The sequence below is a fragment of the Ochlerotatus camptorhynchus genome, unplaced genomic scaffold, assembly GCF_037179485.1.
Source record: "Ochlerotatus camptorhynchus isolate MF236.1 unplaced genomic scaffold, CSIRO-AGI_Acam_v1.1 ptg000320l, whole genome shotgun sequence".
Classification (NCBI taxonomy): domain Eukaryota; kingdom Metazoa; phylum Arthropoda; class Insecta; order Diptera; family Culicidae; genus Ochlerotatus; species Ochlerotatus camptorhynchus.
This window is the reverse complement of record NW_027040808.1, coordinates 781,639-925,817: the sequence shown is the minus strand read 5'-3', so window position 1 is coordinate 925,817 and position 144,179 is coordinate 781,639. Positions and strand designations below refer to the sequence as shown.

Below are 144,179 nucleotides of genomic sequence, written 5' to 3'. Positions count from 1 at the left end.
ACCTGGTAGATCCCATGGAGAAGATAGTGAACTGCCTCCACTTGACTGACCATCTCTGTACAAACAATCAATCACCAATCGTCTGATCAACACAACAGTAATTTTCACCAAGGTTTCGGCACTAGCATCTACTTATTCACACTCGAAACTAAGGTCCCCCAGACTTCCCGTGAGAGTGATAACTCTTTATTTGATAACCATAAACTTAGTTTTCTGATCCCAGGGTTTTCTTCTCGCGGATGACATTGTCGTTGTGGTCATGCGCAGGTGATCTGCGATAGTGTGTCGGAAATTATTCAAATTCAAATTTTGAACATTTTGACTAACAGGGGACCACTCAACTAAAGCAGTTCTAGGCAAAATAGCGTAAAAACAATTTTTGAATCGACCTTTTGAGATTTGTATGCAACTTTGCGTAATTGTTTGTTACGGGCAATGATCAGGGGCCGAATTTTGGATTAAGTGCGTTGAGCAAATACTTGTTAATTTTTTAACTTATCATGTTTTTTTCTGCTGAATCAAATAATTTTCAGTTTACGTTCAATCATAAAATTTAGTTCTGAAGTTTTGATTTAATTTTAAACGTTGGTAAGCTAATATATCTCAGCTTGTTGGTCACCAATGGTTGAGTTGAGGTAAACTGCCTAGAATTGCATATCAGTCCCATGTGAAAAACTAACAAACCGAGAAAACAGCATTGGAAGGTGAAATAATTTTATTCGTTTCACAGCCTGTTTCACATGTTTGTTGTATTATTTTTTTTGTTCCAAATTCAAAATAAATAAACATTTTATTTTAACCTAGGAGCTCGAGGACCTCGGTAGTACTGTACTACCCATAATCGCATATCAGTCCCATCTTTGCTTGATTTCATATCCATTTCCTATCTGATATGCGATTATGGGCAGTGTACCAGGGAGGCAACTTCAAAATCATCTTCAGAACCTTGTTGATGAACTAGCCTACGGCTAAAAATCACAAAAATAAAGAAAAAAAAAAAAAAAACCTTGTTCTGAATCCTTTGAAGTGCTTTTTTCCTGGTAGTGCAATAACTAGACTTGCGTTAAGCATGGCCGGTCTAAAAACTTGTTTAAATATTAAAAGTTTATTTGTCAGGCAAAGTTTGGATTTCCTGTTTATAAGAGGATACAAACATTTTATATATTTGTTATATTTGGCTTGAATGCCCTCAATGTGATCTTTAAAAGTTTATTTTTGGTCAAGTACTAATCCAAGATATTTCACTTGTTTGACCAGGAAACTGGAACTCCGTTCATAGTGACTATGTGACTACAACTAGGTTCCAAAAAAGGAAGCTCTAGGCTTATGTGGAAATATTATAAGTTGAGTTTTGGAAGCGTTGGGAGAAATCTTCCATTTTTGTAAATAAGAAGAGAACATATCTAAACTTCTCTGCAGTCTGCTGCAAATAACACGAAGACTACCTCCTTTAGCGGAAATCCCTGTGTCATCAGTGAACACCGATTTGTGACAACCCTGAGGCAAATCAGGGAGGTCTGAAGTAAAAATGTTATACAAGATAGGCCCAATTTTGAATTTTGATAATTTACCTGCAGAGTTCTGTCAGTTAAATAATTTTGAACTTATTTCATAATGTAAAGTGGAAAATTAAACTTTTTCAATGTAGCAATAAAACCTTCATGGCAAACACTGTCGAATGCTTTTTCTATGTCTAGAATAGCAATTCCAGTTGAGTAGCCTTTAGATTTGTTTGAACGAATTAAATTGGTAACTCTTAAGAGTTGATGAGTAAGTTGAATGCCCATGGCGAAATCCAAACTGCTCATCTGCAAAAATTGAGTTCGTATTGGTGTGAAGCAGCATTTTATTTAAAATTATCTTTACTTATTGAAGAAAGCAAACTTATTGGACGGTAGCTAGAAGCTTCAGCTGGATTTTTATCCGGATTCAAAATTGGAACAACTATTGCATTTTTTTTCATATATCAGGAGTGTATGCCAAATGGAAGTATCTGTTAAATAATGTTTCCAAGAAATACAAGGTACCCTCTGGGAGATTTTTTGATTAGTATATAGAAAATTCCATGATCACCTGGAGCTTTCATATTATGAAACTTTAAAGTTATAGATCTTACTTCGTCCAAATCAGTCCCCCAAGAATCATCAAAAATACTTTCTCGAGAGAAAATATTCAGATAATCCCGAGCAACCTGATTCTCAATAGGACTAGTAAGACCCAAACTGCCGACAATTGCGTAGTAAGTTTCTGAGCTTTTTCCAAATTTGTGATCAAAATTTTACCACCTTCTTTAAGCGCTGGAATATGCTTTTGAGGTTTTTAATTTTTTTGTGAGTTTCCAAAAAGGTTTGGAACTCGGGTCTAATTAAGAAACATAATTTTTCAAAAATTTTGTTCCTCAGGGCATAGAATCGCTTTTTAATTTGTTTTTGAAAATCCCGCCAGATAACTTTCAAGGCAGGATCGCTTGATCTTTGATATTAACTCCTATGGACATTTTTAAGATGGATCAAGAGCTGGAGATCTTCTTCTATTACAATTGAATCGAATTTAACCTCGCATTTTGGTACTAAGGCATCTCTTGCTTCAACTATTGAAGTAGTCAGAGAATCAAGAGCATAATTAACATCATCATTAAATGTTTGATATTGCTCGCAATCTGCTCTATGGTAATTGAAAGTAGAGCTGTTGGGATTAGAAATTATTTCTTGGGAGATTTCAAAAGTTACTGGAAGGTGATCAGAATCAAAGTCAGCATGGGTAACCAATTGACTACAAAGTTAACATGAATCAGTTAAGACCAAATCAATAGTTGAGGGATTACTTGTAGAAGAAAAGCATGTTGGGTTGTTTGGATATTGAATAGTATAATAACCTGCAGAACAATTATCAAACAGAATATAACCATTGGAATTGCTTTAAGCATTATTCCATAAGCAGTGTTTTTTTCATTAAAATCACCAATAATGAAGAATTAAGACCTATGTCCGGTAAGTTTCTGAAGGTCACCCTTGAGAAAATTATTTTGCTATAAAATGTAAGTTGTCAAAATTTTGTTTTAACAGAAACGCCCAAAATTTCAAAAACTTGGGTTTTGAATGAAGAAAGAATTGTATGTTTGATTCGCCTATGAAAAATGATGGCAACGCCACCATAGGCTTTATCAAAACGATCATTTCTATAAATAAAATAATGTGCATCCCTTTTAACCTTATGGTCAGGTTTGAGGAACGTTTCAGTTATAACGGAAACATGCACGCTATGAAGTCTCAAAAAGTTAAAAAGCTCGTCTGCATTATTTTTAAGAGATCGAGCATTCCAATTTAAAATATTTAATACTTTAAAATCCATTACTGAACTTCAAAATCATGACAATATTGTTCGGAAATTTTACTCCAGTTTGAATACCATCAAACATGGAGTAAGATTTAAGCATAACAGTAATCATTTCAATTAATGATATCTGTAAAAATTCCATTTTAGGAGCAGTAATGCTTCCTAAGTGAAAATTGTCAAAATTTCCGTTAGAATTACGTTGGTTAGTATTTTGATTTCTACCCGGTGCAATAGCAGCATAGGTAACTTCATTAACTCGCTGAACAATGTTAGCTGCGAGGGGAGTAGGTATAGATGAAAAATTCGAAGCAGGTGTGATATTTGTACCTACGAATGTAGAATTTGTTCCTCGCTGACCGTTGTTAACAGCAGAGGAATTTGTATCTATTTGGGAAAGGGGAGCGTTTCCTACCTGTCGCATAGAACGAGATTGTAGGATTGCTTTGCGAGTCTTACATTCCCAAAAATTGGATTTGTGGTTTTCACCACAATTTGAACATTTAAATTTCTTAGGATCTTCCTTCACAGGACAGTCGTCCTTTGCGTGAGAGGAATCACCAAAATTCATGAATTTAGCTGGCATGTAGCAATTTTTAGTTCCGTGACCCCATCCCTGGACTTACGGCACTGAGTGAGGTTTTGGAAATTTTCTCCAGTCTTCCTGAAGTGTTCCCACTTCACTCGGACATGGAGCATAAGGCTAGCTTTTTCTAAGGCCTTAAGGTTGTTTAGTTCACTAGACTTGAAGTGAACTAAATAAAAATCATTAGAAATCCCGTTGCGCGAATCGCCAGGACGGGATTTCATTTTCATTTTGATTACTTGGAGTGACACAATATTGGAATGTTTAATGGAATTTTTTCTGGAAGATGGATCATTCTCATCATCCGTGAGCAAATCAAATTGATTACTCAAATTAATTTCATCAGAAGGGAGATCAAGAGATTGCCCTTTTCTTTTACATTTAGTCGCCATGGCGGCAGTAAATATTTTATCCAAATCGACTTCCAAGCAGATTACTATAAGTATCTGTAGGATCAAAGAGGAATTTTCCAAATCGATATCCAAGAAGGATTACCACAGGTAGGATTCAAACAAGATCGAAGAGGAATAAGAGTCAAATCAGGTAGAAAAAAATACAGGTATATTGAGCACTAAAAAGTGCTGTTTAAATTTGTTGTAGCTATAGGTAGTAGTAACACTTCCTTCAGCAAAAAGCAAATAGATCCGCCAGGCAAGAGAGCACGATGCGGACTGATTTGTTGTATGATGGTTTTTCGTTTATAATGTTTTTAATACTATTAAGTGAAATTAATTAAAAATTCAATCCATTGTAGAGAAAAAATAGTGATGGGGCTGACATGCGGTTATTTTGTGTACCATGTCACAAAGTAACCGCATATAAGTCCCAGCATGCTTTGACGCTTTTAGTTTGCTGTCGGCGTTCGCTGTTTTAATACGGTCGAAAATAAAATCTGTCGCGTTCTTCTCTGTGTCAAAGAAATTATTTCTGGGTTCTTACGCAATGTCTGCTTTGGAAATGATAAAAATTAACGAGTACGGTGAAAGTTCCGATGAAGAGTGTTCAGGATTCGATCTTGAAGTTAGGGTAGGTTTTCACGTTACGAGCATGAGACATTTTTCGAATATTCTCCATTGGTGGTGCAAGAAAAGCTCCCCAGCAACGATTCAGTCTAGTCTAGTCTACACATACACAGCCAGTACTTGAAAGAATCCTGGAAAATGATACATCTATCATTTTTCTTGTCATTATTAATGCCTGCTGCACATCAAGGATGTGAAACAAACAACACAGTACAGTACGTGTACAGTACAGTACGTGCTAAACAAGCTGAGCCCTTGACCAAACATTGAGAAAATAAGAAGAGTTGTCGTCAAGAAAGGCTGCTTTAATCTATGCTTTGTGAACGGTGACGATTTGAAAAGCTGTAAGATATTAACAGACAAGCCGGAAAAAGTGGTTTCAGTGGAGCTCTTCAACCTAGAGGAACATTTGATAAAGAGAAGCCAACCCAGAGGAATTGACCTGGACAGAAAAGCAAATTGCCTCCCCATGCGACGTATGGTATCGACGTCCAGAGGTATCAGTCAATCAGTTAAATCTACGATATAGGCTCTACCATCGCTAATTAATAAAATATAAAAATCGCTTAAATCCAAGAAAATAGCCGCGGTTGCTTTTCTTGATATCTAAAGTCCATTCGACACTGCATCCTACAGCTCAATGCGGTCATATATGAAAGCAAAGTGCTTATATAACTGCCTTATTAATTAGATAATGGCAATGCTCACAAATCGAGAAATATCTGTTGATCTAGGAGATGGCCAACTAACTATAATATCGATGAAGGGTTTCCCTCAAGGAGGGGGGGGGGGGGTGGTTCTATCACCCTTATTGTGGTCTTTAGTAGTGGACGAACTCCTTCAACTTTGGCGGAGCAAGGTTTCGAGATGATTGGTTACGTAGATGATGTGGCCATTATGGTGCGTGGTAAATATAAAAATACTTTGACTATATGTTTTTAGTATTACTTCTACGTGAAGTCAACGATTTACATAGTTGAAGATGCTAATTTCAAATAACAGACTGTAGTGGTAATTTTTATACGATAGATGGAGTAGATGAAAGCATAGAGTTGATAGTTCCGTTAGAGTACGGCAGTGTGAAGATTGTATATAGATATTAGACAAGCGAGCTAGGACAACTTTTAAGGAAGGTACAAATCGGTTTTTTAATCTCTCTTTACCAAACTCCCCCTTTGGAGAGGGATGGTGAGGGGTGTCCCCCCGCCACCACTGGCAAAAAGAGATGAAAACCGACCCGCTCAAGTACCAACTGTGTGTTTGAAACAGTTCTACCGATTTTTTACCGCACTTCAATTGTTATTCGAAGGAAGGCATCCAGTCGTAGGTTTGGAAATTGCAACTATTGTTTACCCCTACCACGATATGTGCTCCTGTCATCGTCGACCGATTTGTACCTTCCTTAAAAGTTGTCCTAGCTCGCTTGTCTAATATATATATACAATCTTCACACTGCCGTACTCTAACGGAACTATCAACTCTATGCTTTCATCTACTCCATCTACAGTCTGTTATTTGAAATTAGCATCTTCAACTATGTAAATCGTTGACTTCACGTAGAAGTAATACTAAAAACATATAGTCAAAGTATTTTTATATTTACCACGCACCATAATGGCCACATCATCTACGTAACCAATCATCTCGAAACCTTGCTCCGCCAAAGTTGAAGGAGTTCGTCCACTACTAAAGACCACAATAAGGGTGATAGAACCACCCCCCCCCCTTGAGGGAAACCCATCATCGATATTATAGTTAGTTGGCCATCTCCTAGATCAACAGATATTCGTATAAAAATTACCACTATCGTATAAAAATTACCACTACAGTCTGTTATTTGAAATTAGCATCTTCAACTATAAAAATACTATTTCTAATCGATTACAAACTGCGCGCAATATGATATTCAAGTGGTGTAGGAGAGAGGGCTTAAATGTAAACCCTTCTAAAACTGTCGTAGTACCTTTCACCAAAAGAACACAAGTTATGTTGGTACAGCCTACTCTAGATGGGGTTCACGGAAGAGGCTAAATACCTAGGTGTTATTTTGGACCGGAAACTAAATTGGAACTCTCATCTCGATAAGGTTATCACTAAGACTAGAAATGCGCTATGGGTTATATGGTATACTGGGTATATTCAGCAATAGTTTGACCAAACATTACCTATGCTTTACTGATATGCGTTAGCGTTAGCGTTAGCGTTAGCGTTGTTATGATATACTTCGTAGATTGGATACTAGCGACACTCACGTCTCTTCTGAAATTCTCAGTAAGACTACTTTCAGGAATAATGCTGAGGAGTAAACATTGGTTCCAATCTAAACAAGAGTAACAGAAGCATGACTGTCGCTATTCCCGGCCACGCCCATCTTTACCATAACTAGGGATAGGGAAGGAAATGTTGATGTAGTACTTACTTAACGAGAGGCCACCGACTTAGCGACACCCTCATAAGTGCTACGGAGTTGGAGGGTTGGGTAGGGTATTCGGTTAGGATTCACCTCAAGTTGGCGATGCAACCAAAAGTATGTATTGTTTATTTGTTGTGTATTTAATCTCTCGATAGCCGGCTATCGAAAGAACATATTAATTTTGTTTAGTGATAATGAATTTTAAGAGTCATGATGGAGAGCTTGGGATTAAACCCATGATTTTCTGCTCAGTAAACAAAAACGATCCCTCCAGGGTCATCGAGCATCTCAGAACCATAACGCTTCGCGACAATACAGGACTACGTTTTCGCTTGATATGCAAATAGTTTCCGAGGTTAATGTTCAATATCAAATATACAAATGATGGTGGCGATTTATTGTGCTGTGGAAGAGCTTGGGGTTAAATCCATGATTTTCTGCTCAGTAAGCAAAATCGATCCCTCGAGGGTCATCGAGCATCTTATAATCCACAGCGCTTTGAATAACTATTATTTACGATAATTACATGAAATAAATAAAATATAAACTACAAACAAAACGTGACTGCTAAAATCTCAAAAAGATATTCTCACAAATATATTTCACGCCACCAGGAATCTCAAAACCATTAGACGTTATAATGATACTCTGCACATATTAGACACAAGAAGAGGCCAAAAAGCAAGCGTCCGACACACAAAACCCGTCAAATCCACTTGCAGTCAAAATCAACGATTCTACGAATCATAAAACCGCTGACTGCGACACTCTGAAAGCGAAATTGACAGGCTCTATGCGTCAAACACCCGCCCTCCAATCTCCACCCGCATCCAACAGCACAAATCTCCATTACAACATCTAACGAATTCAAAACTCCGAAAATCACTCATCTATAGCAAGTGAGTGGAAGCAACCCTGCATGCAACCATTCTTAATGATACACTTGTTCTGCCTATCTTTCTATTAGGCCTGTGGACATGCGTTAGCTTCGAAACTTCTAACCAAACTGGGTAAATTTTCAGATCACAAAAAAAAAAAACTTGAAAAAAAAAACTTTCAAAGGTAATTACAAGTAAGATAAATATTGATTATTTTACGCGAAAACGAGCAAGTAATATTAAATCTCTTGTATCATATGCTAATGCAAATTGACTGTAACAAAAATAATATGCTTAAATAAAATAAAATATTAATAAAATTATATGCAAAATTTACAAGAAGATCATTACTTTATTGGTGAGAAGTTTTTAATAAGCCCTCCCAGTTCCCCTGTATACAGAACAAATCTGATACTATAATCAGAATTGCTCAGTCTGCATAATGCAGCCGATTGCATCAAGGAAGTTCTATTAACAACCAAGAATTAATCGTTTGAGGTATACTGAAGCAATAAGAAGGTGATATGTGTCACTATAGGAAATCATCATCGTTGCAAATATAAAGAAATTAAACATAACCCTTTGCTTCAGTACCGTCAACCTCCATGTCCATGGGGAGGGATTACCTATGCTTTACTGATATGGTGGCCCAAAATAAATGAAGTGACCCTAATAAACGGGAACCATACACTAACGATAGTATAGATGGTACGACCATACCACATGAAGTTGGGATGATAATGCGCTTGGTTAGGCGCTTCTTATGTTTATTTTTTATGCGGGAACCGCTTAAAAGAAGTTAGGAAAACTGCAAAGATTTGCTTGTATATCAATGACAGGGGCAATGAAAAGTACATCTGTTGCCTTGGATGCCCTTTTCAATATTTTGCCCTTGCATTAATTTTTTAAATTACAGGCAGCAAAATGTGCCCTAAAGTAGTGCTGTGTAGAATGTAAATTTTTGGAAAAGGGCTATTAGAACCCTTATAAATTTGGCAAAGCAATCCCAACAGGGTAGTAGACTTTATAAAACAAGTTGAGCCTAGGCGGGACTGCATGCTATGTCAACCAATGACTATCACACCTGTGTTACTTGGGGCATGAAGTAGTTCGCCTCCTCGTGGTGTGCCCTGGAAACGTTAATTATCGAACCCAAGGGAGAGATATTGCGGCTAAACGAACTACCGCAGAGAAGCCCTGCACAAACCCTCGTTGTGCAAAAACAGGAGTGACGCCGGGTTCTTAGTGCTTAGCACAAGCAGCTGGTGAGCGGTCACATCTGTCCTAAGCTACCCTGTTGGACAGTTGGCTGGCTATCACGTCTGCTTAGAACCGAGGCGAACAACGAACAGCGAACAACAAGAGGAGGTTGAGAAGCCCTGCACAAACCCTCGTTGTGCAAAGGCAGGAGTGACGCCGGGTTCTTAGAGTGCTTAGCACACGCAGCTGGTAAGCGGTCACATCTGTCCTGTACGGGCCCTGGACAGTTGGCTGGCTATCACGTCTGCTCTAGAACTCAGGCGAACAACGAACAGCGAGAAACAAGAGGAAGGCCCTGCACAGCTGCTCACTGTGCAGTAGCGAGTGTCACGTCGGACACAACACCTAGTGATGCGCCATAGCGCAACCGGCCCCCTCCCATGACGTAATGCTTTCGGGCGGTTCCGGGGAGGGCAAGGGCCTAGAGCACAGGGTAAGGTTTAGTGGGTCGGGAGAGCTACTTCTCCCATCCCCACACCCTGAGTTATCTTTTCAGGTGTCTGGGAGCAGATTCCCCCCAGTATAAAAAAAAAAAAAAAAAAAAACACCTGTGTTACTACTACCTAAAGCTACAACAAATTTGAACAGCACTTTTCAGTGTTCAATATACCTGTAAATTTTTCTAACATGTTCAACTCTTATTCCTCTTCCATCCTTGTTTGGACCCTACCCGAGGTAATCCTTCTTGGATATCGATTTGGAAAATTCCTCTTCGATCCTTCAGATTCTTATAGTAATCTGCTTGGAAGTCGATTTGGATAAAATATTTACTGCCGCCATGGTGCCTAAACACAAAAGAAAAGGGCAATATCTTGATCTCCCATCTGATGAAATTAATTTGAGCAATCAATTTGATTTACTCACGGATGATGAGAATGATCCATCATCCAGGAAAAAATCTAGTAAACTTTCCCGGCTTAACGCCAAGAAGGAAAAGATTCCCCTTATTGTGATAACCACTTCCGATTTCCATGCTCTTCGCATGGAACTTTTGAACTTCGTGTAAGTTAAGTTTTCACTACAGATTGGACGTCGGGGTGAATGCCGTGTATTGGCTGAGACCTTGGACGAATTTTAATGTCTTCTCAAGTATCTTACTGAGAAGTAGCACACATTTTTTACTTACGACACCAAAACTGAACGTGTGTTCAAGGTTGTCATGAAAAGACTACCCAGTGGTGAATCCCTGGATCAGATCAAAGATGAACTGACAAAATTACTTGGAGTTGTGCCAGTCCAAGTAATCAAAATGAAAATGAAATCGCGTCCTGGCGATTCGCGCAACGGGATGTCTAATGATTTATATTTAGTTCACTTCAACTCTAGTGATCTAAACAACCTTAAGGCCTTAGAAAAAGCTAGCCTTATGCTCCATGATAACGAAGACGAGCTATTAAACTTTTTGAAATTTCATAACGTGCATATTGCCGTTATAACTGAAACGTTCCTTAAACCTGAGCATAAGGTTAAAAGGGACGCAAATTAGTTCATTTATAGAAATGATCGTCTTAATGGAGCCGGTGGAGCCATCATTGTTCATAGGCGAATCAAACATAAAGTTCTTTCTTCATTTGAAACCAAAGTTTTTGAAACTTTGGGAGTTTCTGTTGAAACAAAATTTGGACAACTAACGTTTATAGCTGTCTATTTGCCATTCCAATGCGTAGGCCAGCAAAAGAATTTTCTCAATAATGACCTTCAGAAACTTAACCGTCATAAGGCTAAATTCTTCATTATTGGTGATTTTAATGCAAAACACCGTTCATGGAATAATGCTCAAAGCAATTCTAATGGTAATATTCTGTTTGATGATTGTTCTGCAGGTTATTACATTATTCAATATCCAAACAGTCTAACATGCTTTTCTTCAGCAAGAAATCCCTCAACTATTGATTTGGTCTTAACTGATTCATGTCAACTTTGTAGCCAATTGGTTACCCATGCTGATTTCGGTTCTGATCACCTTCCAGTAACTTTTGAAATCTCCCAAGAAATAATTTCTAATCCCAACAGCTCTACTTTCAATTACCATAGAGCTGATTGGGAGCAATATAGAACCTTTATGGAATATAACTTCGATCCAAACATTCCTTTGCAAACCAAAGATGAAATTAATTATGCTCTTGAATCTCTGACTACTTCTAGAGTTGAAGCAAGAGCTGCCTCAGTACCAAAATGCGAAGTTAAATTCAATTTAATTATAATAGACGACGATCTTCAGCTCTTGATCCGTCCTAAAAATGTCCGTAGGAGACAATATCAGAGAACTCGCGAACATTTCGAAATCCAAGATGGTGACATCCGGTTACAGAAACACTGGGAAATACTGTCAAATACCTCACAATATGGGTTTTTTGGAATCGGGGTGACTTATTAGGACTGAAAACCCATGTCTGACGCCATTTTGAAATTCAATATGGCGACTTCCGGTTACAAAATAGCATAAAAATAATGTTAAATAACCTACAATATGGGTATAAATTAAGCGTTTAACAGCATATATGGAAAAATAATGAATTGAATTTACTTTTCGTATATATTTTAGATGTTTTACTTGATGAATAACAGTTTAACACTCTATTGAGACCTGCGGCAATGCGAAGTAGTGATGAGTCCTTTTTTCAAATGTTCCGCTATAAGTGACGGACTGAATGGTTTAGACTTATGATATTAGTGAGCTGATGAGCTGCAATTCCTAAAAATGGCCCACACAGTTCGAAAAATTAGTGTAAATTTCTGTTCAATATGATGCACATAAATGGAGCGTCACATATCATATACGTTTACATTATATATCATGTAAAGTTCTGACACATTTCATGCAATGTAGCAAATATTGTATACAAAAGCCCATCTTTGTAAACAACATTGTTTGCAAGTGGCTCGGTTGCATGAAATGAAATACAAGTCTACGTGAAAGAATGTTCACATCACAATTAAAATTCAGAATTTTTATCTGTGCATTTCCAGTTAGAAGTTTATTCAGCATCCCTAGGAACTGCTCTATGTTGAGAGCAGGCAAAAGCTCGTGCATCAGAGCGTCAACGCCATTCCAATGAAGAATAAGAAGTAGTGGAAAATGCTCTGCACATTACCATGGTATTTTTAGACGCTCACTTCAAAGAGTTCCAACCGCACTGGTAGATATCTAGTTCACACTCTTTCCTCCTGGGAAAAAAAATAATCCCAATGTTGACACTAAGCAGATTTCCGTCGTTTCGTCGTACCGAATTCAGAATGGCACATTGCACTGCTCCGCCACCGCATTCCCAATGAATATCTCAGCTATCATCATCGTCGTCTGCTGCCGTCGAGATTGAAACGAAATAGACGAACAAAATACAAACAAACCGTTCGGGCACTCTCTGCCAGCAAGACTCTCCGGCCGGAAGTGGAGGAAGCGGAAGAAGGCGTCGTCGTCGGAGGCTGTAAAAATTATCGATAGCCACTAACGGCTTTCAGACCTTTCGCTTCTTGAGAGGAATCGACGAAAAACACAAGTGCACTTTGGCCAATGGCGAAAAAAAAAATTGTAGATAGTCGATGCGCAATGCAGATGACGATAAAAATTTAAATTTCGATCGTTTACGATAAAAAATGATTGTAAAAATGGGCTGTAAACAGAAGTCGTAAGGAATGATTCTGTGCCGGTTTGGGATTGGAATGATTTCGGGTTTTCTCATTTATCTGAAATCAATATCGCGGGTTTTATGGGTATGTGCTCACGAGAGTTATTTTGCATTCGTTGCCTGCGGGGGTAGGGATTTTATTTTCGTCGTATCTCTCAGCGGGGAAGTCATTCAAGAGGTTTCCCATGATGACAGAACATTCCGTTCCAATTAACCCAATTCGGGTGCCATCATGTTTGTATACACGCCCTCCGTCAAGTACATCGAATTTATGCAACCAGATACGATAGGATTATGTTGGTATTGCAGCAGCAAGCAAGTAGCTTCCATCTTCATCATCATCATCATCATCATCATCGTTGCCGTCAAGATTATGGCAAATGGCAACTAGGTTGGCAAGAACGTATCACAAAGAGGAATTATCATTAAAATAATTCCTCGCTTCTGATAGCGGATCTCCCTAGACGACGGCATATACATCATCGGTACTCCGACGACGACACGTGGATGGGTACGATACCGGTGGCATAAAGACACGTCCTGGCATATCCTGTTTTGAAAACATTATCGTTATTATAACAATAAACAAGAATCAATTTTGCTCTGTGACTGCCTGCGGACCGATAGTGAAGCTCTTGGATGAAACTCTGCACCCAAACTAAACTGCAAAGACATCAAATGTAAGCGCAGGATTTGGTTACATTCTATGCATACGTTGCTTACCAGAAATGTAATGGTGCTACTTACAGCAAATGCACAGGATTGACGAGACAGACAATTGTAACAGAATCTTACATTTCTCGGTTGGGTGCGAGCGGATAACAGCGAAGAAGCATCGGATAACAAGAGGAATGCATTTGCTTACACTACTGTTACAACTGCACTGGAACCATGATGCTGAGTGACGATGGCGATGGTGTATCTGTCTGCGATTGGATTTACCGCGGAGCCACTGGTAAGGACGTGAGTTGTACAATTTCAATGGGCCAAGGTCTGTTATCGGAACGTATTTAGCCCAACAGATGAGAAGGATACGCGAGAACGATAGGAGGCTAGGTACTTATGAATTTGAAGATGTATTTCAACCAACCGGAGATGAACCAGCCCAGGGCTGAAAGCCTCCTTAATAATGATATAAAAAATGTATTTCAAGGAGGTAGTCATCATTGTTAAGCTGCTGATGTTAGTTGATCGATATTCCAATCTTATTTTTTTTGGAACTGAAGAGCCATCACAGGTGAATTGTACTCATACTCTTTGAGATGTAAATCTTGCTTGAGTGAGGCAGTCAAGTAAATGCGACGCAAGGAATGAATTTCTTCTTCACTCTTGGCTAATAAATTTCCAACTTCCCACATCTAAAGGGTGTACCATTTAAAATCCGCACACACTCAAATTGCTCTAACTTTAGATCCGTTGGATAAAATTAATTGACATAAGTTTAATGCGTATTGTTTTCACTCTGTGAGTTGATTTCATCAGGTGCGCAAAAGTTTTCAAAATGGCGGCGAAACAACAGTGCGTGCGCGAAAAAATTTTGCACAAGTACTTTGAGAATGAGCATCTTTCACATCCCGGGATTCGGTAAATATTTGTTTGATATCCCGGGATCCCGGGAAGTGAATAAAGATATTAAGTTGTTTTAATATTCGTATGTTTCATCTTCTCCGAAGAAAGATTAAAAAAGAAGATTTCTTCAATAGTAGACATATCTTCATTTGAAGACATTTAAAATTCTGTGAAGGTATTTGTGTCATGCAGGCATTTTGAAGACATCACATGATTTGTAAAGTTGTTTCAAGACATGCGGAAGCTGAAGTAGACTTCCGATGGATTTTTTTAAATTTTAAGCCAGCATATGAAGATTTTTGGTTAAAAAATGAAGTTTTAGACTTCATATTTCAAGCTTCCTGATCCAATTGAATATTCACAGGACTTCACTAAAATATTCGATTAGCTGGAGATCTTTTGAATACTTCCTGATCAACGTTCACTTTTGGGAGAATATCTTCACAATAAAACTTAATCAACCTGAAGCCTTAAAAAATATCCAGAGGACTTTATTGAAATCTTTGATTCGCTGGAGATCTTTTAAGTACTTCCTAACGTCGGACGGCGGAACCAAGAGTGACATAGGTGCACGGATCAAGAAGGCAAGGGCTGCTTTTGCGAGTTTACGAAACATCTGGAAGTCAAATCAGATTAGTCTCCGCACGAAGATCCGAATTTTCAACTCTAACGTGAAATCTGTACTGCTGTACGCTAGCGAAACATGGTGCGTATCAGCGGAGATCACACAGAAGCTGCAGGTGTTCATCAACCGATGCCTGCGGTATATAATTCGTGCTTGGTGGCCTCACAACTGGATTTCGAATGCCGAGCTCCATCGACGGTGTCACCAGAAGCCGATATCGACAGAAATTCGGGAACGTAAGTGGAGGTGGGTTGGCCACACTCTACGGAAGAGCGGAAATGAAATCTGCAAACAAGCGCTGGATTGGAATCCAGCCGGACATCGCAGCAGAGGCAGACCCAGGGGCTCATGGCGGCGAAGCCTAAACAAGGAGATTAAGCAAGTCGACCGGAATTTGACCTGGGCCCAGGTCAAGGCGAAAGCAAACAATCGCCCAGGATGGAGATCTTTCACGTTGGCCCTTTGCGCCAGGGATGGCGCTCAGGACACTTAAGTAAGTAAGTAACCGATCTGCCATCTTGAGAGAGCCAATTGAATGTTTGACAAGCTCAGATTTCAGATCTTCAGATTTCCTGATCAACCTGAATTCACTAAGGTCTGACCAACCAGCAATCTTGAGAGACTATCTGGAGACGTTATTTGAATTTTATGAACAGTTGAATATCTTAAGAATAATAATTGATCAACCTGAAGTATTGAAAAATTTCCAGAGGTCTTTAAATCTCGGACCAACTGTACATCCTTTAAATACTCTCTAATAAAACTTCCATCTTGGAAGGATGTCAAAAAGACGTCGTTTGAATTTAAGAACAGTTGCAGATCTTCAGAACATTACTTGATTAAGTTGGAAAGTCTTGAAAATATCTAGAGATATCATCGCAAATCCGTGAATATCACACAGCAAAAAATTCTGAATTTTAATTGTGATGTAAACATTCATACACGTAAACTTGTGTTTCATTAAAGGCAAACGAGCAACTTGTATGCAATGTTGTTTACAAAGATGGGATTTTGTATACAATATGTGCAACATTTCATGAAATTTCAATTTATGTGCATCACATTGAACAGAAATTTACACTACTTTTTCGAACCGTAACGAAGATTCCTGTACTTACAAGAAGTTTCTTGAACTTAAACTCAGTTCCATGAGCTCAAAGTCTATATAAAGTTCTCTGAATATGAAGAATATTCGACGAAATCCTGGGATTTTTCCGTCAACTTCTTTGAAGTTCCCAGGACTTCAATGATTTTTCCATAGCTCGATTTTTCGATAGGTACTACTGAAGTTCTTCCCAGCTTGCTGAACTTTCAAATAATTCATGCGATGTTCCGTAATCATCGTCCACGAAGTTCTACGAAGTATCCTAAAAATCTATGATGGTCCCTGAACTTTTACGAAGTTTCACGAACTTCTATGAAGTCTCTGAAATCAAATGAATGTTTCACATTCCCTAATGTGACGTGATGTTATGTTTGTCAGCCAAATTTCACAATAGTCCGTGTAGATCATGGTGATTATGGTGGATGAATTCTCTCATGAATGTATTTGTAAAAACTATTTTGCCGTGCTTTAGGATTACATAGATTACAGACTAACGGGTAAAGGTACACAGTTTAAAAAAGTGTAAATTTGCGTTACATATGATGCACATAAAATGAGCGTCATACATCACACCAGTTTACATTACAGATCGTGTAAATTTATGACACATGTCATGAAATATTCCATATATTGTATGCAACTGTAACAACTGTAACGGCAACAAAATTCAGAAGAAAGAGGCCGCAACTGAGGAGATCCGACATCTCTCTTCAGCATTTCTTGGAATCACCATCGACCAACCTACTTCCCGATTTGATTGGAAATCCAAGTCACGAAATAGTCACAAAGAATCCCCCGGATACGTCTTGTATAGATACAATCATCAAAGGCTGTAAGAATGGAAAAGCATCTGGTGCGGACGGCATACAAAGCGAACTACTGAAGTATGCAGACGAAGGTACCTTGGAAGAATTCAGGAACCTTTTGAAAAGAGCGTGGGTAGAAAATAGCATCCCAGACAGTTGGTGACGAGGGGCATGAAGTAGTTCGCCTCCTCGTGGTGTGCCCTGGAAACGTTAATTATCGAACCCGAGGGAGAGATATTGCGGCTAAGCGAACTACAGCAGAGTAAGGACGCTGGAGCCCCATCCAGCTCGTCCCAGGAGGTTGATAAGCCCTGCACAAAACCTCGTTGTGCAAAGGCAGGAGTGACACCGGGTTCTTAGAGTGCTTAGCACACGCAGCTGGTAAGCGGTCACATCTGTCCTGTACGGGCCCTGGACAGTTGGCTGGCTATCACGTCTGCTCTAGAACTCAGGCGAACAATTAACAGCGAACAACAAGAGGAAGGCTTTGCACAGCTGCTCACTGTGCAGTAGTGAGTGTCACGTCTGACACACCACAAGTGTGATGCGCCATAGCGCAATCGGCCCCCTCCCATGATGCAATGCTTTCGGGCGGTTCCGGGGAGGGCAAGGGCCAAGAGCACAGGGTAAGGTTTAGTGGGTCGGGAGCGCTACTTCTCCCATCCCTACACCCTGAGTTATCTTCTCAGGTGTCTGGGAGCAGATTCCCCACTGTATAAAAAAAAAGACAGTTGGAGACGAACTACAGTAATCCCGATCCCTAAAAGCAAAAAGGCGAAACAAGCGAAAGATTTTCGAAAGATCGTTTTGCCTAGCGTAGGGTACAAAATTTATGCGAGTTGGATTTTAGGGGCCCTGATACAAAACACATCACCTATAGGATCGCACCAAGCAGTGGAATGCAGGTGATGACCTGATAGTGATGGCTTTGGATATTGAGAAGGCTTTGGATAACATTAGTCTTTCTGCTCTGCCAGACGAAAGGTGCCTCCGAAGGGATTGCAAATAGAGTGATTAATTGCATCAATGCAGAGGAGCAACAGGTTCTGTGGATTGGGCAAAAAACTGCACCTCAAATGAGGTCTAGAGGAGTGAAACAGGGTTGTCCACTCTCTCCCTACATATTTGATTTGATTATGGAGGAACTTCTTTTGACCGTTGAGGATGAATTGGACGGAAGATTAAAACTCAGACGGGAAGGTTAATGTTCCCAATTAACCTTGTATATGCGGACGATATTTAAAGTATCGCTAGGTCATTAGAGGAGTTAGAGAAATTGTTTCCAGTGCTAGAATACTATCTAGGCGAGGTAAACCTTAAGATTAATGAAACTAAATGTCAAGTCATGGTAAGGACGCCTACTGGAGAAGCATCAAAGGAGCTAAAAATTGGAGATCGCATTTTAAAAAAACAACATCATGCATACATTATTTGGGAGTTCCAATCACAGAACGCTTAAATAGGAAGCTGACGACAAGAAAACGATCTATAGACGCTGTTGTTGCCTTGAAAGTTATCTTAGACTTTCTTAAGGAAAGAAAGCCATCAGAGAAGTTGGGTTCATTACTATACGAAAACGTAATAACTCCGACGATGGTGTATGGCTCGCAAGCCACGGTTCTTACGCACGGAGTGGTCTAGGAAATCTTTAAGAAGGTACCAAAAGCAAATCTACGGTCAAATTAAATCACTGTGTCAGGTGGAGGATAACTCGTCTTCAAAGGTTGGTCCCAGATCGGTAACAATGTGGATCCGGATTCTTCAGTTAAGGTATTGGGGACACATTATAAGAAGACCTGAGAATCATTTGCTAAAGCTGGCTGCGGAGTATAGATTACCACACAAAAAGAGAGGTAGACCTGCTTTTACTTGGTGGGATACGATTGCTCAGAGTATGTGGAGATTTGAGAACATACCAGTTGAGGAATGGTACAAATTGGCAGACGACAAAGAAAAACTGGATACGAAACTCAAAGAAATATACAATTTGCCCGTATCTGAAACAGATGACGAATGAGGATACTCTCTATCTTTCGGAGAGTGCATCGCTAAGATTTTGGATCACAGCTCTTTCGATGGGTTTGACATTTTCGCTCCGCAGTGTTCGGACGGTCCCGGGTCGGGTCCTGATTGGCCTCCCGGCGTTTGGACTCGTTTAGTGGGAGACTGGGTTGGCGCAGGCCGTTGGATGATTGTATGGGGGTTGCTGTGGGGTATCCGGACTTCTTGTTCATTGCCTTCTGGCCTTTTCCGTGTTGCACTGTTCAAAAGTTCTGTAACTGTTCTTGTGGAGAATTTTCTCAGCTATAACTTTGCAGAATATAGGGATTGATAGTCTTGTAGTATGGGCTGCTGTTTTGTGGGCGACACTGTGTTCTGCAGTGTGACATAGTAGCCATGATGTCGTGTTTTATTCTACGCGCCTGAAACACCAGTGTTGCCTGCTGGACAGTTGAATCATGGGGCGGTTGTTGATTGTATCATTAATAGCTTTTGATGCTTACATTCTATCGAAAAGTGGTCTACACAGAGTTGTGGCTGAGAGAGTTTGCTTCAGGCTCAGTTATCGTTTTTGAAGCGGAGCGATACGGTGAATTGATGGATGGATATGAGCAGAATGTTTGGTTTTTCCATAGTAATTTCCATGTAGACTTTGGATGGTTGGTACCGTGTCTTTCTCTTACCGGATGGGTTTGGGTTTTGGGGGCTAGTCGGGGCCCGATTTGGGGTCGTTTGAGCGCTGTGGAGCGGAAGTGTTGGATTTTGCATCAGTCTAATGGGCACTAAGAGAGTAGGTATATCCCATTATTCAGGTTCGTCTGGCATACGTCAGGTATAGATTGGACTTCGTCTTGTGTATTGATGTTGCGTTAATCAGCTGAGCGGCCTTTGATGATTCGAACAGACGTTTAATATTTTGTGGACAAAAGTCAAACGTTGGTTCCAGTCGTTGGGGCTGCTGGGAAGATTAGGACGTATAAGCTTTTGTAAACAATGTATTTTATCGTCAGTTTGGCGAAACTGGTAGCTCACCTACTCATACTAACACCACTATCAGGTAGGAGAATATTCCCCCCTATCTGATAGTAGAGTTACCATCCGTGGGCGACCTAACAGTTACGCCAAATCGACGATCAAATGCATTGTTTGCAAAAGCTGATACGTCCCTTCAAAAAGCTAGTCGAGAGTTCATTTTTTTTTCAGTTTGATCAACCAATATATTTTTGAGAGCAGTTTCTATGATTTATATTAGCCAAGAAAATTCATTGGGAAAATGCTCAACAACTTTTTGTGTCTAGAATCAAATTATAACCAAAATTTCCACAACCCAATGCTTTGAATAAGTAGAAACAAATTTAGTCATTGGATTGGTGCTATTTCTTTGATATATTGACCCATTCCATGAAGTACTTCACCCCGACTTTTCAGCATTTCTTATTTTATGTGTTGTGAATACTATCATAAAAATACATACTAAATGGAATTTGCCTACTGCGGAAAATTCACGACGTTTATTGTGCCGCAAGGGGGAATACCACTGAATAAACATCTATTAAACCAAGCGTTTAATACCTGATCATAAATCCATTATTTTAAAACGGATTAGGTTATTACTCAACTTAACTCTTAATGCCAAATAACCTTTATCCAAACGAATTTAGGTCAAATGGCATTATTCCAAAACGGCATAATGCCAAACGATGCTATACCAAACGTTTCACAATCACATTTTCCAGATCCAACAATTGACACTCCGAACACGATGCCTCCGGTAAAATGTGTAACGGAAAACTATCAATGTTTGAAAAATCGTAGCTCAGCCATTGATTGACGCCATTTAAAAGAACACACTTTTTAAGTGAAGTAGCGGAATGCTTAAATAATTGCTGTTATCTTCCATTTAATTCCACTTAATTAATTTTGGTATCCATGACAGATACATATTTCGACTACAATGTGCAGTCTACATCAGTCTCATTCCCACTAAAGTACTTATCAAAATCTAACCCCGTTAAGTACTCATCCCCTAGGTAAAAATGTCAAGATCACAGGTATAAAAATTAAACTACAATGTGTTGAATCGGAACCTACCTAACTAATAAAAACCAAAGATTTAAGTAAACTAAAGGAAAAAAATCTATACAACTCTTTAATAAGGAAAATCCCAATTCTTTAGTGGGAATGACACTGATGAAGACTGCACATTGCAGTCGAAATACGTATCTGTCATGGATACCAAAATTAATTAAGTGGAATTAAATGGAAGATAACCTTTTTTGCGGTTTTATTTAAGCATTCCGGTAACAACCTAATTTCATTCCCATTTTTGCTGTGTTATACGTTAAAGATAAATCCATCGATAAATTGCTGAGCAAAGATTTTTCAAACATTGCCAATTAACAGTTATAAATTTTACCTGAGGCATCGTGTTCGGAGTGTTAAAAACGTCCAAATTACAATCAGTCGTGCATGCACCTAGCTGTTACCACCACTGCATCCTTCCTACAAACAGCAAAGTTCATCATGGTACATAATATTACCTCATTAATCAGTCATAAAGTCATGGATTGAAGGGTTTCAATTTCAATCCAGAAATCCACTAATTACAAACAAATTAAATGTTGACGCTGCATTCAAACTGCTCACCAGCATAATTATGCACTGTTCAACCGATCGCCATGATCAAATAAGTACAGGATGCAATGGAACAAAAATCTCATTTCATCGCCACAAAATTCAATTTACATTTCACCAACTTCACCCTTCCGAGACACACTCCACCTACCTGCTCGAGCGTTGCTCAGCTGGAATTTCTCTAGACATAGGGAAAGCATTTGACAGTGTTTGGCAAGAAGGTTTGATTGCCAAATTGAAAAAGTTGAATTATGAAATTTGCTCAACATTATGTAATCGACAAAACTCCGCAGGTAAATTATCAAAATTCCAAATCTGATCGACTAACTGTTAGAGCTGGAGTTCCACAAGGCAGCATTCTTGGACCGATTTTGTATAACATTTTCATTTCGGACATCCCTAATTTGCCTCAGGGTTGCCACAAAGCTTTGTTCGCCGATGACACAGGCGGGAGCTTCGTATTATTTGCAGCAAATTGATAACAAGTTTAGATATTTTCTTTTTAGACTTCATTAGAAATGCTATCTTATAGCAACATGGATTTTTAGTGCGATAATTTATTAGCTAAAAGAAAGTTTAAAGAGGATAGATTGATAGTTCCGCTAGAGTACGGCAGTGTGAAAAATGAATAGAAGTTGAAATTGAGCGAAGAGCCATTAATGCGACAATACTTAAGCTTGAGTCATTTAATATCAGGACTCAAAAAAAAAACGCTTGCATCTCGAAACCATCTTCGTGAAATTCAAATGTTGAGTACTCAAAATGAAGGTCATTTGCTGTCCTTTAAAGGAAAAATAGCGAAAATTTTTATTCCGATTTGGTATTGATGAAATCTCGAACTTTTCTTCGAATACCACTCATCGTATTTTGGACGCTCTGTTGGCTAACCTGAGCGCCCGTTTTGATTCACTGTCGCATTCCTAGTCACATTTCCACTCTTCTTCAGCTTCTGTTTGACAATTGCCCAATATTTCTCAATTGGTCGGAATTGAGGGTAGTTGGATGCAGTGCTGAGATTTGTCATTGTCATTGACAGACTTTTGCATGATATTGACAAAATTGTTTTTCACATAGTCAATGATAGACTTGATCCTCAAAAAAATCTTTGTCAAAATCTCATTCATTTTTTCGTCAATGACAAAGATTCACCTGGTAACAGAAAGCATTCTGAGTCACATTATTGTTATCCAAGCTGTTCAGGACGTAGATGCTTGTTCACTTTAATGACTCCATGTAATTGTTTTGCTCAAGCCATTTAATTTCATTTTAAATTTAGCTAATAAACAAATCAGCACATGTTCGTCACTGACAAAAATGCCACTGACAATTGACATGGTTTGCCTTGACGATGACTGTTAGCTCAAACGAGTGACCAAAGCAGAATTTTGAGTATCACCGTGTATTGTCGAAATTGTGCAGCACTGGTTGGATGTATTGATGCCCTTTTCGAAGAAAACTTTACAAGTCCATTGTGAGCCTTAATGTACGGAAGAATACGTTTTTTTCATGCACTCCTGCTTGTACATTTTGGAATGCATAGTCTTGTTTGTCACGAAAACCTGGGGTTTTTGTCCACAGCTGCAAATACCTTGCCAGATCATTAGCTTTCTTGCAAATGTATCGGCAAAAACGAATTTGAACTTGCTAGGGACATCACCTCGACCAGTGACTTTATCGAACTTTTGTCCGCCTAGCAGTACTCACACTTTGGACTTAATTGAAAAAGTTCCAATTTCTTGAACAAGTCAAATGAAACATCTTGAACAATTACTAGATCAAAGGTTATCTTAAAACATTGAGAGCATCCAAGTTAAATGTACTTAAAATATGTGTGTCCTCTTATAAACAGAAAATATAAACATTGCCTAAGGAACAAACTTCTAACATTTAAGTTAATTTTTAGACAGGCAATGGTTCATGCCAGTATGCTCTAGTTTTTTTTTTATATATAGTTCGTTAATATTTGCGTTAACCCGAGCGTCCAGGAGGTGCGGCTCAAACAGCGTCTGTCTGGCATCCAGCGGCTGAAACAAGAAATGTTGAATCGTGTCAACTAAACCTAAGATGGCAGCCCCATCAACACGATGTAGGTATCGCGACCCTGGTACGGTAGCATACTGAATTATAAAAAATATTCAGAAAAATGAAGTAAGAAGAAGAAAAAACGAACGGAATTTTCGGCAAATGACCCAATGGCAACGAAATAAGGACAATGAATGGAAACTCGGTTCTTGGAATGTCAGAACGTTAAATGAACCTGGACGAGTGGGCCTTCTGGCCCGTGACCTGCAAAAGGTGAAGGTGAGTGTGGCGCTATTCAAGAAATACGGTAGCTTAGATCTGGAGAACGTGAATTCAGTGCGGTAGATCCTATCGCAAACACATCGTTCAAATACCATATCTACTACAGCGGTGGTGATAGAGCAGAACACGGAGTTGGTTTCGTAGTGATTGGGAAACAGATGAAGCGGGTTATGCTGTGGAAACCGGTTAGCGAGCGCATCTGCGTTTTGAGGATTTGTGGCAAATTCTTCAATTACAGCCTGATCAACATCTACGCACCGACTAACGATAAATCCGATGACGTGAAGGACGCGTTTTATGAAAGCCTGGATAAAACCTATGATGAGTGCCATAAACACGACGTGAAGATTGTCATCGGAGATGCAAACGCGCAGGTCGGAAGAGAGGTATTCTTTCGCCCAGTCATTGGAACAGAGTGCCGAATGATAATGGCCTGAAGCTGATAAACTTCGCTGCTGCTCGTGATATGGCCATCAGTAGCACCCACTTTGCACGCAAGGATATCCGAAAGCACACCTGGAGGCACCCTAATGGCGAAACTTGCTCCCAGATTGACCACGTGTTGGTGGATGGTCGACATTTCTCGGATGTCGTAGATGTCAGGACCTTCAGGGGTCCTAATATCGACTCGGATCACTTCCTCGTTGTCGCGAAAATTCGAGCGCGTCTATCGACCGTTACGAGCTCGAGAAACCGGAGATCGATGCGTTTCAACATACAGCTTTTGACAGTAGATGGTGTTGCTGCAGAGTACCACCAGAAGCTGAATGAGCGGATAGCGGAAATCAACGTGAACGAGAATCTCAACAATCTGTGGGAAGCTGTACACGGAGCAGTGAGCACAACACACGAGAGGCGATATGATGGAGGAAAAAAAGGCAGTACGAGGAACGCGTTATTGATGAGGCGCAAGAAAGTATGGAGCAGAATGATATGCGAAGGTTTTACGCAACTGTCAATGGCGTGAGGAGTAAGAGAGCGCCGTCTCCCGCCATGTGCTATGACTGTGAAGGTAATCTGCTGACAGATAAAACGATGGTGGCTGCCAGATGGAAGGAGTACTTCGAGACGTTGCTGAACGGGGAGAACGAGAGAGCATCTACAAACAGAACACACATGGACGACGATGGTCAAGCTGTGGAACCACCAACGCTAGAAGAGGTGAAAAAGGCGATACGAGAGCTGAAAAACAGTAAGGCTGCGGAGAAGGACGAGCTCCCGGCCGAACTTCTCAAACACGGAAGTGAGCAGCTGCACCAGATGATCCACCGTATACTGCTAAAGTATGGGAGGAGGAAGAATTGCCCGCTAGTTGGTTGGATGGTCTCGTTTGTCCCCTCTACAAAAAGAGACACAGACTGGAGTGCGCCAATTACAGAGGAATTACGCTTCTGAATTCGGCGTACAAAATACTATCACGTGTTCTGTTCAACGGATTGAGACCGCTTGAGGAATCCTTCGTCGGCGAATACCAGGCTGGTTTTCGTGAGGGTCGATCAACGACGGATCAAATGTTTACCCTGCGTCAAATCCTTGAGACGTTCCGGGAATACAACTTGCAGACTCATCATCTGTTCATAGATTTCAAGGCAGCGTACGATTCAGTAAAGAAATACGAGCTATGGCAGGTAATGCAAGAAACCGGTTTTCCGACAAAACTAATTAGGCTGATTCGTGCAACGCTGGATAGTTCGGAATCATGTGCACGAGTTGCAGATGCGATTTCGGCCTCGTTCGTGACCTTAGATGGGTTGAAGCAGGGAGATGCTCTTTCGAACTTGCTATTCAACATCGCCCTCGAAGGAGCGATTAGGAGAGCTGGCGTGCAGAGGAACGGTACCATCATCACAAAGTAGCACATGCTCCTCGGTTTTGCGGACGACATCGACATCATCGGAACACACCGTAGAGCAGTGGAAGAGGCGTTCGCGCCTTTTAAGAGAGAGACAGCGAGGATTGGTCTCGAGATAAATTCTACCAAAACGAAGTACATGGTCGCCGATAGAGAGCGTGAAAAAAATGAAAAAATGAATAGAAGTTGAAATTGAGCGAAGAGCCATTAATGCGACAATACTTAAGCTTGAATCATTTAATATCAGGACTAAAAAAAAAACGCTTGTATCTCGAAACCATCTTCGTGAAATTCAAATGTTGAGTATTCAAAATGAAGGTCATTTGCTGTCCATGGTCGCCGGTAGAAAGCGTGGGAGCAGGACTACCATCGCGTAAACTGGGCCCAGTTTGGACGCGTGGTAGACAGGCACATCATCGACAACCTGCCGCTTGATACCGTGGAGAACATCGACCGAGCGTTGGAAGGACTCCACCAAGCCATAACCGTGGCTGACGAGGTGTGCGTCCGACGAGTTCCTGTGAGGGGTAAGTTTATTGCCATTGATTTTCACACCCATCTTTTGATTCGTCTGAGAAATGTTCGTAGACGCCAGTTTCAGAGGACTGGAGATCTGGGCAAAAAACGTGAAATGGCCGATCTGAACAGGCAAATTGCTTCCAGAATGGACTCACTCCGAAATGAAAGTTTCGGGCGTGTTGTCCAGAATCTGGATGACCGCACCAGACCATTCTGGAAGGTAGCCAAGGTCCTGAAAAATCATCCCAAACCCGTTCCACCTCTCAAAGTCGAAAATGATGTGGATCGGCTTTTAATCACCCCACAGGAGAAAGCAAATGCGATCGGCAAGCATGTCACTTCATCGCATTTGCTTGGCTCGAATATCCAAAGTCCGCTCGAAGATCAGGTTGCGCAATGCGTACAAAACCTTGATGCCTCCCCTTGTGTCGTGCCACCGGCGGATATGATTACAGTACAACAGATTTGCTCAGCGCTGAAATGCACCAAGAACATGAAGGCTCCCGGGTTTGACGGTATATTTAACTTGATCTTGAAAAGACTCAGCATGAAAGTGAGTCTCTTCTAACCGCTATCTTCAACAGATGTTTGGAATTGCACTACTTTCCAAGCATCTGGAAAGTAGCAAAAATCATACCAATCCGCAAGCCCGGTAAGGATCCAACATTGCCTTCAAGCTACAGACCAATCAGCCTCCTTTCAGCGCTGAGCAAATTGTTGGAGAAACTCATTCTCAATCGTTTGCTCAAGTTTGTCGAGGAAAATAACAATCTCCTTCCGAAACAGTTTGGGTTCAGAAAGGGGCACTCCACCAATCACCAGCTAGTGCGGGTGATGAATAACATCCGAAGTAACAAGGCTGTATCCAAGTCCACATCCATGGCCTTCTTAGACGTTGAGAAAGCGTTTGATATTGTCTGGCACAATGGGCTTGTATAAAAGCTTTGTAACTTCAACTTCCCATTACATGTGGTTAAAATCACCCATAACTACCTCCAGCAAAGGTCGTTTAAGGTATCGTTGAATGGTTGTCTTTCCGACACGTTTTCCATCCCAGCAGGAGTGCCGCAAGGCAGTCTGCTGGGCCCCTTGCTTTACAGCATTTACACTTCCGACATGCCTCCCCTTGGAGACGGTTGCGTGTTTCTCCTGTTCGCAGATGATACCGCAATAGCCGTCAAAGGAAGGATGCCTCGGGAAATAACAAACTTCAACGATGCCTTAACGCCTTTGCTGATAATGCCATCACGTGGCAAATTAAAATCAATGCCTCCAAAACACAAGCGATCATGTTCCTCCATCGGCAATCGTCCAAACTAAAACCGGCTCCATCTTGTACTGTAATCATGGATGGCACAAGGGTTGAGTGGTCTGCCGAAGTAACCTATCTCGGGATGTTGTTCGATGAAAAGCTCCTATTCCGTTCGCATGTAGAGAAAACAGTAGTCAAGTGTTCTACCTTGGTTAGGTGTCTGTATCCGCTGATTTGCCGCAGATCCCGCCTCTCAAGGGTGAACAAACTGGCCGTCTACAAACAAATCATAGCACCTGCGATCCTCTACGCAGCTCCGGTGTGGGAATCATGTGCACAGACTCACAGGAACAAAATTCAGGTCGCTCAGAATAGAGTGCTGAGGATGGTTCTTGATCGTCCTTTCGACACTAGAATAACAAATTTACATGAAGAGGCAGGCATTGCCAAAATAGATTCCCGAAGTAACGAAATTAAGACTAAATTTGCACAAAAATTAAATTCATCAGAACATGCTTTGATAAGCAATTTGTATATAGTAGATTAGGTGTATATAGTAGTTGTAGGTTAGTTATAGTTGTAAATAGTAGTTATAAGTAGTCTTCTTTTTCATACTTAAAACAAACCAATCCCACCAAGGTGGTCATTCTTAAAACAGGCCTGATAGGACTAGGAACTGTTATTAATAATAATTGAAATTTCAAAGCAATTAAAGTTGAAAAGACGCATCTGTGTCACTTGATAAGTTATACATGTAAACCACACAAATTCAAGAAATATAGATCATTTGAAGTCAAAAAAAAAGTGAAGTCGTGGGAGCAATAGTGGTGTTGGTAGTGAAGTGGTGCTAGATGGCGAAAAATTTGAAGTTGTGGACGAATTTGTTTATCTTGGTACTTTAGTGACGTGCGATAATGATGTTACCCGCGAGGTGAAAAGGCGTATTGCAGCCGCAAACAGGGATTTCTACGGGTTGTGTAGCCAGCTGAAGTCCCGCAGCTTGTGTACGAAAACGAAATTCGCGCTGTACAAGACGTTGATTCTGCCGGTAGCCTTTTATGGCCACGAATCGTGGGCATTGTAAGAGGCCGATCGGAGAGCTTTCGATGTCTTTGAGCGTAAAGTGCTGCGAACAATACTCGGTGGTAAACTGGAAAATGGCATCTGGCGGCGTCGCATAAATCACGAGTTGTACCAAGTATATAACGGCATGGATATTGTGAAGCTTATAAAACACGGCAGGCTACAGTGGGTTGGGCATGTGACACAAATGCCAGAAGAGCGTCAAGCGAAGTCAATATTCAGCAGGGAACCCGGAAGAGGACGTCGGCTTCAGGGTAGGCCACGCACGCGTTGGCTTTGTGCAGTTGAGGAGGACATTAGGTCCTTGAACGTCCAAGGCGACAAACGTAATGCATCTACACCGGGTTGAAGCGCTACTACTTGCGATGGTAATGTGGTGTTTACACTTAGGCTAGTTTGCTAGGCTGCTAGCAAAAACGCCCACCAGCATAATGTAAACAGGGCATCAGCGTCTACCAGCATGAAATTTCAGGAGCAACTGAAATTCGTGCTAGTTGGCGAGTACACTAGCGCGAGTAAATCTGCACAGATGTAAACACCCCATAAATGATAAAAATAGACACTGATTGTGGCTTACCAGAGGTTAGAGGGGTACATTGTCGAAGGATAGGATTAGGGGAGGAGCTTAGGGGTGAGGTTTTGTTGTCTCATCAGAGCGTTGTCACCAGTATGAACGGTAGGTAATTGATGGTCCTTTCGACACTAGAATATCAAATTTACACGAAGAGACAGGCATTCCCAAAATAGATTCCAGAATTAACGAAACTAACCATAAGTTTGCACAAAAATGTATTTTATCAGAACATGCTTTGATAAGCAATTTTATATAGTAGATAAGGTGTATGTAGTAGTTGTAGGTTAGTTGTAGTTGTAAATAGTAGTTATAAGTAGCATTATTTTTCAATTTAAAATAAACCAATCCCACCAAGGTAGTCATTCTCTAGAACAGACCTGATAAGACTAGGAACTGTAACAAATAATAATTGAAATTCAAAAGAACTAAAGTTGAAAAGACGCCTCTGTGTCACTTGATGAGTAATTCATGTAAACCAAACAAAAACATTTAAAGTTAAAAAAATAGTATGAACGATAGTGTGGTTCTGCATTCGTCAGGAGGTCGACTGGCTATGGTGACCAGTGGGCGACGATGAGACTCATCGACCGACTAGACAAACAAAAACTAATAGGACTAATATGGTTTAGTTGTTGCACTACCTGAAAAAATGCTCTTCAAAGGATTCAGAACAAAGTTCTGAACAGGATTACTTCCACTCACTTGCTATAAAAAATGTTTTTTTTTCAGAATTATGAAATCATGAGATGGTATAGTGATAATTTGTACTTGTAAGTTACAAGACGAGTACGTGAAGTATGTGTTTGACACATAAAATCTGTCAATATTGCTTTCAGTGAGTCGCAATCAGCAATTTAACGACTCGTGAGTTCTCACTCTGAGTGAACGCTCACGAATCATAAGATCGCTTATTGTGACGCTCTGAAAGCAAAATTGACAGGTTTTATAAGTCAAACACTACATTTATTACTTACAAGTACAGCATATCATTATATCATCTAATGATTGCTAAAAATAACTAACAATTTCCGTTTATAATTAATTCCAAAAATAATAAGTCAATTCCATTTATAATAAGTTCGATATAGTTAAAGATTTTTGTTTTAAGAAGACAATTGTTATACTGACATGCATCACCGCTTCACACACAACAATCCCATATGAATAGGAAACCTCTAGGACACGAGACTGTTGTGCGAATAGCGACATTGCAGATATGTACAGAAACCTGGTTTAGAATACTGAACTGCCAACGCAAGAGCAATGCAACCACACTTAGATTGTAAAGCTACTTACGACAGTATGAGCATCTCGGTTAAAACATGAATGTGAATCGACGAAAAAAAACCTATCTGCTCGACCTAGAAGATTTGCATTGAAACATTTTCAATACAAGGCCATTTCTCATTCAATCAATTGTTCCATGATGGACGGCACCTGCGGTTTGTACTTTATTTATTTTATTTGCTTCTCATACTCGTGTTAAAGTTAACATCATTATGCCTAAACCTAAAATTAAATACGTGCTACGTGAAAAATGTAGCGGAAACATCTATGCATTCAATGTTGGCCAACCTCCCCTTCCCGTCGTCCCTTTGCCGCTTTTCACGTACGAAGTCTATTTCGGCAAGTTCCTCCATCATCCATCCATAAATGAATATACCTACCAGTGCAAACAGTCAGTATCGAACAGTGCAAACGGTCTAAATAAACACTAACCTAATATTGGGCATCACCAACCTAAATTTACGCAATACATTAACCGTACGCCTATTGACTTGTGCATTCGTACCTTCGGACGTGTTACAACACATTCTTCAAAAAAAAAAAAAACATCTTCTTCGCCAAGGTTAAGCATACATCATATCCACGGTCATCTGTCGCACCTCTTTCCTATCGTCCATTCATTAGCATTCGTTCCAATATGCTATTACTGCTGCCGCGCTGCAAGTACCTACTTGTACACACGTTGAACTCCCTTCAAATTGCTCTAGAGGGCTTTCTGTTTCACCCGCCGCACTTGCCACGATTGTGCTCGAAGTAGAAGGTAGCTCAGTAGCCGCTTGAGGACATAAGCAACCAGAGCCAGCACGACCAGAGCTGTGGCTAGTAGTGTGGCCACCACGTCATAATAGTGATACTGCCAGGCTGGCATCTGGGCCTGTTTGTACCGCAGGTGCGAGGCTCCCTGATGTCGGATGACGTACTCCGTCCACCAGACGGCTTTGTCCAGTGGGCGCATCGGTTGGTCCCGGACCAGCTTGGCCAGCCGTTCGATGTTTCGTTTGTATCTAGTGGGAAAGGGTGGGAAGAGATGGAAATGTGATGAGACCTATAGGCGGAGGATTTTGAGTTTTCCTATTTGTAAAGGTTACAGAATGTGGGAATATTAACGACGACGTTGTAGACAAATTACGTGATTGAATGACAGATGTCGACATATGGGAAACTGAATGAACATATACTGATGGAGAAGTTCCGAGAAGCACCTTTAGAACCAATAAATATAGAGTATGGCTTCATTGACTCGAAACTCGAAAGTGCTGAGTCCCGACCTACAAAAGTAGGAGTTGATGAAATCCATGAGTGAGCACGTTGAGCATAAGCCAACGGCCTTATAGGCTTAGAAAAAAGGGTTCACACTCTATGCCAGTGTTGCAAAAATATAAAAAAAATTAAATCTCATCAAAGAACAAGACCTCGCATGATTTTCGTAGACCAAAATCAACAAGCAAACAACTGCGGTTGGTATTGCAAGCAGTGAATCGCAGTTTGGAAGATCAAGCTAATAAAAATCATCAGCTGCCAATCTCACCAAACTATGGTGAGATTGAGTTTCATGTTTTTTGCTTTACACCCAAACGCAACCGATACTTTCATAACGGATGGCAGCAGTCGCATCGTGTCTGCCATCGGTCAAGAGAAAAATGGGATACCTTAAAATCAAGCTTAGGTTTTCAATCAAACAGTTAAGTTAAAACAAACAGGATAATACAGTACCATATAGGTACTTACTTTTTGTTCCCGATAACCTCCAGTATCGCCTCCCGGAGGTTCTCGGTCGTTAGGTGTTCCATCCAGATCGTCTTTCCGATGCCACGTTCGACCACCTTGTCTCCATTGCCAAACTGGTCGAAGTTGAACGGTATCACCACCATCGGAACTTGTCGATCTACTGCTTCCTCCATTGACTGCTGTCCACCCTGGGTCACGAATAGCTTCACATTTGGATGGGCTAGAGGTCAAGATAGAAAAAAAAACGTTGTATAAGTAAGTTTATTTATTTATTTCGTCAACCAACGTAGACTAGAACATATTCGAGTACAGTTTTGTTTTCTTAAATTTATTTATTTATTTCGTCCACTTTGGACAACAGGTTAAAAGTATAATTTTGTCTTTAATAAAAATGAAGCATTGTCAGCTTTCCTATTTTTTTATGAGTTATAATGCCTAATGGAGTAAAAATATTGTTTTAGTTTATGCCGAGACATTGTAAAGTATGGTTTCGCAGTATTGATTGTAAGAGGCCATCATGCGGTTTAATGGCCCATATTTTGCATAATTTGTGCGATGATGTTTTATGGCAAATAGATTTCGATTTCGGAGTTGCCGAGTAGGTGCATAGAAATTTAATTTTGATAAAAGTTCTGTGGAGTCAATGCGCTGCGAAGCGATATCGTTTACAAATGAAACCATTGCATATTCACGACGCTCTTTTAATGTTTGAATGTTTATAAGCATGCAGTGTGCTTCAAATGATGGAAGAGGAAATGATGTCCAACCTAATTTACGAAGAGCGTATAATAGAAATTGTTTTTGTACAGATTCTAATCTTTCATCGTGCATGATTGAAAAAGGAGACCGTACTATGCTGCAATATTCCAGTATTGACCTCACATAGGCAATATATAGTGTTTTAATTGTGTATGGGTTATGAAAGTTATAGCAAAAGCGCTTGATAAAGCCTAGCATGTTATTTGCCTTGTGAATAATTATGTTGTAATGGTCTATGAAAGTTAGTTTAGAGCCTTAGATAATTCCTAAATCCCAAACTCTTTCACATTTTTCTACATTTTGATTTCCTAGTGCAATTGAAATATTTGAAGTTGTTCTTTTCCTGCGTAGATTAAATAGGGGAAATGGCTCTAATGTTAGTCTATGGATCTAATATTGGGCCCATCGCTAAAAAACTGCTTTTTATCAATTTTATCTAGATGCACGTGTCATTGAGACGGTACTAATGGATATTTTTGGTCGCTATTGAAAATTTAGTCGATTGCTGATATGGGCCCGAATTAGGGGCATTTAGGCTGACATTACATCCAATTCCACTAGTTAACCAGTCCGTGTAGAAACCGACTCGTGAATCATTTTCTGTTAAAAATACAGAAAAAAGTATACTAACAAGAAGTTCAAATATTTGATCAGAAGTTTTTTTTTTCTACGAATTTTGACAGTTTTCAAGTGTTCAGTTTTTAGCATTCCAAATATTCGCACATTGCATAAGCATTTTTGTGATAAAAAAAATCGATCACGGACGGTTTGAGATATTGGTGATTTTATTTTTTTTTCAAATATTTTAGTTAAAATAAATAAAAACAGTTGTTGTTAATTTTTTTTTACCCGAAAAACATTAATTTTTATCTGCAACTTAGTCTCAGACCTCATTTCGATCAGAAATGCCGTTTCCGTGCTATAATTATTTAAACAAAATCTAGGACGCAATTATGAGAATTTTACGTTGTAAGATAGAAAATAGACCAGGTTTTTACCACATATACCTCTGTCAATAGCAGATGAATTTTAATTCTAAACAAGCCTAAGTATTGGGAATTTATCTACCAATCTGCTAAATTGAACACTTTATTAATTTTCAATAGGTCACTATTGAAAAATACACAAATGTCCAACTGTTGCAATGGTGATCAAAATTATCACCGATTACCTGCAAACAGCGCATTCCCTAACACAGATTTAAAAATCGAATTCGATCCTGTACCACTGAACGTTGCTCATTCAATCACCGTTCGTGGTGGTGTCCGGTCGTCAACGTCAGTAGCAGCAACAGTGATTAGCGTGTGGCGTACCCCACGAAAGGCAGCCTGCAAACAGTGAGCTGCAGAGCCCACATGAGCACCCATAGAAGGAGGAAGAAGCCGCTGGATTGAAATCAGTTTCCTCGTGAGTAGCTGCGGGTCATAATCAACCTTGTGCGTGTCAACCTTGCTCCAAACAATTAACAGCTCGCCAACTACACCCCAATAGCTCAGCATTACTCAACCATCACGACTAAACGGTCCTTTTCAGGACCAGCACAAATTTGTTAAAGAGTATGTTTTGGATATTATAAAGGGTATCAATCGGATGTCAGTTCCCGCAAGCAGCTAACTATCAAAGCTCAATCTGGTCTATAGAGATTTTCACGTCCGGTTGTATTGGTGCGATATGTGAGAGAGTGTTAGTGAATATCCGAGGAAAATACATAACAAATCGATGTCAAACTCATTTTGAAAGATCTACTTTCATACATTTTTTAGGTTAGCCAGAGGAAAATAATAAACAACTTTACACGGCGTTGCTCCCACTAGTGTGCGAGCGTTAAACGTCATTAATCTCTATAGAAGGTGTGGAATTGTAGGCCTGAAGGTATTGGTGCAATTCGTTTTTCACTCGGTTTTCATTTCGATTCGCACGATTCGTTTACTCAGCCACCCTTGTAGTGGCGTCATAATGTTTGTTTCGATCGGCATAGGAAATTAATATGAATTATAGAATTTGTGTATGTTACCAAAATTTTTGAATGGTCTGCCACTAAATGTTGAGATAACTAATTGATTATTGAATATCACACTGTGCATACCATAAAAAAGCAGCCTGTTTGTAAGTTCCATATAACATACAGCTCGCAAGCCTTATCCGTGTTGAACACCCTAATAGATCAGCATTACTCAACCATCACAAGAAAACGGTCCTTTTCAGGACCATCATAAATATGGTAAAGAGTATTTTTTACGTAGGATTACGTCTTTCGGCAACGTATTGGGGGTCCAATTTCAGAAAATCAAATTCTACCGCATTTCGTAAAGAGGTCAGGTGTCAGGTCAGGTGTTGATTACATATAACTCTGTCAATAGCAGATGGATTTTTTTTTTTTTTTTTTTTTTTTAACTTTTTATTTGTTCCAAATTCAAAATAAATTACATTTCATTTTTAACCTAGGTGCTCCAGTTACTACAGTAACTTACCAGCCTTAATTGTTATGATATTTATCTAAGTATTTTTACATTGTTCCTGTCTTGGCAATTCAGTATTTTAAACAGGTTTTTTTTAAACCTGCATGTCAGTATAACAATTGATAGCTTAAAACTAAATAACTAAAACTAAATCTTATCTAAGTATAAAGGGAATTAATCGTTGCAATTGAGGATTGTAACGATTTTTGCCGGAAATTATTAATTATTTTGTTGGACATTTGTGCTAAAGTCTCAACATTCGAAATTCTATGTACTTCGGTAGTACTGTACCAGGGAGGCAACTTCAAAATCATCTTCAGAATTTTGTTCTGAATCCTTTGAAGTGCTTTTTTTTCCTGGTAGTGCAACAACTAGACCATATTGGCACAGCGTAAAGCATGGCCGGTCTAAAAACTTGTTTAAATATTAGAAGTTTATTCGTCAGGCAAAGTTTGGATTTCCTGTTAATAAGAGGATACAAACATTTTATATATTTGTTACATTTGGCTTGAATGCCCTCAATGTGATCTTTAAAAGTTAATTTATGGTCAAGTATTAATCCAAGATATTTCACTTGGTTTGACCAGGAAATTGGAACTCCGTTCATAGTGACTATGTGACTACTACTAGGTTTCAAAAAGGAAGCCCTGGGCTTATGTGGAAATATTATAAGTTGAGTTTTGGAAGCGTTGGGAGAAATCTTCCATTTTTGTAAATAAGAAGAGAAAATATCTAAACTTTTCTGAAGTCTGCTGCAAATAACACGAAGACTTCTTCCTTTAGCGGAAATACCTGTGTCATCAGCGAACAAAGATTTGTGGCAACCCTGAGGCAAATCAGGGAGGTCCGAAGTGAAAATGTTATACAATATAGGCCCAAGAATGCTACCCTGAGGAACTCCTGCCCTAACAGGTAGTCGATTAGATTTGGAATTTTGATAATTTACTTGAAGAGTTCTGTCAGTTAAATAATTTTGAACTAATTTCATAATATAAAGTGGAAAATTAAACTTTTTCAATTTAGCAATCAAACCTTCATGCCAAACACTGTCGAATGCTTTTTCTATGTCTAGAAGAGCAACTCCAGTTGAGTGGCCTTCAGATTTGTTTGAACGAATTAAATTGGTAACTCTTAAGAGTTGATGAGTAGTTGAATGCCCATGGCGAAATCCAAACTGCTCATCTGCAAAAATTGAGTTCGTATTGATGTGAAGCATCATTCTATTCAAAATTATCTTTTCAAAAAGTTTACTTATTGAAGAAAGCAAACTTATTGGACGGTAGCTAGAAGCTTCAGCTGGATTTTTATCCGGCTTCAAAATTGGAACAACTTTTGCATTTTTCCATTTATCAGGAAAGTATGCCAAGACAAGGTACTCTCTGGGAGTTTTTTTATGAGGATATAGAAAATTCCATCATCACCTGGAGCTTTCATATTTTGAAACTTTTTAGTTATAGACCTTACTTCGTCCAAATCAGTCCCCCAGGAATCATCAAAAATATTTTCCCGAGAGAAAATATTCCGAAAATCCCGAGCAACCTGATTCTCAATAGGACTAGTAAGACCCAAACTGAAATTATGGGAACTCTCGAATTGCTTAGCAAGTTTCTGAGCTTTTTCCAAATTTGTGATCAAAATTTTACCACCTTCTTTAAGCGCTGGAATTGGCTTTTGAGGTTTTTTCAAAATTTTTGTGAGTTTCCAAAAGGGTTTGGAACTCGGGTCTAATTTAGAAACATTATTTTCAAAAGTTTTGTTCCTCAGGGCAGAGAATCGCTTTTTAATTTGTTTTTGCAAATCCCGCCAGATAACTTTCATGGCAGGATCGCGTGTTCTTTGAAATTGTCTCCTACGGACATTTTTAAGACGGATCAAGAGCTGAAGATCATCGTCTATTATAATTGAATCGAATTTAACCTCGCATTTTGGTACTGAGGCAGCTCTTGCTTCAACTATAGAAGTAGTCAGAGATTCAAGAGCATAATTAATTTCATCTTTGGTTTGCAAAGGAATGTTTGGATCGAAGTTATATTCCATAAATGTTCGATATTGCTCCCAATCAGCCCTATGGTAATTGAAAGTAGAGCTGTTGGGATTAGAAATTATTTCTTGAGATATTTCAAAAGTTACTGGAAGGTGATCAGAACTGAAGTCAGCATGGGTAACCAATTGGCTACAAAGTTGACATGAATCAGTTAAGACTAAATCAATAGTTGAGGGATTTCTTGCAGAAGAAAAGCATGTTGGACTGTTTGGATATTGAATAGTGTAATAACCTGCAGAACAATCATCAAACAGAATATTACCATTGGAATTGCTTTGAGCATTATTCCATGAGCGGTGTTTTGCATTAAAATCACCAATAATGAAGAATTTAGACCTATGACGGGTAAGTTTCTGGAGGTCACCCTTGAGAAAATTCTTTTGCTGGCCTACGCATTGGAATGGCAAATAGGCAGCTATAAACGTAAGTTGTCCAAATTTTGTTTCAACAGAAACTCCCAAAGTTTCAAAAACTTTGGTTTCAAATGAAGAAAGAATTTTATGCTTGATTCGTCTATGAATAATGATGGCAACGCCACCACAGGGTCCATCAAGACGATCATTTCTATAAATCAAGTAATTTGCGTCCTTCTTAACCTTATGGTCAGGTTTAAGGAAAGTTTCAGTTATAACGGCAATATGCACGTTATGAACTCTCAAAAAATTAAATAGCTCGTTTTCATTATCTTTAAGAGATCGAGCATTCCAATTTAAAATGTTTAATGCTTTAAAATCCATTACTGAATTTTAAAGTCATGACAATATTATTAGCAAATTTTACTCCAGTTTGAATAGCATCAAACATGGAGTTAGATTTAAGCATATCAGAAATCATGTCAATTAATGAATTCTGTAAAAATTCCATTTTAGGGGCAGTAATGCTTCCTAAGTCAAAATTGTCAAAATTTCCGTTAGAACGTTGGTTAGTATTTTGATTTCTACCCGCTGCAATAGCAGCATAGGTAGCTCCATTAACTCGCTGAACATTGTTAGCAGCGAGGGGAGTAGGTACAGATGAAACATTTGAAGCAGGGGTGATATTTGTACCTACGGGTACGAATGGTACGAATGTAGAATTTGTTCCTCGCTGACCGTTGTTAACAGCAGAGGAATTTGTACCTGGTCGGAAACGTGGAGCGTTTCTTACCTGTCGGTTAGAACGAGATTGTAGGATCGCTTTGCGAGTCTTACATTCCCAAAAATTGGATTTGTGGTTTTCACCACAATTTGAACATTTAAATTTCTTAGGATCTTCCTTAACAGGACAGTCGTCCTTTGCGTGAGAGGAATCACCACAATTCATGCATTTAGCTGGCATGTAGCAATTTTTAGTTCCGTGACCCCATCCCTGGCACTTACGGCACTGAGTGAGGTTTTGGAAATTTCTTCCAGTCTTCCTGAAGTGTTCCCACTTCACTCGGACATGGAGCATAAGGCTAGCTTTTTCTAAGGCCTTAAGGTTGTTTAGTTCACTAGACTTGAAGTGAACTAAATAAAAATCATTAGAAATCCCGTTGCGCGAATCGCCAGGACGGGATTTCATTTTCATTTTGATTACTTGGAGTGGCACAACTCCAAGTAATTTTGCCAGTTCATCTTTGATCTGATCCAGGGATTCACCACTGGGCAGTCCTTTCATGACAACCTTGAACACACGTTCAGTTTTGGTGTCGTAAGTAAAAAATTTGTGCTTCTTCTCAGTAAGATACTTGAGAAGACATTTAAATCCGTCCAAGGTTTCAGCCAATACACGGCATTCACCCCGACGTCCAATTTGTAGTGAAAACTTAACTTTCACGAAATTCAAAAGTTCCATGCGAAGAGCATGGAAATCGGTAGTGGTTATCACAATAGGGGGAATCTTTTCCTTCTTGGCATTAAGTCGGGAAAGTTTACTAGAATTTTTCTTGGATGATGGATCATTCTCATCATCCGTGAGCAAATCAAATTGATTACTCAAATTAATTTCTTCAGAAGGGGGTCAAGAGTTTGCCCCTTTCTTTTGCGTTTAGGCGCCATGGCGGCAGTAAATTTTTTATCCAAATCGACTTCCAAGCAGATTACTATAAGAATCTGAAGGATCGAAGAGGAATTTTCCAAATCGATATCCAAGAAGGATTACCTCGGGTAGGGTCCAAACAAGGATCGAAGAGGAATAAGAGGAGTTGAACAAGGTAGAAAATTTTTACAGGTTGAGCACTGAAAAGTGCTGTTTAAATTTGTTGTAGCTTTAGGTAGTAGTAACAGTTCCTTAAGCAAAAAGCAAATAGATCCGCACGGCAAGAGAGCACGATGCGGACTGCAGATGGATTTTAATTCTAAACAAGCCAAACGATTGGAAATTTATCAGGCAAATTGCTACAATGAACACTTTATTAATTTTCAATAAGTCACTATTGAAAAATACACAATGTCCACCTGTTTCAATGTTGATAAAAATTATCACCGATTACCTGCAAACAGCGCATTCCCTAACACAGATCTAAAAATCGAATTCGATCCTGCCTCACTAAACGGTGCTTCAATAGATTACTGTTGAAAATTACACAAATGTCCAACTGTTGAAATGGTTATCAAAATTATCACCGATTGCCTGCAAAAAGTGGTTTCCCAAACATAAAGGGTGTCCACGATGAAATTGCCACACTATGAAATTGCTCTAACTTTTTAACCGTTGGGTAGAATTTAATGAAAATTTGGGTGGATTTAGTTCATAGTGCATTATTTACAAGTTTTAAAGTCCTGTGATCAAAACTCGCGGAAATGGAGTTGAAAGAACAGCTCGTGCGTGATAAAATCTTGCGCATTCATCACAAGAACAAGGATCTCTCGCATCGTTCCATCGCTAAAACGTTGGGAATCGCGAATTCCACGGTGTCGCGAGTGATTAAGCGGTTCGAGGAACGGTTGACCACCGATCGGAAGCCCAGAAGTGAAGCAAAAAGTATTCCGTACAACACCAAAAATCACAACCGCGTAGTTGGGGCCTTCAACCGAAATCCGAACGCCTCCGTTAGGGATGTGGCTAAGAAGCTGCACCTAAGCCGAAGTTTTGTCCAGAAGGCCAAAACTAAAGCTGGGCTTCGAACGTTCAAGGTACAAAAGGCCCCTAATCGCGACGAGAAGCAGAACAAGTCCGCCAAAACCCGTGCCAGGAAGTTGTACCTCAACATGCTGACGAAAGATGAATGCTGCATCATGGACGACGAAACATATGTGAAGGCCGACTTCAAACAGATCCCCGGCAACCTGTTTTTCACGGCCAAGGATAAGTTCAGCGTTCCGGAGCATGTCCGCATTCAGAAGATGTCCAAATTTGCGAAGAAATTCCTGGTTTGGCAAGCCATCTGCACGTGCGGGAAGCGGAGTGCACCTTTCGTGACCCAGGACACGATGAACGGACAGGTGTACATAAAAGAGTGCCTCCAGAAGCGGCTGCTTCCTCTCCTGAAGGCCCACAACGTCCCAACAATCTTCTGGCCGGATTTGGCCTCATGCCACTACTCCAAGGACGTGCTGAAGTGGTATGCGGACAATAAGGTCAATTTCGTGCCGAAAATGTTCAACCATCCCAACACTCCGGAGCTCCGCCCCATCGAGAAGTACTGGGCGATTATGAAGCAGCACCTTCTTAAACGACCTAAGGTAGTGAAGACAGTCGAGGAACTGAAGAAAGTATGGGTTTACATGCAAAAAACGGTTGATTCACAGGTTGTGCAGAATCTTATGGCCGGGGTTAAGGCCAAGGTGCGGGCATTTGCGTATGGACTGTAAATAAAATACGAGTAAAATGGTAAAATGAAGTTTAATAGTTATTTCTCAATCCCTGAAAATTTGATGGCAATCGGATGAAAACTCGAATTTTGCGAATCAATTTTGTGTGTGGCAATTTCATCGTGGACACCCATCTCGATTCTGGGCAATGAGAAGGCGGATTCACTTACGAAGGTGGGCGCTATGCAAGGGGACAAATCTCCTACAACGAATTTTTCTTCATTTATCGTCAACAGTCACTCGCCAGTTGGCAAAATAAATGGAGTGAAGGGAGTTTTGGGACGATGGTTATATTCAATCATCCCTAAGGTGTCGAAGTGTCCTTGGTTCAAAGGTTTGGAGGTGGGTTGAGACTTCATTCGTGTGATGTCTCACCTCATGTTCAATTACTGTTCGTTAAACTCTCACTTGTTCCGTGTTGGGCTGCGGGACAGCAATCTCTGTGAATGTGGACAAGGTTACCAGGACGCAGATCACATTATTTGATCTTGGATTGATCACCGTAGAGTCAGATCTGATTTATATGATTCTTTTCGGTCTCGAGGTAGACAACCTAATGTTCCAGTTTTGGATATTTTGGCTAGAAGCGATCTGGAGCGATCATATATGTTTTCTTGAATAGTATTAACCTTAGATTGTAGTTTGGTTAACCTTGTGTTTAGTATGTGTTTTGTGTAAGTGTGTGTGTGTTTTGTGTGTGAATTTATTCCTGTAATAATTGTATAATAACAGAGCTGATATAAAGTTGAATAGGATTAAGTATATGTTTAAGAAATAGTAAAAAAAATTGAATCATAAGTCATATTTCAAATCTAGTTCTACCTTTCCCCATCCACTAACATCTAAATGACCACGAGTATTCGATTAAATTCCTCTAATTTTAGATTTAAGACATAAAATTGCCGAATTTAGGCAAAAATGTGGATCATTGCCCAAAGATCGATTCATACATATATTTGTTTTTTCGCTATTTTGCCTGGAACTGCTTAACCGCTGATTTTATTAAATTTAAGGAAACCTGTTCGTTCAGTTTTGAGATACAATGTGGACATCGATTTGCTTGAAATACGCAGTAAACAACAACGATCCACCAAGTGCGTGAAATATGGTTTATGAGGCCATTACCCTAACGAAAAACTAGATTCACTTAAAGGCCAGAGTGGTCCTACCTGGATAGGAAAAAATGTCTTTATTTTGTTATTAAAATGTTCGCTACATCACGCCAGTGTGATGACTTTTGGTTTCAGCTCAAACGTGCGGTTAACGGTCACACACTTAACGACATCGTACTAAGTGTGCTCTCCCATTTTAGTTCGCCATTTGATAATGCTGTAGTGCACAGACGTAGGCAAAGGGCCATTGAAAGGTCTTTGCTCTTTTTACTCTGACATGTGGCTGGATATAGACTCGGGCAACTCAGACATAATAACTTACTTTCATGACGAAATATTCATTGAAATCAGCATAGTACACATAGCAAGTTTAACAAACAGGGCACAGCTTCACTTTTGTCATGGTACGGTTAGACCACGAATTTAGAAACACATAGGGTATGAACGTATAAAACACTTCCTTGGCTTTTATACGAATTCAATCTTAATAACAATTCAACATTGATGGGCAATCCATGTACTATATTTATGATTCACAGTTGTCAATTGCCTCATATAAATAATTAAAATAAAATCCTAAAATGCATGTAAAATTTTACGGTTGTTAGTGGGAGGTGCAGTTCGTTGCGATAATTGTTTATTTCTAGATAGAGCTGGAATTAGGGCGTAGCAGCTTTTGTAAGCAATGACTTCTCTCGATGATTTCTCGGAAGTCATGGCTTTTCCTTGCAAATCTACATCACCATCGAGTAGAGGAAGACTTCTCCTACCAGATGGACATGTTGGTTTGTATAGGCGTTCCTTGAATTCCGAGAAATCAACGAGAGAAGTCATTGTTTACAAAGGCTGTTTCGCCCTAATTCCAGCTCTATCTAGATTTGGAGCAAATTTCGTGCTGAGAAAATTGAAAAAAAATCTAATCGGGCATCTTGTAGTGTTTACTGTTGTGATATTGTCAATATCAGACACTCTGCAGAACTCCTCCTTGCGTATTAGAGCATCTCCACCGCTGTTAGTTTTGGAAACTGAATCAGCATGACATCCACCTGTGACCAATGCGCTAAACCAGTTAAAGGCGATGAAGAATCAGTTTCCTGCATGGCGTTTTGCGACAGGATGATTCACGTGAAGTGTGGCGGCCCAAAGTTGAACAAGACTTTTCTGAATATTGTCCACACTAGCCCGAACTTGTTTTGAATGTGCAACGAGTGCGTGAAGTTGATGAAATGTGCTCGGGTCAAAACTGCTGTTTCGTCGTTTGGTAGTGCGATTAATTCTATCACCAAGAGACAAGAAATTGCACGCGCTGAGCTTAGGAAGGAAATGGCTAAGCAAGGACAGTAGATCGCTCAGCTGTCGAAACAAATTGCATTGTCAACTCCAACACCCTTGGGTTCGGATTTCGGAGATTTAATGCGTGAACCGCTATTAAAACGGCACCACGATGAAGGCTCGCTCACAGCAAACCACTTGTTGGTGGTACTAAAGCAGTAACGGATGACAATGTCTTTACCGAGGTGCTTACTGTCCCTGAACCCATCGAACTGTTTTGGCTGTACCTTTCTCGTATACATCCTAGCGTGAAATCGGAATCAATCGAGAAGCTGGTCAACGGTTGTGTACAGTGCGAGGATTCGATTGAGGTTGTTTTGCTAGTCAAAAAAGGATCCGACATCAGCCGTATGAGTTGGATTGGCTCCCAAACTACGCGAAGTTGCTCTTACATCGGATACATGATCGAAAGGAATTTTATTCCGTGAATTTGAAGACAACTCAAAAAGCATGTGGATGCCTCGTTTGAACATGCCTACCATCACGATCTCTCCTGTTCGGGGACCTTCCGAGTTGTCAACTCCCATCGCATCGGACTAGACCCAGTATGCTGATTCAGAGTTTGATGCCGCGTTGTGAATTGGAACGCTGTAAACCAGAACGAACAGCCTGCCGCATTATGGGAGACCTCGAACCCCTCCATCCAGTCACGGCAGCTGTTTCCCGCCATCAGAGTCGTTCTGGGGTCGAGTTCGGTGGTGGAGTCTCCCAACCATCGTTGTCAGGCAAGTATGCATACATTAGTTACAGTAATTTGCATGATCATCAGCTACCATGTTCCAATGCCTCAAGCATCTGCCGGCTGTTTCCAGTTGAGAAGCACTTCTGATACTGCTCATTTACAACATCCGCTTCACTGTTCGAAAAATCCTTATTCATTTCCGGGACGCACAAAAGACCGCTTTTTGAAAGCTCCTGGTTCCTCCAGCCCAGTCGTGCCGATTCCTGTCGGCGCTGTGCATAGTCGTCCTGGACCTGTCGCTTGATCAATATGCCTGATGCCGATCAATTTTTTTTAGCAGTTCGGACTATGTTAGTCATGTTGATGATGCCTCTGCAGATCCTGGAAACCTGGAACGCACCGTAGAAAGTCCCATGGAAGCCCCATATCCCTCCAACTCAGTCCTGCCATCAGCACCTCCGGACCTGCTGTTGTCACTATGGCGAGTATTCAATCAGACTCGATGATGGTTACCTGATGTAGTTGTGATTTTCAGGAAGAACAGTCGTTCAATTCCTTGCCGCAAACAGGACGCACACTCGACGTGCTCTGTACATTCCGCCGGATCGAGTTCCGGACAATGAACTCATCGATACTCACTTCACAGTTATCGAAAGAGCCGCTCCAGTTGACGAGATATTCATTTTGGGAGACTTCAATCTGCCTGACGTTTCGTGGAGTCCATCTCATAGCGGATTCCTGTATCCAGATCCTGATAGCTCTACATTTTACGCAGGAGCTATTAGTCTTCTCGACAGCTACAGCGCAGCAACGCTTTTTCAAATTAATCATGTAGATAACGAAAACAATCGTAGTTTGGGCCTCTGCTTCGTGAGCACTCAGGACAGGACTCCATTAATTTCATTGGCTCCTTGTGCACTCCTCTACGGTTTCATAAGACTTCCGTAAAGCTGACCACCACACAGTGGGATGAAAACAAAAAAAAAAGAGGGACGAAACTATTGAGTGTAGCATTTTGATGTCTTCTAGAACGTTTATTAAATTTGAGAATACTTTATTGCAGTGGTGAATTTTTTTGCGTAAGGGGGGGGAGTGGAGGGAATAACTTTTTTATGTCTTGTTGAAATTGATGATCATGTATGGAAACATTGTAGATTAAGGCAATTTAAGGAACTTTGTCCAAGACGTCAAAATTTCCATCTCTCAAGTGGACGAAGTTATAGGGTGAAAATGGAGTACAACCGTTCAGAACTTTTTAGTTTGAATTTTACATTTTTTTCAATGTTCTAAAAAGTTGTAAGTGCTCTAAATCTATACATTTTTGGTGCCCAAAGCAAATCGCTATCTCTACAATTTAATTTATCAATACAATTCATAGGGGAATACAAGGGGATGCATAATTAATTTTCTAAAAAGTACCTCAAAGTTTTGTTCCGTTTTGCTGTTTTCATGACCGTTTTTCCAAGTGTTTACATTAATGCTCTTTCAATGCTTATTCTGGTTCCCAACAACTGGGCAAAATTTGAACGATTTTGGTTATAATCTCGGTATGCGGGAGAAATTTAAAATTTGAATGACAACCAAAAATCCAAATATTGCTCAAATTTTACCAAACATCTTACTTAGATTGAGAATACTATACCAAACAACTTTGTCGAAGCTACAACCCACTCTAATGTACATACTTGGAAAAATCGTCATGAAAACTGCGATGTTTTTCTTCAGACGAGTATTGGTACAAGTTCAGGGGTTGAAACAGTTGACGTTTTTTACTACACTCGCTTCGCGACAGTCTGTTTGTATTCGAACATTCTTGCTCTACCGTCGTCTCTCTCACACAACACGAGCGGTAGAATAACATTCGAGCTAAAAGAAAATTATCAAAATAGTTATCATATGACATGTGTGATTTCGTTGTAATTCCTCAATTTACACCAAATCAAACCATTTCTGATCAGAAATATTATTACAAGGACATCATTGCTTGCTTTTTTTTTCAGAATTCACACAAGCACACCATCAGCAGCTCATTATGAGAAAAACTAAAATACATACATTCGTGACGGTCTTCGGGGACAGTGTCGTATGACAGAGCCTGTCAAACGACATTTTAGTTTGGTACTGTACTATGATAGCTTGTTTTGCAAGTGTCGGAGGCAAAGGCAGTCAATTATCACAAAAAATGTATCGACTACCGTGACCGCTTACAATACTGGGTACAAGACACAGAAGAAGTCTGCACATTGTTGACGCAATACGCGTATCTGTCAAGGACAACCAAATAATGTAGTGGAATTAAATGGATATTACTAACAACCGGTGGCAACTAACGATTTTATATTGGCTCACTACTTGACTACACACCAAAAAATTATGAATTTTAACGGTGATGTAAATATCCATGCATGCTAAAATTGAAGCATGTAAACTTCCTTTTCACGTAAACTAGCAACTTGCAAGAAAAATTGCTTGCAAAGATGGATGGTTGCATACAATATTTAGATTTTTTTTATTAAATGACTCATAAATTTACATGAATTTTTATGATATGTGACGCTCCATTTATGTGCATCATAGTGACAGAAATGTACACTACTTTTTCGAACTGTGTAGCATATAGGTCCCAAGCAAATAGATTAAAGTATCCCATTCTAGACGAAATTCTAGTACTGCACTATGCTTGTTTTGATTCACTTTGAAAATTTGACAGATAAAATGAGGGGTTCATGGATTTTCCTATGTTTCCAGGGGTGCATCGATTAGCTTGGGACTGAAGATAGTACCAGAGCAGAGCCAAAAAGTTTCTTAAAATGACTTCTCTACAATGTTTCCATAGATGTTCATCAATGTCATCAAGACATAAAAAAGTATTTTATGTTAGTGTATACCCCCCTTAATCAAAAATGTTCACTTCTCAATTAAAGTACTTAAAAATTAAGAAACATTCTAAAATACATAAAAAATGTTACACCTAATAGTTTCGTCGCAAATAGCCATGTCCCACTATTTTTTATTCCGTCCAACTGTGCACCGTAGCATCATAGAATTTGTCTAGCATGGTATGGGAGAGTATCCTTGATCCTGATGACGTTAAGGCTGCAGCGCAAACCTTTTCACATGTCTTGACATATGTCATTGACAGACACTTCCCGAAAAAAACTCAGTACAAAGTTTCTCAATCTCCCTGGCAGACGAGAGAGCTACGTAGGGTGAAGCCAATCAAGAGAACAGCACTGAGAACATTTACTAATAGCGAATTCGTTTATTATTCAGTTCCAACCTGGATCGAGTATCAAGATTAGGTCTGCTTGTTTTCTGACAAACGTCAGTTTGATCGTTTATTTTTAAAACCCAGCTCAGGTTGAGGTTCGCACTGACAAAAAGTTCGGTTTCGCACCAGTTCCAACTTCGATAATAAACGAATTCGCTATGAGTATCGCACGCTTCTTCTGAAATTACATTATGTGAGGCTGAATCACATGTACCAGCGAGTCAGTCGTAAACGCTTTTCAAGTATCCAACGAGGCATCCAGTGCAAACTTAAGCTTCATCCGAAATCCGTTTGGAACTGCGTGAACGAGCAATACAGGGTGCCCGGCCTCTCATCGTCTATGGAATTCATCGGAAAAGTTGCTGCCACCGCTCAGGATATATGCCACCTATTTTCCAAAAAGTTTGCCAGTTTATCCACTAATGAGATACTACGTGACGACCATATTACCCTGGCTGCCAGGAACGTTCCAGTAAATGAACAAACGCTGGGTGCAATTGATGTTAACGCTGAGATGATTTCCATGGCCGCGTCTCTCATATCAAGGAAAAAAGGCCAGAGACGTGTCATCAAGTCATCCTTCAATGCTGGACCTGATGGAGTTCCATCAGTATTTTTTTCCTTTGGTTTGTTTTCCGTCGATCTTGTTTTCCGTGCTGAGCACCAATGCTACCGACGCCAGGAAGGCATCTCCCACACCTGGACCCTACCTATCGACCCATCAACTCATGAACCGGGGACCAACGGCTTTACTTCCCGTGATCAGAGATGTTATGCCTCAGAACATCCCGGTGATGCCGACTGGGATTGAACCCAGGCCTGCTGGGGTGAGAGGTAATCACGCTTACCACTACACCACCGGCGCCGCTACCTTCAGTATTTTTGAAAATACATATTGCTAGCTTGTAAATTCAGCTTCATCATCTGGTCCAGAGACATCTTTCCATCCTGCTGTAAATTTGCGCACATGTTTCCCGTCCAAAAAAGGGAAGGAAACGAGCTGTAGGTAACAATCGAGGAATTACATTGTTAAGTGCCGTTTCGAAGCTATTCAACCTGTGATAATGGAACCGTTGCTGTCCCATTGCAAGCTATCGTTGAGTGCTGATCAACAGGGGTTTGCTATCGGTCCCTCTACAATCACCAATCTACTGTGTCTCACATCGTATATTACCGAAAGCATGTCGGATCGGGTTCAAACGGACGTTATTTATTCAGACCTATCCGCAGCATTCGACAAGTTGAACCATGCAATTGCGACTGCTAAACTCGACAGGTTCGATACATGCGGTAATCTTCTAAGTTGGTGTCGATCGTATATTACTGATCGCCATAAGAGATTGCAGATCAGCTAGCTTCTCCGCCACATCAGGTATGCCTCAGGGAAACCACCTGGGACCGTTGGGGCTGTACGTGCAGCTGGTCATCGAAGCTCCTCGGTTATCATATGCAGATGATCTCAAAATCTTCCTTGGAATCCGCTCGATTGTTGACTGTCACATTCTTCAACGTCAGATGAATGTATTCGCTAGTAGGTGCAGCTTAAACAGAATGGTAGTGAACCCATCCAAATAGACGGGTCTCGTCTCAGTGGATCCACTGGCTTCGGTGTCTTCAATGAAAACTCTAGCGCCTTCGGCAAACTCCAGGAGCTTTGTTCCGTTTATGTTGCTGAGCTGGCAGCAATCAACTTCGCATTGGGGATGATTTCCAACATGCCCGCAGACCATTGCTTCATCTTCTCGGATAGTCTCAGTTCGATTGAGGCTATTCGGTCGATGAAACCAAGTAGGCACTCATCTTATTTCCTTTCAAACGTAAGGGAGCAGATGAGTGTGCTGGTCGAAAGATCATATATGATTACCTTTGTATGGGTCCCCTCACATTGCTCAATCCCAGGCAATGAGAAGGCGGACTCTCTCGCAAAGGTGGGCGCGCAGGAAGGCGAATTTTATGACAGGCAAATTTCACACGATGAGTATTACTATTTAGTGCGTCAGAGTAACCTTTCGAGTTGGCAAACCGATTGGGACACTGGAAATCTTGGACGGTGGTTACATTCAAGTATTCCTAATGTTTCTTCGAGAGCGTGGTTTAAAGGCTTGGACTTAAGACGTGACTTCATTCACGTGATGAGTAGACTTATGTCCAACCACTACTCGCTAGATGCTCATCTCAATAGAATAAACCTCGTGGACAGCAACATCTGTCGGTGTGGAAACGAATACGATGACATCGATCACGCAGTTTGGCAATGTACGGATAATGACGCCGCCAGAGAGTGACTTTTGAATAACCTCGAGGCCCAAGGAAGACAACCCTATGTTCCTATCAGAGACGTGTTGGGAACTCGTGATATCTGCTATGTGCAGTCGGTTTATGTGTTTCTTCAAATGTCCAGTCTTTTGTCTCTCTTTATTAGTTTTTGTTTGTCTTGTCCCCCGTCTCCATGAGTCTCATCGTCGCCCACTGGTCACCCAAGTAACAATTTCGGTTTTATAAGGGTTCTGTAGACCATGATTTAGACTTGTAGCATGCTTTAAAACCTCCATAAAACTTGCAATGTTACTTGGATACCAGCACTACTGGCGACAACGCTCTGATGAGACAACGAAACCTTACCCCCATGCTCCTCCCCTGATCCTATCCTTCGACAATGTATCTCTCTTACCTCGAGTAAGCCGCGAGTATTCGGCCCAACTCTTTCTAGACATAGAATTAAGTGAATTTTGTTACAAACAAAGAACATTGAACTATCGGCTCCATAAAGCTAACGCGATTGAGCCTTCCAAATAAACGAACTAGTTAAAAAAAAACCCATCCAAATGCTCCGCTACTGCGTTCGATTGTCGAGAACGCGTGAATCAGGTGATAGACTTGGGTGTGATCTTGGATTCGCAGCTATCATTCAAGCAATACATTGCATACTAGAGTGATGCAAAATTTGAAATTTTTGCTCTACAATACTTAAACGATTCCAAATTGGATCCTGACTAACCTCGCAAAATTTGAACCCATTTGGTGAGAAACTGAGATGGCACAAACCATTTGAAGTTTGTATGGGAATTACTATGGTAAAACCAAAATTTTTGTTCATGTCTATCTAATAATTCACCATATCGGTCTGCTCCATGTCGGAAATATTCCGAGCTACAACTTTGCTGAAGACCACTTTCTGATTAAATGCAAGGATCGAAAGTTATCAATGGTTCAATGCGCTGATGTCTTATGATCATGCTCATTCAACTGCTCAGCAGGCAACATTGGTGTTTCTGGGGCGTTGAATAGGACACAAAAATCATGGCTACTATGTCACACTGCAAAATACAGTGTTGCCTACAGAGCAGCTGCTTGATCATGTCATAAGTTTACCAATCTCTTAAATAATTAATAATTTTTTCCTGTCTCGTTTTACATAGAAATGATCTTCTACAAAGTTGTAGCTGAAAAATTTTTCTATAAGAATGGCTATCGAACTGTTTCACAACTCAATATGGAAAAAGACTAGAAGGCAATGAACAAAAAGTTGGGATTTCCCATAGTAATTTACATGTATACTTCAAATGGCTTGTGCGAAGTCTGTTTCTAACCAAATGGGAGAATCAGTGCCCGATTTGAAACCATTTAAGCACGTTTAAAACTTTAGGGATCATTTTCTGTGTAGCTAAAAACTTCACCGACATCTACTGTCTAAAATCTGTATAATGTTCGTTTGTTCGATCGACGCTTGAGTATTGTTGAGCGGTTTGGAACCCAAACTTCAACAATGGCACCGGGAGAATCAAATCTCTTCAACGTCGCTTTCTTCGTTTTGCACTACGTAGATTGCCTTGGAATGATCCGTTTCGATTACCCATTTACGAAATCCATTGTCAACTTATCGACCTAGAACCACTCCGGACTAGATATCCTGCAGGGAAGGACAGATTGCGAGGTGATTCTGAAGCAAATTGACCTGAATGTTCAACCCCGACCGATTCGTAACTACCAAATGCTAAGGCTGCTTCTACGTCGCACACATTATGGAACATACGATGCGATTTGTGGACTCAACAGGATTGCATCTGTCTTCGACTTGCATATCACCCATGATGCGTTTCGTGGAAAGTTTATAAACTAAACACTCTAAACAAAGCCGAAGACTCGATTTATGCGGTATTTCGAGTCCATGTTTTTGCCATGATGGCTTTGAAAAAATGTTTTTACACGTAAATTTTCTTAAAAAATGCAGAAACACCTGTACTTTTATGAGTGTTTTGATATTTTTACAATATTTTTAGAAAAATTAAAATGTATTATTTTTTTGAGCGTGAAGCTTCCCCTTAAGTTGGCTTTTTGGAAATTATTTGTTCGACATTCAAAATGCTTACAAAAATATCAAACATTGAGCTAGATTACTTAAACGCCGTTGCGCTATGTTGCCAAAATCGAGACTTCACTGTAATTCTCCAATTTCGACGGTCAGTGCACAAAACAACCGCAAATTCCGGGAGGATGATCTGGATCTCGTTAGGAATTGATTACATTGTTTAAACCAGTTCGCACATTTTTGCCACGCTAACGGATATATTTATTCGTCACTGAAGAAAGTGACATCGAAATATTATCGTGAAAATAAGTTATTCAAATTAAGGTCAAATCACCATTCACATAAATGTTATGTAGGCAGCTGGCAAACTAAAACATTTTTTCATAAAGTTCAAAGCACTCCGATTCCACACACTTTCAAGTTTCGGAAAATCACCACTTATCATTTGCACTGTCACCAGAATCACACGCTAGCCGACCATAATCTTGCCAACGGCAAGAGTAGCTGTCAATCCTAAAGACGTTGCTAATTGCTTATACCATCAAAACAGTAGTTATCACTTTTCTATTCGCATGAATGGAGAATCCCCTATGGTTGCCGGTAACGGTATTTCATTTGTTAACTCCCTCGGGTGATCTCACTCACTCACCACAAACCCGTGAAGCAACTTACCGAGCAGATCCTGTTGAGGCAGCCACTTCGAAATCCTAATGTTGCTAGTTCCATTCAGATCCACATTGCTGTCGCACTTCCACAGGATATCATATTTCAACGATTTAAACGTATCGACGAAAATTTTCAAATTTTTAGCATTGATTGAATCACTACGAATCAGCGTTCCAAGACTGAAGTAAAGCACTCCGTGGATGGAACGATCCAAGTATTGCTGCAGGTCCTGTGGCAAGGGCCTCGGCGGTCGTATGTGCAGGAAGCCGAGCTGTATCGCTTGTGGGACGATCGGTCGAATAAATCCCATTGTGGTGTCCACGTTTGTCATCAGGAAGTCAATCCGATGAAATAATTCAACCGATCTGGACATGTTGCTGCCAAAGTTTTGCTCGATGATTCGATCGTACTTGACAAACTCCCTGGGCATCAAGTAGTAATCGATGAACAGCTTCGTTATCACAGCCTCTATCCGTTGCACAAAGTTGGGATTGGATGAAAATTTGTGATTCATCTCCTGATGTGCAACCACGTTCATGACATTGCCGATGACCTGGTGGGCCATCGAAATGGAATCGATGGAAGTGATCCCGATCATGGGCACATTGAACAGCTCGGCAAATGCAAAGAACGGTGTCATCTGGAAGTATTCCACTACCAGCAAGTCAAAGTGTTCATCGTTTGCATTCTGAATCAGAGATTGCACTTCCGGATGGGCCATTTCTGCTTCGATAAACTTGGCCGTAACTTCCAGTAGTCCGCTAGCAATATCCAGGGAGTTGCAGTTTTGCTGTCTCATTTTAGCCACATCAAAGTTATCTTCCAATATTTTATGCGCATAGCTCCAATTGATTTGCGTTATGTTGGGATTGTCCGTTTCGAAGGGATCGGTCGTCATCATAGTGATGTGGTGACCCTTTTCGAGAAGTCCTTTCATGAAAGCATGAAACACAATCTGATGGCTTCTGGCAGGTGCCGGAAATATGGCCAATATCCTAGCGGCCTCACTGACACTGATCACAGTCACTAGCACAAGCACCGCCACCGAACCGAGCCGCTGTTGTACAAGCATTTTGGACACACCGCTTCGACCGACAGAGTGAAGTACGTGCACCGCGTTCAATGCTTAACTAAAAGATGCGTGCGGGTCGAAAATCAGTTTTATATTAAGGTTAGCGAGTTGGCTCGTCGGGTTAAGTCAAAATGTTCGTATGCTGTTTTGGCAAACCAGTGCCATTGCACTGGACAAGCGAGCGCCAAAAATCTCTCACTCTCTCCCTTGTGATAGATCGGAGATTGTGCGCGGGAAAGATTGGCTACAAAGACTGTTCCAGCGGTTTCAAACTAAATAACTACTATATTATAGAGATTAGTGATGTCACAGCAATGAGGTGTATACAGGTGAGGAAATGATCGTAAACTGGCATTCGTTTAGTGCAAAATAGGTCATAGTGTTTGTGCAGAATGCCTTCCGTGACGTCAAACTCCACTTTTTTCATGTCAATTTTTTAGGAGTTTTTCGTCATCATCGATTGTTTACCTCTCCTTTTTTACTATTACCAACAAATATCCTCTTCTGCCACACTTGTATGTTCTATACAATGTGAGGTCTACGTTGATGGTTTAGTGAATATTTAGCAGATGAAATCCTTCTGTCATCACTTCAGCAAGAAATCAAAACATTCAGTACAGTCAGGCCTTTTTTACACGGGGATCACGGGGATACGTACCGTGTGAAAAAAAAACCGTGAAAAACAAACCCAGATATTAAAACATGTAAAAACGCGTTATTAAAAAAAAAACGGGTTATAAAAACCATGTAAAACAAACCAAGTGAGTGAAAACCGTTTAAAAAACGCGTCATTTGAAAAACACGTGTAACCCGCGTTATATCGAAATTTGTAGTAATAAACACCACGTTATTAAAAAAAAAAAACGTGTTAAAAACCACGTTATTACAAAAAAACCGTGTAAAAACATCATGTTATTTAAAAAAAAACGCTTAGAAAAAAAACACGTTATTTTAAAAATCGTCGTAAAAAGCCGCGTTTTTAAAAAAAAACTTTGTAAAAAAACCAATTTATTAAAAAAAAAACTTTGTTAAAGAACACGTTATTTTAAGAAACGACCGTGTTATTTAAAAAGACGTTGTTTTACCACGTGATTTCGAAAATCGTCGTTAAAAAACCGCGTAAAAAGACTTGAGTGTACGCTTAAACAAATGGAGTTAGCCACGACGATGGATAAGAAATGCGTCAAACACGTAAAACCGAGACATACATGTACGAGATCACATCATATACAGTCAACTCTCCATAACTCGATATGGTAGGGACCATAGAGTTTTAGAATTATCGACTTATAGAAATATATATTTTTTGTTCGTGCCTAATTTTAAGAATAGACCGGTATTTTGCCATCTTCTGTTCCTATTTATCCATGTGAATTCGAAAAATGGTTCAACAATCCTTTTACGGAAGAAGTTAATTCGTTATAATAAGCCAATATGAACAAAAACACGCACATAGGACTGTCAATTCTTGAAATTTAATTTGCCGCATGAAATGTTCTGGTTTATTATAGGTTTTGGCTTTGAAAGGTTTTGGTTCATGATAGGTTGGCACCCATAGAAATTATGGATGTGTATTAGACTGATGCAAAAATTGACTTTTTCGCTCCACAGTGCTTAAATGGTTTCAAATCGGGTCCTGATTAGCCTCCCAAAGTTACAACTTATTTGGTTGGAAACAGACTTCGTACAAGCCATTTGAAGTATACATGTAAATTACTATGGGAAATCCCAACTTTTTGTTCATTGCCTTCTAGTCTTTTTCCATATTGAGTTGTGAAACAGTTCGATAGCCATTCTTATAGAAAATTTTTTCAGCTACAACTTTGTAGAAGATCATTTCTATGTAAAACAAGATAGGAAAAATTTATTAGTTATTTAAGAGATTGGTAAACTTATGACATGATTAAGCAGCTGCTCTGTAGGCAACACTGTATTTTGCAGTGTGACATAGTAGCCATGATTTTTGTGTCCTATTCAACGCCCCAGAAACACCAATGTTGCCTGCTGAGCAGTTGATTGAGCATGATCATAAGACATCAGCGCATTGAACCATTGATAACTTTCGATCCTTGCAGTTAATCAGAAAGTGGTCTTCAGCAAAGTTGTAGCTCGGAATATTTCCGACATGGAGCAGACCGATATGGTGAATTATTAGATAGATATAAACAAAAATCTTGGTTTTACCATAGTAATTACCATACAAACTTCAAATGGTTTGTGCCATCTCAGTTTCTCACCAAATGGGTTCAAATTTTGAGAGGTTAGTCAGGATCCGATTTGGAATCGTTTAAGTATTGTGGAGCGAAAATTTCAAATTTTGCATCACTCTAATGTGATGCAGTTAAATATCATTGCAAATGTTTAACATCAATGAGATTTGATCTACAGAACAGCGATTTTTGCTCCAAAACTGGTTTTGATCGCTTCTAAGAGTTTTGAAGTCATATGAAGACGCTTGGAGAGTATATATATATAAGCAAGTTTCAATATAGAGGGGGCAACAACTCGAATGAAGTTGAAAGGAAAATCTGCAACGAAAACCATTTCTTGGTTTCGGAGCCTTGAATAGAAATTCTTCAAGTCTGAAATTTTAAATGTGTACAAATTACAAAATTGTTTTAAATCTCATATTTCAAAAATTTCCAGTGCCGTTGAGTTTCCTATTTGAGTTTAATATCTTCAAAATTCTGCATCAACCCTGAAATTCTAAGAAGTCTTAGACATTTTATTTATTTTAAATTAGCAATGCTCAAAAGTCCAGCATTTCGAATTCAGTACTAGACAAAATAAATTATACGCTGACACCATTAATGCATTTTGAATGATATTTTCATTATTTTTACAAAATAATTACATCGGTATATTCGGAAGAGTTCAAGTGTTATTCTTAATGTATCCAGTTATTAAGAAGAAAATTATGAAAATTGGGTGATATTTCTGCCTGAAAATAAAATCAACATCAGTTGATTTTGATGCGTGGACAAAATAAATCATACACGCCAAATATCACATTTTATAACCATGCCAATGAGACTGGCTCTGGAAATCTGGCATCACTGCATCACCTTTGACAATTCTTACTTTTAGGAGCTTGCGCGTCTTACCATTGTTTTTTTGATTGCGTCATTTTAAAAGTCTAAAATGTCGTGAAAACAGATTTCATTCGATACAAGAAATTTGGTGATTCGCGATCGTAAAAAGGGAATTCCTTTCCGGAAAATTGACGAAAACTACTCGATTTGGAGCGTTACAACATATATTGAAAAAATACAAAACGCGAAGAATAGTGCAGACATAAGGATTATTCGAATGGTTAAGCAAATTCCGAAGTTTACATCAAGGGATATTGTGGAATTATGTACTGTTCACCGGCGACAGTGGTTTAAAAAGCTGTTTGGCATCGAAGCGTCCTTTCATCAGCAAGCGAAACCATCGGAAGCAGCTGGAATTTGCTAAAAATTACGCCGGGATGTCTGTAGACTTTTGGAAAAGAGTTCTGTGAACGGATAAGAGCAAGTTTGAGTTGTTTGGACATAAACGGAGATCAAGGGTACCGCGCAGTTCCGATGACGCTTTTAAGGAACCATAAATTCAAAAGACGATTAACCATGGAGGTGGAAAGATTATGGTATGGGGAGCGTTCACCTGAAATCCTACCTAATTCCAACAGGACAACGATCCTAAGCATAAAGTGAAAAAAACAACCGGCGATTTTCAAATCTTACCAAATCAGAACACTCCAATGGCCTCCACAATCACCCGATCTGAATACGGTTAAGAATTTGTTTTGTCAATTGGACAATAAAGTGGACAAAGCATTGGTCTTCAACTAAAATTCCTATTTTGAAGCAAATCAAAATCTACAAAAGCTGGATAAAATTATACCACATCGATTGAAAGCTTTGCCTAAAGTAAAGGGTGATCATACCAAAAACAGGTGTATGATTTATTTTGTGGAAATTCTCCCTTTATGGTTATTACACGAATATTGAGAAAGTCATGCAAAATCCTAAATATTCTCTGCCTTCACATTCTTTTGCAGAAAACAAACATCAACTTCTTTGAATAAACTATGCTTTAAAGTTAGAAAATAACTGTGCTATTGAGCTCCATAAATAATAATATAGGTGAATGATTTATTTTATCCAGTACTGTATTTCTGTTAATCATATATCTACGGAATATTCATATAAGATCTCAACTATTTTAGGTAAAAAATTATCTGAACTCTCATAAATATTTTTCAAGTCAGTTTTATCTTGAAACTTTGCATGGAATTTATTTGAGATTTGTTCCATTTTTTCCCTAAAACTAATCTAAGAAATCCATGTTGGGACTCCAACTCTCTATAGTAATTCCAAAAAAATCTAAACTCTAGAAATAATCAACAGAAATCTCAAGAGATTCGCTCTACAATTTACTTACATTTTTAAATAATTGCAGTATAATTACCTCAAAATTCACCTGAGTATTTTTTTCAGATTCTTTTGGAATTTTCCTTAGCATTTTCTTAGTATATTTTAAATAACTTTAAAAACCTGCTGAAGAATTTCTCAAAATACGTTTCAAAATTATCATGGATTCACACTTTTGTTTGCCAAGACATTCTCATAGGAATTACATTGGAATACTCCATGTAATCCTTTCAGACTATCCAATGAATTTCCTTAGAAATTTCATCAGAATTCCTTAGGAATATTCCCAGAGTAAATTTGGAGATATTCTCAGAATTTCCATCAAATTCTTCTCATAATTCCCCTGAGATTATAGCCATATCACTCTAGCCATTTTATTCAGATTTTTTTTTAAATTCGCATACAAATACATTGGAATACTCCATAGTATTTTTTTTAGGCTCTCCTAAGTATTCCATTTAAAATATCATCAGAATTCATTTCGAATACTCTTTAAATTAAATTTGGATTTATCCCCAGAATTTCCATCGAATTCTTCTCATAATTCTCCTGAAGTAATAGCCTACCCTATCTTGAAATTCTCTTCAGAATTCTTTTAAAGCTCCCATAGAAATTACATTGGAATACTCAATAGAATTTCTTTTGGCTACTCATTAAATTGAATTTGGATTTATTCTCAGAATTTCCATCGAATTTTCCTCATAATTTGCCTGAAATTATAATCACTCTTAGAATTCTCTTCAGAATTCTTTTAGAATTCCCGTATAAATTACATTGGAATACTCCATAGAATTCTTTTCAGGCTTTCGAAAGAATTCCGTAAGAAATCTCATGAGAATTCATTTGGAATACTCAATAATTTGAATGGAGATTTAGCATCAGAATTTGCATTGACTTCTCGTCATAATTTTCCTGAAATTATAACCAGATCTTTTTTGGAATTTTCTTCAGAATTCTTTTAAAATTTTAAAATGAGTTACATTGGAATACTCCATAGAATTCCTATCAAGCTCTCCGAAAAATTCCGCTTGAAATCTCATCAGAACTCCTATCGACTACTCCTTAAATTGCATTTGGATTTATTGTCAGAATTGCCATTGAATTATCCTCTTAATTCACCTGAAATTAAAGTCACTCTTGGAATTCTCTTCAGAAGTATTTAAGAATTCTCATAGAAATTGCATTGGAATACTCCATAGAATTCCTTTTAGGCTCTCCAAAGAATTCCGTTAAAAATCTCATCAGAATTTCTTTTGGAATACTCCTTAAATTAAATTTGGATTTGTTCTCAGAATTTCCATTGAATTCTCCTCATAATTCGCCTGAAATTATAGTCACTCTTGGAATTCTCTTCAGAATTATTTTAGAATTCCCATAGAAATTACATTGGAATACTCCATAGAATTCCTTTTAGGCTCTCCAAAGAATTCCGTTAAAAATCTCATCAAATTTTTTTTGGAATACTCATTAATTTGAAGTGGAATTTATTCTCAAGGATTCCCGTTTAGTTATAGTCATAATTTCCCTTATATTTCTTGGAATTCTCTTCAGAATTCCTTTAAATGCTCATAGGAGTTACATTGGAAATTTTCATAGAATTTCTTTCAAGCTCTCCAAAGAATTCCGTTTGAAATCTCATGCGAATTATTCTCAGAATTTCTATTGAATTCTCCTCATAATTCACCTGAAATTAACTCTTGGAATTCTCTTCATAATTATTTTAGAATTTCCATAAAATTTACATTGGAATACTCCATAGAATTCCTTTCAGGTTCTCCAAAGAATTCCGTTAGAAATCTCATCAGAATTTCTTTGGAATACTCATTAATTTGAATGGAGATTTATACTCAGAATTTTCATTGAATTCTCGTCAAAATTTTCCTGAAATTATAGCCAGAACTTTCTAGGAATTCTCTTCAGAATTCTTTCAAAATTATCATAGAATTTACGATGGAATACTCCAAAGAATTCCTTTCAGGTTCTCCTAAGAATTCCCTTAGAAATCTCATCAGAATTGTTTTGAAACACTCTTTAAATTAAATTTGGATTCATCCTAAGAATTTCCATACAATTATCTTCACATAACCCTGAACTTATAGCCCAACAGTGATCCAAGGTAGGAATTCTCTTCAGAGTTCGTTTATTCTTCTAATTGGAATTACATTGGAATTCTCCATAGAATTCCTTTCAGGCTCTCCAGAGAATGCCGTTAGAAATCTCATCAGAATTCCTTTGGAATAAACATTAATTTGGGATGAGATTTATCCTCAGATTTCCATTGAATTTTCGTCATAAGTTCCATGAAATTATAAGCAGACCTTTCTTTGATTTCTCTTCAGAATTCTTTTTAAGCTCACATAGGAATAACTTTGGATACTCCATAGAATTTCTTTCTTACTCTCAAAAGAATTCCGTTAGAAATCTCATAAGAATTCCTCTGGAATACTCATTAATTTGAATTGAGATATATCCTCAGAATTTGGATTGACTTCTCTTCATAATTGCAGTGTTAACTCGACTGTCGACAGAAGCAGACCACTATCAATGTGTGTCACGCGATCGTCTGTTTACTCGGCAGCAACCATTGTGTTGTCCTCCTCATTGTTCTTCATAAGCAGTTCTTTCAGTCGATGCATCGACGACTTTGGGAAACAACCGTTTCGTAATGGACGTGTTGCGTCCATTTCTGCAATGGAAGCGCTCTGACCCCCGTTGGCGAATCTGCCATACAATGAAACCACTGGAAGCGGCTCCTGTTCTGATGGAGGAGGCTTATTGGATAGCGGAAGATACAATGTTTATTGTGTTGTACCTTTTGACTATCGTTTTGAAATGTATAGTGGTCGGTTAATGCTGGGTAATGCGCAATACAGATCCCATTGAGATCACTAGCCTCTTCTCAGCAACTCCTATCCCTACCTCCCCGTGGTACCGGCCGGGAACTGTGAGCAACCTTAGGGAAGATCGGGTAACCAACCCCGGTGGGAACTTTGGTCATAGGCTGACAGGGAAGGGGGGGGGGGGGGGTTTGCTTCGGCAAGCCTGAACGTCTGTTCTCCAGGAGGAGCGGCTCACAACAGCGTCTGTTCCCATGTTAGGGGCGGCTGATCTACGTCCGAGTGCCAGTGAAGGACTCTAAGCACAACTGTGCACCCTGGTCCTCCGGAAAGTTAGGGGGTTGGTGTCAGGCCCTGCGAGCCAGCCGTAAAAAAAGCATTGCAACGGAAAATCAGCAACAGATGAATACGAACCGAGACCAACGGCAACGACCCCAGAGACGAAATAGGACTTGCGATTGGAAACTCGGCACGTGGAACTGTCGATCTCTCAATTTCATCGGGAGCATGACCGAGGATGGAGAGCGGCAGCCGCAAACCGAGTATTGTGGCGTACTATTGTTGATTATGTCTTATCTTAAATGTGATGTTGTACAAATAAATGTATGTATGTATGTATGTATAGTGAACAAGAATCCTCAGATCTGTAAAATTTATTTGGTTGAGCCTCATCAAATAAATTAATAAACAACAAATCTTAATAACTACCCTGAAATAATAGCCCAGTCACTCAAGAGTGATCCAAGATTGGAATTCTTTTCAGAGTTCTTTTAAATTTCCATTGGAATTACAATGGAATACTTCATAGAATTCCTTTCAGGCTCTCCAAAGAATTCCGTTAGAAATTTTATCGGAATTCTTTTCGAATACTCCATAAATTATGTTTGGATTTATCCCCAGCATTTGTATTGAACTTTCTACATAATTCCGCTGAAATTATAGCTCAATGACTCTCTTCAGAATTCTTTTAAAATTCTCCTGAAAATTTACCTGCAACTCTATACAATATTCTTAGATATGCATTAATTTTTCTCATCATGCTTCAATATCCCGTTGCATTTCTCCTTGGATTTCAAAAAGAATACTTCCAGAATTCACTTGGAATTATTCTCACATATGCTTAGTTGTTATGCTTAAATAATCTTTTGAATTTTCTTCTCTCTTTGGAATTCTAATTAAAATTAAATGGAAGCTCTTCTTATTTGAATTCTTCTCAGAACTCCCTTGCAAAGTAACAAATAAAAAATCTTTTTGAAAAAGAACTAGAAAGGCTTGTAGTATACCTAAATGTATTATAAATTATGCAGCAAACATTTTACGTTATACATGAGGTTTTTAGATGCTTTCTTCATACTTCTTAGATTACAATTTTTTTAATTGGTTTTCTTTTGCTATTATCTTTATGTAAATTTTATTGAAATGTACATCTTCTGTTCTAACACTACTATAAAATTAACCTTAGCTAAATTTATAAAGTTCTTGAAAAGATTCTGAACTTTCCAAACTGGCGTGGACATTGACGGACTGTCTCTTCCCTCTGTTATTGACTGTTTCTTATGAGGTTTTCGCACGGATTCATGACGGATAGATACTTATAATAAAAATTTAATCAAGTGAAGTTGGTCTAGTTAAGAAGTAGTAAGTCTACCACGCAAATGACTAGTGTTCAAATCTCATACAAAATTTTATTTATTTATTTTTTACTAAAGAAACTTTCAGCCATGGACTGGTTCGTTTTTTGCCACTGTATATTATGATGTTTTAAAACATGTTATAAGACCAGTATATTGCTTTATATGCTGCACGTCTTGCGCTTTATAGGTTCCATAAATGTATTAAAAAAGTATTATCGATTCTTCTCGCAAGTAATTGAACAGTTTTTTCAACTTCCTAATGGGCAGAGGCAACCCCGGCGTAGTGTTTAACATTCATACCTCTCACGCCAAAGTCACGAGTTCAAATCTCACGCCCGGACAAGTCACGAATGACGTCATGAAAAGTGTTAAAGTGACTATAATTGAAAAAAAAAACAAAAAAAGAACTTCCTAATGACAAGACGTGTTGCTTGGGTTGGACATCTTCTGAGCTTTTATCAGGAATCAAAAGGACCTCATAATTACCTTGGAAGAATGCCATAGATTTCGCTTAAAGTTCCCCTCAAAAATGGAATTCCAGTCAGAACTCTCTTAGAATACTGCTTAGAGTTCCTTTTAAGTTCGCCTCAATATTCTGCAGAAACTCTCCAGGTAATGTCAAGAAATTCCAGAATCATGAAAATTCAATTAATGTTTCATTCAAATCGAAAACACTTATATCCAACCGGTTTGCGTTTTGGGCTGGAAATGCTCAGACGCCATTTCGATCATTTTATTTTTTATTCAATGACATAATTTTGAAAATTTTGCTTCATTCAAAATGGCCGCATTTTAGCAAAAATGTGAATCATTGCCGATCACAAACAATTACGCAAAGTTTCATACAAATCGGAGAAGGCCGATTGATACAATTGTTTTCCGCTATGTTCCCAAACAAACAAAAATTGGCCAGAAGAGGGTTAATGAAGGGTTTTATTGAAAATTTGGGATTCATCTCCGCGTGCGAACGAACCTCTTATCACTACTGATAGTGTACCTCTGATGGAACCGACGAAGCTGCTAGTGCGAATTGCGTCAATTGGTACTTGCTAGATATTCCGGCTCATCAACCGGTTGCGAAGTACGTAAATTGGTTTCTTCGGGAGAAATGAAAAATGATTCTTCTTTCCCGAGGAAATGATTCAACTTCTACCGATTCGAAACAACAAGGTTCCGCTCGAGAATGATTTTGATTTACCAATGGTGGGTTTAGATTGTGATGGTAGGGTAGCTATTGTTATTAACGATTTATCACCGGTTGGTAGTTAGCGGTTTACAATAGTTCCACTTTTGTTTTAAATATATTCAAACCATTCGATGCGGAAACGTGTATTCATAATAATAGACTGTAAGTAATTGCGAAGTCACCGACATGATGATTGTTTACAGTAGATCAGTTCCATGTGTATTGTGTTTTTCTTACGGATAGGTATAAGTCCATTTGAGTGTAACAGAACATGCTAGAAACATTTTTCGACGTCATGCTAATGACGCCTTTTTTCGAATAGGAAAAACAACAAGGTTAAGAGGAAACGTTTTGCAGCATTGAAATACATTATAATTACAATATTTGGAAGCGTTCATAAGGGTTTTCAAGAAAATGTTCTTATGAAATATAAATTTTGATTGTTTGAATACAAAATTGAATGTGTAACATAAGGGAAATGGATGTAATGTCGGCCTAAATGGACCTCATTTGGGCCCATACATAAATTCAGTAATCGACTAAATTTTCAATAGCGACCAAATATATCCATAAGTACCGTTCCAACGTTCATCTAGATAAAATTGATAAATAACAGATTTTTACCGATGGGTCCATTCTTAGATCCATAGGCTTACATTAGAGCAATTTCCCCTATTTAAAATAGAACCAAAAGATAAGCGTACCATCGAGTAAATACCTGCTTTTCAAAAGTTTAACGAAAGCAGAAAACTTAAGATAGAACACACAAAGAACACATCCATTTTGCAAGCAGGATTTAGTGATGACATCTTTTGACCTGTTTTTCAAACATTATGGTTGCGTAGTTTATTGATGCAACCTAATTATGGCGTTTTTGCTCCTGTTTTGCGTTGGGATTGAGGCATGTGGTCTCAAATGTCTCTAACTTACAATGCTACCTTGACTAAGGCTATGTTATTGGTTGAACAGGTTTATGAGATGGGTTCGATTTTAAACAATAATAATAAGAGCCAAAGCATTGAAGTTGACGCAAATGCATAATTTAAAGACACTGGAAACCCTTCAAAGCACCAGATAATCTCATCACAAAACAGTCGTCGATCAATTTCTCAAGACATGCCGTGAGACAAACACACCCCAAATAGTACCTTCTACTTCATGACACGATTGCGAGTTGCGTTCCGTTAAGAGAGTCAATGCCACAAGAAATGCAAACAAAAAGAGATACCTGAATACGTTTGAAATAAGATAAATATGTTTGCCGTCGCATCCAATGACACTGGTATGTTATATTTCGGGTGGGATTTGTAGTTGAGCTAGCAACATGTGAGTTGTGTCACTGACATCGATTCAGTGGTCAGTACTTATTAATGAAACACCTCTGAATAGCGTTCGTTCGCAGTGCCGTGCTCTCTGTCGCCTGAGAAAATGGAGAGCTCATACGTTCATGCGATTTAAAAAAAAATCTATTAAGATTTTCAATATCCAAATGGACATTTTGCATGAGCAAGCATTTACATGAGCAAAAGTCTCAGGCAATGTTGTAATTGAGAAAAGCTCTCCGGAAGCCGCCATCTTGGATTTCTAAATGGCGTCAGACATAGATTTCCGGTCCCTAAACGTCACTCCGATTCCAAAAATACCCATATTGTGGGGTATTTGGCAGAATTTCCAAGTTTTTATGTAACCGGAAGCCACCATCTTGGACTTCAAAATGGCGTCAGATATCGTTTTCTGGTCCCTGCACATCACCTTATTCTAAAAATACCCATATTGTGGGAGGGGGGGGTGCAGAATTTCCGAGTTTTTCTGTAACCGGCAGTTGCCATCTTGGATTTCAAAATGGCGTCAGACATTGATTTCCTGTCCCTACACTGAAAATAAAATTTCGTTTATACAACGAAATCACTCGTTTGTTCTACGAATGTATTCGTTGTTTTCTGCAACGAAATGGATTTGTTTCGTTAGAACTGCCACACTCGCTATCGCTAAACCCAACCAGCGGCCACAAGTGTTGGTTGTGGAAACCGAAAAATGTGGAGTGTGTTAGTGAGGATGGGTAAAAATAACTTCATCATTGGAAGAAATAAATATGACAAAAAAAATTAAAATTGCCTTCAAACCGGACTCGACTCATGAACCTTCCCGATCGTCAGATCTGTGCTTTATCCATCGGTCTATCTGTGCTATGAGAAATGGGAAAGCTAAAGGCAACTAAGAAGCACTCATGGAACGGTAATTCGATTTCGCTTGCTTTTTCTGCTGCTTGTATGTATTTTTTTCTGAGGTAGCTTGCATGCATTGGTCAAACCGACAATATTTCTAAAAAAAAATCCCATCTCCAACACACAATCAGCACATTAGGAGACAATAAGCGCAGTTGTTGGTTTGATTGTACGAAGATGTATTTGTATATTATACGAATAAGGCGTAACATTGAGATTGCGCCAGATGACAGGAAAAACGAATGTTTCGTACCATTTATGAAAGATGTGTTGTATGTACGATATTTATTTTTACGAAACGGTTTTCAGAGAAATAACGAAAATACATTTTCAGTGTACACGTCACTCCGATTCCAAAAATAACCATATTGTGGGGTATTTCACAGTATATCCCAGTTTCCCAAAATCACAAAAAAAAACTAGTTATTTGTGAAGTGTACTGTCAAATGACAGTTTTGATTTTGTAAAGACAGAGATAGAAACAGTAGCATGAAGATATCTGTTTCATCTGTAAGGTTTCATGGAATAAAGCATTCTAACGAGTCGTCACTCTTGTTTCGACTACCATCCTAGAATCACCTCCTTAAGACTACGGTCATCCGAAATCAACCCAGGCATTTAAGCTTTCCTTTTATCAGTGAACATAACAATTTCGAATTTACTTCGTAAAAATAAGACTCGTTATTTGGGATTTACTTCGTAAAAAAAACCTCGTTATTTGGGATTAACTTCGTAAAAAGAGGGACGTAAATTGAATACTGCGTAAAAAAAGACTTCGTAAACGGAGGTTTCAGTGTATACTAGACCTGTTCATTTTAAACAAAATGTTCGGAATGTAACGGGTCAACCGTGATTACTGTTCGTCATGTTAATTTGAACTTCTGTGCAAATTTTCAGCAAAATCGGTGATGATTTAGAGGTGCTTCAAGTTAATTTTATGTTTTTAAGGTAATTTACGGCTTACAATATTTGTATCTCGAGACTGAAACAACGAAAGCTGCTGTAACAACTTTCATAGCAAAGTTTAATGTGTTATGTATCAACTTTGTAACCAACGGTTGACTATTCGAAGTGATTTTATTGAAGTTTGACTTAGTTTCATGATCGAAGATATCTTAAAATGTGAAGAATTTTAAAGTATTTGTTCTACGAATTTTCCACCCATATGATATAAAAGTGTGTAGTGTACGGCATAATGTTCCTCATATTGTTCTAGTAGTTTCGTTCCAACATAGTTTTCGTGTATATTTCATAGATTAAGAGATAAAAATCAGAAAAGAGGCCGTTTTAGCTAAAATTCACAAGACAACAGAACCAATAAAAGTCAATTAGATTGACAGAACATAGTTGCATTGCTTTTCAATGACGACCGATGACTGTTTCATTGATATATGATTTTTTCATAAATATGAATCCTCAGTAGACGTGTTTTTTTATCAAAGGCAAGTGTCACTCGAACCATAACAGCAATTTATAAAATAACGAACATTTGAATGGCTTATACCCGATTTAGTAAGTAAGTGAAAATTCTACGAAAACCATGCGCTTTTTCAGTGGTCTTAGTTCAACAAATGTTAGTCTTGCTCGAGATTATGGAAACACCATAACAACTCCACGAGAATTATGTAACTGGGCAGTTGAACAAACAGATAAAAATATCACAAAGCTACGTTTCGAGTACATATCCACTGAACAGTACATCGAAATGTCAGAGGAACTCGAAGAACTATATGTAACAGCACAAAGACAATATCTGGCATACAGAAATTCCACAGTTTTGTGACTATAACTGGTGACAAAGTAGCGGCAAAAAGGCATTCTAATTCAGAAAATGAACCGAAAAAATTTTTAACTTCTTTGGAAAAAGGAAAAAAATAGCATGTATGAAAATAGGTTTAAAACATAGAAAATGTATAAATAAATGATATGAAGGGTGTCCACGATGAAATTGCCACACACAAAATTGATTCGCAAAATTCGAGTTTTCATCCGATTGCCATCAAATTTTCAGGGATTGAGAAATAACTATTAAACTTCATTTTACCATTTTACTCGTATTTTATTTACAGTCCATACGCAAATGCCCGCACCTTGGCCTTAACCCCGGCTATAAGATTCTGCACAACCTGTGAATCAACCGTTTTTTGCATGTAAACCCATACTTTCTTCAGTTCCTCGACTGTATTCACTACCTTAGGTCGTTTAAGAAGGTGCTGCTTCATAATCGCCCAGTACTTCTCGATGGGGCGGAGCTCCGGAGTGTTGGGAGGGTTGAACATTTTCGGCACGAAATTGACCTTATTGTCCGCATACCACTTCAGCACGTCCTTGGAGTAGTGGCATGAGGCCAAATCCGGCCAGAAGATTGTTGGGACGTTGTGGGCCTTCAGGAGAGGAAGCAGCCGCTTCTGGAGGCACTCTTTTATGTACACCTGTCCGTTCATCGTGTCCTGGGTCACGAAAGGTGCACTCCGCTTCCCGCACGTGCAGATGGCTTGCCAAACCAGGAATTTCTTCGCAAATTTGGACATCTTCTGAGTGCGGACATGCTCCGGAACGCTGAACTTATCCTTGGCCGTGAAAAACAGGTTGCCGGGGATCTGTTTGAAGTTGGCCTTCACATATGTTTCGTCGTTCATGATGCAGCATTCAACTTTCGTCAGCATGTTGAGGTACAACTTCCTGGCACGGGTTTTGGCGGACTTGTTCTGCTTCTCGTCGCGATTAGGGGCCTTTTGAACCTTGAACGTTCGAAGCCCAGCCTTAGTTTTGGCCTTCTGGACAAAACTTCGGCTTAGGTGCAGCTTCTTAGCTACATCCCTAACGGAGGCGTTCGGATTTCGGTTGAAGGCCCCAACTACGCGGTTGTGATTTTTGGTGTTGTACGGAATACTTTTTCCTTCACTTCTGGGCTTCCGATCGGTGGTCAACCGTTCCTCGAACCGCTTAATCACTCGCGACACCGTGGAATTCGCGATTCCCAACGTTTTAGCGATGGAACGATGCGAGAGATCCTTGTTCTCGTGATGAATGCGCAAGATTTTATCACGCACGAGCTGTTCTTTCGACTCCATTTCCGCGAGTTTGGATCACAGGACTTTAAAACTTACAGGATGTAAATAATGCACTATGAACTAAATCCACCCAAATTTTCATCAAATTCTACCCAACGGTTAAAAAGTTAGAGCAATTTCATAGTGTGGCAATTTCATCGTGAACACCCTTTATGAAAAATCTTGTCTTTTTTCTCTCAAATATTATCAAATTTTGCATCAGTAGTAGACAACAGAATAAGGGAATTATATTTTTTTTTGACAAGGTCTACATGTCCAAATAGTTTTATTGAACTCTGATAGGATGCTGCCAATTCGAAATACGATTTGGCGAGAAATGCATCATGAGCCCTTTTCATATGGAATTCTCGATTGATCCAAGTGATTAGTTGCTGATTAGACAAAATTGAATCACAAATGGAGCTTCATTGGGTTCTGAGATGATTTTGAGCTTCACTGGTTTAGTTTTGTGTAAAAATGGTACGTTAAAAAAATCAGTTCAGATTTTTTTCAAATGAAATTTTTTTCAGTATTTTTTTTTTCGATAAGGCTGATGCAAATTTTTATTTTTATTTATGTCACCCCCCCCCCCCTTTCAAAATGTCAAAATATTGAGGGGGCAAAAAAAAATTGGTTTAAGTATTTTGACGAAAACTGTCCTAGTTTTGGTTTGCCATGTTGAAAAAATTCGACTGTTGAGTTGTTTTGGTTTGCCGTGTTTTACGCTAAACTGCCCGTTTTTATCGTTTACCCGTCATCAACAGCAACCGTGAGTAAAAATGACGTTTTCGTTATGTCAATGCACGAAAATTCGCAGGACGCTTCTCTCACGCATAAGTGCTGTCGTTTTTAGGTGGTTTCTTTTCGCTATCTCTTTTACTCTGAAGCAAAATGAGAGGTTAGACACGGTGCACTGATCTATAGTAAGCACTCCGCTGCATTTTGCTTTGATAAACGCAGTAAAAAAGTGTACTCTTTCGGACCAAATTGCTTTTCGTAGATCAAAAGTTGTGTTTCAGTGCAATCTTCGTTCACAAATGATATTGCGTGCCCGTGTATCACAATATGGTAAGCTGTGTGTACTTTGTATAGCCTAAAAACTGACATCAATGTTTCTTTCTAGGAAAAAAAGCTCCCGATGGCCATCCGGATCGAAAGAGACGGGAAATTGGTCAATCAATCGATCGTTTCGACCACGGCAGATAAATCTTTCTCCGACTTGATTAGTTAGGTGATGGGGTCTGTCGAAATTGAAACTATCTACGCCGGATCAAAGTCACTGGAAAAGGAACATCTCTTCGAACTTTCACTGACTACCACAATTGATGATGCTATTCTTGCTATTGGCTCTTGCACAAAAGTACTGTGCATCTTAAAATCCATGATCCCTCTTGTGAAGAAGCCACTTCCTAGTGCTTTTGATACGTTGATGAACAATGCATCCATCCTCAAACGTCCGGATAACCGATCGGAAAATCGTGGTCAAGACGGTATTTATAACCACACAGTTGATTATCTTCAGGATCTGGACTTGGGATTCCGAACGTTCCAAAAGGTTGAAATGGAACTTTTTATGTCCACCGTAGTTTCGGTACTTTGGTACCTCGACGGCCATTGGGAAAAGTTTTCGTCAGCGCCAGGTGTATCAAAAATGCCACAGAGGCTGCATTTTGCTCCTGAAAATCAAGACACATTTTGGAAGCTGCATCATGGAGATCAAAAAAAGAAAACTTTACCGCGGCTCAAGAAACTTGACTTGATTGAGCACTTCAACAAACTTGAGTTCCTTTCTTCAAAATCATTCATCCAGGCAGCAGCATGGAGATCAGTTTTAGATGACGTGTGTCAACTGAAAGTTTGTATCGCAGAATATATTGCCCATATCAATCGGGCGGAAGTACGTGGGAAAGCGGAAGAGGAAACCATTTCTCATCGGGATAATCGTTCGCTTAAGAAGGTACCAGCGAAACCGGACCGGAAAAACATGAGCAAGATTCTTTACGCAGCGCTGGAAACGGAACTAGAGTCGGCACCCCCTTACGTTGAGCATAACGTAGTTTTTTTTTGCACCTACCGAACGTCGCGCTAAATACAACTATATTGCTGGCTTAGCGTTTGAGTTCACCATCTACGTTTATCGATCCTTCAAACCTGGCGCAACGTTTGTATGGAAATCCCCAGACGACGATCAAACTGCTCTGGCAAACACGATCGCTCGCATCGAGAAAAATATTGAAGAACGTGTTAAACACGACAAAGCTGTACACATGAACAACTTGTTCGGCAATACAGCACAATGGTCCATGGATAACGTCAGCAAGCTGATATCGTTTATAGCAGGTTAGTTTGTACTATCAGACTGTAACATGTTACTGTTTTTTACCTTTATGCTTCATGCTTTGTTATTTTTAGATGATGATCATCTCTCGCAGGACGACACAGATGATACTGTGGCTGAATTTAAACTTTTATTGGACGAAGGGTATGAGCTCTCTGATGCTTTGACATTGGTCGAACAGGCTCAAGAGTCGAAAGCAGAAAAATTTGAGCATTTCTAGAAAGCGGTGGAAAACGTGCTAGCTGAAAACGATTACACCGTTGCTGACGAACGACGTAACGGAGAAACAACTTGGATATCACCATTGTGTGTTTCTCTACGTGATTTGATGTCACAATGTGACAGAAGAATGGAAGAGCTTTTCCCGGATTCCGACAACAATTTTATTCCATCGTATGAATATTTTCGATTCCAGTTTGTTCCTCGAAACAGCAAATCAGTAGTAGGGGGCAGATATTATGGTCGATTCAACGTGAAGTTTTGATTGCAAAAACGAACACTACACAAAGCTCATGTAGATCAACATTACGGTGCTAAGCAATTCAAGTTTTTGAAAGTTATGGCGGGTAATATCTTTTAAATATCTGTTAAATTTTTATTACTTAATCTTATCATTAACGCAGGCATCTTTTCGGATCATTCGCTAGTACACTTCTTAGACGACAAAGCGTCCATTCCTGTGGGGTTTACTGGTGCACCAGTAAGTGCGACGCGTCGTCAGCGGCACGTATTGATGGCTGGCTTAGATGGACGTGGTTTAAATGCCATGGATCATGACAATATCCCCCAACATATCGTACCATCAGTTTCCATAAAACTTATACCACCGAAGGATGTATCAGAATCATGGTATAAGGGGAAGCCCCTTATCATTTTGAAGGATGCCATTTTCGAAGCTTCCAATGCTTTTAGGCATGCCGCAGAATTGATTAAGCATACGGATGAGGACGTTGATGACCGACCAATGATGTTTATCGGCACCGACGGTGGTCCGGATCACAACGTCACAAGTATTCAAGTGATCTTAAGCTATTTAGCTTTATTCTTCGAATTGGATCTTGATTTTTTGTGTGCAGTTCGAACTCCTCCCAATTTTTCGGTCATCAACCCAGCGGAACGTTTTACGAGCGTTGCTAACATTGCTTTGATGGGTGTCTCTTTGGCCAGAAACCATCTAGGTCAAAATGAACCAAAAGTACGGTCTCTGTTGTTAAAAAAGCAATGGAGAGATGCACAAAGCAAGCATCCTAATATCGACTACCGTCAGATGGCGCTGGACGGAACCAAAGATGCGAGGGAACTTTTGACAAAACGTTTTGAGGCATTAGTGTACAAAGGTGAAAATGTTGTGGTTGGTGATGCGGCCACGGATCAAGAGATCGATCGTTTGAAGCGAAAAATATCAGACGTCTGGCCCGAGATAGACATGGACAAAAAGCTAACCAAAGCGGATGTACTAAAAGTTAATTCTGTGAAGGACTTTTTTGAAAAGCACGTACGGTGCACTACTTATGCAATGCAGGTGAAGAAATGCAAGGACGTAAATTGTAAAGCTCATGCGCCAGTAAGGCTGGATGAAGCGACTTTCGACAGGATTGCGTGGCTTCCAACACCGGCGGTGATCGGAGATAAGTTTGCCGAATTCCATTCGGTTTATGGACAAGAACCAACTGATGCAGATGTTCCTAGTGAAAATGCAGCCCGACAAGACCAAGTCAATGATCTTCCGAAAGCACCGTTTCCATTGGCACACACTAGAGCACGAATGATCGTATTCTGCACTGAATGCAACTTTCCACGTTTGCTGTATTCAAAATACGCGCTTGATAGAGAAACGCTCTCAAAGCTAGAGAATTTCTTTGAAGAAAAGCTTTATGTATGCGGCTCTAGTTTGGACTCGTTCCCAGAAGTGTTTCAAAATCCAAAACTGGTTTGTCACGATGCAGTTTCACTTCACTACTACCAAACAGGGCCATCTCTTCCAGGATATTATGATTTATGCGCTGAATGCGTCCAAAGTAACTAAACTCCCAACTTTTGAAGATGAATGAGACAGATTTTAAACTAAGGTTATGTGAAATTATTGAAAGACTAAAGTCTGATGCGCGAAGTTGTCAAAATCGGCTCATTACTGTAGCGATCAACATTCTCAATGCAAGTGCTGGCACTTGGTTCTCAAAACTAAAGAGGCGGAATTTCCAATGAGACGACATGTCAAAATTGGAACAATCGATTATCTGTCAAAGTCATACGAAAAATTATTCCAATCGAGCAGGAGACCTGTCAAATGGATAAGATGTCGTCTCTTTACCCAATTTAGTCTCTTGACTCAAAACTTGTTATCATGTTTCATGCTGTTCCTGTGCCCTTATTTGAGCGGACCCATGGATGTTGATCGTCACACACAAAATTATTGAAGGCTAAGTAAAACGTGTCAGCTCGAAAAAGAAGAGCTTGTCTTTTGAAGCTTGCGAAGGTGACGAAATAAAGCACATGGATGCATCCAATGATGTTTCATTCGTTGGCGGTTTTCTCCATGGGGTAGGTACTTGTAAATTGAATATTCACTTATTGATCAATCAAATCAGCAGATAAGAGCAGCCTTCAATTTGCTGGCACCTAAGCGTTCGTTGGAAATGATACTTTCCCAGTAGAGAGGTGTGATAATTGATGCAATTTCGTAGACAAAGGTAGTCGCTGGCAGCAACGGAAGTTGACAACTTTGGCAGTGGAATTTTCATACCTAATTTTCATATACAGAATCAAATTAGCCCTCTAGAGTATGTGGATGGAGCTTGTTTTCATTATAGGAGAAAGAAAAAATACTATAATCACGAGAAAACAGGATTAACAACTGTACAGTTATGGAACGATGCTTCATGGCATTTTCTGTGATGGTTGAGACAAAATCAAATGCTGTCGATTGAAAATGTAAACTGACCATCATTTGAATCAAAAACAAACAAAAAACCAACTCATGAATGCAAACCCATTTTCACCAAATCCAATGCAAACATTATGAAGTGATTAATATCTGCCACCAAGTGTCACTCATTTTCGAATGAACATTTTCACTCGTCCAAGGACGTTCGCAAACTTCTATATACATATTCCATTCAACTCACCGAGCAGGTCTTGCTGTGGCACCCACGGCACGGTTCGTATGTTGCTGCTTCCATCCAGATCGATGCCATTGTCCCATTTCCATAGTACATCATAATGCAACGTTTTGAAAGCGTCCACAAACAATTGCACGTTTCGCTGGCTCACCGTGTCGGTTCGAATGAGCGTTCCGAGGCTGAAATAAATGACACCGCGGTGTGAGTTGTCCAAATATAGCCGCAGATCTTCGGGCAGCGGCTTCGGAGGTTTCACGTGAAGGAATCCCAACTGAATCGATTGTGGAACTGTTGGCCGGATGAATCCCAGCGAAGGGTCTGCATTGGTCAGAAGGAAATCGATACGACCCATCAGCTGGCTGGATTTGCTCATGTTGCTTCCGAAATGGCTCTCGATGATTTTGTCATATTTCTCAAACTCTTTTGGTAAGATAAAATAATCCAGAACTAGTCTGGTAATGAATGCTTCCAGTCGTTGCACGAACCGGAGATTACGAGTGAATTTGTGATGATACTCCGGATGAGCTACTGGATTATCAATATTCCCAACCGCTCTGTGGGCGACCGAAATCGATTCAATCGACGTAATCCCAATCAATGGAGCACCGTAGAACTCAGCGAACGCGTAGAAAGGAGTCATCTGATAATATTCAACAATAACTGCATCAAACTGGTCCCGCCGATCCTTTATCATGCGTTGCACTTCCGGGTGACCCAATTCCGCTTTGATAAACATTTCCGTCACAAGAAGCACCTGTTGTGTGACCTTCAACGTGTTCCACCCTTCCTGGCTGACCTTCGCCACGTCACATTCACTTTCAACCACTTTATACACATAGCTCCAATCTATTTGCTGAATACTGCCGTTAACCGCTTGCAGTGGGATGGGATCCGGAGTCATTACCGTCAGTTCGTGTCCCCGCTCGACTAGGGCCTCGACGAACGCACGAAACACAATCTGATGGCTTCGGGCCGGTGATGGGAAAATTGCCAATATTCGCGCACCTTCAACCGCACTCATCAAGAAAGCCATCACCATCAAAGGGAGCAACCGAAAACGGTGTCGATTTTCCGAAGGAAGCATTTTCGCGCTGACACGATCAAGGGCTGTACTAGACCGCGAGATAAATCCGTCCCATCATTTTATATCAAACCGATAATTGGTGTCATGCTTACTCGGTAGGTACACCCAACCGGAAAATGTAAGATTCTATTACAGATTTGCATGAAATGTGTGCATAATTTGCAATGTTTCCGAACATAAACAGATTCTAAAATGTGGTCGCCGGAAGGCTTTGAAACAATCGTTTGTTTGGTTGTGAAGGTCGAAGTAAAAACTTGCCTGTACTCTGCATTATATTGCAAGAACTGCCGTTACAGTTTTGCATGGACTTTGTTCAAAATATTGTACATGTGACTGAAAATCAAAATGGCATCACTGGACTTCCAATGTCACTAAATGTTAATTTTGATGTCGGACGTCGCGTGTCCCACACGCGCGTTTCAATTTGGGGTGGGTGTGCAAAAATATACGGATGAGCTGCTTTCATACAATGTTTATTAGTCTTTGGCACTTGAATGTCAATCAGAAATTTGCTGCGCAAAAATTGGCACGCAGCACTTGTGAAAATTTGCTTCTCATTCTGATGTATTAACTTTCATCCACACCACATGCTGAGAACGAGGAGATGACGGAAGAGCGGATTGTTGATGGGGTATCTCTAACGAATTAGACAAATTTAAATTAGCTGCTAGTTTATTCAACGATAATTTGCAAATTGATTTTTCAGTGAATACATTCTAACACTGCCTAGTCCGTAAGAGTTGTTTACTTTCATTAGATATTGCAAGGTCTCAGAAACATAAACATTGAAACTGACAATGTAGAAAAAAAAGTAGAAGAGTCTGTGCTTAGGTAAAGTGACCAGATATTTTCCGGGCTAATGCGGGACGCCCTGTCCAAAATACTGAGGATGAATGAAAGAACCATTTTTCTAAGGAAAACAACAATTTATTTATATCTAACAAATCTTATGAAAATTTAAACATATTTTTCGGCTGAGTGCACCTTCTTAAGCAAAGCATTATTTTATGAAATCATCGTATGAAAACTATCACAAGTCTCATGAAAGTTTTGCCTGACCTGTAGTACAGATTACAAAGTATCAACGGTTAGTTGTGTCTTCTCAGTGGTCCAAATTTTGTTAACTACAGAAAACACTCGCTCTGTAACAGCATTAGTTCCTGGAAGACACAAAGCAAATTCTACTATCTTTCTGAGGTTTCTAATTGGAATGCCATTTCTGTCGAAATAAATAAATATCTCTACCCATCTATTTTCAACTTTTGTGTTGCTCTCTTTCTAACCCTTAATTTTGTCTTCATCACAGTATTTCTTAATATAAGCTACTTCGTCGAAAAGGTCTCGCTCATTTTTATCCGCCTCAAGTAAATCATTATTTCCGCTGATGCAGTGTGCAGTAGTTGACAAAAGTTTTGTTGTTGTTGTTATTGTTGTTGTTCCTTTTTCTTGAAATGTCATTTCATACCCTTCAGTATTAGTCGAACCCTTAAGAAATGGATTTAAAATTATGCGCGCTCTATCTGGTGGAATTGAAAATAAATAAGAGTGCACTAATTTTCATTTTATAATCATTTTTCAAATGCGGGACGTTTTCCGGGACATTTGGTAATCCGGGACGTTTTCCGGGACACTTGTAAATGCGGGACATGTAGGATAAATCCGGGACTGTCCTGCAGAATCCGGGACGTCTGGTCACTTTATGCTTAGGGGTACAAATGGAAGGTTGACGCGAGGGGCACGCAATAACCTTTTTGAATGCGTTGGATTTAAAGTACAAGGTGTTTAACTATGTAATTAAGTAATTAAAAACGAAAATTAAGTATGTCATGTAATAAAAATTAATAATCAAAGCAGTGCCAGTGTAATTACTGTAATTAAAACACGTACTTCAATTTGCTTACGTAATTAATGTAATTAAAAATTAATTTTCTGTAATAAATGTAATTAAAGCTACACAAATGTAATTAAAAACGTACCCAAATCCTCATTCTTGAACTATTTAAAAAAAAATTAAGAAAACCCTTAACAGATACTCGAATGAATTAATTTATTCAAAAACTCTTCTTACACCCTGAAATACGCATATTAATGTTTTACTAGATTACAAACATGTCCAATTCTGCGAATACTGAATACTTATACTTAATTTCCTGGAGCACCATGCTAGAGATGGAAACTGAAATAATCCACTCGCGACAATCGATTTCACTTTCGTTTTGTACGTTCAACATAATGTCGTATCTAGTGCACTGTATTCGTTGAATAATGCGCTTTAATGCAGAACTAGAATAAAATCGATTGTCACGAGTGGGTTATATCGGTTTACAACTCTAGCGACAATATACAGTGAAAAGGAAGTGATAGTCATAATGAGGGCCGTGATTGCCATACAAATGAAATGGGAATCACTCAGTTGTGACGACAAGTCTTCAAATTTTACATTTCCTTAAATTCAAGCAATTCCTCGGGCAAATTTCCTCCCGATCAAAAAATGTTCGAATTTTAAGCCATGCTCGCAGCACAGTTCGACAGATCAGTGCCAACATTTCAAAGAGACGTAATTGCTTTTGTAAACAATGGCTTTAGCAGCTGATTTCTCGTGAATAAAAGCCCACTCATGAAAATTAATGACATCAACAGGTAGATGAATGTTTCATCTACCAGCTAGCATTGGTAATTTGGAGAAGTAAGCATTTATTTGTGAGAAATCAAGAGCTAAAGCCATTGTTTACAAAAGCAATTACGCCCCTTTGAAATGTTGTCACTGAGATGATGATATTAGCTTGTGCCTGAATTAACAGATTCAATGGAAGATGTATTTGCATTTGCATTAATTTTCTGATGTTACGCGTGAATTCTTCGATTATTTCAATATTTATTTCAAACTTAATATTATTATACTAATAATAATTAACAGATTTAAGGCAGAGTTCATTACCAAAAAAAAAATATAATCAGGTTTTGGTTGCAGACATTAAGATGATTCAAACCAATTGTGTGCTTTTATTTGTATTATCGCCATCATATGATCACATCCGTATTCAGAATTGACGCGATAGCACTTATGAAATTCGCCTCCCCATTGTTCATCTTTCCATGGGTCAACTAAACAATACTATGGGCAGAACTCCAAACCGATAGGAAACGATGAGTCCCATGTGCACAGGATACGAAATGATCGTTACCGATCAACTTGACACACTCAAGTTATCCGTGCTGGGAAGACAATTGCATACCAGCTGCGATTTTTTCCCGGAAGTAGCGCAGCGTGTGAATGTCCAAAGTATTCATCAGCTCCAGTGTCCGTTCAGCTGTCTGGGATAGCAAATTTGAACTCTTAATATGGTCATTACCGATGGAGTTTCGTAAAATAATGAAGTTTGATATGTCACACGAGGGGTTCTGATTCTTATTGGGAGTTGGATATTTACCCGGGGGGGGGGGGGGAGGGGGGAAAATTAAATGGGACTGTGGACTGTCTAAGACCATTATTAGCCGTGCAGAATCATGAAGTTTGAAGTATTCCCGGGGACACAGGAACACGCCAGAAAAGGCTAGTGTGACCGTCGAGTCTCATTAAGGCCATTACCAGCCAAAGTTTGGAAAATCATGAATTTTGATGTCGCACGATGGGTTTTTGGTTCTTGTTGAGAATTGGCCACTTCTCCGGGGGCATCGGAACATGTCTGGGAGGGCTAGTGTGACCATGGACTCTCAATAAGACCATTACTGGCCAAGATTTGTAAAATCATGAAGTTTGATATGTCGCATGATGGGTTTTGGTTCTTGTTGAGAATTGGCCACTTCCCCGGGGCACCGTAACATTTCCGGGATGCCCAATGTGATTGTGAACCATCGAAATAGCTGCCACTGGTCCAATTACAGTTTGAGAGAAAAAAAGCATGATGTTCATCGTGTGTATACTTATTACAGAACAATAAAGCCGAATGCCGACCAAAAGTGACCCCAACGGGAACCGATATAACTCAGGAACCATGAATTGATCAAAATATTTTCAGATGTATTCAGAAACTTCAATAGATTCAAGACAAAATTCAATTTGTTGTAAAGAAAAATATTGAGAAATTATGTTTTTAGAGCTAATTGAATTTTGAAATCTATGCAAATTTAGACGTTAGGTGCAAAGGTTAACAAATTTTTTGTAATTCTGTTTTCGTTCGCATCCACTAAATTAAATTCGTTATTTCTTAGGTTGAACTAGGTAGCACAAACAAACATTCCTTTCATTGTCGCATTCTCCGGTGCTTTGACAGGGGCGTGATCTAGGATATAGTTCATTGCCCTGCCAACACCTCGGCAGTATTGAAATCCGACTACATTTCCAATCACGAACCGATTGTTGCATGTGAATTGGCACCAATCATCCAACGTAGATTTCCTCGTATGTCCCAGGAGATGTATGTTTATAGGGTCTATTCTGAAGTCATAACAGCGGTAGCGATACAATTTATCAGAGCTGACATTATCCTTAACGTATCAAAAGGGCCTGTGAAATTTTTGTTTCAAACGAAAGGGTCTAACGGTACGCTGGGGGAAATTTAAGTACATTTCTCGTTGTACATTAATGGAGTTAATGTACTTAATTTATGCGACTTGTAATTAAAGCTGAAATTTGTACTTAAAAGTAATTAAATCAAAAAATCTCCGACGCTCGTAATTAAAGTAATTAATCATGTAGTTAACTGTAATTATTGTACTTAAAAAAGGCTTGCGTAGGAGTTAAAGGTTATTGCGTGCCCCTCGGGTTGACGTTGGGCCGTGATTGGTCGTTACAATTGTTTTTGTGCTTAGTTCTTTAAGTTGTTTAAAATCTATTAAAATAAAACTCTTTAAATAGTTCAAATGGTGACCGATTGTTTGAAAAGGATCGAACGAAATGGAATCGATACCAACAGTAAGAGCAAAACCGTTAAGGAAGGCTACCGTGTAACCGACGAGTAAATTAATGATTATTGGATCGTTCAAAGTGCCATCAGATTCCTAATAAAAATATTTTTACTGATTCATAAAAAACTTGAAAGATTTTGTTGCGCATCATTTACCATGAAATTTCGTCTAGATTGATGGTACACTATTAAAGGCAACAGGAAAATATTTAACACATGTTTGTGTGCAGAACACAGATGTCAGAAATCTGCGAAAAATGTCTGTGAATTTCAGAAATGTCTAAAATTGGGCTGCACAAAATTAATACAAGTTTTGCGTGTGACGATGGGGGGGCTACATGAAATGGATGCGAAATTTGAAATTGGGCGAGCAAACAAGACCTGCTTTTAACGAATTGAACCTAATTGAAGTAGGGAATGCATTCATTTACGCCTTATACGTTAAAAGCAATTAATAAAAAGATAAATTACGCTTTCACGACAAATGAGGTTGACTCAGAGTTGAGATTAGTTCACTCATATTCTCGAAAACGTTGTCAACTCACAGACTGAGAAAAACTTTCCAAGCTTTTACAGGAATTTTTTTCTAATATGAGCAACATCTTGGTGCACATATGACATTTTTACACGGAAAAGAAATTTTATGTAGTTTCCATTGGGAATGAACATAATAATTTTCCATTAACAAAACCAATTATATCCTTCTGAATTTCACACAACATTCATGTCATTATGAGTTCTATACACATAAGGTTCATGTAATTTTGTGGTGAAATTCCCAATTATGATATCCCATGAAAGTTATGTAAAATTGGAATGAATATTTTCGATACTGGTCCTTTTGCACGTCAGCAGCGGGGCAACGATCACATCTTAGTTGGAGATTCAACTTTCCACCACCTAAATATGGAGAAATTGACAAATCAAAAGAGCAATTTATAAGCGATTCTAAACACTTCGTGCCCAAAAAGTGTTGATGAATCAGGATCAGGGTCAACCGATCTTTCATTCTTAAAGCGTTGGACAGTGATATACACCGACTTCAGTAAAGAATTTGACCGCATCGACATACCATTATTAATCCTCAAATTGCAAAAATTAGGAATGGAGCCTGGACATTTGAATTGGCTTCAATCATACCTAACACATCGTAAACAAATAGTCCGCTTTCAAAATAAACTTTCAGAACTAATTTCAGTCACCTCTGGGGTACCCCAGGGTTCTCATTTTTTTTTTCCTCTGTTCGGGACATAAAACCACTGCGACCAGTAATTTGATCAATTGTAGTATATCCCGTGTCCTTAGTTTAGTGCATGTCGTATTACTCCATCACTATTGAGAAATGATGAAGTATTCGGTTTTGATACAGTTGTCATTCTTGCCTTTATCGCAAGGAATCGATTCTAATTGAAAGGTCCCGCTATTTATACCCTTCGGAGTGTTGAAACACCCTCCAAAGGCACGCCCCTTTGTCAGTCAAAATTGGATTCCTTAGCAAAAAAACAAGACATGACACCGATAATGACCATGCATCAGAACCCTAGTCTTAACCACTTCAAACTAGGAAACAACGAATAGAAGATTAGGAATCACATAGGTGAAGACTAACTAACTCATTTTTTCCTTGTTTCAAGATTATCCTCGGTCCACGCAACCCGAGGACTTATCACTATCAACAAGGCATAAAAATTAACAAGGACTAAGATGTGTTCCTTTGATTACTGTAAAATCCTGTTCCCCTAGTTTGAAGTAGTCAAGACTAGGAATCGGTGGCAGATCTTACATCCCGTAACGTACCACGAAAAGGTGATCTACCCACGTTACTGGGCAGGGTTCTCATTTAGGCCCACTTCATTTTATTTTGCACATAAACGACATTTCCTTCAAGCTTAAAAAAAATAAAACTGCTTGTATATGCAGACGACATGAAGCTCTTTATGGAAATCAGTAATTCTAGCGATGCAGCAGAATTCCAGAATGAAATCAATATATTGCAAACCTGGTGTGGTAAAAGTCTACTTCAACTGAACGTAAAAAAATGTACCGCAATAGCATTTTGCAGAAAAATTGAAACACCGCATATTGAAATATCTTTAGGCAACCAAATAGTAGAAAAAAGGAAAATTGAAAGAGATCTTGGTATAATCCCAGACTCCAAACTAACTTTTATAGAACATTGTAATACTATCATTAGTAAAGCAAACAGAATGCTAGGCTTCATTAAAAGGTTAAGTCATAATTTCGAAGACCCATACACTATTAAGCTATTATATACCACATATGTAAGGCCAATTCTGGAATACTGCCACCTAGTACGGAATCCATACATTTCCATACACGAAGAACACATAGAATCTGTTCAAAAACAAATCCTTTTATATGCTTTACGTAAATTGAATTGGACTGCATTTCCATTACCATCGTATGAAGCGCGCTGCATGCTCATCAATATGCAAACACTTAAGGAGCGCTGCCAATTTGCAATGCTTTTCTTCATCAACGACATTATTTCAATGCGCATAGAATCAACAGAAATTCTCGCACAATTAAACTTTTACACACATTGTCGATATCTTAGAACACGGAATTTACTTTCTGAAAAATCGTACGGAACAAACTATGCAAAAAATAGCCCAATCAATCGAATGATGCGCCTATATAATTTGCATTGCGGAACTATTGTCATCACTTTGTTCAAGCAGCAAATAAAAACTAAGCTAAAACAGAATAGAATTAATGCATAGTATGTAAGTAAACATTGTATTATTCATTTTATGTAGTCTACACAGGCTTGACGAAATAAATAAATAAATAAATAAATAAATGATTATCAAAAAAAAAAAGATCATCGAGAAATGAAGAGTAGTGTACAACGAAGCCAAGTACGATGAATTGTCGCTAAACACGAACGCTGTGGAAACGATTTTACGAATACAGTTTTAAAATAAGATATATCAAGCAACATATTCATAACCTTTTGCAAAATAATTACACACCTGATTTAGCGAAGGTTTTGGCTAAATATAACAGAATTTGCTGATACCAACCTTTTAGCCTTTCTGGTACACCAAGGTGAACCGAAAGGCTATGATATCACTCAAAAAACACAATTTCTTTCCAAGACCCGGAGAGACGAATGGCATATACCAATATAGACTCATCTCAACGGGATCGGAAAATGTTTCTGTATGTTTGTATATACAGTCAGGAATCCTTATTGCCGGGGTAACGGGGGCGTGAATAAGGAACCGCGAATAAGGATACCCACAGCTTATGGGATTTTCACTAATGGGGGCTTTAGTGGATTATCTCATTTAGCTATACTGTCTTCGACAAAGTTGCTGTACTGAGTTAGACCAACAAGCCTGTGCCATTGGATTCAGGTTAAATTGGGAACCACGCTGCTAGAGGCGCTTCACTTTTATGTTATTTATGACGGGCGCTATAATATATGGAACATATTTCCAACATAGAATATTTCGTGATCCTGGCCATATAGAAAGTTACTGTCTTGAGCAAAGTTGTTCAGGTGACGAAGTCCTTTAGGAATTGCAAATGCACACTAGCGCTGCGTAGTGAGAGAGTTCTGAACTAATATGACCATCATCCGAAAGGACTTGATCACCTGCACAACTTTGCTGAAAACAGCAACTTTCTGTATGGCCAGGCTCACGAGATACAGTTTATATAGGAATTGCACATGCACACTAGCGCTGCGTAGTGAGAGAGTTCTGAACTAATATGACCATCATCCGAAAGGACTTGATGACCTGCACAACTTTGCTGAAAACAGCAACTTTCTATATGGCCAGGCTCTCGAGATACATTTAATATAGGAATTGCACATGCACACTAGCACTGCGTAGTGAGAGAGTTCTGAACTAATATGAACATCATCTGAAAGGACTTAGTCACCTGAACAACTTTGCTGAAGACAGTAACCTTCTATATGGCCAGGTTCTCGAGATACAGCTTATACAGGAAATTCACTTGCACACTAGTGCCGCGTAGTGAGAGAGTTCTGAACTAATATGACCATCATCCAAAAGGACTTGATCACCTGCACAACTTTTCTGAAAACAGCAACTTTCTATATGGCCAGGCTCTCGAGATACAGTTTATATAGGAATTGCACATGCACACTAGCGCTGCGTAGTGAGAGAGTTCTGAACTAATATGGCCACCATCCGAAAGGACTTGGTCACCTGAACAACTTTGCAACTATGTTGGAAATATGATCCATATATTATAGCACCCGAATCCAATGGCACAGGCTTGTTGGTCTAACCCAGTTCAGCAACTTTGTCGAAGACAGTAATGCTTTATGTATTGAAACAAATGAGATAATCCACTAGAGCCCCCATTAGTGAAAATCCCATAAGCTGTGGGTATCCTTATTCGCGGATAGCCCGGCAATAAGGGATACCGGTAATAAGGAATCCGGCAATAAGGATTCCTGACTGTATGTTTGTATGCATGTAAGTTCGTATGAGTGTAACTCACTCAATTTTCGCAGAGTTTGCTGGACCATTTGAGATCAGAAGATTTGTTCAGATCCTCAAAGATTGATATTTATATTAATTTTCCTTAATTTATAGATTACCTGATCCTTTGAAAAAGTTCATTATGGGGTTTCCTCTCGGGTTCTCTTTGATTTTTCTCGATTTTTTTCCACATTTTTACGACTCTTATTCAGGTACAAAACGGCAAAAATGGCCGCTTCGTTCAGCATTAATATTTACTGCATCCGGGGGTGGGTGTTCTCGAATAAAAAGATTGAATAGGATGGAAACACACTGTCTGTTTCATTCACATTTTCAGTGAAAGTGACTATAGACAGTCAAGTTATAGGTCCGCCAACGTGAGTTGACGTCAAATCGTATAAAAAATGTTCGTTTTGGATACAACATTGCAGCACATAGACAGGTCTTTAACTATGCCGGTCTATAACAGTGACAGCTCGTTCGTGTGGTGGATTTGAAAACGCACGAATTTCTAATGTGTGTTGCAAAATACATCGCAGGTGTAATTTTATTAAAGATGTGAAACAGTGTAACCAAATAAATGTTAAGATTTTCCCTTGAATACAAAAGTCTGTGAATATCTGTGAAAAAACTCAAAAGTCTGTAAATGTCTGTAACGAAAAAAATGGCTGTGAAAAAAATTAAAGTCTGAAAATTCACAGACATGTCTGTAAATCTGGCATATCTGGTGCAAAACCAAATGATATCCAAAATTTCCACCACCCAAAGTTTTGAATAAGTAAAATCAAATGTAATAATTGGATTGGTTCTGTTTCTTTGGTCTGTTGACAAATTCAATGAAATTTTTCACCATGACTTTTTAACTTAATTTCTTAATGTCTGTGTTGCTATTACTTCAAATTTAGGGTAACTTTAGGCAAAACTTTTTGTTAAATTAAATTTTTTCGATACATCAAATATCAAAACAGTAATCAATTACGTAAATCAAATCGAATAACAAATCTGAGTGATATCAAGTATTTAACGTAAAATTTCTATTATACAGAGTTGTCGGAAAAAACGCTATTTTAGGTCCCGTTGCCCAGTGGCCCAAAATGCAATTTTTGCTGAAAGGATATGTTTTGAGCGTGAAATTGAAACCTTAGACTAAAAGTTTCTTCTAGAAAGTTTTTCCTTATAGTTGGGCCTTCATTTTTATGACAATGAATTCTAGGGTGGTTCTTTTTTTTCCTTGATTTGTTTTCCGACGATCTTGTTTTCCGTACTGAGCACCAATGCTACCGATGCCAGGGAGGCAGCTCCCACACCTGGACCCTACATATCGACCCATCAAATCATGAACCGGGGACCAACGGCTTCACTTCACTTCCGAAAGAAGGCGTGATCAGAGATGTCATGCCTCAGAACATCTCGGCGTGCCAACTGGGATTGAACCCAAGCCTGCTGGGGTGAGCAGCAATCACACTTACCATTACATCACTGGCACCGCTAGGGTGGTTCTTTTTATCATTAAAATCAAAAATCTTACTTTTTTGTTTGAAGAAATTAAGGTATTCAATTTCAAGCTTTTTGTTAAAAAAAACTGTTTTGTAACTCTTAAATTGATAGATTTAGAGCTAGTTTCTTGATATAAATTAGGGTGCCTATAAAAAACAGTTGTTTTGCTCTAGTTTTCTTATTTCACATTTGTCAGTAAAGATGACTTCAAACAACTTTTAGATCTTTTGAAGGCGCAAATGTTAATATCTCTGGTTGGGGCAAAAAAAGTTTTTTTTTCTGCATTTGAAAGGGCGTATGTTATTCTCAAAAAAATATAAAAAAAAATGAGGTATGTAATTTTTTAGACTCGTTTAAAATCAATTGGAATTTATTCATATTTTTACTCTGGCACTGTCAATAAGTGTGCGGGCTAGGTACTCCACACCGTGGGTGTCCGATGATCTTCACAACGACGGTGAGGAGGAAGACGTTCTCATTAGGATGCTGCAGAGCTGTACTGACTTCAACAGGCGGATTCTCGGTGGCAGCAACTATAGATTGTGTGGACGATTCAATTACAGATGATGCAGGAGAAGGTGAACTCGCAACTACTGCGGTTGGACTAGAAGACACACCATCGTTGCTAGTTCTTCGGGAACCATCGGACTGGCCAAGATGGAGAAGAGTGTGGTGACGTCGGTTGCATTTTCGGCAGTTGAAACTCGAAGGGCAATTACGAGCAAAGTGATCACCCCTCAGACAGTTGTGACACAGGCGTTTTGAGTTCACAAGCTGCTGGCGTTCACTCAGTGGAAGTCGATTGAATTTGACGCACTTCGTCACGGAATGTGACTGGCTGAACTCGTAGTCGATGCATAAGAAGCAAGGTGAAGTTGAGAATGGATATGGTTTTTTCTCGGCAGATGAGAATGACCACTGGAACTTGAAGCAGATTCGGCTGTGGGGTGATTCACAGAGATAGATTCCAGCACTCGCGTTCTCCGTTGCAGGAAATCGATGAGGCAAGCATAATCCGGGTTCGCTACCTTTGACGCATGGTCCTCCCACGCCTTCAGAGAGTCGTCGTGCAGCCTTGTACACAGAAGATGCTCCAGAATAGCGCTCCACGTATCGGTTGGCTCTCCCAGTTGACGCAAAGTCTTCGTATGCCGCTCGAACTCGTCCACCAATCCATGTAGCGCCGTCGCGGACTCCTTCTTCATGCGCGAGATTTCGAAGAGTGCTTGCAGATGTCGCTTTTTCAACAAGTAATCGTTTGAGTACCGGTTCTCCAGAGTCTGCCAAGCCAAAGCGTAATTAGCGGAGCTGATGCCAATCGACTCGATCAATTGAGCAGCTTCACCCTTGACAGCTGCCCGTAGATAATGAAACTTTTGGATGACCGGCAAATCTGGATTTGAGTGGATGAGTGCCAAAAACGTATCGTGGAATGCAAGCCATTGCATATAATCCCCGTCAAACTCAGGTAGAGAAATCGTTGGCAACTTGATCCCAGAGAGAGTGGAAGAAACTTGAGGGGGTTGAGGGCTACGTTCTTGAATAATGGGAGGCGGAGGCAGTTTTGAAAGGAGACTGGCTTTTATTTGGAACAGCCGAGGTTCAAAACCCGCACGAACAGAAGCATGCTCTGCCCTACCTTCATCCGTCGTCTCGTTGACCTCAAGCTGCGCCTGAACCACTTCCAGGTTGTTCCACACGCTGTCCAGGTACTCGAGCCGTAATGGCACCTGTGCTTGGTCTCGCTGAGCATCAAAAGCGGCGACGAAAGCTTCTGCCCGACCCAACGAAGAAAGCAGCGTCTCACGTCGTGCTACCAGCTGGGCTGTCGTCTGGGTTTCCACCATCCTGTTCAGTGGATCGATGTCTCAGGAACACACACACTCGGCGAACAACCTTGTCCAAGGCAGGTACGGTGCCTTGTATTTAAAATCTGCCAGCAGGAACACGTTACGGTTGGGTTCGATGACCTCTAGTACCAGCAAATCGTAAAAGCAGTGCAGCGCGTATTACCACGGCGTGGATGGCCACAGGCAGAAATTGCCGTTCACAATAATTGTCACAGCAGATGATGCCACGACGGGATAGCAGCAGAATACAGCACTACACAATGGTTAGAGACGCCACGGTGTACAAAGGTCCAATTTTGCTCGTGATTTGGTACAACAAATGGTCCTTTGATGTCAGCAACAATGCCACAATAGCCAACTGGAACAAAGCAGCAAGCAGGATGAATGCCTTTTTCGTGCTGGTTCAGAAGATGGCGGCGCACAGTGGCATGAATATGAATAAAGACGGTCAAAAATATTTTCTACCCTTTTTCGACGTTTTAGAGACTGGGTGTCTTGGGAGAAGTTGCTCAAAATTATAACTCGCATCTTTTGAAATACACACCTGAATAATCTTTAAGCTAGTATTACACATCCAAATTCTAACTTTTTCCAGTTACGAGATAATGGTTCCATGTCTTGGACAAAGTTGCAGAGCAGTTGATTTCATGAACATTTGCTAAGGACACCAAATTTCTACATCATAACTCTGTAGAGCTATAATAGATTTTCTTTTAAGACTACCTTAATATTGGTTTTTTAAGTTAATTAGTGCTTTTTTTCAAATTTGATCAATTTATCATGTTCTAAGAAATTTTGGCATCATTAAAATATACAACTTTGCTGAATACACCAATGCTTTTCATTGATATCCAAGTGATATACAGCCCATCAAGCGTTTTTGTGACGTCATATTCAACGGCTCGAAAAGAGGGTGGGCGGGCCCTGGCGGGGTCTAAAACTGGTTGTATTTTGAAGACTACCTTATAAAATAGTACTTCTGAAAATTTCAGCGTTGGGTACTGAGGGGTACCTAGCCAAATCTCGATTCGAAAATGTCAATATTATATACAGCCCATCGGACGGTTTTGTGACGCCATATTGAACGGCCCGAAAAGATTGTAGGTGGCCCCTGGCAGGGTTTAAAACCGATTGAATTTCGAAGATTACATTATAAAATAGTGCTCCTGAAAAATTCAGCGTTGGGAGCTATGAATCAATGATTTTAACCTACACATGTTTGAACTTGCAAATTATTTAAATTATTAAGCTTAATCTGGAGATGTATTTAATGGGTTTGTTCTTAATGTGTTTGTTCTTCAGTGTACCTACATTGATATGTACATTCATTGCAATATTGATACTCATATGTTGATAGTTGCAAATATTATAATGCAAGCTAATAATATTGGTTTATTCCTAGCCCTTTATTATATACAATATGGACTAAAATATTCGCAATACCTATTGGTATAACTTTCAAGAAAACTAGAATAAATGATAAAATTCTGACTACGGTTCTAAAGGGTTCCATCTTTGGACCTACCCACCCTACCCTCTTTTCAGAACATGGAACGTGACTTCACAACAGATGTTTGAAATTTCCGCGTGCACATCGCTGAACGCTGCTGCAGATGACTATTTTGCGCTTGACGTTTTGGCGATAGCAAAGAGCGGTAGGGTTTATTTAATTATCTAGGTGAGATTTTTTTCACGAACAACTTGTTTTGAAGTTGTGGTTCAAAATGAATTCATTCATCTTTGTCGGATGGAATTGTTCAAAGTGTGGGCGGAGAAGATCAAAATATCAAAGTTCAGAATATACAGTTGATTAACAAACCCATTGATGACATTTCAAGATAATGCATTTTTTATATAGTTGTAAATTTTATCATGAGTAAGTAGTAGGGTGTCCCAAAATTGCACTATGTCTGGAAATCTGGGGGCTCAACCTCCAAATGATAGCTAAAGGTGTTACAAACAAACTTTTGTAAGGCGGCAACTCTGGGAAATGTTGTTTAAAGGTCGCCTTGACGATATTTTTGAAAAAAGTCCATTTTTCATAGCTTTGGCAAAGTTTTTGCTTATAAAATTTCCCATATATTTGCTGCATTTGATTGATAATAGCGCTATGTTTGATACCCACTTTTGATGATTGAATGCAGTGATGTACAACAAAAAACCTCATATTAGATAATTTAAAAAATTGTAACTAACAAATTCGACACAGAACATGCCGCAGCAATTTTTTCTCTTATAGTTTTGACCCTTGGGAATCTTAGAAAAATATAAAAGGGTGAGATTTCACTGAAATTTAAAGAACTAAAAATATTAATTGGGTAATAGCTATGAAAAATCTCTTCGGGGCGACCTCTAAACAACATTTTCCAGAGTTGCCGCCATACAAAAGTTTGTTTGTAACACTCTTAGCTATCAGTTGGAGGGTGAGCCCCCAGATTACCAGACATAGTGCAATTTTGAGAAACCCTAGTAAGTAGCACACTCGTAGCACACATTGGTTTATAACTTGTACTAAATATATATAAACGAAATTTGACTAGGTACCCCTCGGTACCCAACGCTCAAATTTTCAGGAGTACTATTTTATAAGGTGATCTTCCAAATACAATCAGTTTTTGACTACATCAGGGCCCGCCCACCCTCTTTTCGAGCCGTTGAATATGACGTCACAAAAACGCTTGATGGGCTGTATATCACATTGATTTCAATGAAAAGCATTGGTGTATTCAGCAAAGTTGTATATTTTAATGATGCCAACAATTTCTTAGAACATGATAAATTGATCAAATTTGAAAAAAGCACTAATTAACTCAAAAAACCAATATTAAGGTAGTCTTAAAAGAAAATCTATTATAGCTCTACAGAGTTATGATGTAGAAATTTGGTGTCTATAGCAAATGTTCATAAAATCAACTGCTCTACAACTTTGTGCAAGACATGGAACCATTATCTCGTAACTGAAAAAAGTTAGAATTTGGATGTGTAATACTAGCTTAAAGATTATTCAGGTGTTTATTTCAAAAGATGCGAGATATAATTTTGAGCAACTTCTCCCAAGACACCCAGTCTCTAAAACGTCGAAAAAGGGTAGAAAATATTTTTGACCGTCTTTATTCATATTCGTGCCACTGTGCGGCGCCCAGCAGCACACTCAACACGTGGTCCGGACGGAATCCTGGTCACGGCACCAAAATTATGTTGGCGCGCTTACCCTACGTTGTGTTGAAGTTTTTTCGTCGCACCAAGGGCTCATTAGTGGGCAGCAGCACAAAATAATTTGCACGGCATTAGAACCGTACATCAACGACAGCAGCAACAATTCAGCATCCGAACAGCAAAGTAGCACTCAGTCCAAGAGCAAACAGTGATATTGGCAGAAACGGAGGTCGTTCTTTTAAATAATTCACTTTGCGTTTAACTTCTACAAATGAATAAACTTTCACTCTCAGTTTTAGCAAAACTATATTTCTTCGGCTGTTCTTCACGCAAGCTGATACAAAAACATACTGATGGCTAATGACGACGTCTCGGTCGAGTGCGTTGGCTCTTTTTTTGGCTCATTTGCAAACAGCTGGGTGGACCCGGTTGCCAAAAGGCCAAGAAAAAACTGGGCTAAAAGTGCGCCCGCTAGCACCAGTTTTCTGGTGAGAAATAACAATCTCACTCAGTGTCGCCAGAACCAACAATACCACATAAACAAAGGCAAAACTTACTGTACCTTCACTGCAATTGTTTTTAACGAGTTGATTGTTTACACTCACCCTCACGAACAACAATGCAAAAGGGTGAAAATTGCTTAAATTATGCGATAAGTGGCTTTGAACCTACAAGCATCTCGAAAATAAGAACGTTGAGCAATTTAAGCACTTAGAGCTGTTTTGATTTAAATTTAATGTGTTTAAAAAAAAAGCCATTTGAAAGATATTCGATAACTGTAGGTAGTATTTTGGAAAATAGTACTTTTTTCAATAATTCATAGCTTTTTTGCTTATGAATTGCCCAGTAAATACACATAGTCAGTGAGTAGCACTTTATTTTACTACAATATAAATATAAAAAAAAAATGCAATTTGAGTTTTTTTTATAATTTTGATTTTTTGTAATAATAAAATAATATTTAACAGTGTATTTTTTGCTTGAAAGGCACAATACTTGTCTGCAACTTCGCTGAAGACACCATATCGATCAAACACATCGTTCGCGAGATATATGTTTTTCTATTGATGCGTATTATTTTTGCATAGTCCCTTTTCAAGTGTTAGTCGTGTACAAAACTAGGGAATTTGTGTGGAACTACTCTACTGCGTCCATTGATTAGAACTTACTAGATTCGAATCATACACTAACCACATGTCCTATATTGTTTGAATGCAAGTCACAGTGTTTAAATTTCCCATGATATATAATGATATCAAAAGTCGTGATAATCGAACTATTCAATGCCTCTACTTATGTTCCGTACAGTTCTAGTTCCATATATTTCAGAAACGACAATAAACGATCAATCGAGGTATACCCATACCTGATCTTAGCATTCTTTCCTACAATCCCCAACTTGTACTCACCTAGCAAGTCCTGCTGTGGCACCCATTTCACAAAACGTACGTTCGGAGCCCCGTCCAAAACCAATTCTCCATCACTTTTCCACAGCACATCATACTTGAGCAATATGAAGGCATCCAAAAAAATTCGCGTATTTTCCCGATTGAATGAACTCGTCCGAATCAGCGTACCCAAACTGAAGTAAATAACTCCATGCGAAGAACTATCCAGATAAGATTGCAATTCATCAGGCAATGGTTTCGGAGCTCTCACGTGTAGGAAACCCAATTGAACACTCTGCGAAACAATGGGACGTACAAAACCGAGCACCGGTTCCACATTCGTCATCAGTAAATCCACTCTCTTCATCAGTGTTTCGGATTTGCTCATGTTCCTCCCGAAATGGGACTCTATCATTCTGTCATATTTTGAAAATTCATTCGGGAGTAAGTAGTAATCTACAAAGATCCTGGTTATAACGGCTTCGATTCGTTGCCTGAAACTGATGTTTTGAGAAAATTTATGACTCATCTCCGGATGTGCAACAGCATTGGCAACGTTACCGATGGCTGCGTGCACTGCAGCAATGGATTCAATAGATGTGATGCCAACTAACGGGGTGTTGTACAGTTCAGCAAATGCGTAGAACGGAGTCATGTGGTAGTATTCGGCGATTACTAAATCAAACTGCTCGTGGGGATGCTGAATCATGGCTTGCACTTGCGGATGGTTAAACTCTGCTTCGGTGACCATTTCCGATACTAGAAATAACTGCCGTATCACTCGAAGGACATTCCACTTTTCCTGTGTGGCTTTCACAACGTCACTGTAGTCTTCAACCAGCTTGTACGCGTAGCTCCAATTAATTTGCGTAAGCTTAGAACTGTTGGTTTGGATTGGATCGGTAGTCATTAGGGTTAGGTGGTGTCCTCGGTCGAGCAGAGCTTCAACCAATGCGTTAAATACCACGTGATGGCTTTTCGCTGGAGATGGACAAATTGCTAGTATTCGCGCACATTGCAAAGAAGCTATCACTGAGGGGAGAATCACGAGCAACTTTAGGTTGGTTCGGTTGAAAGTTGACATGGTATTACGGTAACCGTTCACGCGACGACTAAACTCTAACTAAATGCAAGTATCAATTTTATGGCGATGTTCTGCCTAATCGATCTGAAAACACCAGCAGCGATCTTTTTTCGCTGTCTGTTTAAGTACTTTTGCGGAAGATAACTTTGCTTATTGAAATATGTTTGCACAGTAATTGAGTTGAAGCGGCAGGTTTAATACCTTTGGCCTTTGTCCCGTTGCACAGTGATTCTGCCATAGTTGATTCCACGATAATCTTGTATTCTTTTCATCATTCATATAATTCATCATAAGATGTAGGTTTTAAAGTGAAATGCTTGATTTTACCCCCAAAAAAGAGAAATCTGGTCGTATGTGTAGGTGTGCCGGGTGGTTCAAAATTGGCCAAAATGTGACTCGGTCTCATCAAGGTATAATTGATTTTCACCTAGCAATTCACCTTGAAGTTTAAAAAACGTATGCATGTATGTATGTATGTATGTATGTATGTATGTATGTAAGAAGCCACCATCCTAGCTTGGGTCTTGCCCTGCATGCGGATTACGGTACATGAGAGAGTGAATCAAGCCATCCGAGTTGATCAACCCAACCAGCTTAGTGTCTCTGTCGCTTGAATGACATTGCGTTTGCTAGGTATCACTTACGGCTACCGCACTCTTGAGGTTCATTAAAGTTTTATCGATAGTTCATCTTACCCAACCGCTATGGGTATGTTTCATTAGATTTCTAAGAAAAGCTTTAATTAGCATGGTAAAGCACCTAATGTGGCGACCTTCACTTGAATTGGGTTTATGTTTTCAACTGATGTGAGACAAAGTGACGCACCAGCAGCAGTAAAGGTGTTTCAATGACCTTCATTGCATCAAACGCAGCTAGAGACGACATAGTTTACACATCAAACATAGATTTTGGGCACAATTAGTCATGCTAAATTTATTATCTTGAATTTCTAATACTCGGCGATTAGGGTGGGTCAATTATGTATGGCGGATCGAAACCCCCGTTGCTTCCCAGTGCACTTTGAGGTCCCCAACAACTTTTCCAAATATGATCGAAACAGCAAAAAACGGTTATTGATGAACTGCTGCTAACTCTATGTCTCTCTATCTAGAAAATATAGGATCAGTATTGTTCTTTTTTTGTAACGGCAACTATAACCCTGTCTCCTACTGCGATATCTGAAATCATCGATATGCGGTGCTGATCAGCGTACCTTTTGCTATCACGAACCTCAGATTTGTCCAGTTCCTGTGATCTGAAAACTCCCAGAGACATTGCCTCTGTACTTCCACCCCACCATAAGCTCGAACGGAGAGATTCCGAGTCTTGCATGGGGCTTCACAGTATTATGAGCGTGGACGTAATTTTGAAAAGCCACTCTACAGTTCTTCTTATCTTGTTTTGCACCACCGAGAGCTTTAATGAGGCCTTGATTTTGGCACTCGATAGCACCATTTGAGTTTAGTGGAATCGATTTTCTAATCTCAACCCCCTTTTCTTCCCAATATTCGATGAATACTTGTCCTTGAAAAGGTGGATCATTGTCACTCTGCAACACCAGAGCTAGACTCCAGGTACAATCAATTTTGCAGAACGCCATTTTAGTACTTTTCGCATCGACCGTTTTCATCTCAACAGCTGAAAGAAATCTCGAATATGTATCTACTGCGACGAGTAACTCTCCCAAACCACAACCAGGAATAGACAGAGAGTGGAATAGGTGGATTCTTCCTAGAAATCATCAAACAAGTATCGCAATTCCTGGCGTACTTTTCAACATCAAACTCGGCCACCAAAAATGTTCGCGCATAATCCTTTCCGTAGATCCGCATCTAATGTGACCTTGATGGGCCACTTTCCGGGATTCCAAAAGTGATCATAGACCATCGTTATAGCCGCCATCGGTCCAATTACATCAGTGAAATTATTATGTTCACCATGTGTATAATTATTACAGAACAGTAAAGCCGAATGCCGTCCCAGAGTGACTCCAACTGGAATAACTCCGGAGTCATGTATTGATCGATTTTTTTATCTGACCTTAAAAGACTTTAATCGACTCCCGACCAAATGCAACCTTTTTGTGCCGAAAAGATATAGAAATTTTGTTTTTAAAGCTAATTGAATTTGGAAATCAATGCAAATTTAGACGTTAGGCATGCAAAGGATGATCATCAATTTCCACACGCGGTGCGGTGAACTAGCAAAAACAAAACAAAAACATTTTCGTTTCTCATATACCTACCTAGGTATTAATCAGTCACGCACAATGGTCACTGCTTGAAGGGCTATCATTTTCAATGTATTTCATCTGAAAACATTTCAAGGGCCCACGTGGTCTTCCGTCTAACACACCAGCCGCCGCCATGCGATTTTTTTTACTTTATGCCTTGATTATTTTGCTTCCTTAGCTGTTTTCTTCCCTCTTCGACTATGCATCAATGGATAACACCCTAAGAAAAAAAACCCTAGCTAGGCATCAGGTTCCATATGAGTAAATAAACGAGCGAATCCTGCCTGGAAACGGTAACCAATATCATCCACTCATCGATGCCATCGTCCTGCTCTGTTTGTTGACCGTCTGTGTCGAAGCACCATCGGACAGCGACCTGACAACATGGGCACCGCGTTGCCTCGTGGAAGTGAATTACAAAATGTTTTCCCGTAACATGATATTGTTCCGGATTATGCCATTTCCAATAAGTGGTCCTTCTGCGACGACGAAGATGACAACAGGAACGACGACAGGTAAACACATTTCGTAATGGATCTTGCGATAGAGGTTGAACGATGGGGGCGCCACGCTGCTTATGGCAGATTATGATAGGAAATTGAAGCAGAACAACATGCTACGTGGTATAGCGGATTTTGCAGCAACGTGGACGCGCAGCCCCAGAAATGTGTGCGGTGGAATGGCGGTGATTAGTGTTCGATAATGGGAACCCTACCCGTCAAACTATGACAGCTGTAATCGATATCCGTTGTTGACCGACAGCGGTTGATGGGCATAAGATTTTCGGTAAAACGAACTCACAAGAGGCAAGTTTAGCCACTTAAATCATTAAAAGCGTGTCCGACAAACGGCAACTGATAATCACACCCGCTCATAGTGTCGCATTTATTCACTAGATCCATAAAGCAGATATTAATTTAATTAGGTGTCGAAATCCACCCGAAATTGATACTTTCTAGGTATCTGGTTAGGGGTTGTTTATAAACTACGTACCCCTCCCCCTGCGTGGACAATTATCCATACATTTTTTTTTAAATTTGTATGGGCCGTGGATAATCACCCCCCCCCCTCCCCTACACTGTCTACGTAGTTTATGAACAGCACCTTAACAGAAGTAAGTGAACAATAACCGAAGATCACTCACCTCGCCTCGGCAGATGGAAAGAGGTGATCAAAACAAAACACGAAATATAGACTTGAAGGAAAAAAAAAGGAATGCGAAATGATCTTCGTCGACCATGAAGGTCGTTGATCGTTATTCGCCGCATTGAGGTACGGCCGCACTGGCATCCCATGTAGTAGAAGACGTTATTTTTTACGGTGGTTCGAGAGAGACAACTAGTACTAGTGTCTACCTCATACCGCCGCAAACAACATCACCTCGTCCGCACCTTTAAACATGAACATCAAAGCCACGTTGTCTGCATACATTTTGGCGGATCGATGTTTCCTAAAAGCTTATGTTATGTTAACGGGCAGGTCTGTGCCATGTAAAGGGAGAAAAAAAGCTTAAATGGAAAAGATAATAAATGAAGAAAATCAAAGAAAAGCATGAACAGAAAACATGTGTTTCGATAGTTTGAAAAGCTCCCGCCAATAAACTTTATTAGTCTCTTTTAAAGGAGTTCTAAAAGGTGTCCACGATCAAAAGGGGTGAAATCCAAATATTTCACACGAATTCTACCATTTTGTATTGTTATGTTTAAACTTTAAACAGGAAATAAAGTTTCATATTATTAAAGCTTGGCATTATTAATTATATACAAACCTTTATTTTATCTCACTGATTTCATTTACTTTATCCAGTGATGTCATGGTAAATTTGGATCTGGTTACCCATTTAGAATCCCCCAAACAGGAAGATGCCCCAGTGAGTGGGGGAGAAGAGCCCGCCCTTTATCCACGAAAGTTATCAACAGGGAGTTGGCATTCCCACTATCCCCGTCCAAATCGCTTCAATCGGGTGCCCTATTGGACCGTCCCTTCCTTTTTATATATGTAATTCGAGTTGATTGTTATGATTATTGTCAATAATACTTACATTTCGATGAAGATCGTGATTACTGTGGAATTCGGAATTCCAGTCTCCACGAGAATCACCCAGCGCAGGAGGCACGACCTACACGAACGACGGCTAGCAGCGGAAAAGGGGAGAGTCCTCTGGTTTCTGCCAGTCGTGTATTTTACCCGCCGATGATGACAATCACGTTCCGTTGCGAAGTGCATCCTTCTGTTCATTCATACGTTTGACATAACAACGAGGGGTACGAGAACGGATTATAGCTGCAATGCGTTAGGGTGTATCCCACATCCCACTCCTTCTCTAAAAAAAATGTATCCCCTCAAATGGATGATTGAAAATATTATCAAAAAACGTTTTCCGGTCCAGTGGGCAATAATGACATAATAGTAAACTATAAAAATTACAAGAACGTTTTATTTTCGACAGTTTTTGACAAGTTAGATCAAAATACAAACAGTCAACAAAGGCCCCTTGCATAATCAGGAAACAGGTAAAAGGACTTGCTCTCAAGCTAGACGCTAGTATGGTAAAGGGTTGTACTTGTTGGAAGCTCTACTTGAACTACTCCGTATAGGTCTTTTTCTCTTCCTCGACTAGGTGCACGTTATCCCTTAGATACGCCGGTACTTTCTTGTCGCTGGACGGACGGGCTGCCATTATTTAGATTCATGCTTGAGTCTGAGGTTCGCCATTGATGATCCTTTCGGGTCTGAGACGCATGGCGCTTCAAAAGTTCAAAAGTATATCTTTTTGAGTCGAACCGACTATCACCTTTCAAACGGATTTGTCGTTCCACGATCACTGTGTCCTCTGGCATGACTTGGCACCGGGCACCACAACGAAGATCCTCCCTTTCAGTTCCGCCTAATTTGGCTTTCCGATCTCTCGCATTAATTAATTCGTCATTGTGGTCCGCCTTGCCAGGATTGATGAGGGGTAGCGCCCGCCTTATTTTCCTTCCGGACATCATTTCTTCAGGTGGCACTTTGGTTACTGAATGTGCGGCCGAATTGTGTGCTCTACAGCTGCCTGCAGTACTACGTCAAGGATACAGCAGTAGCCATCGCTTTATTTATCAACTTCATATAGTTTTCAACAAGTCCGTTTTGTTGCGAAAACAGAGGAGTAGAAAATACATTGTTGATACCGCGCTCAGTATACCTTAAAATCATCTCCGTTAAATGGTGGACCGTTGTCTGTTCTGATATTGACCGGGAACCCTTCTCTTTTGAATACCTCTTCCAATACTCTACGCGTGTTTTCAAAACTGGTTGACATAACAGGGCACGCGATCAAGAACCTGGATCGATATTCTACCAAGAATAAAATGTAAATACCACTGAACCTGGCCTTAACTCCCGGCATTTTTAGAAAGGTGGCAAGTTCTCACGTTTTTTTTTCACAAAAGTTTATCGATGATCCGATTTTCAGTAGGCCCATGTCGCTTGACGTCACCCGACCAAGTAATGAACGGCGACGGTTTGCGACTACTACTAGCTCTGCTAGGACAGGTGATTGATCACTTCCCACCACAACTATATTTGCATTGAATTTACAATTGATATCTATGGGCAGATTTGACGCGTAAGCTTTTAAAGTCGCGGTTCTGAGGGGCTTGGTTGTGGTGATATTTATTAATCCCATTTTACCCTCCTGTTGCAGTTGGTCCCAGTCTTGCCCTCCGATTACGTTAACGTCTGCTCCCGAATCGATGAAGAGTTCTATTGGATTAGATGAATTTAATCTGCACATGACCAGTACGTCTTTCAATATTAGGGAATGAATATGCTGTGAATGAGTTGTAACCAGGACAAAGCGAATATTAATTTTCTGTCTTTTCGTTTAAACCATTAAAACTAAAATCAATAAATTCGATTCTATTTGGAATATGATACTTGTGAACCGACCGAGTGTTATTGCAAAGTTAAATGATGTTGTTTTACAAAAACGTTCAAATAAGATTCACTAAGATGATTTCAAATGCTCATACAATGAATTGTTATAGACTTCTTATTGTAGCTTTTGAATTAAAGTATCATACCAAACGCTCACGGCAAAATCATACATTATATATTTAATGTTTTCTGTTCGAAAAAAAGCGAAGATATGCTGAAGTAGATTTCTACCCTAAACAAGAAAATTTAATATGGATTTATGATAAACGCTTGCTTGAAAGAAAATAAACATAATCATTTTCAATGGTCATGGGAATCATAAGAGTATTTATAGCGGATTCTTCTTTTCTCTGTATGTAAGTAATATAAGCAAAGCAATGGTTCACCTTGGGCTGGTTCTGTTCATCCATCTGATTAACTTCCTTCGAACGGCAAGTAATCGCGAAATGGCCCCGACGTCCACACCGTCGACAATCTTTATTGATGGCTGGACATTCTCCTCCGCGATGTGCAGGTCGATCGCAGCGTGAGCATCGCTCACGCTTGCTTAGCGTACGCTTCTCTGCAGCTTTGGGCCTCTTGAATGCTTGGATGTTGGTGTTCTTGTTCCGGTCAGGTTTCCATTGGCTGTCGAACCGGCGGTGATTGCGTGGCTGGGCGTTTCTAGTCGTTCCGATTGCCGAGATTTCCGCTCCAGGTGTTCCAACTTTCATTTCGGCATCGAACGCTTCGCTTCTGGTCGCAGATTGCACCACGTATGCCGCATCGTGGCCAAAGGTACGTGCGGTTTTTGCAAGTTCACGATTGACCATACCCTTGAGCAGCTGGGATCTTACGAACCGGGTTTGATCTTCGACACTATACCTAGATTCACATTCTTGCTTCACATTCGAAAATTGTTCGTGTTCGGTAGCCGTATCCGTCATAGAACGGAAGTACTAGGAGATATTGGCAACCATTCTACGATAGCAATCTTCTTCTTGAAGACTTGGTCGAAGTACTGATGCACGTACGATGGACTGTAGATCGTCCCCGATTGCGAGGTAGAGCAGCTTAGCTTGTCGGGCAGGCTCCGTGATGTTATTTAGAGAGATGGAAATCTCGAACTTTTCAATGAAGCGACTGAATGACTCCCACTTACAGGAATGTCATTTAGACAAGCCGGGATACTTTCGAGACGGAGTGTCGACGGAGCTTCGGTTGCTGGCGTCAGACCACTTAACCCGCCCCAAGATACCGTGAGGGTTGAGTCCTTAGCAGACGATGACTCACCTGTCGGCTTTTCCCCTGATTGCTTGCGCTAGGTCTGCTATTTTCCTCTCCAATACTGCGAGTCTCTCTTCAGCAGCGGATGATGTTTAAAAAGCTTCAAAACTAAGATGCAAATATTTGGCGCAAACTAGCACATTGCTATTTTTCTTCGTTAGTGTTGTTTTTTGTTTTCAAAATCAAAAAAAGTCACTATAAGTTCGGCTATTGGGAATTAACTCCGTTGTATGGTCAGTGTACGTTTTATCTCTTAGGTAAACTGAGATTATTTCGATTTCTCAATTTTGCCAGTGATCGCTTAGCTTACATCCATTTAAAGATCTAAAGTCGAGTCTAGAAACCATTTCAAATGGTGAGAATTTCCTTACCTTACCTTATCTTTGTTTATCGAACCAGAAAGTAAGATGTCCGTCCCGGATAATGTAAGATGTCCATCCCGGATCATCATTATTCCGTGATCCAATATGCCCGTCTCGGATCATCTTGAATCCACGTTCGGCAAACCTAGTATGTCCGTCCAGGAACATCGTTACTCGTGCTTCATAGTAAATCAAGATTTCCGTCCCGGATCATCTCTAATCGACTTTCTGAAACGGTAAGATGTCCATCCCGGATCATCATTATTCCGTGATCCAATATGCCCGTCCCGGACCATCTTTAATCCACGTTCGGCAAACCTAGTATGTCCGTCCCGAAACATCGTTACTCGTGCTTCAAAGTAAATCAAGATTTCCGTCCCGGATCACATCTTATCCACTTCCCGAAATGGTAAGATGTCCGTACCGGGTCATCATTACCTAAAGATATTCGTTCGAATCATCGTTGCATACGCTCCGGCATCGGAAAATGTTCGTCCTGAAACATCTTTACGGAGCATCTTTACTCTCGCTTCAGAGTAAAGTGAGATGTCCGTCCCGGATCATTCTTATTGCCACGGTTCTGAGGGGCTTGGTTGTGGTGATATTTATTAATCCCATTTTACCCTCCTGTTGCAGTTAGGTTCTTTTCTGCAAAATTGCAATACGATATGAATAAAATCACTGACCGGATTGCCACTGTGGAATTCCGAATTCCAGTCTCCATGAGAATCACCCAGCGCAGGAGGCACGACCTACACGAACGACGGCTAGCAGCGGAAAAGGGGAGAGTCCTCTGGTTTCTGCCAGTCGTGTATTTTACCAGCCGATGATGACAATCACGTTCCGTTGCGAAGTGCATCCTTCTGTTCATTCATACGTTTGACATAACAACGAGGGGTACGAGAACGGATTATAGCTGCAATGCGTTAGGGTGTATCCCACAATTACAGAAACCAATCTTGAATCGTAGACCAGGTCCATCAACAATACACTCGTTTCGAGAAGGGGTTCATGGTCATCTTCTTCTTCTTCAGGTTCGCTCATCACCCGGAATGAAGGCTCGGTGCGGTTCAACATTGTTACATGCGAAAAAGAGATACAACCAGGATTAGTTTTTTAAAGTATTACCCAACTAACCATATCTCAGTGACATTTTCTCACTCTGAACCTGCATTAAAAGTTATTTTGTGATTATATGGTTACTTTGATACTCACATGAAATGTTGTGCAAGTACCACATGTTCAACAACGCCCAACAATGGACAGCTCATTGTTAATACCATTTTCTTTTTAAATCAGCGTACTCCAACATGAAAATCTTCTAAGAAACACCTAAGAATGTATAGAGATAAAGCTCAAAATACAGTTTCAACTGATGGTACTTTATAAACATCAAACTGTCCAATGTCTGCATGGTAATGTGGGCCGTCAGAAAGGTTAATCAGTTGCGAAGTGAAGTGTTTCTCAAACTGATACGTTTACATATCGCGATACGCGATACATTTCTTAATTTTTCAACGTTATCCTAACGTAAACTTAATATTACCCATATGCCCGTCCACGCCCGAAACCCACCACACAAAATGTTTCTGTATGACAAACACGTCCAGATATAAACGAGAATATGGGTGTCTATCTTCACTGTACCAACTACGGGTAATCATCGAAAGTACTTGCATTTTACTCGAGCACTTTTGAGCAAACTGCAATCACTCTCTCATACTCGAAATGTGCCACGACCAAATTGGCACAACGACGCCCTATCAGCTATCTGACCAAAGCGCAGGGGGATCTGGTAAACCATTAAAAATTACCCTTTTACGATATAAAGACCGTCCAGGGTGGTCACCAGTTCTAACCATCGCTGATTTTATGATTTATGAATTTTTGAAGAAATGTTTAATAAATCACGAACTTTTCTTGAAATTTTTACCTTTATTTGTACACTCTGCTGGTCAGCATCAGCAGCTTGTTTGTACCAAAATCTGACCAATTCTGCATAATCCCGAGTCAGCTTACCAATCATCTTCAACTTGCGCTTGAATTTTTCGTTCAATCGGAATTGGAGTAACTTGAGTGGATTACAGTATCCCCTCCATATTGTAGGTGATACCGTTCAACAATCGTTGTATCTCGGCTGTCCTGCAACCATTTACGCTATTTTTGTGTAAAGATTGTACTCGAAAAAAAAAAAATGCAACACTTTCTTTTGTTTATAACTTTTTATTGCATGGGTAAAAAATTATGACATTTTGACTAAAACTAGTTTAGAGTATAATGTTTATATGTAACAAATCTCGTCACAATCTGTCAAGTGGTTAACGAGATGGCTTCCAAGCAAGAAGTGCTTCGACAAAACATTATGGGAGCGGTCGTGGAAAATCCAGGCCAGTCCCACAGGTGGATCGCGAAACAATTTGTTGTGTCCTGTGTGGTAAAATCGTTCAAAGAGACCCAGAAGACCTAGCGACGAGCAGGGCACAACGAAGTCACTTTCAATCGAAAATCGTCAAGCGACGACGAAGCTGTCAACCATCACTTTCAATTGAAAGTCATTCCGTCATCTCTTCGATCAGATCCCCTTCAACATCAACAGAACCACTTTCGATCAGTTTTCATGCTGTTTGTTTTGGCTTGACTCGTGTTCATTTCGCATTTCATTGTCAAATGAAGTTACTTTCGTATTGAAGCGAAATTGTTCGATCCACATTCGCGCAGATTTTCTGACTTTTGTTGATTGTTCACTCATTTAAGCGCATGTGCACGTGGATATAAAATTAATCATTGACAGGTGGTTGGTTTTCCCATCCATATGTGTATTTTTTTTTAATCGGGGTGACGTCTAGAAGCCGGAAATCGATATCCGATGGTGTCTTCCGGTTCAAGAAAATGTGGAAAATACTGTCAAATACTAGAGCTGCACCGAACAGCGCTATTTGGCCTGGTATTCGGGGAATACATGCGAAGTTTCGCTAATATTCGACCATTTTCTTACAAATGAGTGGTCGACAAAACGATTGAGTGAAATTTTGTTAGTTCAATGCTTCATGTTCGGCGGAATACTATGAAGGCCAAATATTCGGTGAAACACTATCAAATACCCATCAATATGGGTTTTTTTGGAAACGGGATGACGTCTAGAGAATAAAATAAATATCAGACGCCATACAAAATGGCGGCTTCATATTTCTAAAAAGCTGGAAATGCTGTAAAATACCCATCAATGTGTGTGTTTTTTTTTTAATCGGAGTGACCTCTAGAGGCCGGAAATCGATATCCAACGACATTTTGAAATCCAAGTTGGCGGCTTCCGATTTCAGAAAAAGTGGGAAATACTGCCAATTGCCCATCAAAAGAGGTATTTTTGGAAGCAGATTGACGAGCAGATTGACAGATCTAGAGGCCGGAATAAAAGTGGGCAATATTGCTGCCGACCCATCCATATGGGTATTTTTGGAATCGGTATGACGTATAGAGAATGAAAATCGATATTCGACGCCATTTTGAATTCCACTACCTTATTTGCTTATCCTTGAAAGATACGCGTATTTCGTCTACAATATGCAGACTTCTTCAGTGTCAATATTTTTGCAATCGGGGTGGTCTAGAGAATAAAAATCGATATTCGACGCCATTTTGAAATTCATGACGGCGGCTTCTGGTTTAAGAAAAATGATTATATCGAATACCATACATATTTTTTTTTTAGAATCAGGTTAACGTCTAGAAGCCGGAAAATGATATTGCCATTTTGAAATCCGAAACGACGGCTTCCGATTTGAGAAAAAGTATCAAATACCCTAAAATATGGGTATTTTCAGAACGGGGATGACACTTAGAGGTCGGAAATCGATGTCAGACGCCATCTTGCAATCCCAAATGGCGATTTATGGTTTCAGAACATGTGGGAAATACTATCAAATACTCATCAATGTGGATATTTTCGAAATCCCAGTAACGTCTAGCGGCCAGAAACCGATGTTTGATGGCATTTTAAAATCTTATTCATAACAAGAGTAAAATACTGTCAAATACCGATCAATGCGAGTATTTTTGAAATCGAGCTGACATCTAGAGGCCAGAAATCGATGTCTGACGCCATCTTGAAATTCAAGATGGTGGCTTCCGATTTCTGCAGAAGTGTTAAATATCCTACCAATGGCATCGGATATCGATTTTCGGCATCCACGCGTCGTTCCCGTTTCGAAAATACCCATATTGTAGGGTATTTGTGGCTTTTCCTGAGCCCGATGACCGCCACCTTAGACTCCAGAATGGCCTCGTTAATTTAATTATCGTTTAATATAAAATAACATTTTATTACAAAATATAATCCGAATGCCATCCCTATCGGCAAACCGATATTGGCTATCTGGATACTATATTTTGATGCCTGATGACATGACGCGGGACAAGTCGAATGGGCCCCAAATTGAAGTGATAGTGGAAAAAACGAAGGAAGCAGTTTTTGAGTCATTCATTGCGTCAATTGAAACAAGTCTTTGCTTCAAATGAAATTAACTGATGCACTTGACGAACGAAAAAACCGATAGTTATGTCATGAAAAAAGGAGGAGTGACTCGATAACAAGATAACAAGAAACAAAATGACTTACGCGATTCTGCGGAAAGCTCATTTTCTTTTCTTTGTTTCGAAAATGCAGAACCCTGGCGACGAGCTGGCAACGAAAGAAAAGCGAAGACATCCGATCCCGTGAACGCAAGGAAGGTGAGGGATTGCTTCAAGCGCAATCCAATCCTTTGCCCCGTAACGTGGGTAGATCACCTTTTCGTGGTACGTTACGGGATGTAAGATCTACCACCGATTCCTAGTCCTAACTTCTTCAAACTAGGGGAACAGGATTTTTCAGTAATCGAAGGAACACATCTTAGTCCTTGTTACTTTTTATGCCTTGTTGATAGTGATAAGTCCTCGGGTTGCCTGGACCGAGGATGATCTTGAAACAAGGAAAAAATGAGTTAGTTAGTCTTCATCTATGTGATTCCTAATCTTCTAATCGTTGTTCCCTAGTTTGAAGTGGTTAAGACTAGGGTTCTGATGCATGGTCATTATCGGTGTCATAGCTTGTTTTTGTTGTTAAGGAATCCAATTTTGACTGACAAAGGGGCCTTTGGAGGGTGTTCCAACTCCGAAGGGTATAAATAGCGGAACCTTTCAGTTAGAATCGATTCCTTGCGATGAAGGCAAGAATGACAACTGTATCAAAACCGAATACTTCATCATTTCTCAATAGTGATGGTGTAATACGACATGCACTAAACTAAGGACACGGGATATACTACAATAGATCAAATTACTGGTCGCAGTGGAGTTATGTCCCGAACAGAGGAAAAAAAAAATCCAATCCTTTCGATTCAGGACGTGGCCATGACGGTCAATTCTTCCAGCAGACAATGAAGCGGGCCGATAACCGATAACCGAAAACCGATAAACAGAATACGGTTGCCAAATCCCGGGCCTGGAAGCGGGAGCTGTGCCGCGAGCATGCAGCCGAAATGCATCGTAATGGACGAAGATACGTATATTAAAGCGTTTTTCGTCGGCAAGTCCCGCCTGGATGTTCTGGAGAAGTTTCGGAAGAAGAAGGTCGACAAATTTGCCAAGAAGTATTAAGTGTGGCATGCGATCTGTGGCTGCGGTAAATTCAGCAATCCGTACATAACGACCGGCACCATCAACGGCCAATACAGAGGAGAATGCCTCCAGAACCGCCTGCTGTCCTTCATTTTGCCTAGGAGAGAAGGTTGAATAAACCAGCTTTGCAAAAACATGATTAATATGTGTTCATCTTTTCCCTGGTAGTTTCCAAAATATCCGAATTAAAATGAATTTTTGGTGATCATTTTTACCTATTGCATTTTTTTAGCACAGTCTTTATGTGCTTAGTTCCAACCTAAACAGGCTGGTTTTGTTACCCTATACCACGACAAGCTGCAGGTATTCCAAACCAATATTTCAGTCCTAATAATGCATAAGAAACATTCGAATCACTTTTAAATAAAATTCATGACGACATTTTAAAATAAATTGTATAAGATGATAAAGAAGTAGAAAACCAAAAAAAAAAACAACTATGTAGGGTAGACGCCCTGACACATCCTGCAAAGCAATATCATTGGAAAATGTCCTCCAGGACTCAATATATATATTTGAATCCTTCCAGGATACAAATCGATGCAAACAAATTATTTGGTGGCAAGGAAAGCTTATAAAAATTGTAATCTTTATGAGTTTCTAAGTAAATTAATAAAACCTTGCAGGGTGGTTGCACTGACACATCCTGCAGAGCAACCATCATTGCAGGGCAGTATGGTACAGGGTAAACTAGTTATCTATAGAAAATCAGTTAAATTGGTAGAAGGACTGTCGAGAAATAGTGGTGGGTGGACGATACTTTTCTATAAAAATCCACTCCGTAGTCACGGTTTCACTAAAATACCCCCCAGATGTAGTGTCAGCTTATCAAAAACTATACAAGCGATTCCACGCTTAGAACTGCAAGCAGCATTGCTGGGTAGTCGATTGATGAAGTCTATTGTCGAGAATCATTCGATAGAAATCCAGAAAAGGTACATCTGGACTGATTCTAATACAGTACTGTCGTGGCTTAAGATCAGACGCTAGAAGGTATCGCCAATATGTCGCAGTGAGAGTCGGAGAAATCTTGGAGGATACAAACATTCAAGAATGACGACACGTTCCGTCTAGAGTCAACGTTGCTGATGACGGCACGAAGTGGAAGGGAGTTCCTGATTTGCGTCCATCCAATCGGTGGTTTGCAGGTCCAGACTTCCTATACAAACCTGAAGACCAGTGGCCGCAGCAGAAGGTAAATTTCATCTAAGTTGCTGATGAACTGCGGGCAGTTCACGTCCATAGGAAAATCGTTGGCACAAGCTTCATCGATTGCAGTCGATTCTCGAAATGGGAACGTCTGTTACGTACTACGGCGCACGTCTACCGTTTTTTGGGAAGATGTCGTGGATTCACAGGTGAAGTGAGAGTATCGGATGCGAATTTGGATCAGGATGACTTCAGGAAAGCAGAGCAAGCGTTATGGCGAATGACCCAAGCGGAAACATACGCAAATGAGATGACTATTTTGAGAAGAAATTAGGACAGGAGTACTGATGCGTGGGCAAGCGTTGAGAAAACTAGTCCGATAAGAAGGCTTTCTCCGTTTATCGACGATTGTAGTATATTCGGGATGGGTGGTCGTATAGGTGCCTCACCATATGCTACGTTCAACGCGAAGTATCCAGTGATCTTGCCAAAGATATATCCTTTTACCGAGCTACTGATCGATTGGTACCACAGGATGTACCGTAGGAGAGACCGTTGTCAGCTTTACTCTTACCAAGAATGTCCATTGGAAATTCTTGGTAAGAGTAAAGCTGAAGAATTGGAACAGCTTTACGGGCCGGGGAATGTTGAGCGAAGCGTATCGAGCGTCACTACCAGTGTCTGTTTCTATCATTTACTTTCACACGCAAGGAGTAGCGCTTCAACCCAGTGTAGATGAATTGCGTTTGTTTTGGATATCTTCGCTGTTACGTACAAGCGAAATGAACAAATGAGTTCATTATACGCCAAGCGCTTACGCCAAACCATTTCATTTTGCTTAGTTCGGATGGAGTAGAGCAAACAGAGAAAGCTGCTACGGATGAAGGGAAAACACTTCGCAGCGGATGGAAGCTATGCCAATACATGCGCGATCAGTTTTGGCGCAGATGGATTCGAGAGTATCTACCGACGATTACCCGAAGAACAAAATGGTTCGAAGACACGAAACCCATTGAAGTTGGAGTTGTAGTGTTCTAGGTTGATGACGGAGCTAGAAATCGGTGGATTCGAGGAAGAGTGATTGCAGTGATGGAAAAGATCGCGAAAACTCACTATGACTAGCGAACTTTTCCCTTGGTGAACTTCGTGAAATATCGCGAACTTTTCCAACACTGGCAGTAATCCTAATGCGATGTCATCCATCAAAGCTATAGCAGTTTAACCAAGTGAATCGAACGTATTCGACTAGAAGTAGCGTACCGTTAGAAAGGTCACCGGAATTGTAAGGAAATTATAACTTTCTACAATATGTTTGCTAATGATTATTGTTTTTCTAGTCGTAAAGCATTGTTCAATAAAAGACCACGAACTTCTAAATGAACCGTGACTCATTGTATCTACTTCGACGTTGGAACAGTGTGTCTTAATAAACGGTAGAATCATTGACGTAACTAAGGAAAAATTCTAGGGGGCGCTAGATTCATTTGTCGAACTTTTCAATTAGGAAATTGGACGGCGAAAAATTTTGATGTGTAAGGAATATAAGAAATTGCAGTCACAACTCTAGAGGGGGCTACATTAATCCAAGGGGGAATATAGCCTGCCCTAGACTCCTACCACCCTCTCCCCTCCTCAATAGGTAAGCCAATGTGTAGAATACGTGTTTTGATGATGATGATGGTCCCACCTATTACCCCTACAAAGGTTTGAGCTGGACAATTTATCTTTAAGATAATTAAATATGACATTTTAACCAGGTTTGCAAACAAAATCGAACTGGTTACAGTTACAAATATAAATTCCCTCTAGAGTTTACAGCTGCTTCACAGCGATATAAATGTGAAAAAGCTTAGGCGTCCACCTTTTTGTCCACCTTAAATATTCATAAGTATTACAAGCGATCAAGAGTTAATGAACAATCAACAAAGCATCCTAAATATTACACTATCAACCCCACAATCTGATGCTATCATAATTTTCAGCAATGTCAGGAATGCTCACGTACACCCAACATTTATCAGAAAACTTACTACTAACTCAAGGTATCTTCCAAATAAGCTTCAAAATTGCATTTTATTTTTAAAATGTTAAATTCAGTCCTCTATATCCGTAATACGTGCGTGAGGCTCAAACCTTTGTAGACTACTCAAATAAAATTTACTGCCGCTATTAAATCAAATATCAAAAATCAATCATCACCATCGTGGCGAACAAAATAGTTTTTGCAGTGCTACCATAATTATTGAAAAGTTTTTGGCCGTTAGAAATAACTTCGTCAAGACTTGTCAATTCATAAAAAAAAATCACTGAATAACCGTTCAAAAGACAGTTCTAACGTGTGAATTGCAATGTCTCTTAAATTCTGTTAATGTTGTGGCACGTTGAATGTGTCTTGGCATCGAATTGAAAACATTTATTCCTTTAAAAAATAATGAATTCTGTGAAGCACAAGTCAAGAAATGTGGTGTTTTTATTTCATCCGCGTTTCTAGTATTGTATCTATGATAGTCACTTCCTCTTTCAATTCGATCACACAAATATAGAGGCAGCAAACCGTTAACTGCTTTAAAAATGAACACCATAGTCAAATATACAATTCTTTGCTTGACCGACAACCATTGTAAGGCGTCTAGCATCAAAGTTTAGGAAGTGAATCTATTACATCTCAAAATCAAACGCATTGTGTTATTCTGCAAGCGCTGTAATCTCGATATTTGCGTCGCATTGGCCAGAAATAAAATGGAAGGGCAAAAGTCTAGATGAGGAGAGATGATTGATTTGATTAGCTGTATTTTACTGGCAATGGTTAAATCGTTTTTCAATCGGCATAGAATTCCATACTTCTTGGCAATATTCTGGATGACATTGTCAATATGAGAGTTGAACTTAAGTTTGTCATCAATAATCACGCCAAGATATTTAATCTCCCGAACGCAATCAATAGTCTCATCATCAATTACAACAGAGACGTTCTTATTTATTTAGTTTAACTTGTATTCAATTTTAACTGCTTACACTTCAACCATCTACTTACATACTGCAAATCTTCATTCAAGTGTGAGACGGCAACTTCTAAATCCTCAGCTGCAATGAATAACACAGTATCATCTGCAAAAAGATTAGTGTCGCAAAACCGTAAAACACGTCGCAAGTATTAATATACATAATAAATAAAAGGGGCCCTAATACACTTCCCTGGGGCACTCCAAGGTTGTTCCCCACGGGACTGGAAACAGAATCATTAAAAACAGTTCCTTGAGTTCTGTCAGACAAATAGCTTTCAAAACATTTATATGCAGTACTCGTAATTCCAAAGCGCTTGATTGTACTTAACAGTAAGGGCCTAGAAATTGTTTCAAAAGCGCGTTTCAGATTAAAAAAAAACAACAACAGGCGTATCTTTACGCTCCAAGTTGTCTTTCCACTTTGCTCACACCAAATTCAACGCAGTTTCACAAGAATGACCTTCCCGATATCCTAATTGTTCTGGTATCAACAAAGAGTTGTTATTCAAATACTCCAACAGCTGGCCTTTAACAACAAGTTCTAAAATTTTCTCTAATCGGTGCAACATGTTGATGGGACGAAAATCTTCGGCTTTAATCGTTCCAGCAATTTTTTGAATAGGAACCACAAAGGATTTCTTTCAAATTTGTTGCATTAATAAGGTCCAGAAAGATATGGCCAATGACATGAAAGCAATTTTGAATAAATCTAGCATTGACATTATCTATATAGATTTTTCGGGCACAAAATACACTTTCGAGTCCAACGTCTTCTAGATTTCAAAGTTTTTGCAGCCACAAATGCAGATCCCCTGCCAGAATTTAAAATTGTTATTATTGCTCATATTTATACAAACATTGCTTATACTAAAAGTTTTTTTTTTATTCTGGAATAAAATATATCGATGTGTTCATGCGGTGCTTATTGTATATGAAGGCGACCTCAGAATTTACGTGTATGAACAAGCATTCTTGAAATGGGTCGTTGAATGTACAGTAGAGCTATCACCTTCCATCGCCAGGCCTATAATGTTTGTATCAAAGGTAGATTCAAACAATTTTCTTCCATAAAAGCACTGCCAGCCAGTGGGAAATGGATTGTATACAAACACACACATAAATCAAACTGCTGGTGGCCTTAATGATAAAAAATAATTTTTCCAGAGTGCAACATCCTAAAAAACAATATTTCATAATTTCACCCGAATTATCTTAAATTCAGAACCTATCTCAAAATTGGCCACATTTACGCACGATAAAAATCTTTGGCTCCATCAACGGCTTCAAACCAATTACAGCCGCGGCAGCCAAACTCGACCGAGTTAATGAATCTCCGGTCAGAACGAAGAACAGCAAGACGAACAGGCTGTAGAAAATCACAACTGCTTCTACTGACTCACTTGGTGCCTACATACTTCTACGGTTGCTGCTGCTGCTGCCGTATTGAAATAAATTGACCGGAAATCGTAGTTATTTTATTAGACTCTTGCCCCTTGTTGCCTCCATTCCGCACCAATCTTCCCATCTCCATATCTCTTTGTCGGGCAGTACACTGACTGGAAGCCTCCGACGAAGCGAGCCTTGTGTGCAGTGGCGACCGAGGTGTAGCAGATATACGAACGGGCGAAGAAGAATCCAAAGAAAACGGGTTTTTAATCTGCTCTGTTTGGTTCTGGAGAGCTGAGATTTTTTTTTATTTTAACTTCAATTTCTGGTTCTTTTTCCGGCTAATTTTTTCCTTCCATTCGGAATGATTTTCTGCTACCTCCGACTCTGCGTTACCGTTCTCCATTTCCTCTAATTTATTTGTTGTGGGTTATGAGGCTTGTGTTTTTGCTAGAGATTCTCTCCCCTGGTGCGGTTGCAAATGCGGGTCTTATTTACGCCTCGTGTTCGGGTTTTTGTTTGTTTGTTACGTTGTTCTTTGGGCTTCTGCTAAGTCGACTGGAATCGTATTATTTTTTTTCGAAATACAAGACAATTAATCAGTGCATGTGATGCTGAGGGTGAGCTTTGCAATACCATACTGTAAATGGGAATCAACAGATCCATAAGGTGAAGGCAGAGTTGGCCCTTGATTGCCAAACAGAGTCGTCATTGCTTTGAATTTTCAGAACATCAGACAATCTTCGCATGAATCTCAGTGGAATTTTCGGGATATGGGTCAATAATTATTTAGCCAATCTTTCTTTTAGCCAATTGTCTTAAGATAACACACAATTACAAATTTGGGTTGGAATAACTGCACTTCATATGTTATCATTTAAACATATCTTGGGTGGTCCAATCGTGGATCATAATCACAAATGTAGATTTGGCGGCTCTCGTTAGGGACCGTAGACATAAAATAATTATATGGACGATTGTCTACGCCGGAAAAGCTCCCAAAAGCTGTCCACTTAGTTTATGAACAGCCCCGTAGTGTCAACGTTCTTTTGTACGACTATCACTTAAATCACTTAACGGAGAATCTGTACCTTTAACCAAGCCAAATGAAACTCTTCCCATGCAGGGTTGCCAATAGTTTTTTTTTCAAAATGTTCCCAACTGTCGGGAATAGTTGCGTTTATATTAATCACAATTATTATCATTATCATTATTACCAAGGTTGTAATTACTCATTTCAGCTAAAACAATGTTTTTTTTTATTATGAAATTATTAGATGCTATGATCATATTTTGAATTGGAACGGTACAAGAAGAGGTTGCAAAGAATGTGTTTGACATATTTAACCTGTTTATTTCACTTCATGAGAGTCACAATCAGCGATTTTTACCGCACTCACTCACTCACTCACTCAGCGATCAGCAAATTTACAGGTTTTATGTTTCAAAAGCATACCTTGTAACCTCTTCTTGTAAGTTACAAGTAAAACATGTCATCATACCATCGTTTGGTTTTATTATTCCGAAAAACATTATTTTAGCTGAAATGACTATTTGCAACCTTGATTATTACACAGCAAAACATAAAATTTAATATTACATCGAAGAGGATGCACTTTAATCATGTCTAAAATCACATGTAATTTTTATGGTCGCACAAATAAACAAATGCAGTAAAAGCAGCGTTATTTCAGCCCATGCCCTGTATTAATGATATTTTTGTTTTTTTTGGCAAGTAATAATACACCATATTGTTGACACAATTGAAGTGCATCCACTTTGATGTGATATCAGAATTATTATTTTTTTTTGCTGTGTACATACCAACCATATCTATGGGACATTTACATACAACCAGGCGGTCAAAAATATTTCTATCATTTTTTCACAATTTCTGCTATTATTCTTGCTTTGTTTCATCAATATAAGGTGTGCGTTATCACTTTTCAACATTTTCACGACCAACTTTTGAAAAGGACCTAACTTTTGATTAATTAAAATTTAATTTTTACGATTTTATAACGGTTACAGTTTCAAGCTTGTTTTCAGAGAATAAAATCTATTGAACAAAGACAACCTACCATGGTTTTATTGGGGGGAACACCGTAAAAAATAAAAAAATAAACCTTTTTTTTGAAAATATGTTTATTTTTTTCAACAAATCTTTATAAAAAAAAATACAAAAAGCCATGATACAATAATCAAAATCAAATATGTTTCAATGAATTTCTTTTTATTCGTCTGTTACAATATCATCATGAACAAATTCTTCTTCAATTTCATCGACTGCTTTCATAAGTTCCTCCAAGACATTGAAGTTATTAGTATCGACTACTGAATCACTTACAGAATTTTCAAATATCATGAAACTTTTCACGATGTCGGGATAATCCAGGGATACTTTTTTGCTTTTTTTCTGTCGTCTTTTTGCCATCCAAATAGAACTGATCGGTGGGTCTGATTCATTAATGGCACGAATAAAGACATCATGTAAATTTTCTACTTTTGATCGTTTTTTTGCATGATGGGCCCGATATTTTTTCAATTGTTTATGTTGACTTTCTGCTGCCTCTTCCGCTAATGAACCAAGTGGTGCTGGTGAATGTATGATTATTTCTCCGGCATGAGCGAGAGCTTTATGCACGGTTGCAGGAATTTTGTACCAGTCATACAATTAAAGATAGATCCTATATGTTTCCTTGCAATATGCATCAAATTTTTCCGGGTTTATTGGCTCTTGGCAGTTAATAGCAATTAATATATTCCGGAATCTGAAAATTAACTCTTCATCAATGTTCAGCACGGAGCTTAAAAGCATGGGATTTCCAAATGCTCTTCGACAAACGTTTCCTGTAGTACTGGTACCAGCTCCACCCGATCGTGGTTGATCTACTCTTACTCCAAATTTTTCGTAAAGCTGTGTCGTCACATGTTTTTTTTCTTTGTTCATATAGTTCTTTGAACGGTTTCGTTACCTTCCATTTTTTGATATCCATTCTGTATGCAATAAGCAAAAGGCATTCGAAAAATCTTATCCAAGCATGAAGTGGAGATATGCCGTAATGCAAGGCTTCTTTGTTTGATATAAATCCTTCCTCGAATTTATCTGCATCATTCATTACATTTGGTGTTGCCCCACATATTGGACAATTCTGCATCGATGAATTTCCAGTAATATAAGTTAAGACTTTTCCGGCAATCATACTGAGGACAAAATCAAAATCAACAAGTATAAACTTGTCGTTTGAGAGTTCAATTTTCACTGGCGTTAGTTCACTCATTTCTTTTTCTACATCCTGTTTTGTAGCCAGAATAACTTCTTTACTCTCTTTAATGAATTCAAGGATGAATGGCCTATAAAATCGAATACTTTGAGGCATGGGATTAAACCACATAATTTCCTTTCGATCATTGTACATGGACAACTGAATTGGTGTTAAAGTGGACGAAAATACATCTGAATCGTCCTGACATCCTTCTGGTAGCACTTGATGATATTGCGAATATCCAGTTGATCCGTCCATACCCCAGCTACATAGAAGAACCAGCTCTGTAGAAACTAGATCGTTGCTATCCATATACTCGTTGAGCTCTGCATCAATTATTTGGACGATTCGTTTCACTGTAAAGGGCGAACACGAAATTATTGCGACACATTCAACAGGGCATAACTTTTTTACCATTGGGTAAAAATCAACCAAATTTTGCACACTTTCTCATTGATGTGTATTGTGTACATGCTGTCAAACTCGAAGTCGTGTTTTTCGATTCAACGAAAATGGAGGTGAACCAACGCGAGTTGAGAGAACAAATTCTTTCCAAACACCTGGAATTTCCTGACCTGTCGCACCGGCAGTTGGGAAAAATGTTGAACATTCACCATTCAACCGTCTCCAGAGTGTTAAAGCGGTTCCAGGAGCGGTTGACGTTGGACCACGGCAAAGGAGCTGGAAGAAAACCGGGACCGGAGAACAAAAAGACGGAGGGAAAGGTGAAGCGGATGATTAAAGCAAATCCCAACGTCTCAAGCCGTGATTTGGCTAAAAAGATCGGCATGTCGCAGAGCTACGTCCAGAATGCAAAGAAGAGAGCTGGACTACATACATACAAGGTACAGAACTTCCCAAACCGCGATGAGCGGCAACAATCGACGGCTAAAACTCGGGCACGGAAGCTCTTCGAGAAGATGCTGACAAAATATGGCTGCTGTGTGATGGACGACGAAACGTATATAAAAGCCGATTTTAAGCAAATTCCGGGGTTGGAATTTTTCACCGGCAAGAGCAAGTTCGATGTGGACGACAAATTTAAGAAGAAGAAAATGTCGAAGTTCGCCTCCAAATATCTCATTTGGCAGGCCATCTGCTCTTGCGGACTGAGGAGTGAGCCTTTCGTGACAAAGGGCACAGTAAATGGCGAGATCTACAAATCTGAGTGCCTCGAGAAGCGCCTTTTGCCGTTCTTGCAGCAGCACGACGAAGCTCCGCTATTTTGGCCAGATTTGGCATCATGCCACTATTCTAAAAGTGTCCTGGAGTGGCCAATTCTGTCCATTTTGTTCCAAAGGACATGAATCCGCCAAACTGTCCGGAGCTGCGCCCGGTGGAGCAGTACTGGGCAATAATAAAGCGGGAACTTCGGAAGAGCAAGAAGACAGTCAAAGACGAGAAGGACATGGTAAGGAAATTGAAAAAAAAACTGAAAAACTGGTACCGGATGACACTGTAAAGACTTTGATGGATGGCATCAAGCGAAAATGCGTTCAATTTTACACTCAAGGCTCCATCGATTAACTTTTCTTTTAATTTTTGAAGTAAATATATGTATAAAACTACCCTAAAATTTTGGTTTGATTCTAAACATTATAAGAAAATTGGCATGACATTTTCGGTGTCGCAATAATTTCGTGTTCACCCTTTATTTTCCATCAGCGCCTGGAGTTTATAAATATTTGATTTGCATGCCATCATGCAAATATCTGAACTTTCCACGGATTGTGTTTACCTAAGAGCATTTGCAGGCCAAATAGCAGATACATATTGAATTTAAGACGCGAGCTTCTCCTGTTTGAACGAAACTTTACATAATTGTTTGTTATGGTCAATCATTCACATATATGAGGAAAAATTCGACCATTTTGAATCTCACAAAAAGAAAAGCTTCAAAATGGCGTATTCAATATTTTTATCAAATAATAAATCAAAAAAATCATATCCATGTGAAATGACGTCTGAGACAAAGTTTCATACAAATTTCAATTGATTTTCAGACAAAACAAACGGTAAAAACATTTGGGAAAAAAAAACAAAAAAAAAAAAAAAAAAAAATTGATATACCTCAAAATTGACCTTTCCTCCTTCTGTATTGTAACAGTACACTTTCGATTTATTTAATCATTTATTTAGTTAGATATTTATGTGCACAGAATACATTCAGGCAAACCAAAAATCTATTTCATTCAATGTTAGTTGCATTTCCTATCAGCCTCCACAGCTAATTCCGCAGCGAATGATATAAGTCTACCTCGTAGACGATGTAATGTTTTTTTTGTGTTCTATGTAAAATTTCGCTATACCACCAAGCTTTTTATTAATAAAATTATAGAACGACGCACACACTTGCATCGATGCTCTCCAATTTTCGTTTAGCAGTAAAAGCATGCGAAATCAAATTATCGTACTATGAGCGCTTCTTGTTCGCTTATAGCCTCTCCATTTCCCAAAGCATGGAGAGAGCTGTGGAGAAAGCATAGGTCTGAAAGTCGGCAACGTTCGTGGTTCGAGTCCCAGTCAGCAACCTTTTCTTTCGACATGATTCGTTTCATTCACTTCACTATACACTCCACATTTTTCTTTCTCATTGGACCGCAGCTCGGCAAATCTCATCCTCCGTTCATGCGGTCTCCACTAACATCCTCCGATAATGAAACCAACAGAATTAATTGAAAGCGAATCGCACATCCCCCGGTTGGGTGTAGTGTCACCTCATTTATTCAAATTGCATGAACTTTCGTTTTACACAAGTAAATTCATAAATGTGTTCACCGCCAAAGAATTTCCACTCATGTAGAGTTACACTTCTCATACAAAAATCATTGAGTTCCCAATACGTTCAGCCAATTAATTTCATTTGATCCAAAACAAATTGGTGGGGTTGTGTACAAGACACGACCGCAGGGTTGACGGTAGACTACGTTAAGCTGTGTAGTGAAATTCTCGTGCATTTTTTCTAGATATCGATTTAAAATACAGTAGAAGTAACCCTATGAATTCGGTCCTATGTACATATTTTGGATTCCCTACATAGTAAAACTTGCTTAAATTCAGGACCTCATAAAAATGCGAATACATATTCTTTTTCATTTGGTTCCTAAATTACAATCAGATATGAGTAAGACTTTCTTCAGGTGATTCATTGAAGCGTCCAACAATGACCGTCATGATGGCTGATATTCCCTATCACTTCAAGATTTCTAGGACATAAATCTTGGGCGATTGTGACATCACTCATGAAATTGAAACTCCTTGTCCAGTACACAGTGAAGTTCCGGTTTCTTTGTTATAAGTGTGAGAGCTGATATCTGTACTCTTAAAATTTTCTATGGTAATGAGATTGATCCTCAGCGGTTCAACTTCAAAACGCTAAAAATAAATGCACATACAAAAACGGAGTGCACAATTTTACATCAATGTTATGCAACATTTCATAGATGATCGAGATGATATCAATTAGCCATGAATCCCTCCAATAAGCTCTCGGTACAGCTTTTATCTACCGATTGAACAAATTAAAAAAAAAATACTAAGGTTGTGTTCCATTTGGAAAATTTTCACTTATAGATTTGACACTTCGAAAATAAATTAAGATGTTCGAAAATCCCTCTGTTATAGATCGGCCGATTTTCGAGAAAGCGTCTGTCAAATCGATTCCTTGTCTGTCAGAAATAAGTCTGCTGGAATAGCAGGTTTATTTGAAAATTTACCATCTGTCAAATTTAAGTAAAAATTCACCAAGTGGAACACAGCCTCAATAACTTGAGCACAGAATCGTTTCTTGTTGTGTTTGTTGTACTAGATGCTAGATAAAAACTTCTTTTATCAATATGTGTGCTGAAAATACCTGGACCGAGTGGATTGAAAGTCGACGAAGAGAATCTTGTCAGTGTTACTAAGGATCTAATGCAATGTTCAAATTGAATTAATCATTTCGTCCGACCACTTTCCACAGTGATGGTGCTGTTCCGCTGGGAGGAAGTGATAAAAATCCCCATATAGAAATTGAGGGAAGTGGGAATAATTCGCTTTCGGTGCATATTCAGTTCAAAAAAAGTGAACGACAATCTAAAGAAATTAGTCAGGGACTTTGTCGTTCACTTTTTTCCGGAAATTATTGTTAAACAAGCTAACACTAAAAAAAAACGATTTTTCCCCATACAGTTTTACCTCCGTTACTATATCAGTCCCCAGAGAGCCAACAAATTCAAATTTGAGAGAGAAAATTTGCTCTCACGACCTAAATCTCTCAACGTGCCATGTATTTTGATGACACTCAATTTGTCATTTCCCTTTCACAGATTACACAATAGAGTACCTGACACTATAAAACATGTCTGGTACCTCTATATATGCATTTGCTTTAACATTTGAAGTCCCTCCTTTTTTACATATTCTGCGCAAAAGATACTTTATGCCCCGCCCCATACATACAATTCGGCGGGAAATTATGTGAGGGGTCAGCTATTTTGTGTGCAGAATGTGTAAAAAAGGAGGGACTTCGAATAATAATCTAAATGCATATATAGAGGTACCAGACATGTTTTGCACTGCAGTGTCCTCTGTGAACAATTATGGGAAAACAGATTGTGTCTAGTTTCCGATAGATGTCACCGCAAACAACAGCTGTGACATCTGATGGAACATGAATGCAGAAGCTTGACAAAATGATTAATTCAATCAATAGATTAAAGATGTAGGGTAGAGAACTACTTCGGCCTAATCGCCCATTTTGGGCCTATCGAGCAGAAAACTTCAAATATATCCTTGATTTCAGAATTCACAAGTCAATTATGCGATTGGTACGATACTTTAGTTAATAAGCTACCGAACGAAGTCAATGAGAACGCGTGATAGGGGAATTTACGTATTCTCGTCAATCTAAGCAGCGTCTGCACTTCTACTAGCTTTTTCTCAGCGTCACGCACATATATGATGTGTCTGTTTGTTTACATTCATCTGCTGCTTGCTTCTCTATCCATTCCAATCGACAGAATTTTTCAAAACGTTTTGAAAGCGTTTTTACAACGCTCCAAACTTCTCAGGTGAGTGTGACTATTGTCGGCAGTCTCTTTTTCTTCGGCAACCTTCCCATTAGAACTGCGTGTTAACCAGCTGTTCTATTATCGGCAACTCGAAATCAACCTCATTTTGTAGTGCGTATGCTTTATTTGAAGAAAAATGTAGCATTACTGGATTGCTCGATCGTTCAAATATAATCAGATTGAAGCTGAAAGGCTAAACAATCGTTTGGACACATTCAGGGAAGTGCGTTGATGGGAAAACATAGTGAAATTAACGTTTAAATTTTGGTTGCCGAAAACAGTCAATGGGTGCCGAAGCCAACATTTACCCTATAAAGGTTTGCACCCATTATTCCCAAAAACAATAGAAGCTTTCCGTTCGAATCAATTTTTATCTTCATCCGATAGGCCGAAGTGAATTCGTTAGCGTTTCAATGACGTTTCAATGCGTTAGGCCGAGTTAGACATTTGACAATATCTCAACGATTGGTTTCTCTTTATCAAATCGTACGGAAAGGTAGATAAATTTGAAAGCCATCAGTAATAATAACATTCCGTTTGGTGCTTAACTGCGCTAGAATAAGAAAGACTAAGCGCGGGTTGTGCTAAATAGGCAGGAAATGGGGTAGCTAACCCTACCGAGAATTAAATGGAGGGATTTCAAGCTAAAATCACAGACAAACAGACATAACACACTGTATGTTTCTCATGGTAAAACATCGTAGCTAAAACATTACCGCCATCTGTTGAGTACACTGTGGTGGGTAGTACGCTGAACAGATGGTGGTTGTGTGTAACCGTCAAACGCAAGGGAATTAACTATGCGTGCCACAGGTGGCAGTACTACCAACTGAGATACTTTTAAATGGACCGTTAAATGCTTGTTCGATGAACAACTTGCGAGAGTTATGTCTGTTTGTCTGTGCTAAAATGTTCTGATCGCGAAATATTGACTATCAATACTGAAATTTCGCATAAATGTCCAACCCATTTTGTGTGGTGTGTGCTGCTGTCTTTCAGTGTTGCCCAATGATTAGGGAGCTTTTATAAATAACGTAGTAGTTGAGGAAGGAGAGGGGTTTCAGAAGTTGGGACCGGCCATGTATTAGGCTTAGTGCAAAACACGCTCCGAGGGGGAAGGGGGGTTAATTGGTCAAAAATATACGTAATTTATGGATGGCCCTAACTTTACTTCCAAGGCTGTGTCGCAATGGGTGAGTTGAATTTAACTCGTGGTTAAAAGTGATAGATGAGTTATCGAATAACCCTGCTATACGAGCGTGGTTATTTCGGACCGACTAGAAGTTAAATTTTGGTGACCGTGGCTGAGTTCTGTTTGAAAACTGATCAATTTCCGGCATTTTCGAACATTGAAAATAACTTACGAAATGTCACGTTTAACCACGAGTTAAATTTAACTCGGCAATTGGTACACAACCCAAGAAGTATTTCTCGATTACTTTTTCGAAGGAACGTATCAACTTTTGTAAACAACGCATTTGATCGTCGATTTGGCGTAAGTGGTAGCTCACGCACGCATGCTAGTACTACCATCAGATAGAGGAAAATTTTCCCAACCTGTTAGCGGTGTTAGTATGTGGGGCGAGCTATTAATTATGCCAAATCGACGATAAAATGCCTTGTTTACAAAAGCTGATATGTCTTTCCGAAAAGTAATCAAGATGTATAGTCATCATTCAGGCAAGGAGCGCTTGCGCCATCGAGGCGACGCCGCTACCAGCAGCCAATGATCTCGACGGGAACGACGCGCAAAGTTTGAGGTGCAAAGCTTATAGCGTTCGAAAAATTACACCTTTTCGTGAGGGTCGCAATTTTAGATTTTCGATTTACCCCCAGTACCTTCCCGTAACACGTAGTCTACGTCAAAAAACATCTGTCGTTCATGTCCGGGGCTCGAATCCGAATCGTTATCTCTTATAAAAGAGTAACTGAAAATATATTTGAGTAAGATAGTACATAACTGTGAATTGAAACTCCACGATAAGGAAAGAGATGTAGCGTTGAATGATTTCCTGAGAAAGTTGATGAGACTTCTCGATGAACATTTCAAATGGTCCTATCTGCGTTGATCGATTCTCTTCATCGACTTTCTCTTTTGATAATCACTGCTATGCAAACAGATTTCGTGCTAGATTTTTATCTAGCGTCCAAAACATCAAATACAACAGGAAAAGGTTTTGCAGCTGCGTTAATAACAAAAGAGAAAGTAGATGAAAAGAATCGATCAATGCACATAGGACCTTTTGAAATGTTTATCTAGAATTGTCGTTTGCAAGGTCATTAAATTACTTCGGTAATTTCACGATGACCGTTGAAGTCGCACCTATCTAAGCATTGCTGGAACTTCTACTCGTTCAATTTGACTTGAACAGTGGAAGAGGCAGGTGTGCTCGTAGTTAGCACTTAAGTGTACTTAGTGCTACGGTGTGTTTTTCTTGATATTTATGTGAAGTTAAAAAAATGTGAGAAGTATAGCTTTCAGACGTCCAAACGTTGGCCAAATCCGTCAATGTCCACCACGTGAATCCACGTACTTTGTTCATCTTCGACGATCCCCTCGTCGACATCTGTGCCTCCGAAAATAAGCGTTTGTTTCAGTACCAACTTGAAGGTTTCGATTGTGAATGTCTGCACTACACCAGTCAGGATCATGATTTACCTTACCATGGAAAATATAGGAATATCTGCTTTTAGGTGTAAACAATTAAAAATTCAGTTATAATTCACTTTTCTATTTAAATAGCTTCAGGTTTCATAAAACTTCTATCTGAATTGTTGTGTGGAAGGGTTTCTTTCATGTTTTATGTGTTGTCATGCGAACAAGGTCTTCAACGCAGTCTTCAAGGAACAATTTTGGTTCAGTGTTCGGAAATCTCAAAAGCAGCTGTCAGTGACGATTGTCAAGTTCGGTTGTAAAATCTGACACCAAATACTAATTTTTCTCTGAACTGGCAATATTTTAATTTAAACAATAATAATTGAACTGCTGTTATCAGATTTACAGATATATTTGAACTTTTTGATCAATACAATGTGGTAAAACAGAATAGCATATTGTTAGCCATATGGCTGAGAAAACCACCCATTAGGAGAAGCACTAATTTGAAATAAATAGTGAACGTCTAAATAAACAAAACATGATCTGGTACTTTACTTAAAAGTACGTGCTGCTCTATCCATCTTGAATCATTGTAATTCTTATAAGTTCACAGTTGATTTGTATTTAAGGACTGTACTCGAAAAAAATGCTCCAGACAAAAGTGTTCGCCAAAAATTTATTTTAAGTTGGATTTTCTTGAAACTTTCAGGAAATTAACTAATACATATGGATTATGTTTTGGCATGATTACTTTATTCAATTTCCTTTCCATCGCTGAAAGCCCGCACCTTTCCCTTAAGACCCCTCATTACATTTTGTGCAATGGTGGAGCCGACCTTTTTGGTCACTTTCATCCATTCTTTCTTCAACTCCAGCTCGTTCTTAAACACCTTGGACGATTTTCAAACTTTGGCCTTCATGATGGCCCAAAATCTTTCCACCGGACGAATATCTGGTGAATTTGGGGGGTTGGCGGTTTTTGGTACAAAAACAACGTTATTGTCTCCGTACCAATCCAACGTCGATCGCGGGTAATGGCATGATGCCAGGTCCGGCCAAAATAATGTCTCGCCTCCGTGGGACCACAGGAAGGGCAACAGACGCTTCTGGGGGTACTCGGTGCGGTAAATTTCGCTGTTGATGGTACCCATTGTGATGTACGGTTTACTCAGTTTACCGCATTGGCATATGGCCTGCCAGAGCAAGTATTTTTTGGTGAATTTGTCCACTTTCTTCTTCCTTATGTCTTCCGGAACATCAAACAGTGATTTGGCAACGTAGAACTCCAGCCCCGGTATCTGCTTTGCGTCTGCCTTGATGTAGGTTTCGTCATCCATAACCACACACATCGGTTTCGTTAACCACTCTCGATACAGCTTCCTTGCGCGGGATTTGGCCGCCGTGTTTTGTTGATCACGCCGGTTCGGTGCCTTTCGGACCTTTAATACACGAAGCCCAGCTCGTTTCATGGTTTGCTGAACGAACCAGGTGGAACACTTTGCCTTCAGAGCCGCGTCGCGAATCAAAAGGTTCGGATTACGCTTGAAATAATCAAACACCTTCAGAGCCTTCACAGGGTCAGCTGTCTTCGATTTTCTTCCACTTCCAGCCCGCCACTCGGTCGTCTGGGACTCCTTAAACGATTTTACCACCCGAGACATAGTTGTATGGGTGATTTCCAGTTGTCTTCTGATCCATATCATTGTCGCAGTCGGATTTTCCATGGCGGCGCGCAAAATTCTCTGGCGATTTTCTTCTTGTTTCGATGACATCTTAATAACCACTGAACCGATTGTTATGACATTTTGCACATGTAAACAATTCACTCCAAACTAGTTATACTCAGATTTTCATCAATTTTTACGCACGGATAAAAAAGTTACACACGGATAAAAATGGTGCATTTTTTTTCGAGTACAAGCCTTACTATGATTTTCCACAAGGGCCAAATACTGAAGCTAGGGCCAAACCTTGATCACATACCCTAACAAACAACTAAGCAAAGTTGCATGCAAGTCGGAGACGGCCGCATCACATCTAGATTTTTTTTTTGTAAGACTTCACTGTTAAAAAAAACTTCACGGAGCCAATAATCTTTAAATCCTTTGAATCGATACTGACCTACGAAGTTGTAGAATTAAAAATACTAAATTTTCCATTTCGAATCTATCTGACCTATACAAATTGACAAACGTTCAACAGAATCGACAGTGTTATTTGAGAACTATGATCACTGGCAAATAACCAAAATAACCATTGGCAATTTATTTCACGCTTTTAGATACATACCCCTGAGCAAGGTTGCTTGGGTCTAATACTAGTCTAGAACTAATATTAATTATTGACTGTCGTGATGCATGCCTTTGTTAATATTGGCTTAGCATTAATAAACGTAACTAAGGTCAGTAGATGGAATAACACTAGTGTACAGCATATTTGAACTTTGGTCGCTGATGGTAATTTCCTTTGTGAAATCGTGCGTTGAATCCAAAAATGTAGTCAGAAAAAATCTCAGTAGGATGGTTTTTTAGATACAGTTAAACATGAAATTTAACCTAATAAAAATTTGTTTACAAACATACAAATATCTCAGGCTGTAATGAACCTATATCAATTATTTTAATGCCAAATTAAAATTGAGAAAATTTGCTTTCGATCAACTGGATACTTTTTCTCAGAGATATTAGTGATATTGTTGTCACAACCACTACAAACATTTGTATTTACCTTGCTTAAAAACTTGGTTGAAATTCAATTTTTCTTGAAAATATGCAAAACATACAAAATTAAACAAACTTTTAATTAACAAAAATACCATTAGGGTAATTGATTCTGGTTGGACCTATCCAAAAACTGATGATGGTTGGACCTATTTTTTCAATCGCTAGTTTAGTCAATCTTCGCTAAGTTTTTATTTTCAAAGATCACTTTACTATCATAAAAAAACTCTTTTTCTTCAATTTGCATGTGTGTTTTATTGAAAAAACTTCAAAACAATTGAGTTTCAATGTGTTTTCAAAACAGTTCACTTTTCACGCATTAGCTCGTCATCATGCCTTACTTTCAAACATACAAAAAGGGAATATTTTTCACATTTATTTTTATTTTCATGCAGTAAAATACTGCTTTAAGGTGTAAACAACACGTTAGTACACCATTTATCCATTGGTTTCACTAAAATGTTTGAATAACTGACGAAATTCGAATAGATAAATATGATCATGGTTGGACCTACGCATGATGATGGTTGGACCTACACTGATAGGCAAAATAAAGTGCCCACCCCATCATTTTTGAAATTTCTCTCATTTATTTGGTTCAAATTCAAATAAACACACCGTAGTCTGTTTCGATGTCTTACCTTTATTATTCTTTTAAAGTTACACCTATGGAATACTGAAAATATAAAGTTTTACTTGAAGTAAAAGAAAATCAATTTGGATTGAAAAAGAAAACAGTGACAAAAAAAAGTGCCCACTTCAAAAATCGGTATGTTTTCGATAAGTTTCCATCGGAAAACCCCTCGATTGTTTTTGTTTTGAAAGTTTGACATGTATTGAAGCAAACGGGTGGAACTGGTGCATTTGTACACGTGATCGCATTTGAATCAGTTGAAAAAAATGGAGGACGTAGTGATTTCGAAAGCAATTCCCGTGTGTATCCGAAAATTGGTTGTTCGTGATGTGCAAAACGGTGAATCGCACCGGTCTGTCGCTAGGAAGTACAATATCAGCAAAACAGCGGTCGGGAAAATTCTGCAGAAAATGAAATCGTTCGGATCAGTGGTGGATCGCCCTGGCAGAGGCAGGATGCGCAAAACGGATGCGAGAACGGACACCAAGATCATGCGTGAAGTGAAGAAGAACCCGAAGGTAACTGTCCGCGAGATCCAGGAGGCTCTTCAGCTAACAGTTTCCAGTCGAACTGTTCGTCGCCGTCTCGTAGCACAGGGGTTGAACAGCAAAGTTGCTCGGAAGCGCCCATTTATCAGCAAGGCAAACAAAGTCAAACGGCTTAAGTTTGCTAAGGAGCATGCTGATAAGCCCCTAGAGTTCTGGAAAACGGTTCTCTGGACGGACGAATCAAAATTCGAACTGTTCAACCGGAAGCGACGGGTTCGTGTGTGGTGTAGATCGGGTGAGGAGCTTCAGGAGCGCCACATACAAGGCACGGTGAAGCATGGAGGAGGAAATGTGATGGTCTGGGGGTGCTTTTCGTGGGGTGGAGTGGGAAGCCTGGTGAAAATCGACGGGATAATGACGGCAGATTCCTACATCGACATCCTGCGGGAAAATCTGGAAGTTTCGCTGATCCAGACGGGCCTTGAGGAGAAATTCGTATTCCAGCAGGACAACGATCCGAAGCATACTGCCAAGAAGACTAAGTCTTTCTTCCGGTCATGTCGAATTAAACCACTGGAATGGCCTCCACAAAGCCCGGACCTCAACCCCATCGAGAATTTGTGGGCGATTCTCGATGCCAGGGTTGACAAAACTGGTGTTACCAATAAAAATAACTATTTTGAAGCCCTGGAGCGCGCCTGGGAAGAACTAGATCCACAGCACCTGAAGAATCTAGTGGAGAGCATGCCGAAGCGCCTGCAGCTGGTCCTGAAGGCCAAAGGAGGACACATTAACTATTAGGCTGGTATTCTTTTACTTTATTTTATGTTTTCTGGAGTTAAAATGCAGTGGGCACTTTTTTTTGTCACTGTTCTTTTTTACACCCATTTTGATTTTTTTTTCTTCGAGTCAGTCTCTTCTTTTTATCTGGTATTCTATAAGTGAAACTTAAAAAGAATATAAAGAATAAGATATAAAAAATACTACAGTGTATTTACTTTAATTTGAACCAAATAAATGAGAGAAATTCAAAAAATGATGGGGTGGGCACTTTATTTTGCCTATCAGTGTATGTGTTTCCTAAGACGGCCGCTAGGTGCGCTTCGGTTTGTCTACATCCTTCATGCGCAGCTGATTTGAAATTCGATTTCGTTTTTTTCCGAGTGATCAGTTTCTTCGATTGAAAAAATGGCTAAAGAAAAGAGTTATATGGTCGAAAATCTTCAAGAGGCTTTTCTTTTAGTAAGAAATAAATCACTTACCGCGTATCAGGCACAGAAAAGGTACAATATTCCGAAAACGACGCAAAAAGGGGAGCCACGGCAAGAAATATGGAAGGAAAATAGTGTTGAGTGTTGATTTGGAGAACCAGCTAGCGGATTGGGTTTGTATGTGCGCTGCTTCTGGCAGTTCCAAGACGGCCAAAAAGATCTTGGAAGCTGCTAAAGACCTTGCGTTACTAGTTGAGCGTAAATTTAAAGGAGGAATTCCATCGTCAGGTTGGTTGAAAGGGTAACCACCGATTTCCGAACTACCACGGAAGCGCCGAAAGAATCTGTTAATATGAATTTACATTAAGCACTTCACATACACCTTCTGTGTGTGAATTAACTTGAAATAAAATGTTAACAAACTAAAAATTGCTAACTGAAACTTATACCCGAAAAAAAAACTCCTAGTAGAAAAAAAAACACTATAAAACCGGAATTAAGTTCCGATATTCTGTCATTTTAAGTCCCTAAATTCCTTTGGGGCACCCAGAACAGGCCTGGAAGTGGCCAATGTAGTCCAAGGCACTCAATTTTGTTATTGATCTTGTTATCGAATTTGGAAGTAATGTAAAGTGTCGCATGATAGGTTTTATTCCTTCCAAGTCAAAATTAGCTCCATGTTCCATATACCCTATATTTATTTATTTATTTATTTAATTGATTCCATCAACAGGCTTCAATAAGCCCCAATGATGTTAAGTAATACAAAAAACAACATGATTGTCTGTGCTTAAACATTACACTGCTATTCACGGTTACCTGTGCCCGAAAATATCGAGGTGAAACTACGGCGAAGCGTCTGACGTGGTACGTGAAAATCGAACACTGAGGAAACTCTGTTGAAAACTCGCTGCAGTCCGTTTATTGCTCCATTCATTCCGTAGTTCGTGCGACGAAAGGGAAGTCTCAGCATAAGACTGTTTCTTAGTGCACGTGGTCGTACACTCAAATCGATTTTTTCGAGGATAGTAGGACAATCGATTCTCCCTTGCAATGTATCGGCAACAAGTAAAGCCCTTGCAGCATCTCTTCGGGTCGAAAGAGTTTCCAAACCAATCAGCTGACATCGGCTTTCATAGCTAGGCAAACGGAAAGGATCTCTCCAAGGCAATCGCCGAAGGGCGAAGCGTAAGAATCGGTGCTGGACTGATTCGACTCTTTCAACACCATTGTTGTAGCTTGGATTCCAAACTGCTGAGCAATATTCAAGGACTGATCGGACCAGTGAGGAGTACAATGACTTCAGGCAATAAATATCAGTAAAGTTTTTGGTTATTCTAAAGATAAAGCCTAGTGTTCTGGAAGCTTTATCAACGACATACGAAATATGCTGCTTATATGTGAGTTGCGAATCCAAAATGACTCCCAAATCCTTCACGTGGCTCACTCGTTCAATTGCTGAACCCTATAGGTTGTAGTTGAAGATGATTGGTTCTTTTATCCGAGAAAAGGAGATTACTAAGCATTTCGCCGGGTTAACTTCCATTCGGTTCAAGGTGCAACACCCTAGAACTTGTTCCGGCCATATCTCTGGAACCAGTTGACCGATTCCAAAAATATTCAATAGCTTACAATGGGACCACAATACCTATAGTTTGACGTTAAAAAATTTCCAAATCGGGTAAATGATTCCCAAGAAAATGAGCCCTGATGAATAGCTAATGCGTGGAAAGTGAACTTTTTTAAAAACGAAGTTGAACTCAAGTTTCTTGATTTTTTTAAATAGCGAATTCATAAAAACGGTATAAAAAGAGTTTTTTCATGATATTAATAAGCTCTGAACAAAGTTTTTGAACAAATATGGGCTAAACTAGCATTTACAAAAATAGGTCCAACCATCATCATTTTTTAGGTCCAACCAAGATCAGGATAGGTCCAACAAACATCATAATTCTTTGCTGAATAAAAACGTTTTATAAAATCATTTGTTCATAATATTTAACTTTTTATGTTATTATTAGAAACAAGAAAGGTAGATCTTTCTCCTAATCACGCATTTTTCATAATTATATGTAGAATTCATAAAAAAAATACGACATGAATATTGACGTCGTGTGAAACCGGCCTCAATAGGTCCAACCATCATCAGTTACCATATACTCACTGACAAATGATTTTCAGCTGATCGTAATAAATTTTTCTCACCTATAATTTGGCGTTCAAATAATTAATATAGCTTCATAACAGCCGAAGATATTTGTGTGTAAACAAATGTTTTACGTAAAATTTTATTTTTTAGCTGTATCTCGAAAACTATCCTACTGACATTTTTTCTGACTACATTTTTGGATTCAGCGCACGATTTTACATAGGATTCATATGTCAAACATTGAAGTTCATTTATTTTACTTTTATTTGTAAACTAGTGTAATTGGGGATTATTCTTAAAACTTTGGACGACCAAAAGTATTTATTTGTTTATGCTTTAAGTCGATAATTCTATACCTAGATGGTCCATTCAATATCGAGTTATGGAGAGTTGGCTGTATTTTCTTTCTTTTATTTAACGTCGGTCTCTGTTCCGCAATCTAGTGCCAATCACCGACGGACATCGATTGCCATCCATTGACGGCAATCGAATGTGCAGGAAGGCAGCTTCCACACCTGCGCAGGATATCGCACCCATTCACAAACACACATGGGCAGGGACCAACGGCTTTACTTTCCTTCCGATATGCCTCAGAAAAATCCCACCGACCTCGGCTGGGATTGAACCCTAATTGGCTGTATGATGTTATTAATAATGAAAAACTGAATAAATCTGGATGATTCCAAATTTCATCTTTATCTCTAACTTTATCTGGCTACTGGAAAAATCTTTAGTTTAAACTGAAATGTTGGCATCACTGTTCCCAAGGCAGGAAAAGGGAGTCGAAAGAGAGAGAGAGATAGAGAACTGCAATGAATGGAAAGCAATCCAATGAACGAGAAGGAGACCAAGAGTAAACTAATCAGTCAAATTAAATAATCAGCCAGTTGAGCTGGAAGACAATTTCCTCAATTTCGTTCTTCACGACAACGATCAGCCGGCCGGCTGACTGACCGGCTGATGCCAATACATACCAAGGCAATGCCCTGCCTATATAGGTAGGCGGGCCGACGCTCGTGTGCCTGCATTTCGTTCCATCACGGGGCATTCTATTCCATTTGCCAGTGAACAGTTCGCGTCGATCAACCAACATCCTTCCATCGTAACGTTCTGATGATGATTGGCCAGAGGAGCAGGGGAACCGGGGAGCGCGAACGGTGATCTCCCAAGCAACAACATGGGTCTCCACTGGGTAGATCAGAAGCAGCAGAGCCACCTTTGTCATTCCCGAATGAAATCATGCGCTTATTTCCAACCCACTGCAAAGTGTTCTTGGTGCGAGTGTTTTACGTCGTTCGTTTGGTCGTCGTCGTCGTCACTTGGACTGGATGAATGAAGCACGAAATTAATTTTTCCATCATTATTTGCTGCCTCCGAACGGGGTTTTTTTTTATTTGACCAATTGTACGGGAAAGGGAGACTGACAGAGGAAGGTGTGGACGACGGCTAAGAACAGGTACCAAGGTGCAGCCAAACTTGAATCAAACGACGAGGTGACGAAGAACGCCACGGGAGGTGTATCAGTAGCACCGGCATCGACATCGACATCGACAGTGTGATGTGGAACCGGTTTCGAAGGAAAATGAGAATGAGTTTACGCTTTTTGTTGTTGTTCACAGGTCCTCGTTTTCGTGTCTGTCTTCTGCCACTTCCTGTGCTGGAGCGGATGGGTAATTCGTCGTGCCGGCCGGTGGCCCAAAGAACAAAAAGTCTTTGATCGCTCCTCTTGGTTCACCACGCACCACGAGTCTTTGATGGGACGGTGCCTCTGCTTATGCATGTCTCTGTCTCTGAACGTGAGGTGAGCCCGAGCATTATTGCATGCAACTGCCGTCGTTGTCGTTCAGCAGGTAACAACAAAGGGTGATTTTTGGAGGTTTGTCCATGGATCCATTGTCGTTGCTTTAATTGGAATTTTCCAACATGACAGTTGGATCGATGTAAGTGTGATGAAAGAAGATGCATCTAACGGACGACCGAACTCAGCAACTCAGAAGACAATATGCGAAAAATATTTTTTTTCTCGGGATTCAGGTTAAATTGTATAATATTTGCAACATCATATGTATTCGTTCTTGGTCGTGACTTGCACGATTGGTTCTGCTATTTGGCAGCTCAATTGGTTCCCGAGATTCTCTCCGGCAGACTATGAATCCAGCGACTATAAAGCCAACATTATCTTCTGTCGAGCTGTCCTGCAAGCTTAGCGAGAAATTTGTGTATGTTGCCGTGGTAAATCAAAGAGAAAGTCGATGATGAGAATCGATCAACGAGTATAGGCCCTTTTCAAATGTTACGCGAGAATACAGATTTAAATTTGAAAAAAAATGTGGTATCACTGCCTAAGGCACCCCCATTAGCAACAGTTTCCAGATTTCTTTCACGATGTACCAGTTCTAATAGCGAATGTAAGAATTCGGGTGGTGTATAGACCAAGATTTAAAGCGCCAGTTACACTATCCTCCTTGTGAATATATTTACATGTGTAACGTCCGCTTCAGACGAATAGATGTTTAGATGTATGGGCAAAAACAGCGCAGGGTGCAAGCTATTTGTAAACCACCCAAATTTAAGTAGGATCTACTCATATCCACCAAAATTGAGTGGTTTGTTGGTTGTCTTTATTAAGGAGATTTTCAGCCAGACGCTGGTTCATCTCCGCTAAATTGAGTAAACAAAGTTGGGACTGACGAATTAACAACATCGGCCTGAATCCGAATGTTAATTTGTTGTGTTGTCAGTAAGAACCTTGTTTGCTCAATATTGGGTAGCCATACTGCTAATGGAAGTGAGTAGATTTTACTGAAATTTGGATTTTTAGAAGTAACGTGTGCGGAAAGGAGGAAAAACTAGCTGTACACGGCCAACGAGATCAACTCAAATTTGATTTTACTTTACTTATAAATCGCAAAAAGTGCACATTTTTGCGCTTTTTCAAGGAAACAAAATGCCAGAATATAATAACACTAACGATTGGATTTTTTCGGTCTATTGGTACTACTACAAGACTGAGTAAAATTTTCGTAAATTTTCCTCATTTTCCAGCAGATTTTTGAGGTTTTTATTTGGATTGATCACATCAGCCGTGCACAAATTTGAATGGACAAAATCCGACTGGTCTTATTGGAATACCTTCATTCCACGATTTTGTGTACGATTTCTTCTTCAGATGATAACGCCCAAACTAAACATTAGACCACAGACAAACAGACATAACACTCGCAAGTTGTTCATCGAACAAGCATTTAACGGTCAATTTAAAAGTATCGTAGTTGGCAGTACCGCCACCTGTGACGCGCATAGTCAATTCCCTTGCGTTTGACGTTTACACACTACCGCCATCTGTTCAGCGTACTACCGACCACAGTGTACTCAACAGATGGCGGTAGTGTTTTAGCAACGATGTTTTACAATGATAAATATTCAATGTGTTATGTCTGTTTGTCTGTGATTAGACTTTCCCTTGAAAAAAACGGGGTAACTCTAGGACCAGAAGGTCCCTAAGACACGTGCTCAACTTTTTGGATCAGCTCTGGTACTATCTTCAGTCCCAAGCTAATCGATGCACCACTCAAAACATAGGAAAATCAACGAACCCCTCATTTTATCTGCCAAACTTTCATAGCAAATCAAAACAAACATGGTGTAGTACTAGAATTTTGACTAGAATAGAGTACGTTAATCGATTTGCTTGTCAAGTAGTGAGCCAATTTAAAATTGTAAGTTTCCACCGGTTGGTTATACGCCACGCACGATATCAACCATATCGATCGGATAAGCCATCTCGAAAAAAGCTTGCCTAGATGAAACGCGTCCAGAGACGCACATTCATACATCAGAAAATTTCATCTTGCCAGGTCTATTTTTCATACCTTACCTTGCCAATCAGGCTAAGACCTTGTTGTCCTCTGCTGTCCGAAGAAGTCGTCTCCACTATACTCGATCCATGGCCACACTTCGCCAGCCTCGTAGTCTGCGAAGGGTTCGCAGGTCGCCTTCTACTTGGTCGATCCACCTTGCCCGCTGTGCGCCTCTTCTTCTTGTTCCTGTTGGGTCGCTTTCTAGAACCATTTTCACTGGGTCGTCGTGCGGCATTCTTACGACGTGCCCAACCCACCGTAGTCGCCCAATTTTTGCAATGTGGACGATGGATGGTTCTCCCAGCAGCTGGTGCAACTCGTGGTTCTGCACTCCACCGTAGATGGTACGCAACACTTTCCATCTTGTAGACAGTGAATTTTTCTGCTGGTATCATTTTTGGCGGTCACCAGAGAGCCCAAATTCACGAACTCATCGAACACCTCGATTTGCGGGGTGGGAGGCTAACATTGTCTTCCCTAGAACCTCTTGCTTTCATGTATTTTGTCTTTGATGCGTTGATGGCAAGTCCAATCCGTCTAGCTTCAGCCTTCAGTCTGATGTACGTTTCCGCCATCATCTCAAAGTTCCGTGCCATAATGTCTATGTCATCGGCAAAACCAAGGAGCTGGATGGACTTCCTGAATATCGTGCCACTCGTGTCTATCCCTGCTCTTCTGATCACAGCTTCTAACGCGATGTTGAACAGACACGAAAGTCCATCACCATGCCGTAACCCCTTTAGAGATTCAATGAGACTCGAGAGTGTCCCCGTCACTCGAACAACGCACATGGCAGATAGCTAAAAGCATTTTCCGTGGAATGTTATTGGAACAAAAGGTCTGTTCTCGTACTTGTTTTTTTTTTTGCTTTTTTTGTAAGTTTGACGTAAGAAAATAATATGGTGCAGCAAGTACGGGAACATACATTGCTTGTTTCTGTACAGAATCTTACAGAAAAGCAAGTACGGGAGCAGACCTAATGTTTTACTCAAAACAACCCCAATTTACATACTGGAAAGCCCCGAATCGTGCGGTAAGTGCTGCAGATCACCCAAATCAACCGGTTGAGCAGATTGTTTGAAGCTGCCTAGTATATGATTAACACTAATTACAACCAGAAAATCTGCTAAACTGGTTGGAGGATAGCCTACAAATAGCGGTGGGTGAATTGCACCACCCACCGCGCTATTCGGGCATTCCTGTATGTACATTTGAGTTGGAGTCGGAGCCAGTCAATTTAGATCCTACTCCACAGCCCACAGTTTGGTTGTCAAATAGATAACAGTTTGTTTTCAATTGATTTCGTATGCGATCATTAATCATTTTGGAACATAATCTACATTTCGCAACAGCAAATCCACAGCATGAGCTTATGCAGTTTTTAGTTTGCTGTACTACGGGTGGCTTTATAAAGACAATGTCCCTTCACTGTAAATCTAAATCAAATCAGTGTATCATCCTCCGACAACTTTTAAATGTGATTAACCCACGACATAATATTTATGCAATCTTATCCAGAGCCTTGCCAATGCACTTCCTCCCTGGTGCAAGCTAATCACCTTTGCGACAGGAAATCAAAACCTGATCCAACTTTGCCCAGCCCTCGTCTTCTTCTTCCAGTCAGCGGAGACAGCTCATCCAACAACCGAGCAGGTTGGATGGTTGAAAAAAAAAATAAGAGATAAGCTAACGAACATCACCGCAAGGTTGTTTTTGTTTTGATGGTCACATTTAATGAGTTTTCTCATGCTCTTCTTTGCATTTAGCTCCGACCGGCAGCACGACGACGAGGTTCTTCTTGCTGGTTTCCGCGCTTCAGTGATCTTAGTTTTATTTTATTATATTTCCATTCTGCTCTTCAAGCGCGTTTGTGTTATTCTTTTGAGTTGATTGAGGTAAATATTTTGGAATGGATGCTGCTGAATAAGCCAATCGATGATGACGCTACGGCCAGCTTGCAGCTCTCGGCTTCAAGCGAAGAGTACGGTTGTAAATTACCGAAACCTGCTGCATGGCCTTTTTTTTCCACCTGGGAACGATCTGCCGGAGTTGACGTTTTACGAGCGAAACCGGTGTGAGCTTCCGGAACCAATCCATGAAGTTGCTCAGGGGTTATGGAAGACTTATGTGAATCTTTAAACTTTCATGCGACCTGTGCTCAAATTTGGCAAAAATCACTCTCACGAAGCACATAAATATAACCGACTTCCGCGATTCGTTCCCATCCCCGGAAACCCGAAATTGCTGACCAGTAACATCAACACCCGGGCGAGCAGGAAGTCATTGTGGTGAATTTTGCGGAAATTTCAACCAAACTAAAAGCCACTCGGCTGCTCGGTGGCATCCCTTCCCATCCCGATCAGTTCGTCGCTTTGTTGTGTGACCTCGGTCGCCAGCTAGCTCCACACCACCCACTCAGTGCCATTGTAGGCCAAATTTTCGATAATGACCCCTCGCATCGCCTTGATTCCTATCGCACATGTAGATGTAGGTGTGCTCTTGTTGTGTTAGAAGGGGCTTTCTTTCCCTTTGTGATGAAGCAAGCAAAGCAAGAAGAAGACTGTGTGTATGTTCTCCACTGAAGGAAATCACAACATACAGCGAAAAGAAATGTACACGATTGGCAAACAATGCAATTATATGTAGAAAAGCCCCAAGAATAAGTAGAGCAAGACGAAATCCGACAAACGGTCTGGAAATAAAAATCAATCACGTCCCATTCATACCTATGTAGGTTTGGCTGCCCTGGCGACTGGCGGCTGTTCGGTCGTTCCGTCCATCGTCGTTGTCGTCGTAGTCGTTTTTTTCCTCTCAATTCGGCCGTTGTGCACTGCTGGATGGTTTGACACATGACCGAACGGTTGGTTGGATGTCGACTTTGAGGCCATGAGAGGGAGGCAGGAAGGCGAAACGAAACATCCAATAAAAGCATCATGTCAGCGAGAGGAAATGTGAGATTAATGAAATAATAATAATAAAAAAAGGAGCTCAAGTGAATGAAGATTAAGGCAGAGGTAGTCACCGGGCTATTTGAAACTAAAGCAAAAGCGAATAAGCAAAAGGTACCAAAACTCGAATGTCGAGAATTAGTTATTCTCACTGATTCTACGACCCGGGGCTTTTCTGTTTTCTTTTCGATAATCAGTCACGCAGCCAGGTAGGACGACGGGAGTTGGATGTAGGCGTTGAGAATTGATCGTGTTCGAAATCGGCGACGAAAGCGGATATGCTTTATTTACATCCCGTTGCGGTACATTTGCTATGGCCACGCAGTTTATGGGCGTCGGGAATCACAGCATCGGTTTCTGTTTTCGGTGGGAAGCTGGGAAGCTTTGTTCTCAGGTAGAAGGACACAGAACCAAATAAACTTATAGATGACGGGGAATCTGATCACTTCCCTTGCAGAATCTGAGGCTTTCTCGACTGTGGCCTACGGCTCTTGATATAATCGTTACGGCGGGTCAAATTGCAGACGAGTCATAACACCAATCGGTACGTGTTATCCAATAATATTATGAAGCTTTGTCATGGTTTAGCAAATTTGAACTGACAGCTCAATTACAACAAAATAATGTGATAGATGTGATTGCAAAATATTGCCCATGTTTCGTAAAATCATTACTGTCATATCTATGCTGTCAACGCATCACGAAAGCATCGCATTAACACACCGAAGCGATGCAGCTTTTATCGCAGTTGTTACGCTTATGGGTCTGCATTTTTGAGACTGTTGGTTTTGCAGATGGAGACGAAATACAGGGTGTTTGGTTCCGGGTTTTACATATTTTCAGGGTAGATAGGGCTCCTAAAGTTATTAAAAAATCCCCATGAAACATAGGGTCGGAAATGACTGCTAAGTGAGTTATTCAACATTTTATGTTTTTTTGTGTTGCCAACTTTGGTTAGTTATATTTTTTTAATCTTAATGTGGTTTTCTGATTTCAACATACCAAATGAAAGACTAACCCTAATAAAAATTGTATGGTTAATTTGCTTAACGACGTGTTCTGGGTATCATCCAAACCATTTGTGGAATAGTTCAATGATTTGGGTTATCGTTCGTTTATGGTTATTTTTTATTAGGGAAAGCCTTAGCTATCAATGCTCTTTTGTAAAGAACTCGAGTAAAGTTAATTATTATACATTAAAATTGAAAAGTATGTTGAAAATACCAAAAAAAAGTGGTGAAATTTCATACATTTTAGTGTTTTTATGTTGAAAATTTTCATTTCTGTTTATTTAGTTCTTCTACAAAACATTTTCCATCAGTTCTCTAGATTTGTGTCTTTGGTAGTAGCCTTGTAGGCTTTATGGTTTCTTCGTTATTATTGATTTAAAACAGCGATAGAAACTTGAGACGTTTTCATAAAATGCGCTATAGTCACCCTATTCGTTCGTACGTTCGGCTTTTGCATGCATAGCACTCGCAGCTCAGCTGCGGTGCTGTTTCGATGGAGGAGTGTGGAGCTCCGCTGCTTCTATGTACACACTTAGATTTTTTACAGGAGTCAGTATTTTTTACTGGATTTTTGGATTACTGACTCGGTTAAAATTCAAATGACTGTTATTCGTAAAGATTGGATAAAATCGGAGTTAGTCTGTATATTTTCGTAACACATTTTCTCAACTTTGAATTTTTCACAGATTTTTAAAATTTTACCGAAGAGTTCCGCAATTCAAAAACTCGGTAAAAATTACTGACTCGATAAGTGTGTACTGATGTATGGTTGGTGAAGAGGCTAGCATGTGGAGGGTATTCTCGAAATAAAAGGGACATCGACTTATTACCACTACCTACTTCTCTCCCTTCCGCTCGCAGAATTTGCTGATTCGGTGTCTCTCGTTGTGTTTTCTGCTGAGACTGAGCAATATTCGATACAGCGAAACATCTCCTCAGTTATGTTTTCTTTCGGCGCAGGAGATGTGCGGTAATCGAAAGTTAAGAATGTAGCTAAACATTTACAATAACATTCTATCAAATTTTCATGTGCGTAGTCCACTGGCAAAAGCCGAAGGTACGAACGAATAGGGTGACCATAGCGCATTTTATGAAAACGTCACAAGTTTTTATGGCTGTTTTAAATCAATAATTACGAAGAAACCATAAAGCCTTTAAGGTTACTACCAAAGACACAAATCTAGGGAACTGCATGGAGAATGTTTTGTAGAACAACTAAATTAACAGTAATGGAAATTTTCAACTTAAAAACACTAAATTGTATGAAATTTCACCAGTTTTTTTGGTACTTTCAACATACTTTTCAATTTTAATGTATGATATTTAACTTTAATCAAGTTCTTTACTAAAGAGCATTAATAGCTAAGACTTAAATCTTTAATTTGGTATGTTGAAATCAGAAAACCACATTGATATTAAACAAAAACAGCTAACCAAAGTTGGCAATACAAAAACAAAAAACATAAAGTGTTGAATAACTCACTTAGCAGTCATTTCAGACCCTACGTTTCATGGGGATTTTTTAATAACTTTAGGAGCCCTATCTACCCTGAAAATATGTAAAACCCGGAACCAAACACGCTGTATAATCGAATGAATTTCTGATCAACAGTGTTTTACAATATTATTCTATGTTCTGCAGTCAACTCTTCCTTACTCGATATTTTCCCCTCAAACTCGATGGAAATCCCGGCTACATCAACAACATTTATGGGGTGTTTACTCTTATGCTATTTCACTAGCGCTAATGAGCTAGCTGCTAGCAAAAAACGTCACTAGCACAATGTAAACAGGGCATCAGCGTCTACCAGCATGACATTTTAGGAGCAACTGAAATTTGTGCTAGTTGGCGAGTACACTAGCGCGAGTAAATCCGCACAGATGTAAACACCCCACTACCAAAAACAAAATTCTAAAATTAACCTCTGTAACTCGATATCCGCCCTGAAGGGCTGAACACAATGCCAACGGCGTAATAAAATCGCGCTAAACGCTGTACCGTTGCCGCTTTGCTGCATTCCTACCCACAATCCGCGTTGCCAGGTTGCCAGATTTATCTGGCACAGCCAGAGAAAGTTAAGCTCTGCCAGACAGATTTTTTGAGAAATCTGGCAACTTCCTATGTTAATTTGCTGTGCCAGATTTTTGCCAGACATTTTTTTCGGGTTTTGCCAGATTTTTTCAATATAAGCCTGGCATCTCAGCCCACAATGCATGCGCGCAAAATCTATTCATTTTTCCTCTTCCGCTGCATGCTATACGTAAACAAACCACGTAAGCGGGATTATTTTGATAGCAGTTTTGAGTTTGGGTACCGCGTAAATTGCGAAATCCACGCGATAAAAAACCCGCCCAAAATTCCGAAATCCGCATAAAAAACCGCGTTAATTTCAGAATCCGTGGAAATTCCAAAATACACATAAATTCCAACCAAAAGAGATTTTTAAAAATGTCATTGTATTTTTTCAAATGTGTTAAAACCCATCTTCAGCATATATGAAAAGTTAGTTTATACCAAGCGTTGCGTTTTTCTGCCGTTTTTACAAAGATGGTATTTAAAGACATCTCTTAAAAAATCTAAATACACTGAAAACTCCGTTAAAGAAGTCTTTTTCTATGCAGTATTCAGTTTCCGTCCCTCTTTTTACGAAGTAAATCCCAAATAACGAGTTTTTTTGTGATTCCGAAAAACTGGGAAATACTGTCATATACCCAATAATATTGGTATTTTTGGAATCAGGGTGCCATACAGATGGGGGCTTCCGGCTAGAGAAAAACTGTGAAATACTGTTAAATATCCAACCACATCATGGGTATTTTTGGAAGCGGGGTGACGTTTAGGGACTGGAAATTGAACTTCAGTCATGTTTTGAGATTTCAAAGGTAGTTCCAATAGCAATGGCCGATCTTGGATCGAAAAACAAAAGATCGATTTTTTTGGTTAGATTAATCGGTTTTTTGAATCGATCTTAAACACGTCAAAAATCGATTGGTCGATCCTTTTCATTCGATTTTTGTTTCGATCCAAAATTAAATTTTCAGTGCATTTGCATTTACAATTTAATATTGATTTTTTTTGTCTTCACCTTTGAACATCACTTACCTTCACTCAAAATAATCCTCACATCTATGCTACGTGGAAGCACAAATAATTTTTTTCCATCGCATTTTTCACGTAAGACTTACGTGATTCTCATATGGAGACACTCAATTTAGTGAGCTTCGACGTCACTGGATTATAACGTAGAAGTTACGTGATTCTTCCAATAAAATTTATGGTGGTTCCAGCTGGTTATTTAATTCCGATTCGATTTAAATAAAATGTATTCTTTATTTCTTAATAAACATAAATAGACAAAAACACATTGCCATTAAACATATGATGAAATAAAATTCGACAAAGACAAGGATCGGGAATAGGAACACTAACAAAAATGCATCGGCTTATAACTTCCACTTGACCATCATGTATGGATTTCAAATACATGATGGTCCTTTTCGTAATTCTAAGAAGGGAACAAACTAAATTAACTCCATGTAAAATTTTAATTAATTATACTTGCAACTCGAAATTGACTCAGTAAAGACTAAACCAATCTGGATTTCAATGGCATTTAAACATGCACAATGAACTACACACCAAAAAATTCTGAATTTTACTGGCGATGTTAACATCCATGCATGCAAACATTCATACATGTAATCTTCCTTTTCACGTAAACTAGCAGCTTGCAAGAAATATTGCAAACAAAAGTGGACAGTTGCATACAATATATGGAATATTGCATGACATGTTTCATAAATTTACACGATCTATAATCTAAACTTGTATGATATATGACGCACCATTTATGTGCATCATAGTAACGGAAACTTACACTACTTTTTTAAGCTGTGTAGCGCCATATTGTATAGCACTATGAGTGAATCACTCATTTATTTTTTCAGACGTAAAAATCACTTAGGGTTTACGTGAAACGAACATAGAATCTGTGTACACAGATAAAAATTCTGAATTTTAATTGTGATGTAAACATTCATTCACGTAGACTTCTATTTCATTTCACGCAATCGAGCAACTTGCAAACAATGTTGTTTACAAAGATGGGCTTTTGTGTACAATATTTGCTACATTGCATGAAATGTGTCAGAACTTTACATGATATATAATGTTAACGTATATGATATGTGACGCTCCATTTATGTGCATCATATTGAACAGAAATTTACACTACTTTTTCGAACTGTGTATGTGTAATTCACGAAAACTTCACTAAAAAATCTGACGATTTCGAAAGGAGTTTCGGTTTACATATAAGTGGTATCATGTAGAGTTTACTTGGGCCACGTAAAATTGACAGCAAAGGAAAAAGAGATACCCTACGTGATTTTTCACGTAACAACAACGTGTCGATTATTTTGAGTGTACTTCGCATTCTCTTCAATTTCTGTCTTTCACACGAGAATGTCCCACGTCTCGCTCTGTCAGAGAGATTATTCTCTAAAACTGGTGAAACCACACAAAATCAAAATCGGCTCAATGCAAAACGCATGGCTCATTTAGCTTTCTTGGGATCCCTCTCGGAAGAGTTTTGAGATAGGGGAATTTACGTATTCTCGTCAATCTAAGCAGCGTCCGAACTTTTATTAGCGATTTCTCAGCGTCACACACATACATGACAGGTTTGTTTGTTGACATTTATCTGCTGCTTGCTGTTCTACTAATTCCAATCGACAGAATTGTTCAAAACGGGTTGAACATGTTTTTACAACGCTTCAAACTTCTCAGGTGAGTGTGACTATTGTCGGCAGTCTCTTTTTCTTCGGCACCCTTTCCATTTGAACTGCGTGTTAACCAGCTGTTCTATTATCGGCAACTCGAAATCAGCCGTATTTTGAAGTGTGTATATTTAATTTAAAGAAAAATATGGCATAACAGGATTGCACAGTCGCAAAAATGTAATCAGATTGAAGCTGAAAAGGTAAGGAATCGGCTTAATATATTCAGCGAAGAGTTTTGATGGGAAAATACAGTGAAATTAACGTTTCAATTTCGGTTGCCGAAAACAGTCA

The 144,179-nt window shown here is 39.4% G+C and overlaps 1 protein-coding gene across 3 annotated transcripts; it reads right to left on the bottom strand.

The window, feature by feature from the left end:
* Window positions 1–30,885: 30,885 nt before the first annotated feature.
* LOC135707827 (UDP-glucosyltransferase 2-like) lies at window positions 30,886–94,204 on the bottom strand. Of its 3 annotated transcripts, none has more exons than XM_065229730.1 (3): window positions 93,134–94,204; window positions 32,461–32,680; window positions 30,886–31,736 (listed from the first exon to the last, which is right to left on the bottom strand). In XM_065229730.1, the coding sequence occupies exons 1-3, from the start codon at window positions 94,194–94,196 to the stop codon at window positions 31,436–31,438; spliced, it is 1,584 nt and encodes a 527-aa protein (XP_065085802.1). In that variant the 5' UTR covers window positions 94,197–94,204; the 3' UTR covers window positions 30,886–31,435. The 3 variants fall into 3 exon arrangements, with proteins under 3 accessions (XP_065085802.1, XP_065085800.1, XP_065085801.1); XM_065229728.1 differs by lacking the exon at window positions 93,134–94,204 and adding an exon at window positions 74,753–75,838; XM_065229729.1 differs by lacking the exon at window positions 93,134–94,204 and adding an exon at window positions 52,874–53,939.
* Window positions 94,205–144,179: the final 49,975 nt, after the last annotated feature.

Coding starts and splice junctions, on each gene's coding strand:
- LOC135707827 (XM_065229728.1), bottom strand. CDS start 75,830: ATGCTTCCTTCGGAAAATCGACACCGTTTTCGGTTGCTCCCTTTGATG. Junction 32,681..74,752: donor GCCACAGCAAGACCTGCTCG/GTGAGTTGAATG, acceptor CTTGACCTCTAG/CCCATCCAAATGTGAAGCTA. Junction 31,737..32,460: donor GAGGTTATCGGGAACAAAAA/GTAAGTACCTAT, acceptor CTTTCCCACTAG/ATACAAACGAAACATCGAAC.